Genomic DNA, 144179 nt, shown 5'->3' with positions numbered 1-144179 from the left:
TGCATAGATGATTGTAAGGCCAAGGATATCACAACGGCTCTAAAAGGAAGAGAAAAAATAAAGATGTACAAGCTCGCGTTTGCAAAGAATATCCGCATGTTATTTTATGCTAAGTGGATGCCACTCCCTCAATTTAGTTATTGGGGATGCAGCTATATCTTGCGCACAATCAACATGTTTTTTGGTCTTGTAGAAGATTTATACACACTAAATGATATAAATGAGTCAGATTAAATAAATTATTAGACGAATTTTTTACTAAGCAACAACATTTTTGTTTAATTTAGTAGTATTTTGACAACGACACCCGATTTGGGCGTCGAAACGATAATAAAATTATTTTTTTCAATTTAATTGTGGCTTATTTTCCATCTAAATAGTTATTTATACACATTTTTTACTGGTTGTTGATAATGTGCATTTATCTTTTACCTCGCTTCTTCGTCGCTTGAACTTAAAATGTGCTCGCTATGCTATGCCCTATGTTGGATAAGTTGTAAGTAATAACTATCCTACTATTTTTTAAATAAATATATTTTTACATAGTTCTTTATGGTAAAATTTTGATTTTTTCCTATTTTTTTTATATTTGCAGTAAATTTGTATAGTCTTATATGAAGGGGCGCCAAATTTTATTTTGCCAGGGGCGCTCAGAACCCTAAAACCGGCCCTGCCTTAAAGTAGCATTTTTAACGCACGTATGGAGTTCTAAAAATTGCATTTTTAACACGGTTGTAGGAAAAAGCCTTTAAATGAGGTGTCACATGATGTACTTACTTTCCTATTTAAAAAAATCAAAGTTGTGCCTGTCACCTGAAGAAGAGGGATCGCGTAAAGTTCGAAACATTGACGCTATAATATACTATGATTATTTTAAAAATCGACCTATCCGAGCGTTTTTCTTATGTGCTAAAAATAAATAAGTTAATAAGGGGGGTAAAACTTATTCCAGCGAACTGTATTTGTAACAACCAAGGTAGGGATGGCGGTTGTTGAACAAAAAACCGGTTTTCGGTTATACCGGTTTTTTACTTACGGTTTAACCTGGCGGTTATAACTGGTCAAAAAAAGCGGTTGTTCCAAAAACCATTTTTCGGTTTTTTTAATCAGAAGCAAATACTCGATAGGTTATAATGTTAATATAATGTTATGTGTTACATAATATTGTGTTTTCAATTTTATCAATCAAAGGCAAAATAAAAATTAAATTAATTTTTTTTTAATAACGCGGGCACATAAATTTGATACACCCTGTATATTGATCTGTAAATATTTATTAGAATTTAGTTTGGATGTAAGTGGATTTCTTTTTTTAATGAGCTTTCCGATGAACCATTAAAGACTTTTGTGAATAATTAAAGTGAAAATAACGATGTATTTTGATTTAAAATGGAAAAAGATTGTTTAGGGTAGAGGTAATTATCAATTTCTAGAAAAGTGGTTTTAGGAGAAAGTTTGGAATTTTAGTATCTTTGTTTCAACACGAGTAAATGTTGTATAGTTCTCAGAAGGTAATTAGGATGGTCGGAATGGTTTTGAGGGTGACTGTTTTGTTTGTCGAATGGAAAAGTCGATGTTTCAGATTCTTGGCAACGTGGAAGGGGAAAAGTAGTTTGAATGATTAAGAGAGTTTGAAGGGGAAGTCATTATGTTTTTGGCATCGCTGAGGACCGGTTCGACGTTTTAGTGGATAGATAGTTAGCAGATACCAGTGGCTGTTTGATAGTGGAGAATAGTGTTAAAAAGTGGAACGAGAGACAGATCAAATTGAGACGAAATACTTCTTCGATTCTGTATTATTGTGAGAAGGAGAGCAGAGAATTTTTGGAGTTTTGTTTGAATCGAGTACGTGTCAAAAGAGGCCCGGCTTGTTGGAGAATTGGTGCTGGTATGCTGATAGTTTTGAAGCTGGAGAACGGAGAGGGCTTTGATGAGTAGCCTTTAACATAGTCAACGAGGGAGAGCTGTTTTGGGTCACGAGAAGACATCAGAGTGAGTGAAGCAAAAGGTCAGTCAACTTATGTGAAAGATATTTTTATGTTCGGAAACTAAAATTTTGAGTAAAAGGCATATGAATTAAAATTCCAATATTTCTAAAAGTAAATAGGAAGTATAGCTAATCTTGCGAATACATAAATTTGTTTTGTTTAGTTTGTTTTACCAAAGTCATCGGGAACAAACCGATAAATTGTTTTTTTTTAACTATAATAAATTTAAGTGGTAAAGATTTCATTCAGACATCTGTGTCCACAGGTTTTAGATTTGATAGAGTTTAGAGTATTGATTTTGACAAATAAAAGACAATTCTGTATGTTTATTTTAATATTTTGCTTTATTTCTTTTCCCTATTTTATCCCGATTAGGATCAACTAAGAGATACTGAACCCACGAGAGAAGATAAGTATAACGTGAGATAATTTAGATTTTTTTTATAGTATAAAAAGGCACCCTGAGATTTTTTATTCATTTTTATGTATGATTTGCGACAATTAAATAATTAATCAGATAAATAATAATTAATATATAATTAATAAAAAGCAGATCATAACAATACATTTATATTGCAATTCAGTTTGCTCAATTTTCCTCCCGAAAAATTCCCCAACCAATTCAACCTATAAAAATTTTCCCATGTGCTTTCAAATTACCCTAAAAATGGGCGAAAGTACCCCAATCTGGCATCTCTGATTCGTCGCTCGTTGTAGACGGCGTCGGTGTATATTGCGTTGTCAATTGGGATATTCCCAAAACTCCCAAAAGTGATGATCCTACCGATCTACCGACATGTCCCTAGGATCTATCGAGTTTAAAAAAATATCCAAATGACATATTTTACTTAAGAGGAAACAGTAGCGATCAACAGGTAGCGAAAACGCGTTCCAAGATTGCGGCTGTAATTTTGAATATTTTTTCGAGATATGTGGCACACGTATTCGTAATATAATAAAGAATGGCGGTACAGAGCCCAATTTAAAAAATATATTAATATGTGGAAATTACTCTGTAATTAAATACAATATTAAAAAAACGAGCCTGTACCGCCACTAAGAAGAACAAAAAAATACATTTTCTTCAAATAAACTTTTTTATCCGATGCCTAGATTTTGTGTCATTTTGGAACTACTAAAATGTTTTATTTCATTAGTAGTTCCAAAATGACACAAAATCTAGGCATCTGATAAAAAAGTTTATTTGAAGAAATTGTATTTTTTTGTTCTTCTTAATGGCGGTACAGACTCGTTTTTTTAATATTGTATTTATTTACAGAGTAATTTCCACATATTAATATATTTTTCAAATTGGGCTCTGTACCGCCATTCTTTATTATATTACAAATACGTGTGCCAAATATCTCGAAAAAATATTCAAAATTACAGCCTCAATCTTGGAACGCGTTTTGGCTACCTGTTGATCGCTACTGTATCACCTTAAAAATAAATTCGATAAACCAATTCATCATTTATTGCCATCAAAAAATTTCAGTAGGTAGTATTTTTTAACACATTTGTATAATACCTTTCATTTCCTAAGAATTATGTATTATTTAAAAATTACATAATGGAGATTCCTAATCGTATTTCGGTATTCACATTTCATACAAGAGTCTCAAAGTACTCAAGTATAAACAATTTTTAGATGATTTTGGAAATATCGATTTCAAGCAGATCACTTACCTTTTTATGTAAATATTCATGTGTTTCATAAAAGCTGATGTGACACTTTCGTCCAGTTCTTTATTAGTAAATAAAAGTTGAATTATGGTTGTTTGGGTTGCAAAGTATGCTAAATGTGCAGTCACTCGAGCGCTTTGGGGACCTATTGGGTTGTGATTATTAGGTTCTAAAACCAAAAAAGTTAAGTAAAATTTTCCATTTTAGTGGGGACTTTCCATATTTTAATTTAATTTTCCATTTCCAACACCCGTTTTCTCCGATTATAGCGCCACCTATCCGTAATTAGAAAAAACGTTTCGAATAAAAGTTGCTTATTTTTACGCAAAGAATCCAAATCTGAAATAAAAAAAAGTTTAAGATTTTAAAGTAACCCCCCCCCCCCCACCTCCGTGGGGTAGTGTTTGGTACCATTCGATAGATTTCAGAAAAAATATTCAGAAATTGTAGTGTATTACCTATAAGAAGTTACCGTTAAGCCGGGTCCAGACTATGTAACAAAACATGTTAAATAACAAAGTTTTGTAACTTGTTACAAAATTTTAAATAAACAAGTTTTAAAACACAGTGTTGTATAACATTTTTCTGGTTATATAGCATGTTTTATGTTATCCAACAGATGTCGGTAAACATCAAAGAAAGTTATAAAACCGCACCGCGACTGATCTACACCTAAAAACATGTTATTGAAACATTTCTCTGGCATAGTACCTACGCGAGCAGCAACAGTTGGAGTCATATCGCCTTGTTCATTCTGGAGTGATTGTGCTAGATTTTTCTTTGCTCTGTTCACGTAGGGTTATTTACGCGATGAAATTGTCGAAAGAACTGACTACTCATTTAATTGAGCTATTTCGTAAGTAACGAGTATTATGGGATTGCTATGGGATGAGCTACATTTATTGATTTAAAAAACAAATAAAAAACACGATGAATAGACTGAAATAGAAGTGAAAATAGATACAGAAACTGTAGTTAAAACTAATGCAATGCAAGTACGCCTATAACTCAAGCTAACAAAAGAAAAGCAGTACGCGGAACCTTAACAGCAAATCGGTGCAAATCAACTCTAAATTTGACATAAATACTATTCTCTACAGAGCAGAGTGTTCAGACATAAAACCTGTAACATTCACTTCATTCGCTACACAGATGCAGACTGCTTCATCAGCTACTCAAACAGGCACTCAATCATACAATATATCTGAGCCTTTCTATTCCGTCCACTACACCTACATCCGCTACTTCTCCAGCTACACCAATTCAAACAGACAGTGACACTCAATCATGAACAGGTGAAGACGATAATACTGAGGAATTAAATTTTACAGAAATGTTATACTTCCTCTCTGAAACAATGAGTAAAAAGTTTAAAAAATATGAGGCGTTCTTTGCAAAAACCCCATATGTCACTTTTTACAACATCGGAGATATTTAAAAAAAAGTTATTTAATTGAACCCTATTAAGTTTACGGAAATTATCAAATTAGTGATTTATTATTTTGATGATTACACACAGTTTACAATATAAATAACATTATTTTTTCCTTTTGTTTATTTATGAAGGACATTTATTCATTTGACATATGGGGTTTTTGCAGGAATTTTTCATTAATTTATAGGAAAAACGATATTTATAGTAATAAACCAAAATAAAAAATGAACGAAAAATGGTGTTTACTTATAATATCACGCAACACAACTATTCGAAGGATATTTAACCTATAAAAACCTACTGACAGCCCACGGTTCTGACAGCCAAGCGATAAAGTTTCCCGCAAAAACACCAATAACAACTATGGTTTTGAAGGGAATTGCGCTTGACATATGGGGTTTAGGCGGAATCGCCTATATTTTTGTCGCTTATATTTTGAACTACTGTAATTTTAATGCAAGTTTCTTACGCAAGGAACGTAGGTAATTAGTCCTTCAATCCATAGAAGCCATAAGTCCATTTCCGAAAAAAAGGACAACTGGGGTTTTTGCAAAGAACGCCTCATATACTTTGCTAATAATATAACTGTTAATCTTTCTCTTACTGGAATTGCATCTCGAAATGTCTTTCCTGCCTATTTTATGGCCGATTTCATTTATAAGAAATTCAAAATCAGAACTTTCTATTCTTAAGAAGTTTTTAAAACTGCCATCACATTTAATGTCTCCTGTCGATGGGTCTATGTTATCTCTTTCCAGATCAGCTAAAAGAGCTGTACCACTACCTATATTTTGCTCGAGCTGCTAATGAAGGACACATCCAAAATATTAATTTAACACGCCGGTGTCGCCTCCACAATATTACACAAGCTGCTGTTGCTATGAAGAGATCCTCCATACTTATATGACGCAATTTTATATACTACCTAACCCACCAGCTATCCATCTAAAATGCTGCAAACTTTATGCTCATGTTGTTGTTTTGTTTTTTGTTATATAGTCTGGATACTCATGCTATTAACAAGTTACATAACAAAGTTGTACAACAAATTTGTTGTACAACTTTGTTATTAGCATGTGTTGTTACATAGTCTAGACCCGGCTTTAAAAGTTCCCCGTTTCAGGAAAAAATATTGTCTAAGAGCGATAGCCTAGTGACCTAGTGGGTAGACCTCGGATCTCGGATTCGTAAAGCAGAGGTTTCGATTTCAAATCCGGGGTGTGGATCTCCGATTTTTTTATTTATTGTTACTGCATTCATGTCTGTAGACAATGTTGCAATCTATTATGAGCACAATAAAAAAATATAGTAATAAAATAATAAATAAATACTTAAAAAAAAAACAAGAAAAAAAAATACAATCACTGGAAGCGAAACTAAACAATACGGAAGAAATATAACCACTGGATTCGGAACTGGATATGGAACTGGATAATATTAGAAAACTGATATTATAATATGTAAGCAACGAGCCTAGTAGGCCCATGGCTTGATGTACTATTCTTTTCCACTCCCTTTTGTCAGTCGCTTTTGTTTCCCAGTTCCTTAAGTTAATTCTTCTCATATCTTCTCTAACTCCATTACTCCATCGTGACCTCGGTCTTCCTCTTCGTCTTTTCCCTGCCAATGCACTAGATAGTACCATTCTGGGAATTCTAGATGGAATCACCCTCTGCACATGGCCCAACCATCTAAGTCTTTGCGCCTTAATTACTGCTAGTATGTTAGGATCTTGATAGAGCTCAGTTAGTTCCTTATTTGTTCTTCTTACTCATTGTCCATTTAAGTTTTTCCCACCGAAGATTTTGCGCAGCATTTTCCTCTCCCAAACTAATAACAACTCTTGATGTTTTTTGTTGTGACCCATGTTTCAGAAGCATACGTTACTATCGGCCTTATTACGGTCTTGTAAGTTCTTAGTTTTGCTCTTCGTGATATATGTTTACTTCTTAACAACCCATTAAAAGCAAATATAGCGCGGTTGTCCGACATAATTCTCTTTTGTATTTTTTCTTCACAGTTAGGATCTCTTGTGAAGACAGTTCTTAAGTACTCAAATCTCCCAACTTCTTCGAATTTATACTGTGTTCCCTTCGCTGTTGTCATTGTTATGTATTGCCCCCGAACGAATTGCTTATTTGTCCATTCCATATACTTTGTTTTTGCTTCATTTATATACAATCCTTTGGTTGCTGCCCTCTCCTCGAGTTTCATGAGTGTTTCTATAAGTTCTATTTTGCTCCTAGCCAAGATTACCAAATCGTCTGCGAATGCCAAGCACTGATGTTTTTTGTGGTAGATCAGACCTGTTCTATTAATGATTGATTCCTGTATAACCTTTTCTAGTAATATGCTAAACATTATAGGCGATAATGGATCACCCTGTCGCAGTCCTTGTTTGACCTCAAAGCTTTCTGTTATAGTATTGTTTATCTTGACTTTATCATACTGATATATCATACTGATATTGTTTAAAAACACTAATAATATTGATATAAAATGTTAATCAATTTTATTTATTGTTATAAGAATCAAAGGTAAATATGATTAGGCGAATGAAGCCTTAGGTTTCGCAGTCAATATCCCAACCACGCACACATGTTGCAATCTATTTCAATACGGTTTATAGTACAAAATATACATTTAATATCAAAATAGTGGGATATATTTTTTTAGTTGAGGACACTTGGTCACATTGCATTGTTTCAGGATAAGGTGAAATATCTTCAATAAATGGAAAAAAGCATGTATGTCATATATTATAATACTTTCTATACTCTTAATATGTAGTCTCGTATAAATTTGTAGTGACATGATTTTAAGTATAAGAACAAGAAGCTTGCAACAATTTTCAGAGAAAATAGAAAACTAAAACTATTTTAAAATGATTATTCGAAATAAAACATATGCAAATATTCACTGTATTTGCCATCTAGTGGAATAACTGTAAAATTAAGTCAGTAAAAAAGGTACATTAAGTTTAATTAAATTAAGTAAATCATCTTGTATACTAAAATTAAGGTTCTAAAATTTTCATTTCAAAATGAAAATCGACAGGGGCAACAGTACCTATACTAAAATACACTCTGTATAGATAATTATGTCAATGTTAATAATACTGGATAGAGAATTGAATATCCTTTCAAATGAGCTAGCACACGCCCCTCTTCCCTATTTAAAAATAAGGGGTGGGGGAAATGGAAGGGAGGGGTTGACAAATGACAGATATGTATGTACCGTAAAAACTGTGTTCCCCTTAGATCAAAAGTCGGGCTTTTATATTTATATGTTAAGTTCAATATAAATTTCACATAACTGAACTATCACTGTTTCCTCCATTTTGATTATTATTGTTCTCAACTAACGCTATTTTCAAAATTCTTGCTTTCCTATCCATCTTTAACGTAAATTATTAAAAAATATAAAACTATTTCTTTATTAACGCTAGTCTCCGATAAGGCGCCCGTGATTTAATGCTGAGGTACTAAAATGTTATAAAATTAACAAACAGTACGAGCAAGAACAAAGAGTCCACATCTTCTTATAACTACAAGTGACTGAAACATCGAAACAATAATAATTCTTACTGTGTTATACAGAAAAAGGCAGTAGAAACGATTAATCTCATATTTATCGACAACACTGTATGGTCCTCACTTGATGAGCTGTAAGGAAATATACACGTAAAGTTGTCCTCACTTTGTGCGCATAACGAAAAAGTATATACAGTCTCACTTTAATAGCTGCGTATAATGGCCTCACTTGGGTGGCAATATACTTGAACAATACGGGGCACATATACGTAATTTTTTTTGTGTATACTCGTCATTTTTTAATTGCTATTTACTTGTCAAGGTCACTATGAAGAGTTGAAACGATTATGTCTACGTTTTCTACCGGTCCTCACTAAGTGCGCGTAATGTCAGGACCTCACTTTGATATCTGTGCATAAATATATATATATATATATATATATATATATATATATATATATATATATATATATTGTTATATTTCTATTTGATATGAAAATTAAAATTTTATAATTATAGATAAAATTCAATTTAATATAAAATATTTTCAATTTTCTCAACCACGGGCATATAAATTTAGAACAACCTGTATACAACAAATTGTTATATTTAATTTTAAGAAGTGATTAAACGAAACTCGGGACAATGCGCTTAAAATAAAACTCAAGTGAAATCGATAATAGGTCATTATCGTTGTTCGCGGAAGGTTCGATCATTAGCCGATGCTAAATAAGACTTAGTGGAAGTAGATAATAGATCATTAAATTTGTAATTAATATTTGGAAATATTAGAAAGATTAAAAATTGGTTTTGAGGAATACTGCGAATGAGAGTTGGTGGTGGAAGTTTGATTTGTGAATCTGGAAGGGATATTTAGAAAGTAGGGGAATGAATGACAAATAGAGATCAGAATGTTTTGAGCTGTCGAGAAGTGAAGTCCAGTAGTAGACGGTAGTGTACGGAGACTGAGAAAGCCGGTGTAGTTCCGTGAGTGTGGAGTATCTATCGTGGAACGAGAGGTAGGCCAGGTTGAGAGTAAAAGAACCTTTTTGAGCCAAGAGTTCCCGGTAGCTGATTGCAGTTTCGAAAAAGGTAGAACACAGCATCACGACAGAAGCAGGAAACGAGAGCTATACGAGCTAGTTTCAGAGGAGAACATTACTGGAAGCCAGGACGAGGTTTTGATTGCAGCCAAGGATAGCAGGAAACGGGTCTTGTGTGAAGACATTCTCAGTTCACCAGAAAAAGGTCAGTCTCATTTGTTTGGACATGAATGTATGGGTTTTTCGTATTAAATACCACATTTAAAATTGAAGAAACATAATCAATAATATCAGAAAAGCTTCATCAAACTTAAATAGAATTGTTGCTAATAAATCATAATAGTTAAATGTTAATAAAAACTTTCAATTGGAAACCAAAAGGAAATAAGATTCCCATGTGTAAATGTTATGCTTAAGAATAATAAGATATAGCAAATATTAAGCAGTGATTGCCATTTAAATAAAATAAACAATATTTTGATTACAATTGTAACCCATATGTGCTATTATTTTACTCTTTTCGTTCCTATCCCGATTAGGAACCATTAAGAAATACTTAGAAGCCACGAGAGTAAGTAATTAATTTTATAATTCGCCCTGAGATTGAAAACATATTGATATGTGATCTGGTAAATTAATTAGATTATGATTAATGCATGGATTAAATTAAATGACATATAAGAATATTATCTCATATCAATAATCAAGATCACATCAACTGTCGTCCAACGTGGAAAGCATTGTAAAGTATTTCTAGTGGCAAATTTGAAGGATAGAAAGAGTAAAGCCGGTATTTGAAAATTTATATACCTGTGGTAAAAAGTGAGATACTTACATTTGATAACATAAAATTTTTGATCTCTTTAGGTACAAATTTTACATAACTGATTTAATATTTTATTTTTACGATATTTACATTTCATATATTTATTGACAATTTATAATATTTGGGTGAGAAAAAGTCGTCTTGGTAACATATTAGTAAAATTTCATATTTGGCGGGGACAGTACTTCTTGAAAACAAATGTCTGTGACAAGAAGCCAAAGCAAAGACAACAAAAAACAAAAAGAACATTCAGACCAAGAAGATATTTTAGACGCGACAATCATGGCATCAGAACAGCAAGAATTATCAGGAATAGATAAAATATTACAACTGATGCAACTCCAGTCACAAAAAATGGATGAAGCAAAAAGGACAATGGATAAAAATCAAGAAGAAACATCAAAGAAAATGGATAAAGTGGATCAAAAAATGGATGAAACACAACAAAAAATGGATGAAACACAACAAAAATTGGATCAAAAAATGGATGAAACAAAAAGAATAATGCAAGAAAATCAGAAGGAAACAAAACAAGCCATAGAAGAGAACAACAAGAAAATGGAGGAACGCATAGAAAAGTATGAAATGAAAATTCAAGATAAAATAAAGGAGTTAACGAATGGCCAGAAAAAGGAACTAGAAAATTTGGAAAATAAGTTGGAAAATGCTATTCAAGTAGACAGAGAAGAAGTGGAAAAAAGAATCACAGAAATAGAAAAACAAGTCACCGAAAACCGGACGCAACAAAATGTAGGAGAAAGAAGAGAAATGGTTATACATAGCACAGATGACGTGAAGATAAGGTTTGGCGGGGATGTAAGAAGATTACACCCAGTGCCGTTCATAAATAGCCTGAAAAAGAAAATACAACACATCGGAAATTTCGAAACAGCAAAAGAAACTATCAGAAACCATCTCAAATATGAAGCAAGCCTATGGTTCGATAGTAAAGAAGAAGAATTCGGCAATTGGCAACAATTTGAACAAAAATTTTTGAATTATTTCTGGGGAAAGGTCCAACAATGGGAAATTAACAAAGAATTGCAAAATGGGAAATACAATGATAGGATGGGTGTATCAGAAAGGACATATGCTTTGCAAATTTACAATAATGCAAAACATTTACAATATAATTACTCATCGGAACAATTAGTCGAACTGATTGCAAGACATTTCGAGGAAACGCTGGAAGACCATATCACATTGCAAAATTACAAAGACATAGATAGTTTATGCCAATTCCTACAAATAAGAGAATCACGTCTAAGAGAAAGAAAATCAAGAAGGTCGCGAGAAGATTACAGGCCCCGAGAAACACAAGATTACAGAGATAGAAATCAAAATAGGAGGGACTATACAAGACGAGATTTTAATCCCAGAAGGGAAAACGAAAATATAGACAACGGAAGAGGAAATTATGAACAAAGAAATAGGCAATGGAATGAGGACAGAAATCGAGAATACCAGAATAGAAACACCACACGCTCAAAACAAGAAAACAGAAATAATGGTAGACAAAATGAACAGGGATATCGAGAAAACCGAAACAGATCCGACAGACCAAGAGAAAATAGAAGAGAAGTAAATAATACCCAGACAGATGGATATGACGGAGAGAAACATTAGGACGAAAATATAAACAACGATGAGCAACCGGCGTCTTTTCACGACGGCGCTCACTAAAAACCAAAAATCAAACAGGAACCTTTTGTCACCCCAAGGAGTTTATTAAATTGGCAGGAAACAACGAAAAGAAAAATGGAGTTAATTTAAAATTTGTGGATGGATTTATCAACGAGAAACCAATTAAAATTATGATAGACACTGGATCTGAAATAACATTGGTCAACAGAAAACTAATATAAGAAGTTAACTTAACAAATTTAATTTACAAAATACCTAGGGTAAATTTAGTGGGCGCAAACAAACGGACATTGGCAACTATAAATGAAGGCATACGAGTAATGGTACGACTGGGTAAGAATATGTATGCACTACAATGTGTAATAATGCCAAACATGTCACATGACATGATAGTAGGAGTTGACGAATTGGCAGAAAAACATGTAGTGATAGATTTTAAAAATAATACGATGAAACTAACAGAAGAAAAAGAAAAGGAACAGGACAAGGAACAGGAGAAACAAAATACGGACGCATCAGGTAAAGAACAAACAGTGGAAATGAATTTGGCAACGAAGCAAGGACAAAGAAGAAAAGGGAGAAAAAGTCAGAAAAGGATAAAAGAAAATGAAACCTGTGGCTCCTCAAAAGAAGAGTTGAGCCCAGAAGAAGAAAATTTGAGAGTATCAGAAACAAAGGAAACCTGGGATTCCTCAAAAGAAGAGACGAGCTCAGGAGAAGAAGAAATAAAGCTAAAAAATGAAAGTGAAAAGAATATGATTGAAACAGTGGTATTTGAAGAGGAGGTATATGCAAACGAGGATGCAGAATGCACGGTAAACATGTGTGAAGAATCTGAGAAAAAAGACAGAAAATTGATATGTGGAGAAGGGAAAGAAAAAGAATTGCGGTTGATGTTAAGAAACTACGAAAATTTGATCAATGAGGAAAACAGAGTGGCTAAAAAGTACGAACATTCATTTGAGGTGAAAAACTTGGGAAATTTTCGATCAAAGACTTACCCGATTCCATACAAGTATCGACAAGAGGTGAAAGAAGAAATAAATAAAATGTTGGAAGATCAAATCATCGAAAGATGTGATTCACCGTATGTTAACCCGATTGTGATAGTAAAGAAAAGCAATGGAGAATTGAGATTATGTTTAGATGCCAGGAATATCAACCAGCACACTGTATCACAATATGAATCACCTCTAAACATCGAGGCCATTTTTGGAAGAATCACCGGGTCACACATATTTTCGAAAATTGACTTAAAACACAGTTTTTGGTTGATACCGTTAGCTGAAAAGTGTAGAAACTACACCGCTTTTTCTATTGATGGTATTGTCTACCGGTTTAAGGTAGTGCCATTTGGATTGCAGAGTGCTTGTGCTGCACTCGTCCGAGCTCTACATACCATTTTGAATCGCCATGAAGAATTCATAGTTCATTATATCGATGATTTATTAATTTTTTCACAAGATACTCAGAGTCATCTGGAACACATAGAAATAATTCTGAAAGAATTGGACACAGCGGGATTGAAATTAAACATTGAAAAATGTCAATTTTTTCAAAATGAAGTCATTTATTTGGGTTTTCAATTGGACACCAAAACAGTAAGATTAGCCGAAGACAGAGTCAAGCTCATAGATGAATACCCAAGACCAACGAATTTGAAAACATTGAGAGGTTTTCTTGGCACGATAAATTATTTTAAAAAGCTGATTCCCGATTTGAGCCAAAAGGAAATCCCTCTGATAAAATTGCTTAAAAAAGGAATAAAATGGAATTGGAAAGAAGAACAGGAGGAAGCTTTCGAAACATTAAAACGAGAATTCGCAAAAGGAACGAAAATATACCACCCAATTTACAATTTACCTTTTATACTCCGAACTGATGCGTCCATACAAAAATTTGCAGGAGTTCTGTCTCAAATACAAAACGACCAAGAAGTGCCGATATGTTTTATATCTCGAGTGACTAAAACACATGAGAAAAAATATAGTGTTACAGAATTGGAGTTTGCCAGTGTACTATATTGCGTAAACAAATTGAGGTTTTACTTATTGGGAGCAAAATTCACAATCGAAACAGACCATGCAGCTTTAGTACATATCATGAAGAATAGATTAGTAAATAATAGAATACATAGAGGCATTCTATTATTACAGGAGTATGATTTTGAGTTCCGATATATAAAAGGGAAAGACAACATAATAGCCGACGCTCTAACACGGGATGAGGACACCGGAAAAAAGGAAACAATTACTCTACAGGTGGGACTAAATAGATTAATACAAGAAGAAGGGATATATTCGTTAAATGAGATAAGGACAAACCAGGAAGACCTAGAGGAAAGAGAAAAAAGAAGATCGGAAGTAGAAAATAACATATATTTTAAGAGAATAGACGGAAAGGAACTATATTTAGTGACACAGACATTGGCCGAAAAGATAATAAAGAAATTACATGAGGACAATAATGGGCATATCGGTAGCAGAAAAGTTTGGCTCGTTTTTAGGGAAAATTACATCAGCCGACAGGATTACCGCATTGCAAAGGAACACCAAAAAAGATTCTACTGGACAACGCAACGTATTTCCGAAATGATCGTTTCAAGGGACAACTTCGAGAACGAGGAATAGAGACAAATTTTGTCAGCATCAGGCATCCACAGAGTAATCCTTCGGAACGATTCATACAGGAAGTGACGAAATTTCTTCGCATTGCAACAGATGGTCAACATCGCCACTGGGACAGGAAAATGGCGGAAATAGAAAGGTATCTAAATACAATTCCGAGCACAGTAACAAAAGAGACACCAGAATACATCATGAAGGGTGTACTGCCGATAAGGCCATGGGAAGACCAAGATCCAAAAGAATATCAACAGGTGATTGAAACCGTACAGAGAAGATTACGGCGAAGCAACGAAAAATATATCCAAAGACAGGAACAAAATAGAAAAAGAAGACCAGTGACTTTCCAAAAGGGTGAAAAAGTACTCGTGAGGGCATTACGAGTATCAAATCTTCCTGGGGGCATTTGCGCAAAGTTGATGCCTGTTTTCGAAGGCGCGTACATCGTGAATAATGAAAATGGGATAAATAGTTATGAGTTGAGGCACAGGAACTCGGAAAAGATCCGAGGAATTTATAATATTCACGATGTATACAAATATCACGAATAAAAGACAGATACATGAAGTAGATAGTAAGTTAGGATATAAGACGTAGATTAAAGTAAGGAAATATACAGGGAGTTGGTTTTGCCTCGAGAAAATTTATTTAAAAATGCAGATAAATTTTATCGAATACAAGGCGGGGATTTGTTATATTTCTATTTGATATGAAAATTAAAATTTTATAATTATAGATAAAATTCAATTTAATATAAAATATTTTCAATTTTCTCAACCACGGGCATATAAATTTAGAACAACCTGTATACAACAAATTGTTATATTTAATTTTAAGAAGTGATTAAACGAAACTCGGGACAATGCGCTTAAAATAAAACTCAAGTGAAATCGATAATAGGTCATTATCGTTGTTCGCGGAAGGTTCGATCATTAGCCGATGCTAAATAAGACTTAGTGGAAGTAGATAATAGATCATTAAATTTGTAATTAGTAGAAAGTAATTTTAGAATGGGAATTAACTATTTTTCTTTTGAAATCCATTAAGCATATTTATAAAGATTAAAAATTGGTTTTGAGGAATACTGCGAATGAGAGTTGGTGGTGGAAGTTTGATTTGTGAATCTGGAAGGGATATTTAGAAAGTAGGGGAATGAATGACAAATAGAGATCAGAATGTTTTGAGCTGTCGAGAAGTGAAGTCCAGTAGTAGACGGTAGTGTACGGAGACTGAGAAAGCCGGTGTAGTTCCGTGAGTGTGGAGTATCTATCGTGGAACGAGAGGTAGGCCAGGTTGAGAGTAAAAGAACCTTTTTGAGCCAAGAGTTCCCGGTAGCTGATTGCAGTTTCGAAAAAGGTAGAACACAGCATCACGACAGAAGCAGGAAACGAGAGCTATACGAGCTAGTTTCAGAGGAGAACATTACTGGAAGCCAGGACGAGGTTTTGATTGCAGCCAAGGATAGCAGGAAACGGGTCTTGGGTGAAGACATTCTCAGTTCACCAGAAAAAGGTCAGTCTCATTTGTTTGGACATGAATGTATGGGTTTTTCGTATTAAATACCACATTTAAAATTGAAGAAACATAATCAATAATATCAGAAAAGCTTCATCAAACTTAAATAGAATTGTTGCTAATAAATCATAAGAGTTAAATGTTAATAAAAACTTTCAATTGGAAACCAAAAGGAAATAAGATTCCCATGTGTAAATGTTATGCTTAAGAATAATAAGATATAGCAAATATTAAGCAGTGATTGCCATTTAAATAAAATAAACAATATTTTGATTACAATTGTAACCCATATGAGTTATTATTTTACTCTTTTCTTTCCTATCCCGATTAGGAACCATTAAGAAATACTTAGAAGCCACGAGAGTAAGTAATTAATTTTATAATTCGCCCTGAGATTGAAAACATATTGATATGTGATCTGGTAAATTAATTAGATTATGATTAATGCATGGATTAAATTAAATGACATATAAGAATATTATCTCATATCAATAATCAAGATCACATCAATATATATATATATATATATATATATATATATATATATATATATATATATATATATATATATATATATATATATGTATATATTTATGCTCTGAATTTCTCTCTTGTTATGAGATTGATCAGCAAATTCTTATTTTGATTAATTACTTAATTATTTTAACAAAATATCGAAACCCAAAAGACTCCATTTTCAAACAAATAAATGTTTAAAAATAATAAAATCTTTGGATATCTTAGTTCGGAAACAGATTCTCTCTTACACATATTCCTATCCTTCTAAAAATTGCAAGGAAAAGGGTGATGAATGTAGAGACATGGGGAGTCTACATAGTTGCACTCCACAACATATCAATTCGCCGAGGTAAAGATCAACAAATCTGCTTCCTAGTACTCGATACGTGAGTAAAACCGTGGGTAGATAAAAGGTATTATATTTAATTTCGATTCAGAGATCATTACCATCTTTCTATGGACCATTTCGAACTCTTTTGTTATCATCAGGAAAGCAACTGTAATGATGCTCTGAATCGAAAAATAAACATCTTTGCCATTCATGCCAATTACAAAATATAATTAACATTAAGACGCTATAGCGACCTCTATTAACAAAATGTCGAAACCCAAAAGAGTCCATTTTCAAACAAATAAATGTTTAAAAATAATAAAATCTTTGGATTTCTTAGTTCGGAAACAGATTCTCTCTTATATCTATTCCCATCCTTCTAAAAATTGCAAGGAAAAGGGTGATGAATGTAGAGACATGGGAAGTCTACATAGTTGCACTCCACAACATATCAATTCACCGAGGTAAAGATCAACAAATCTGTTTCCTAATACTCGATACGTGAGTAAAACCGTGGGTAGATAAAAGGCATTATATTTAATTTCGATTCAGAGATCATTATCATCTTTCTATGGACCATTTCGAACTCTTGTTCTCATAAATTTTATAATTATTTTTAATAATAATAATAATAGTCTCCCGTTTTTATACCGCAAGCGGCTTTGGGAGTATAGCAGGGTAGTCTGCTATATCTAGGGCCTACGGTATACAAGGAAGGTAACAGGGCCAGTGCTACGCTTCAACCGCCTATTATTAGCCCTGGTTAAGGTACTCATTTTATTCAGACTGAGTCGACCTGGGGCCTATAGACATTTTTAAAAATGTCTAGTTGTTCTTGCCGGCGGTAGGATTTGAACTCCGGACCACGGCATGCGAGGCAAGCACACTACCACCTGCGCTACGCCGGCCCACAAATATGTTTTATTTATCCAATATACCATAAATATAAGATTTAAAAATTATACTAAAATTTTAATTCTGTTGTAATTTTTTCTCATCTAATAAATTAAGCTTTAATTCTGATATCTCCTTTGTTTTAACAAAAAAATTTATTTAAATAATTCGTTAGACTATTCTTACAAAAATACTAAAATTTACTTTTATCCTTTTGAATTGATTACTTTTCTCTTCTTTAAATTTTGGAATGAAGAAATTATGCTATAGAAATGCTCAATATAAAAATAAACAAATATGGTATGGATATAAACAAACTCTCTCCATTTCACAAAAATTCTGACTAACCTTTTTGTTTCTTCTGTACTTCTTCTTCCTGGATTGCGCAGTCCTCGATTCTCCCACCCGTGCTCCTATGATGTAGCGAAAGGTCCTTCTCGTCCAAACTGCTTCACCAACAAACAAACAACGGGACTCGCTCGAAATCTCTATTCAGTTTTCTCTCTGCTCGACATCTTGTGCAATTGATATCCACCGGCTATTCGTTCTAGACAGAAAAACAGGAACCTCCTCGGACACAAGGAAAATTAACTTCTCAACTCGGTCAACGATTTTGTTTCACCACGATTTTGCTCGCAAAGGCCAATTTCACCACTTTACACCGACCTCTCACTTTTTAAAAACTGGACTGTACTCTCGAGATATCCGTTACACAGTGACCATATTTTTTCCTTCCTCAAAATCAGACTCAACACTCTCATCCCACCATCTATCTTTCTCCGCCAATCACAAATATACTCTCTACCCACTACATTCATATTTTCATTTCTTAAGAACCAATTTATTTTGTACACAACTTTTCCATTTTGATAAATTCTAGGAGACACCAAATTACTTTCGTTTTTTCAAAATGCTAAACAAAAAGCATTATATTCTAAACTCAATAAATTTACTTACTGCCTATCCTTCTAAGAAACATTTATAAAACCTCATTTATGTCTGTTCACAGAAATATTAACAAATCACTTAACGATTTCACTTTCCGTGAAAACACTGTCTACTAACTAAATTATAATATTTACAATTTTTGGTCATATACAGGGCGATGAAAATCTATGATCTCGTGGTCTCTGATATAAATTTATTTTCTAAAATTTTCCCATAAAAATTATACAACAATATATAACTTAATACAACTATGTTAGGAAGAACGTCAGAAGTACAATTTATGATTGAAGTCAAATAGCCTTAAGCAAACATCTAAAGGTGGAAGCTCTAGATAGTGGTAATATAATTTAAATTAAACTATAGGTTTCTACTGATATTTCCCCACCTCTAATAGTTTCGTCGCTCTTTATTTAACATCGTATTATGTTTTACATCTTTTGCGTTATTTTGCCTATTATTAGCGCACTCATCACTAAATACCTATATATAGTCCGTCCGCTATAACTTTTCCCATGCCGTACGATTGATTTTCAATCAAATTTAGTCAAAACGTAAAGTGAAACGTACGCCGATGTGTGTAGTATATAGTATACAGTATACAAAATGTATATACACATCGACGTTTGTTTCAATTTATGTTTTGACTTAAATTGATTGAAAATGAATCGTACCGCATGGGAAAAGTTATAGCGGACGGATATACATATACAGGGTGAGTCACCACTAACGGGACGGAAGATTACAGCTAAACGGTAAACGATTTGAAAAAAATTTAAATTGAATAGTTTGTAAGTTGACAAAACATACATTTTAAAATTATTTTGAAATATACAGGGTGCTCCAATAAGTGGCGGCGTATCAAAGTTATATTTTTTCTTAAGGAACACCCTGTATTTTATTGCATTTTTTAATTGTCCGCAAAAAATAAGGTATAGTTTCATAAGGCTTCCCTATACCTATGTACAGAGTGTTCTGAGTTATCTTGACTTTTCTTAAAATGTAAAGTTTTAAAAGAAGGCTTGTTCTCAAGTTACTTAAGAAATTTTAAAAACATTACTTTTACATATAAATAGTTGGATATTGGTTGAATGTATTCCATGATTAATTAATATACATTTGTCTACAGGGTGTTCAAAATTTACAGTTTCATTATTGGAGTATTCAATGTGTCATATGATGCTTATTTTAAATGGAACACCATGTATATTAATAAACAATTATACTAACCAAATTTACCTCTATCGAATGGTATATGAATGTCCTATACCTAGGTGTCATAGTTTTTGCGTAATTTACAATTATTTAAATTCTTAATCTGCAAATCGATTTTAAAACAAAAGATTAATGTCATTGTATGACATTGTCAGTTTATGACAGTACGGTCTAGTAATTATCAAAACTATAAACATCCGTGTATGATATTCAATTTTTTTTACTTAAAAATGGCTTTGGAAGAGCCAATTACATTCAAATTTAATTGTTCCTAAAAATGAATAATCACACTATTTATGAAAGAGTAGACATGCTACTTTGCATTGGGGAATATTTTTAAAATTTTCTCTTAGCTTCTAAGGTTTACGCTTAAAAGTATCCTGATAGAGGACACCCAAAAAAGGACGTTTTTGAGAAATTTCTCGATAGACTCCGTGCTGCTGGTAATTTTGCATAGGTAGGAAAAGTTAAATAAAAATAAACCATTTATTTTTGATGACGTCAACGAACTTGATGTCCTGCTTTCTATTACGGAAAACCCAAATACTAGTACCTACGTGAAAAATGTCGAGTCAATTGGAGATCAGTCTAACAAGTGTATGTATAATACATAAGAAAAATCACTATCATCCGTATAAAACTCAACTACACCAGCATTAGACAGAACAGGAACGTTTAATTTTTCGTTTATAGACTTTAGAATTTGGAGAAGATACTGACTTTTTTTAAGAATGTATTGTGTACAGACGAATCTACCTACTTTTAATAATAATCGTCTAGTTAATAGACATAGCTTTTATTTTATTATGATACAGTAAACAAACATTTTACTGTTGATCGCCAACACCGATGAAGTGTTAATGTTTGGGGCAGTATTCTGAGCCCGGAATGGGACGTTTCGATGCCGCCGGTTCATCGCCGGCCGTTTCGATGCCGCCGGTTCATCGCCAGTCCATTTCATCGCCGTCATATCTCGCATTTCCTAGAATTCCTAATTAATACTAAAAATAACTAATAATTGTAACTGTCGAAAATTCGGAAATATATCAGATAGCGATTAATTGACTGTCGATGAATCGGCCGGCATCGGCATCGAACTGGCGGCATCGAAACGGCGGCGATGAAACGTCCTAGACCCTTCTGAGCCAGTACGTTATCGACCCATATTTTTTTGACGAAAATCTGAATGGAGCAACTTTTTTAAATTTCTTAAAACAAGTTTTTTGAATCCTTCTTAAAACCTTCCACTTAGCGTGCGAACAAACATGTGGCTCCAAGTGGACGGAGCTCCTGCTTATTTTTGACGTGATGTTAAGAACAACCTCAACATAAAACTTATAAATAAATGGATAGATTGATTCGGTCCATATATTTGGCCACCTAGGTCACCAGGATTGACCAAGGTGAATTTTTTTAAATAAGGTTATATTAAAAATATTGTAAATGCTGCACTTCCTAACCCATAAACCTGTGTTTAGTACAATCTTTGATTAATATACATGGTGTTCTAATAAAATACCCATCATATTATGCTACATTGAATAATCTAATAATGAAACTGTAAATTTTGAACACCCTGTAAATAAATGTGTAATAATCAATCATGGAATGCATTAATTATAAGATAATTACCAGATCGTATTGTCATAAAATGACAATGTCATACAATGACATTAATTAACTTCATCTTTTGTTTTAAAATCGATTTACAGAGTAAGAATTTAAATAATTGTAAATTACGCAAAAACTATGAGACCTAGGTATAGGACATCCATATACCATTCGAAAGAGGTAAATTTGCTAAGTATAATTATGTATTAATATACATGGTGTTCCATTTAAAATACGCATCATATGACACAATGAATACCGCACTAATGAAACTATAAATTTGAACACCCTGTAGACAAATGTGTAATAATTAATCATGGAATACATTCAACCAATATCCAACCATTTAGATGTAAAAGTAATGTTTTTATAATTTCTTAAATTACTTGAGAATAAGCCTTCTTTTAAAACTTTACATTTTAAGAAAAGTCAACATAACTCAGAACACTCTGTACATAGGTATAGGGAAGCCTTATGAAACTATGCCTTATTTTTTGCGGAAAATTAAAAAATGCAATAAAATACAGGGTGTTTTATAAGAAAAAATATAACTTTAATACGCCGTTATTTATTGGGACACCCTGTATATTTCAAAATAATTTTAGAATATAGGTTTTATCAACTTACAAACTATTCGATTTAAATTTTTTTCAAATCTTTTACCGTTTCGCTGTAATATTCCGTCCCGTTAGTGGTGACTCACCCTGTATATACTTATAACCTAGAATAACCATTGAAATTTTACCTCTTGATATTGTGAAAGTATACAACTACCCGTCAACGAATACATAATTTTCTAAGTTCTATGTATAATAATCACGGTAGAGAGAATTCCACAAACTATGATGCACTGAAAGAAGGGTTTGGTATAAACTTTACTCCTGAATGTAGGTGTACAATTAAGCTACGTACATTTCACACACGTTTGCTTCTCGTACGACGTTAAATTGGCTTAGAGGACTAGCTGTTTTGTCTATAAGGGATTAGTGGTATTTGTTCACTTTATTGTCTTTAGTGAATTCGCGCGTTTGTTGCCTTTAAGAGGATAAAGCTGAGAGAATCCGTTTACTTCGACACAAGTCAGGAGATGGAGTCTTCTTCTTCTTCATGTACCATGTCCATTCAGAACGTTGGTTATCATCATAGCTATCTTAATTTTATTCACTGCCACCCTAAATAGCATGCTTGTATCAACACCATACCAATCTCGCAAGTTCTTCAACCATGAGGTTATTCTTCGTCCTGGACTGCGTTTGCCTGCTATTTTTCCTTGCATAATATTTTGTAGCAACCTATAGTTGGGACCTCTCATTACATGTCCGAAATACTCCAGCTTTATCTGCTTGATGCTTTTTATGATCTCAGTAGTCTTGCTGAGACGTTCCCGTATTCTTGAGTTTCGAATCTTCTCCACCCAGGAAACTTTTAAAATTCTTCTACAGCACCACATTTCGAAAGCCTCAAGGCGATTTAGATCGATTTTATTCACAGTCCAGGACTCGACACCATAAAGTAAGACCGAGAACACGTAGCAGCGAAGTAGGCAGATCCTCAATGCCAATTTTAGGTCTCTGTTAAATAACACCTTGGACATCCTTATAAAAGCGGCTTTAGCCTGCTCTATCCTAGATCTAATTTCGTCGTGACTTTCTGCGTTAAAATTTAATTGCTGTCCATGGTAAACGATTTTATCAACTTGCTTAAGTTTAATATTATTTACATTGATAGACGGTTTTATATGCTGTTGTTTACTTATTACGAGTATTTTGGTTTTCCGTATGTTCAGATCCAGAGCTGCTTCCCTACAACTCCCAACGACACTATCAAGTAGTGTCTCATCTTGACTAGAAGCTAGGAGTACTGTATCGTCCACATATCGCAAATTACTGATGACTTCACCGTTCACAAGTATTCCTTCTTGCTTTTCAGAAAATGCTCTTCTGAAAATTCCTTCGGAGTAAACGTTGAAGAGGGTGAAAGGGACATATCTGCCGTACTCCTCTTTTCTCTTTTAATATTAAGAGCCTGTGATTCCACGCCATCTACTAAAACTGATGTTGTTTGATTCCAATATAAATTTGCAATTATTCGAACATCTCTGCCGTCCAAGCCAATGTCTTTTAGAGCTTCGATAAATATAGAGTTCTTAACACGATCAAATGTCTTTTGGAAGTCAATAAAACAACAGTATATGTCTACAGATATATCTCGACATCTTTGAGCAAGTACGTTCATCCCAAATAGTGCCTCTCTCGTTCCAAACCCGTTACGGAAACCAAACTGTGTGTCATCCAGGTATTCCTCGCATTCATTGTAGATACGACCATGTATTACCTTCAGAAAAATTTTCTATAAGTGGTTTAACAAACTGATGGTTCTATAATCAGCACGCAGGTTCTTGCTGTTCTCTTCTTAGGTAGAGGTATAAACAGTGAATTAGACCAACCATTAGGTAGTTGTCCGCTGGTATAAATGGTATTAAAAAACGAAGTTATAGCCTCTAAAACATTGCTATCATTTTATAGGCTTGTATATTTCAGTTGGAATTTCATCAGAACCAGTCGCTCTGCCATCTTTTGATGATTGTATGGCTTTTATAACCGCAGAGCGTGTTATTACTGCCGTGCTTAGCGAAAACGCCGTATCTGCAAAAATCTGAAAAAATTAGATTTATACATTTTTCTAACCCAAATGTGCATATCTATCTTATTTGCTTACTAAAAATGACGTAAGTTAAGCCAAAATACATTTAACACAACGCATTTTATGCCGTATCTGCAAAAATGTTCATGGATACTTAGAATAAATGCGTCATCTGAAAAATACTTAGAAAAAACGCCGTATTTAAAGGTCACTTGCCGCGTTTATCCTAAGCAGGCACTAGATGCGGCGTTCTGCCTAAGCATTTGACAGATTTTTACAGCATGTGTAAAATTTTTAATAAGGTTAGTTTGTTGCCATTTTTCAACGTGATCGGTTGTTTGATATAATCTTTTAAATATGTCAAATAGAAAATATAACAAAGTTAATACTGCAGAAGGCTATTTTTTCTTTATCAATAGAAAATCTAAACACATATGTTTGAGTTGTTGGTGATCAAGAAATAATGTGAGGTATAGCGGAGTTTCCTATGTATATGAATATTGTTGTTGATGCGACATTGTATTATTACGTTACATCAGGCATTTTAAACAGTGCAAATTTTATAAAGTTTGTTCGAAATAGGAATTTTGGTACGAAGTATTTTGATCGCCGTACGTCGTAGAATTTCCAAATAACAAATGTGTTATAAAAGTACATAGTTAAATCAATGTATAATAATTAATAATTAAAAATAAACTTGATCGTAAATGTTAATCGTTTCTGGAATATTTTTATTTTAAAATTCAAGAAACGCCCCTTAGAAACTTATTAATTCAAAAATTATTTCCAACACTTTTTTTATCCATTTTCATGACACACTTTTATAAAAAATGTTTTTTATTCTCCTTTTTCATCGTTATATTGTATTTATTAAACAGTAGACTCCCTCTATAACGAGAACTGAAATGGCAGACTAATTACCTCGTTATACGCGGATCTCGTTATATCATACAACAATTAAATTGTGCATAGATACCTATATCGTTGTCTAAAATATTAACTTTCTATTATATAGTGATGCCATTCGGAGCAATATAAGTTGCTAAATATTATTTCTTCGACAATAAGGCTTCGCCATCATAAATTATAATTTTTTTTACAATATTCAGTATCGGCCAATAAATAAACAGTACAGGAAGAACTTTATTATAGGTAGGCGTGGATTTTTATTAAAGCACTACCCTCGATATCTTCAGTGGAGTCGGCCTCAACAGAAAACAGTGGAGGCATGTTGTCGAGTCGGCTAAAACCCACGAAGGGTTGTAACGCCACGGAGTATTAATTAAGTACTACCCTGGAGAACCGCACAGATGTTGGGAATTTATGTATACAGGTAGGTAGTTGGGCTATTTACTTATAGCCATTACAGCGCTAAAAATAGATAAGAATAATAAAGATACATATTTTACGATTTCGTTTTTCCTCGTTATAGAAATGTTCAGTTCAATACGAATTTTATGGGACATCTAGTGTACCTCGTTATAAGCGAAACCTCGTAATAACCGTGTTCGTTATAGAGAGAGCCTACTGTATTATAAAATAAGAAAATGCTTAGCGCAAACGCAGTACTGCATTCTTCTTAAGGAGGAAGAAGTTAATTTTTATCTAGTATACTTAGAAAGAACGCAGTAACATGAGTTTTTAGAGTAAATAAAATATATTTTGCCAATCTTATGTATAAATATGAATTCTATGATATTTATTATGTATATAAAGTAACAAACAAAAAAAAATTCTAAATAGTTTTCAACGGCTAGACATTTAAACAAAAACCGATTTTACTCAAATGCGATCTCTCTGCAGATACGGCGTTTTTCCTAAGGACGGCAGATTAGGGGTTCGTCGCAGTTAGTAATATCGGGAGGTGATCTACTCCTATCGTCTTCGAATAGGTTCGTGATGTAATTTTCCCATTCTTTAAGTTTGTCCTCTACTTCAAATATTACTTTACCATTTTCATCCTGTAGCAATGCAGTTTGTTTCTTATTGAAGATACCAGCCGCTTCTTTCACTGTTTTATACATGTTAAACGTGTCGTATCTGTTTTCAAGTTCTTCAATGTCATGACACTGTTTGGCTAGATGTTGACTCTTTGCTTCTCGTATTTTACGTCGAATTTCTTTTTGTATGCTGTTATAAAGTGTTTCGTTGTTTTTCGCTAGTCGCCGTTGTTCCATCAAATCCAATATGTCATCTGTCATCCAAGCCTGCTTTTTAGCTTTGACCTGCCTTGCAAATTTCTCACACAGATTTCTTTTACTGTTGTTACGATTTTATTTAAGCCCCCATCGACATTTTCACCAATATTTTCCCAAATTAAATTTTTGTTCAGTTGTCTTTGAACTGATTCCTTAACTTTCTCGTCTTGTAATTTTAACGTGTTAAACAAAACCAGATCGAGAGAGTTATCTTTAACACTTCTATTGTTTTTGGCGGTCAACAGCCAAGAGAGAAATTCTATGTACTTTTCAACACGCGGTAGCTAGTAGTTGTTACTGAAACAGTAGAGAACAACACGTGTATTCTTTTTGAGGGTTAAAAACAGAGAGAGGTATCTTTGTACTTCTGTCGTCTGTGGCGGTCGACGTTCAAGAGAGTGAGATAACTGTTTTCAGTTCAAAAATGTCTGTATTTGGGTAGGGATAAAACTAGGTACTATGAACTATTATTTGGAGTACACTTAACGTAAATATTTTTCCTTGCATGATGGCTTGTATATATCTGGATTCATTTCGCAAAATATGTCCAAAGTATTGTGACTTTCGGGATTTGATGGTGGTCAATACCTCTCGGTACTTCTTCATTTTTCTGAGGACCTCCTTATTTGTGACACTCGGTCAATCAGATATAACCACATTTCAAAAAAAATTGTGGCTTAATCACATTTAAGCATAATTAGTTCAAATCTGTCAAAAGAAGTACGTTGCAGAACCTTTTTAATTTAAAACTGAAAATTTAATAAATAGATACAAAATCTTTACGAATTTATAACATAAAAAAATGTTACAAACGATTCAACATTTATTTCTTAAAATTCATCAGAAACGAATAACTCGAATTAAGAGTATTATTTTCTCTTTAGACATCTCCAGGATTTATATTTCTAAGCGCTTTACAGATACTCTACGCGCTATTTTTGATGTATATTATAAATCTAGGCAGGAGAGATAACAATATTCCTGTAATAATGTTCTCCCCACTGGTAAATTTCGAGGTCTCTTTGAGGAGTAAAGTAAAGACTTTGCAATAAATTTTGTACACAAAAGGATCTTTTGTATTAAAGCACTTAACCCTTTTCAAATCTTCGAGAATTATATCTTCTTCTTAGTATAATGTAAGAGATATGAAAATAATTAAATTGCCACGCCTCAGGTTTACAAACAGTATACAAGGAAATCCTTTTTAAACAAATTGCTCGCTCATCTGCTGCACACGTGGGCAAATTTGATTTTTAAATTAAAATACACATTTATTTCTTTTCTTTTGTTTTCACCCTTTTTGAAAAAATGATGTCTGTCCCAAAAACCTTTGTAAACACAACTCCTCCGTCATTGGACCAGACAGAATGATAAATATGGTGTCGAATAACAGCTAATACCCCAAAGATAGTATTAAATATTAGAAATTTACTACGACTTCCAGTTTAACATTTGCAACAGGGAGCACTGATATCAAGTCGCCAAAAATTACAAGCGATATATTATTCGACGCGCCTTGGCAAGATGAAATCAAATATCTACTTACGGTTTCATGCCTGTCTGTCCGTCGGTCCGTGAATATAAGTAACTATACAGGTGTGGTAATCTGAAAACTGCATATAGCACACATAATTTGCGCGAAAAGAACAGTATGAGGTTGTGCTGCTAACAGAGAGATACTGAATATAGTATGAAATTAGTACAGACATACGAGCTTGTTTTAACACCTATTAGATTGAATTCTAGTTTTGTCAAAGTGACATTTAGTTTTGATAACGGAAAAGTCAAATAAACGTTTATTTTTTCATTAGTAAAAGGTCTGGTTTTATGTGCAAAAAAAATAATAAAGAAATTGATATTTCAAGTTAGGAAAATGGTAACCTTTAATCCTCGCTGGACCAACCTTTTAGTAGAAACAGCGGGTACCAAGTAAGGTCAATAAATGTCCACATATAAATTAATCAAAAAGGTGCTACTTTATTTAAACTAATTTAAAAATTACACTTTTATATTATTCCTAGACGTTAAAATTGAACAGTTAAAAGATACGAATTTATAATTTACCCGGAGTCTTCGGCTTCAGTGGAATTGGCATCATCTTAGGCTACGGCTCCACGGGCTGGAAATTGACGCCAGCAGTAGCCGCAAAACGAACTTAAGGTTCCGCAGAACGGAATAGGAATAGCCGAACTGAACCGACTACGCACAAGTCCTGTAGTCGGTACAGTTCGGCTATTCCTATTCCGTTCTGCGGAAAAGTTCGTTTTGCGGCTACTGCTAGCGTCAATTTCCAGCCCGTGGAGCCGTAGCCTTAGGATACAGATAGGTACATTTTTGACTTCTTGCTGTGCTTACCGCATACATGTACCTTATTCCACGAACATACGCCTGTTTTGGATTACTTCGACAACGAATATTTTACTGTGCAAAATAAGAAGAACGAAAGTAAATTGCAAATTACATTGTTGTTTATTGGAATAATTATTAGCGCCATTTACTTTCGTACTTCTTATGTTGTATAGTAAAATATTCGTTGTCGAAGTAATCCAAAACAGGCGTATGTTCGTGGAATGGCCCATACTTGCATTTTGAACAAACTATGGTTTTTTTTGCCCACTATTGGCCTTTTTTTATTTTAGATTTTGCTAATTTTACACATGAATGATATCGTTCCTTTCCCTTTTGGGATGGTGTTGAAGATATTCAAGGGGATTATTTTTATAGTCCACTGTCAAGTTTTTATAAAAGTATGAGGAAATGAATTAAATTATAGAAATGCTAATTATGCCATCTAATACGGCAGTAGTAAGCCGACAACTACTAATCATTTGAGATTTTTAGAAACAACGGTATCTAGAAAATCAGATGTAATGCAATGTTGTGGATTATTTCGTTCATGGGAGATTCTGACCAATAGAAAGCTACATAAATCTGAATTAAATCGATAATTTTTGATAATTGCCCGTCGTTAGGTATATTACGGCAGGTGCCCTTCGTTGCTACGAAAAAATACATTCAGTGACATTAATGACAATTAATGTTTTAAAAATTATAAAAGTGATGACTTTCGATCGTCAAATATTTATAAAAACTTTGTGTTTAATTGTAGTAATTTGTATTTACATAAATAAATTACAATAAAATTTTGGTTTTGAACAGTTTTATTCATGAAATAATCGCAATAAATTGCACTCTAACTCTAAAATTAATATATAATTTTTGCCCTCGTGACACTTTGACATAATTTCACTCGCCTTTGGCTCGTGAAATTAAAACTGTCAAAGTGTCACTCGCGAAAAATTCAATAATTTTAGAGCTCTTGTGCAATTACTACCGATACTTTTTAAACCTCATTGGTCCTTCTAGGGTTAAAACTGAACATACAATTCAAATTATTATAAATGGTATTATTGTGGAAGTAGTGCCGACCATATAATAGGTAGCTTTTCATTTTCATTTGAAGACCCTGTACCAACACAATCTACAATAATTCACAACATTATTTCTAAATTTGAAAAAACTGGTTGTGTCAACAATTGAAGAAAATGCACAGATAGTGATGAAAATTAATTTTAAAATAGTTAAAATTATAAAATTTTTATTTTTAGAATTAATTGTTTTAGTCTATACCGTTAAGAATTTATTATGTTATTTTTCATGAACTAATATTAAAGAAACTGTTGATTTAATCTAAGATATGAACATGCTGCTATAATCTTGTAATTGCATCATTGAAATATTTCCCCATAGCCCAGTAAATGAACGGGAAATTCGGCGATACCGTGTAATTTTCAGGGGCAACTCCGAATTGCATGAAAATTTGGATTTAGGTTCTACTTACTCTCCACTTTAAAGTTGAAATTGTGCCGTTGGTTGCTTTTACTTGGGGGGTGACAGTCACCCCTTCTCGGGGTGAAAAAACATACGTTCAAGATAAGACCGGAAATGCATAAATTGACTTAATTAAGCAACTTTTTTTTGAAAATTTTTCATTGAAAATATTGATTTTTCGACAAAAAACTACGTTTTCAGACGGTTTTTCGCAAATAACTCAAAAAGTAAATATTTTATCGAAAAAAATATCCTTAAAATGGCGTATTTGTAAAGTCTATCAATCAAATAAAAACAAAGTTGTAGCTCATGAAAAATACGTTCTTATTCGTCCAATTCCAAATCGAATATTTCAAGGTGAAATCACCGAAAAATTAAGCACTTTTTGGAAAAAACCCATTTAAACTTTTTTAAAGTGTTTATAAAAAGCTTTGTTTTAATTGTTAACAAAAGTTTTAGCATCAAAAATAAGCGAGTTCCGCTCAAAATAAACTTGGCCCTCTTCTTTTTTGTAAAAAAATCATGAAAATCTCGCCGTGTTTAGCTCCCCAAATGAAATGAATCGCTACCGTTTTACAAACAATTTACTTATCTATCTATTTTTTATATGATCTGTCGGTCTCACTGGTTTAAAGTGTTTATTTTTGAAAGGGTTATAATTGAGAAAGCTTGAATGGGTCACTAATCACGAGTGTATGCAAATTTTGAACAGCCATATCTTAACCAATATTTGTCTTACGGAGAAACAAAATGAAACTAGCATATTTATAATAGCAAAACCTACATTTTTTTACTCTTTAAGATTTTTCTTATCACTAATACTTTTTAAGTTATTTTGAAAAAATGAAATTTTTCAAAAATTTTTAGATTTTTTTTTTACTATAAAACCAAATGTTTTCAAAAAATAAGCACTTGAAACTAATCAAACTTGCAGATCATATAAACAATAGAAATACAGTTAAAATAGATGGTAAAGCCAAACGATTAATTTCATTTAGGGTGCTAAATAGAGGGAGGTTTTCACGATTTTTTTTACCAAAAAAAAGAAGCCAACTTTTTTTCAGTGTAACTTGTTTATTTTTGATGCTGTAAACTTTTGTAAAAAACAAATAATAAGCTTTTTTCGATACTTTAAAAATGTTAATAGGGTTTTCCCGAAAAACTTGGTTGAATTATTCGATTTGGAATTAGACGAATAAGAACGTATTTTTCATGAGCTCCAACTTTGCTTCTACTCAATGTGTAGACATTACTGGTACACCATTTTTTTCGTTTTTTTATATGCTACACCTTTGCTAATAATATTTTTTCGATAAAATATTTACTTTTTGAGTTATTTGGGAAAAACGGTCTGAAAACGTAGTTTTTATGTCGAAAAATCAACATTTTAAATCGCTAATAACTCGAAAAGTATTGACTTACGTAAAAAACTTTATAGAACAAAAGGTGCTTAAAATAAGTCAATTTATCAATTTCCGGCCTTATTTTAAACAAGCGTTTTTCACCCTTCGAGAAGGGGTAAATGTCACCCCCCAAGTAAAAGCAACCAACGGCACAAATTCAACTTTGAAGTGGAGGGTAAGCAGAACCTAAATCCAAATTTTCATGCAATTCGGAGTTGCCCCTGGAAATTACAGTCCAAAACGGTCATTTATTGGGCTACCAGACCATCTAAAAAATAAACTTTTTTTGTCAAAAATGTACAGACAAGACTGGCCATAATGCTAAGGGGTCTATCACAGACATGTGATTACATGTTATTCTCTCGGACATACAAGGCTATATAATATTTTTTCTCAGTTCGTTGCGTTGTCTTAATGCCCTATACGCTGTGAGCTCGTACGTAAAGGGGATATTTATAAATTCGCGAGCGTCAGTAGGGACAAGTCTGTAAACGTTTACCGGAAATTTGACATAAATGTGAAAGTGATTAATTTAAAACTAAAATTGAAAACATTAATTATAAAAAATACTAGTTGGTCAAAGCTGTGGTATATATTTTTACCTTAAATATGCTTACGCTTTAGATACTGAATTTACGTTTTTTTAATGTTCCGTAATATGTAATTATAAATTAATCTATTAATCTTAGCGCCATCTACACGATAATTGTGAAAGTATCCGAAGTAAGAAATTAATATTTTATCAATAGAACGTCAAAATGATTAGCAAAATCTTAAAAAAAATTGTTACAATTTAATTATTTTTAGCGTTGTAAATACTAAGCGATAACAATTAAATAATAAATTTAAAAATTACCGGTCAAATTTGTATTAGTAATCCGCCAGGAGCGACACCAGCGAAGCTCAGAGCGTATATTCAGATAATTGTTTTCCATACCTGTATAAGTACGACGTTATTAAAACTATTAGACTGACAAATGAGGTGTCGAATGAGAGCTTATAACCCAAAGATGGTATTAGATATTAGAAATTTAACCTCAGCCTTCCGGTTTAAGAGTTTTAACTGGAAGTAAGGATATCAAGTGGCCGAAAAGTACAAGCGATATATTCTTCGACGCGCATTAAAAAGATGAAAACAAATAATATCTACTTAAGGTTTCATGTCTGTCTCTCCGCGAATATAAGTACTACGTTATTAGAACTGATAGAATGACAAATGTGTTGTCGAATGAGAGCTGATAACCCAAAGGTGGTATTAAAGGTGAGAAATTTAGCTTCCAGTTACAACTGTTTAAAGTACTGTTTAAAGTTGAAGATCAGAATCCTGTTTAAAGATAACAATAAATATATACTTACGGTTTTAATATGACTTCCGGTTAAAACGGTGTAATAGGTGTAATGGACCACATTATACATAGTTACAAAAATAGTACATTGACGTATCAAATATTGCGTATTGAAAAGTCGAGCTCCAATATTTACTTTCGCCTTCGATGTCATTTCTCATTAAAATCTAATGACTCAAAATTTGTCAAAAATGACTCAAGATTAGGGAAATCGTTTATCAATCGACAAAGACTTACAAGAAGAATTCAAATATCGACTTCCAGTGTTATCTCCGGTCACGTTGGATGAAAATCTATTACTTATGAAGTCAAATTGCATGTAAAATTGGTTTATTAGTAAATAAAATTAAATTGAATAAGCATAGTTTTTGACAACGTATGTCAAACTATTATCATCATCATCAGTGGCGTTAAAGCCCGTTATGAACCAAAACCTTCTTCAGAACAATCACCCATTCACCCCTGTCTCTGGCAACTCTTCCCCATGCTCTAATTGTAATAGATTATGTCAAACTATATACAGGGTGTCCCGAAAAGAGTGGTCATAAATTCTACCACACATTCTGGGGTCAAACTTAGTTCGATTGAACCTAACTTACCTTAGTACAAATGTGCTCATAAAAAAAGTTACAGCCCTTTGAAGTTACAAAATGAAAATCGATTTTTTTCAATATATCGAAAACTATTAGGGATTCTTATTCTTCTTAGGGTGCCTGTCCGTTCCGAACGTTGGCGATCATTCTGGCTATGATGACTTTGTTAGTTGCTATACGGAATAATTGTGTTGAGGTCTTTCTAAACCATGCTCTTACGTTAGCAAGCCAGGATATTCTTCTTCGTCCTGGGCCCCTTTTTCCTTCAATTTTACCTTGTAAAATGCACTGGAGTAGCTCGTATCTTCATTGATTTCTCATTATATGCCCTAAGTACTGCAGCTTACGGCCCTTCACGATGTTGACTAAATCTGCGGTTGTGTTCATCCTCCGTAGTACTTCTTCATTGGTGACTTTGTCTGTTCATGGTATCTTCAGGCTCCTTCTGTACAACCATTGCTCAAAAGCTTGAAGTTTTGATAGAGTTTCCGCCTTCAAGGTCCACGTTTCTACTCCGTATAGAAGTACTGAGTACAGGTAACATTTAAGGAACCTTATTTTTGTTTTTAGAGTGATGTCATGGCTCTTGAACACAGAGATCATAGTCAAGAATACACTCTTTGCCTTTTTGATGCGACATTTAATCTCTTGGGTATTGTCCCACGACTCATTGATTATAGTGCCCAAATAGTTGTATTGTGAGACACGTTCAATTCTCATTTGGTTCACATACAGATTTACTCCAGTTATGTTTTGCTTGCTGATGACCATTAGCTTGGTTTTGCTGGTATTTATATCTAGTCCATATCTTCTACTGGTTTCAGTTATTCTATTCATTAAGTTCTGCAGCCCTTCTATGGTATTGGAAAACACTATTGTATCATCTGCATATCGCAGGTTACTGAGCTTGACTCCATTTATTGATATGCCTTCATCAATATCTTTTAGAGCCTCTTCAAAAATGTGCTCTGTGTATAGATTGAATATAGCGGTGAAATTATGCATCCCTGTCTCACTCCCCTTAAGATTTTGACCTGATCTGTATATTCTCCATCTATTCGGAGCACTGCTGATTGATTCCAATACAGGTTATCTATTATTTTCAGGTCTCTTTCGTCAATCCGTGTCCTCTTCAGCACTTCCATCATTTGTTCATGTCGGACTCTATCGAAAGCCTTTTTGTAGTCAATCAGGCATGCAAAAGCATTACAGCTGACATCTCTACATTTCTGAAACAACACTTGCACGCTAAATAAAGCCTCCCTCGTACCAACGGCGTTCACAAATCCAAACTGATTGGGCGCAATTTGTTCTTCGCATTTTCGGTAAATTTTATTATGGATGACTTATAAAAACAGCTCGGGAAGATAGCTCATTAGGCTTATGGTCCTATAGTCTTCACAAACTTTTGCTCCTGTTTTTTTGGGCAACGGTACAAACTCAGATTTGAGCCACTCTGCTGGTATTTTTCCTGCCTTGTATATGTCATTAAATATTTCAGCTATTATTTTTATTTGTGCTCCATCTAATAGCTTTAGCAGTTCTGCAGGTATTTCATCAACTCCCGGTGCCTATTAGAGATATTTTATTGAAAATGGACATGTATCATTCTAATAGCAGTACATCTTAAAACAAAATTATAGTGAAGTTTGTCCACCCTATACAAATTTTATGGGGCTTTTGTTCCCTTAAATCTGTAGCGATCACGCTACTAATTAAATTACTTTAATTAAAATTGGATTAAAATATACCCCTCTACAAAATCCTTGGGTGACGCCCGCGAAGATCCAACTACGATTTTTCGGTGCACAGGCGCGCCAATAGAAAGAAAATCGATGATTGTCGATTTCTAGTTTAGTTGGTCACGAACTCAGAAAGAGGCAACACATCGTCATTACTTAGGTGACGGAGTTTGGGCAAAATTGGGAAAATATATAACTAAAAGACCTCGAACATCAGCCAATAACCCATACTAATAATGATCAAGCAGTAGTTATATCTGGAGACTTATTTACAAGAAAGGAAAAAGGTTGTAATACCGCCGATGTGTTGCTTTGCTCAAGTGAGTATATTGATAGAGGAACTGGTCCGAATATGGGCTATGTATTTTATATGGGCCACCCCACTATCTATGAAACAAGTAGTGCTATCTGTTAGAAAATGCCCAAATATAGTAGAAGGCCCATTTCTTGTCATATATTTACAGATTCCTCGACCAGTACATATATTGTTGTTACACAGTGTAGACCCTCTGATTTTGACTTTTGAAAAAATTTTATTGAGTAACTTTATATTACATAATATTTGTGTTTATTGACATTATTTCGGAATTGATATATTATGCTTTTGTGGCAGAAAAAGGAAGGAAAATGGTTTTAATGTAGGTTAGAAACAAAAAATAATTACAAAATCATAGGCTAATATTTTTCTTGAACGTACATATTTTGAAATATGGGCCCCTTGTGTGACGTAAATATAGGCTAGGGGCCCATATTCAGACCGCTTGCATAAATCTAGCGGAAAAGGCATTATTTATGAAATGCCAGGCGGCAGATATAGCTAATAATGGTTTTAAAGTAACTGAAATAGGGCCAATAAATATAACCATTTTTTCTGATGCTGATTTCAGTACTGAGAAACTGAAATCTGAGAAAACTTTTAATTTGACTGAAATTTATTTGGAAGAATTGACAAGCGACCTTGCAAAAACGATTTCTTCAGAAAATATAACAGTTCGTTCAGAAGATCAAGGACCAAGTTATTCTAAAGACCCAGATCAACCATTAAGGAGCACAACGAACGCAACAACTGTGCCAGAACACCGTTCAAAACATTCATGAGTCCATTCGTTCTTTCAACTGTCCCATCAGTTACGAAGCGAGCGTCTTCAAGAGGAAGAAAAAATTCTTGTTCTCAAGTTATAATTTCATCTCCGTATAAATCAGACCTTGAATTATCAATTGAGAATATAAGAAAATAAAAAAAAGAACGGGGAAGAGAACTGTGTTTCCAATTGAATAAAAAGAAAATGTAAAGGCCAAGGAAGGAAAGGGGAAGAGAATAGTTTCTGCGCTAAAGCCAAAAGAAAATGTAAAGGAACCCAACAGAAAAATCAAAACCAAATTCAGTTCGGATGAAGAAGAGGAAGAGAAATTTTTGCCTGCTGACGAAGACCTTGACGTAGAACAGATAGGCCAGTCTTCTCCTGAAAGCAATGATGCCACATGTCTATTTTGTGAACAACAGTTTTCTGATGACACTAGAGGAGAAACGTGGGTTCAATGTTTAATGTGCAATCTCTGGGCACATGAACAGTGTTCCGGAGCTGAAAAAGACTCCTTACGTTTGCGATTTTTGCAGATAATTTTATTCTACTTTTTCACAGATATGTTTATTATTCTTTAATCATAAATTGTTAGCTAGGTTATTTCGTATTTTTGTCGTCAAAAGAAAATTTTGTTAGTTTTTGAGTGGGGCCCATATTTCAGACAGCCTGGCCTGGTTAGAAAAATATGCCTCACGTCATATTATTATCCGTAAAATAAATAAACTTTATTATAAAAAATACATAGTTAGTAGTTGTTTTTCTAAGGTCTTATAGCATGTATAAATGTTATGTAGCATTGTTATAAACATATAATAAGCAAGTTTCAATAGAAAAACAAATGGGGGGCCCATATTCGGACCAGTTCCTCTATATTTCTCTTTATTTCTTCATTATAAAATCAAATTCACCATCCTAGATATCTCGTTCGTTATCTGTAGATATTAATTTCAGTTAAGAAATAATTTAAATGTCACATTATAAGTTATATTACGGTAAGGATATTCATTTCCATTTGCAAAGGAACAGTCAAGGCCATATGTTTTAGTGCTAAAGTTAAATTCCAATTTCTCATTAGACTTTTTGCTCTAGGTTTTTTTGAGGTAATAATATAAAAAAAGTTTTAACGAATATCAGACATGTCATGCGCATGTCCCTGCCATGTCTGATTTGATGATTTGAGTTAGTTTCAGTTTGACATGACATATGTATACCTAACCTGAGTTTTTTTGTTTTGGTTTCCAGTGCAGTGACCCTGTGCTGTCTACACATAGTGTTATAAATAATGTAATTAAATTGATAAAATTTATTTTAGATTCCGTCCCGTAGCTACTTGTCACATAGACACTTAGCCTAGTCAATTTATATAGATTGTATCATCATTTAATGTGCCATCATATAAATATGTGCCAGTTACTGTAAGCAGCTAGGGTATGGGTTACCCCTAGAGTTACTTTTGATTGGATTGGATAGTACCTATTTCACAACATCCAGGATTGGATTTATCACCACAGCAGCCCACTAGTTTTTGCCGTGCCAGGAGGAAATTCATTCCTATCTGGACCTTTTTAAATAGGACTTGTGGTTAAGATAAGTTGTTTAATCTTATTATTTACATATTTTGGGTACTCTATAGTTGCTTGCACTGTAAACCTCTTGTATGCATACAATTGAGGTAAACTAGGTACATATTTCTTGATAGATAGGGTTTTAGGTCGTTGGTTTTTTTTTTGATTTAATATAAGTAGTTTCCAATAAATAAAATTAGGTCTTGTTCAATAATCATTATAAATAATAATTGTAGCTTAAAAATTTGATAGGAAAGGGGTCGTTAAAGATTTGTCGCGGATTTCAAATAGGGAATATGTCTTGTAGGTTTTTACATTGTATATAAAGAGTAACTGACCAACTCATTTATACAACTCATTTATATCACTCATTTATATAACTCATTTATATAACTCATTTATATAACTCATTATATATTTACTTATTAGTGTTTTTGGCTAGGTGAGATCTTTATTATTTTTGGTAACCGTAGCGTTCTTGTTGTGGATATCACTCTAGCGTAGTTCAATTTAGGAAATAATTACTAACTTTTTAGTTGTAAGGACTTAGTGCTATTCCAACGGACTTTTGATTTGGATTTTGATTTTAATACTTTTGCTTGGCCAGTGATAGTGGATAATTGCTTGTTGAGTGGCCTTTGCGGTCCTATTTTATCTTTTCCCCATCCACTATCACTGTTATTACGTTGCGTTATATGTAAAGTGTTAACATTTAATATTTATTATTAATATATTTGTATGTATTAAGGTTGGTGTTTTATTTCAGTCTGTATTACCAGTATATAACATAGCAAGACAAGATCAGTATTTAGTATTTTGTATTTCAGGTGGTTGTAACCAGTGTCATAGAGTTACCGTTGTTCGTTACTTCAAAATCTCGAACCTGTCCAACTTCTTGGTTCTGAGAGCCGAGTTGTTCGTTCGAGTTGGCGCCCTTTTTTCTTCTTCTTTCTTTGTTGTAACTCGATATTATTTTATCTCTAGCATTCTGATCTATTTTCCTTCCATTTTTGTATTAACAGTCTCATTTTCTTCCTAGTTACTATCATTTCATTACCAAATTTTCTTCTCATATCTCCAAAGCCAATATTCGGTATATTGAAGCTAGCCCGAATACTCACTTGAGATTTAGTGTCTCTCTGCCCTTTAAATTTTTTTTCCTGAGCTAAGCCCCTCTTCTTGTCGTCTTAAATCTCTTATCATTTATTTTACCCATCTTTATTCAGTTCTTCTCTTCAAAAATCTCTATACCCAGAGTATAGAGGTTTCAATTGGCGCCCAACGTGGGGCTTCTTTTACATTTTTGGCTTTAAAAATATTTTCTTTAATTTTTGGTTTTTATCTTGGTGATTTCAGTGATTGGGTTTGGTAGATTTTCACTTTGAAGTTGAGTTTTGTACTTCAACTTGTTGTTTTTTTTGGGACATTACCTTATATCTATATCTTGTATAAACTTGTTTTGCTATAGTATACTGTGTTGACTGAATAAATCGCTATGTTTTGATTGGTTAAAGAACTATTTTGGTATTAATAATAAATTAAATTAAAATTAAAAATTTAAATATCTTGAATTTAACAATCTCATCGATGTTTACAAGTCCGGAGTAGCATTAATAGTGAATCACTACCTTGAATTAAAAGTATTATTCAATTTTAGGTTTATCGGGAGTGTAGCAGTACATTTCATCGGATTTCACGACTGGACCAAACAAATAAACATTGCTGGTATAGGTATCGACTCAGAACATTAACTTGAGGACAGAGAGTAAGTTAAACTTTACCTACTTACATTTTATCTCATTCTCGTGTTTACTTCCCAGTGGTGTGTAATGGCATCTTTTAAGGCAGAACATCTGTCAACCCCTGAATTGGATTACGAGTTGAAAATTCGTCAGTTAGCTGATCCATCGCTAACTACTGATAGGGCTAAAGTGATCGTATCAGCTAAAGTGATCGTAACAGTCTCATTTTCTTCCTAGTTACTATCATTTCATTACCAAATTTTCTTCTCATATCTCCAAAGCCAATATTCGGTATATTGAAGCTAGCCCGAATACTCACTTGAGATTTAGTGTCTCTCTGCCCTTTAAATTTTTTTTCCTGAGCTAAGCCCCTCTTCTTGTCGTCTTAAATCTCTTATCATTTATTTTACCCATCTTTATTCAGTTCTTCTCTTCAAAAATCTCTATACCCAGAGTATAGAGGTTTCAAATCCCCTCAAACTGTTGTGTACGTTCCAGTTAATTCATTATTGTGGTACCATTAGTTAATCACAACGTTTTTAAAATTTTTTTGCCTCTTAGTATTTCTTCGGTAAGCCAGTTTTTATCGAGGTGCGCCTTCTTTTTTAATATGTTTACATAAAAATTTTATGGGGTTTTGTTCCCTTAAACCCCCCAAATGTTTGTGTATGCTCCAATTAAACTATTATTGCGGTACCGTTAGTTAAACACAGTGTTTTTAAAACTTTTTTCTCTTAGTCTTTTTTTGTTAAGTCACCTTTTATCGAGATGTGGCTTCTTTTTCAAAATATACCTAAAAACATAAATTATAAATAAATTTTCAGATTATTAACAAGTTTCTATAATCGTATTTAACCATATACAAATATGTGGTGGATTCGACAAATATTCAAAATATATCGATAAACACTGGCTTATCGAAAAAGTACTAGGAGGCAAAAAAGTTTTAAAAACATTGTGTTTCACTAATGGTGCCACAATAATAATTTATTTCGAACGTACACAAAAACTTTGGGGGGTTTAAGGGAAAAAATCGCCCATAAAATTTTCATGAGGTGCACAAATTTCACTTTAATTTAATTTTTTTTAACATGGTGCTGCTGTAAGAATATCACATGTCCATTTTCAATAAAAAATCTCTAAGAGTTTTCGATATATGAACATAAAACGATTTTTTTTTTGTAACTTCAAAGGGCTATAACTTCTTTTGTGTGCACTATTGTATATAGGTAAGTCAGGTTCCACAGTAAGAGTAACAACATATAAATATTTAGGAACGTGGCTAACCGAAGATGGAGATCAAACAAAAGAAATCAGATCTAGAATAGAAATATGGCAAGAAACACGTTCATAAAATTGAAGAACTTACTTTGCAACCGTAAACTTAATCAAGAGATCCGCACAAGAATGCTACGTTGTTACGTTTTTTCTACTTTACTATACGGCATGGAAGCGTGGACAGTAAAACAGTCTGAAATCAAAAAATTAAACTCCTTTGAGATGTGGTGCTACAGGAGAATGCACAGAATATCGTGGACTGAAAAAGTAACTAATATAGAGGTGTTACAAAGAATGAAGAAAGAATGTGAAGTCATAAAAACTGTTAAAATTAGAAAGATTCAATATCTGAGTCATATAATGAGGGGCGAGAAGTACGTATTACTTAGGTTAACTATGCAAGGGAAGATGCAAGGGAAGATAAACCCAGGACGACGCAAAATATCCTGGCTAAGAAATTTGAGAGAGTGGTTCGGTTGCAGCTCATTAGAATTATTCAGAAGTGCGGCCAATAAAATTAAAATAGCGATGATGATTTCCAACCTCCCATAGGGAAAGGAACCTGAAGAAGAAGAAGTCAGGTTCAATGAACCTATTTTTAACCCTAGAATCTGTGGTATAATTTATGACCAATCTTTTCGGGACACTCTGTATTTATAAAGAGTTTTAGAACACAAGAATATAATAAAAAATTTAATGCCTATAACTTAAATCTGGAAAATTATATGTAGTAATAAAGCAATTCGATTATAGGGGTAATATAGAATCAAAACCGTAGCGTCTGATCCAGAATGGACGGCTACGAACAGCGTCTGACCCAGAGTGGGCGGCTGATATAAAACTCACCAACCCGTCTAGCCAGCGTGGTGTTTTCAGGCTACTCATCCTTCCAACTACATAGAAATGGCGAATACTAAAACGAACGGATATGGTCCCCAGGTCGGTATGGTATGTTATGCAAAGTCCCACACCCAGAAAAGGGTCTGCCTCGTGGAATCTGGGGGAGGCAAGAATTCGCTTAGTACACACAAAATGCACATCGGAACATATAACATCAGAACGATGAGGACAGAAGATAACCTAGAAGAGTTGCAAGAAGAACTTAAAACCATAAAATGGGACGTAGTAGGCTTATGCGAGACAAGGCTTAAAGGCGAATAAACGACTCTGCTAAAATCAGGGAACACTTTGTACCAATACAATTCAGGAAATAACCAAGGTATATGAGACGTAGGCTTTTTGGTACATAAAAGAATTGAAAACTTGGTAACTAAATTCCAAGCGATTTCTAATAGAGTTTATCTATCTGGTAATAAAACTAAATTGTAGATACAGCATTCAAACAATCCATTGTTATGCGCCAACTTCTTCTGCAGATGATGAAGAGGTAGAACAACTTTATGAAGACATTACAAGAGCCAGAAACCTAGAGAAAACATATTACTTAATAATTACGGGAGATTTCAACGCTAAAATAGGAAAGAACGAAAATAACAACGACAACGAATATATTGGAAATTTTGGACTGGGAAGTAGAAATCACAGGGGAGATATGCTTGCAAATTTCCTCAGCAAAGAAAAGCTATTCTGCTTAAACACATTCTACAAGAAAAAGATGCAGAGAAAATGGACGTGGCACAGCCCAGACGGCAAAGTAAAAAATGAAATTGACTTTATACTCTCTAACTTCAAAAACATTGCTAAAGATGTTACTGTACTAAATTCTGTCGACACTGGTAGTGACCATCGATTAGTTAGGGTGCGAAAAGAAGTAAATACGAAATTCAATAGAAGAAAATTATTAACACAGGACAAATTACCAAACAGAAGCACTCGAAATGAATCAAGAGGAATATCAAAGTGAACTAAAAAAGAAACTAAGACCTTTACCAATATTCAACACGAAAGATATAAATGAAATAACACAAAATTAACGAATGACATAACATCAACTACAAAAAAGATCTGTGGTAAAAATAAAAATCCGAGAAAAACGAAACTTAAACATACAACACTGGATTTAATGGAAGAAAGAAGAAGAACATCTAAATAGTTACCAGAATATAAGGCTATCAACAATAAAGTTAAAAAGAGCATAAGGTCAGACTTGCGGGCTTATAAAACAAAACAAATATTGCAAACCATCGAAAACAATAGAAACATGAGAGTATTGAAACCAAATTTAACTAAAGGAAAATCGAAGATAACTAAAATCAAAAACACACAGGGGAATACGGTGACGGAAAAAACTCAAATAATCAAGGAAATACAAATGTTCTATAAGAATCTTTATATATCCACTATACAGAACCCCGGAACAGACCATAGAACAATTCTAAACGTCGGCTAGGAAACTCTTCCTAAAATAACTTCTGCGGAAATTAGACATGCCTTACAGCAAATGAAGAATAAAAAAGCTCCTGGCGAGGATCATATAACGTCTGAAATTTTAAAAATGGGTGGCAACACCGTTCTAGAGGTTGTGGAAGTCTTGCTGAATAGGTGTCTAATATAGAAAAGAATATCCAATCTGTGGGAAAACGCCGAAATAATACTTTTACACAAGAAAGGAGACACTACTAATATTGAAAACTACAGGCCTATAAGTTTGTTGTCACATTTATACAAATTGCTAACAAGAATAATAACCAACCGCATAACACAAAAACTTGATTTATATCAACCGGTTGAACAGGCGGGATTTCGAAAAGGGTTTGGTACTAACGATCACTTACAGACGATCAGCAAACTGGTAGAAAAAACCACAGAATATAATGTACCCTTACATATGGCATTTATTGACTTTCACAAGGCTTTCGATAGTATTGAAACCTGGTCCTTTTTGTCAGCCCTAAGGGATGCTCTAATAGACTCACGGTACACTACACTCATTAAAAACATTTATGAAGAGGCCACATTCCACATCAAAATCAATGAAGACCAAAAAACCAAAAAAATACGCCTTGGCAAAGGTATTAGACAAGGTGATATTATTTCACCAAAACTTTTTACTTTAGCATTGGAAAATGTATTCAAACAGCTCGACTGGGAGGAAAAAGGTCTAAACATTGATGGTGTACGTTTGAGTCATTTGAGGTTTGCGGACGACATAGTATTATTCAGTACAGATATCAAGGAACTGGAGCAAATGATGAAGGAACTAAACCAGCAGTCAAATAAAATAGGTCTCAAAATGAATCTTCAGAAAACAAAAATAATGAGTAATGTACAAACTAATCTTGTTATTGACAACGTCAGTCTTGAAAATGTAGACCACTATATATATCTTGGACATACCATTAAAATCGACAAAGAAAACCAAATAGCCGAAATAAAAAGACGCATACAATTGTCTTGGGTAGCTTTCGGCAAGTTAAGCTTTATCTTGAAGAATATAGATATACCAATGTGTCTAAAACGTAGAGTTTATGACAACTGTATCTTGCCTGTAACTACATATGGACTGGAGACCATGGCCTTTACAAAGGAAACCTTAGAGCAGCTCAGTACAACTCAAAGAGCGATGGAGAGGGCCATGCTAGGGATTAGTTTGAGAGACAAAATTCGAAATATCGACATTCGTGAAAGATCAAAGATTACTGATGTTGCAGAACGTATAGCAAGGCTCAAGTGGCGATGGGTAGGACATGTTGCCCGAGATAATCCCGAAAAATGGACACAGAGACTAACAAACTGGAGACCAAGAGAGAACAGGCGAGGAGTAGGCAGACCGCAGAAGAGGTGGGCAGATGATATCAAACAAGTCGCGGGCAAACAGTGGATGAGAATTGCCAAGAGTAGAAATCGATGGAAGCAAATGGAAGAGGCCTATGTCCAGCAGTGGACGAACACAGGCTCAAGAACAAGAAGAAGAATAAAGCAACTCTAAATACTGGAATTTAAAGAAAATTATAATGCGACCATATAAGATTTATTAACAATTTTTTACGATGATTCCTTGATAAAATTTAAATAACGATATCCAACTAATCCACACAAAATATAATAAGATTTTAAATATAAAAGTAGAATCGATATTGTAGGTTAATTTAAGAGAACTTTACGTAAACAAATAACCATTTTATTGTGACATAAAAGTATAATGGATAATAATTTTTAAATACCGACATTATTTTTATCCTTTTCTGAGATATTATGTTTTATTGTTACAGCAGCATAAATTCGTTTAAAAAGAAAATCACGGGAGACTGACATTCGATTTTTTTTACAAATTTGATAAAAACTCACTTAGGTAGTTCTGTTTGTTCTTAAAAAATTGAACATTTTTTTTCATGGTTTATGAGTGAAACTTATGTTGTTCTGAAGCTATTTCCTTGTGGAATTTTTATAATCAACTATGTTTCAATGGGAAATAAGCCACAATTTTACCAAAAAAAAAATGATTTTATTAACTTTTCGACGCCCAAGTCGGGTGTCGTTGTCAAAATACAAAATAATACTAAATTGCTTAGTAAAAAATTCTTCTAATAATTTATTTAACCTGTAACTATACGCGCTGGCGTATTTTGTACGCCAGATATAAGAATTCTACTGCAAATATATTTAAAAATTTAAATTTTGACCTTTTTTTATCTCTCTAACCTATCACTGGAATGTGCTTTACAATTTGGTTTTAGTTTCGTTACAATCAGTGTTCTGTGAAGATCGTAATTTACAGTTTATTATTTATTGTTTCCGGTGGTGGACAATATACACCACGATTTTATTAATCTAAGTAGTAATATAAGTACATATTTTAATTGTTTTTTAGTCATTATGGCACAAAATATATTTTTCTTTATAAACAATACTTTTTCTCCTGTAAAAAAATCAAATTTCAAAAAAAATTTATTAGTAATTTTATTTATCATGGAATCCAGTTATTCCATGATTCCAGTTATAAATCCCAATTGGATTACTGAGAAGAAACTCCAAGTATTCACTGATGCCGAATAAGGTTTATAACAAACAACTAAGTGTATTAAAAAAAACAAATCCGCTGTTTTTGAGTGTATTTTGTTGTGGCGTATAAAGTACTCCACGCGTGTAGTTATGTTATAACTTGACGCGCAGGTAGTTAAAGGTTAATCTGCCTCATTTATATCGGCAATTCAGACATGTATTAGACATTTTAAAGTAGAAGACTTTAAAATGATATTGCCAATATTGATGAGTTGCGTTCCTGGGACGACTTTACTTGAAATCAACCCGACTCAAGAATATCCGCCACAAAAAATCATAGCGTGTGATCTTTTAGTAAAGTCGTTCCAGGAACGCAACTCTTTAATATTGGCAATATCATTTTAAAGTCTTCTACCTTAAAATGTATAATACATGTCTGAATTGCCGATATAAATAAGTCATAATAAATAAATTATTAGAAGAATTTTTTATTAAGCAACGACATTTTTGTTTAGTTTAGTACTATTTTGTATTTTGACAACGACACCCGACTTGGGCGTCGAAACGTTAATAAAATCATTTTTTTGGTAAAATTTTGGCTTATTTCTCATTGAAAAATAGTTTATTAGTGAAACTTATGCTTCACGTCCTTTTTGCTGATTATTAGTTGATTAGTGAAACTTATGCTCCATTTATAGAGCTGAAGCACATTCTTGACAGTTATTTTTTGTAATTATTTTATTTATGTATGTAATTTAATTATGTATGATGAGGTACAGCTGGTTCCTAAAAAAACTGATATGACTCTTAGTAAGATTTGATTATTTTGAGCAGTGTATTTGATTGGTCTGACATTATGTTATATTTATTATGACAGACAACTAATAAAGTGAACAAACAAACAACAAACAACTGATTACATTTATGTTAATTCATATATTAAAATAATATAAATATCAACATCATATATATTAAAAGGATTCTCTTCTAATCTCTCAAAAAGCGTACGATCTTCATGAGCGGTAGATATTTTTGGTCTTCCAGAACCTTGCTTTCTTTCGAGAGTTTCTTGTTCTTTTCATCTTTTATTAATCTTAAAAACTGTTGTTCTGTTTACGTTAAAATGGTTCGCTACGGCAGATAGTGACCAACCATCTTCTAATTTCGTTACAATTCTTGCTTTTAGTTCTCTGCTAGCATGTGGAGCTATTTTTTGAGGTTGAACAAAATAAGTTATCTTCTTCTTCTTCTTTTAGTTTCATGGCCTCCACCTCTTAGGTACTTGGCCAGCCCTCGTATTTGACTGTAATTGGAAGGGAATCCCCTTTTCAAAGGGTCTGGATTTTTCCATATTCCCCTTCTTTAAATTCATTGTGATATAATTTTCTAAAAATTATTTTATATTTTAATTTGAAATATTGTTAAAAATTGATTGATCTTTCTTAAGGTTTGGTCATTAATATTATGTAGGAGATTTTGTATTGAAATGGGGGTTGGACTTCCTATATTAACAAGTTCCTGATACAGGTCAAATTGATTTGTTTTGTTAATTGGGCATTCAGGTAACATATGAGTTATACTTCCAATTTGTCCACATCCGCAAAAAGGAGTATCACTACAAATGATTTTAAACAAATGGTCTGGTGTATGACAATGGACCGTTCGCATTCTAATAATTGATGTCAAGTGCCTTCGATCGACAAATGTGAATTTGTGGAACCAAGGGTTTCTAGAAAAATCATTTTGACATTGTTTATACCATTTTCCTTTAGTTTTAAACTGCTTGATCCATTCAACTTTAAACTCATTTACAATTTTTTGTTTAATAAAAGGCAAAAACTCAAATTTATCTATTTTAGTGTCTGCAGGAACATTTCAAGTCTTGCCTATATTTGCCAATTTATCAGCCTCTGTATTCCCCTTTACTCCAGTATGGCCTGGGATCCAAGCTAAGATTATATTATATCCTGCTTCCATTGACTCAATAATGAGTCTTTTAGTTAGGTTTACAATATGGTTGTTTGTCCCCCAGGGGTGGTGTTATGTAATTTTTGGATAGCACTTTTAGCATCTGAAAAAATTATTGCTTCTTTAATATTTTTTTCAATACAAACAGATACTACCTTATTAATTGCAATAATTTCTGCAGTGCATATTTGAGTGTGCTCATGTAATCTGGATGCATAGTTATAATTTATTGAAAGTATGTGTACCCCAAAACCTACTGTCCTCGACCCGGGATCTAAAGAACCATCTGTAAATACCCATGTATAATTTCCATATGAAGCTGAAAATTCATTAAGAAATTCCTGATGAGTATAGGTTTCCATTTTTTTGTGGGTTGAGAAAATTGTATGAATCGTTCCCGTAAGATAATGCAGTTCGATCTGAAAGCAGGATTTAATGTTCTCTTTATTTAGATTAATGAAATATTTGTCAAAATTATTTTTGATTTCAATTAGATATGGTGGCTCTTGTGATTTTCAAAATCTTATTTTATAATTTACTTTGCTTCCCAACTCTGACAGGATGTCGTTCAGTGGATTTTTCAGATCAGCTAGGATTTTCAGATATAATTTAGCGCAAAGTATTTTTCTTCTTGCATCTAATGAAATTTCTCCACTTTCTGCTAACAAAGCATTAGTGGGGGTAGATCTCATACAGCCCGTGATGATTTTTTATCAAATATTAAGAGTGTGGACTTACTACAGGGTTTTAATATTGCACATGAATAATCCAAATGGGGTCTTACTATTCCTTTATAAATTAATGAGAGTGTATGGGGGTTTGCTCCCCACCAGGTTCCACATATTGAACTCATTATATTAAAACCTTTTTGAGCTTGTGTTTCGATACGTTTAACATTTTCAATCCAGTTAAGTCGATTATTGAATATTGTCCCTAAATATTTAATTGATTCTCTAATAGGAATTATCTCTCCCTCTATTATTAACGGAATATTATTGATGATGTTTTTCTTTTTGTTAAAGATTATTGCAGAGGATTTACCATGGGACAAGAGTAGTTTATTTTCTGTTAACCATTGAGTTATGTGAGTAAGACATATATTAGTTAAGCTGATAAGATTGTTTATATCTTCACCAACTGTTATGAGGGCTAGATCATCTGCATATTGAATTAGCCTGAAATTAGATGGAATAATGTCATATAGCGCTTTGGTATATATGTTGAATAGTAGTAGGCTCAAGAGCGATCCCTGAGCCAGCCCTTTATCAGTGATGTTAGGTCCAATTTAGTCCTGTCGCCAGGGGGGTACAACGGCCTCCTGTATTCAGATGGACTTACCCAAGTTTTTTTTATGTATTTTGACCTGTAGAACACGAATTTTTTGGGTAACAGTTGATCCGGATGTCGATAAGATTGTTATAAACCAAGAAGTTGAGGAATCACATAACAGCGATTTCTTGCAAAAGAAAACATTTTTTTGTATTTTTTGGGCCATTCTAACTAAAAAATGTTCCTACAAATTTTTTCGTAGTATGCATAGTTTTCGAGATAAACGCGGTTGAACTTTCAAAAAATCGAAAAATTGCAATTTTTGAACCCGAATAACTTTTGATTAAAAAATAAAATAGCAATTCTGCTTACCGCATTTGAAAGTTCAAGTCAAATTATACCGGTTTTAATTATTTGCATTGCTAAAAATTTATTATTTTATTGTCCAAACAAAGCTATAAACACCTAGTGCTTGAGTGATGTTTTCAATGATTTCTCATTTAAAATCGAATGAGTAGGCAGAGGAGGTAAAAGTGCAAGCGGGGCTATTTCTATGTAGCATGCATTAAAACGCATGTATTAGGCACGGGAAACACTATGTGTTTATAGCTTTTTTTAACAATCAAAAAATAAATTTTTAGCAATGCAAATATTCAAAACAGATAAAATTTGACTTAAACTTTTAAAGGCAGTAAGCAGAATTGCTAATCTATTTTTTATTCAAAGGTTATTCGGGTTCAAAACTTGCAATTTTTCGATTTTTTGAAAATTTAACCGCGTTTATCTCGAAAACTATGCATCCTACGAAAAAACTTGTTGGAACATTTTTTGGTTAGTATGACCCAAAAAATACAAAAAATTGTTTTGTTTTGCGAGCAATCGCTGTTATGTAATTCCTCAACTTCTTTGTTTATAACAATCTTATCGACATCCGGATCAACTGTTACCCAAAAAATTCGTGTTCTACGGGCCAAAATACATAAAAAAAACTTGGGTAAGTCCATCTGAATTAAGAAGGCCCTTGTACCCCCCCTGGCGACAGGACTAATTATTTCGTATTCCCTATCTCGGATATAAATATTTCTGTTATTTAAGAATTATTAAATAAGTTATTAAGAATTATTAAATAAGTTATGTGACAAATTTTAATATTTGGCAGTCACACTGACAGTATATAAATAATAAGTATTTGTCATTCAAAGTACACTGCTCAATTTTCTACAAAATACGCTTTAAGAGTCGTATCAGTTTTTTTGGAACCAGCTGTACATATATATATAATAAAATCTATGTATGTAATTCTCCTTTGAAACACTAAGAATTTGAAAGAGCCATCGCTAGAACGCACGATGACATTCCTATGGTGACTCAAGCAATCCCATGGCAACTCACATTACACCGAACGTTCCAACCGCCGTGTAATTAGAAAGGTTCTATATGATTGCCCAAGCTACTTGGAATGTTATCGTGGGTTCAGGCCTTCGCACGTTCAAAATTCTTAGTGTGTGAAAGGAGCCTTATTCGATCTAATCAAGAAACGGTACGATTGGGACCGTGTAAGTTCGGAAGAACGACACCTAGTGTCATAGCTCAGCAACATTTGTAGAATTTTTAATTATTATATAATTCCTGGTTACTGGATAATAATTGTCAAGGCCATAGCCCAAAAAAGAATAAGAAGAAAAAGAAAGATTGAGGTTATGTTATTCAAAGGTAAACATTGTATGGAAATCCACTTTTCTCTTTGTATTTATTTGTGCTTAGAAGAAACGAATAGAACTTAAAGTGACAATTTTTTGTTGTATTTTTACATACAATTTACAACACAGCATTTGCGAAATCCCATTTTCTTCAATGATAGTACGTATGAAATATGTCAATATGACAATTTCAATTGACAACATGAATTTAAGAAAGTTGCTAGATTTCTCCGCTACTCGTGCACGATCGTTTCTCGTATTCCCTCCAAGTATTTGCACACGGCGAATATCCAAGGCGAAGAGGGATTTATTGAAAAAAACGACAAAATCGGGCTCTATAATCCAAAAATGATAAAGGGCCGTTCTCCCAAATTGCAACAGTTCTGGGAAGGTTCGTACCTTCTTATGAAAAAATTCACGATTTTATTTACCGCATAAGCAAGATTCCAAAGGGGAAATCGATTAAAGTAAAACCATAACCGACTGGTGCCATTTGAAGGATACCAAGACGTAGACGAAAAAGTGGAAGTAAATCAAGTCAAAAAGTATTTGACCTCTTTAAGGAATTTATGGGGGCCTATAGAGGTACCGATAAAGCAAGACATGGTGTTACATCTGAAGCCAATTATTATTCACTGGCCCATACCATACCGGCCAATATTAAAGACGCAAACCTGTTGGCATTCGTCTTTCGAAGGAAGCTTGGTTGAGTTGCAGAACTTTATTGCTAACTGCCAGCACTCAGAAAAACTTTGAAACTCCACGATGCATCACGTTACCTTTATTATCTAGTAATAAAAGACACTATCTATGACCATCTGAAACCTCTATACTCTGGGTATAGAAATTTTTGAAGAAAAGAATGACGAAATATGGGGAAAAATAAATGAGAAGAGATTTAAGACAAAAAGAAGAGGGGCTTAGCTCAAAAGGAAGAAAAAAATAAACAAAAGGGCAGAGAGACACTAAATGTCAAGTGGGTATTCGGGCTAGCTTCAATACACCGAATATTGGCTTTAGAGATATAAAAAGGAAAGATTTGATAATGAAATAATAGTAATTAGAAAGAAAATGAGACCTGTTAATACAGAACTTAATACAACTAGGTAAGACCACTGGAGAGAGATCAAGATAAAAGGAACAATAAAGAGAGAAGAAAATGGGCGCCAACTCTGACAGCTCAACTTCTGCGGCACAATATTTGAAAGCTCGCTCTACTTAACTGTAGCAAAAAAGAAAAAAAAACTAAGTTTTGGGCCCAGAATTTGAACAGCTCGAGATTTTTTTGAAGTAACGAACAACAGGAGCTAAAGGACACTGAATACAATCACCTGAAATACAAAATATTAAATAATAACCTTGTCCTGCTATATTATTTACTGGTAATACAGACTGAAATAAAACACCAACCTTAATATATACAAATATATTAATAATAAATAGGTTACATATATTACAAGTTACATATACCTCTCTAAACACAATAGCAGTGGTAGTGGTGGTGTAACGGTAAAACAGCGCCAAAAAGCCACTAACATGCAATTAACCACTACACACTGCGCTAAGTAAAGGTATTAATAGAAAATCAAAATCAAGTCCGTTTAAATAGCACAAAGTCCTTGCAACTAAAAGTTAGTACTATCACCTAAATTGAACTAGCCTAGAGTGAAAATACACACAACAAGGACGCTACGGTTACCAAAAATCAAGTATTTCACCTCGCAAAATACTAATTATATATTGAGTTGTTCAGCACTCGTTATATCATATTTGCAAAAAAAACCTACTAGACATATTCCCTATTTAAAATCCGCGACAAAATTTTAACCCCCTGATTCCCTATCAAATTTTAAGCTACGATTATTTATAATTGTCATTAAAAAGACCTGATTTTATTTATTTAAACAAACTACTAATTATATTGAACCAAAGAAAAAAAAAACAACGACCTAAAACCCTATCTATTACGAAGAAAATATGTACCTATTGTAGTTTACTTCCTCGTATGCATACGAAAAGTTTACACTGTAGCAAATATATAGTGACCAAAAGTATATAAAAAATAAACAAACTTATCTTATCACAACAATATTTGAATGGGTTGAAAGTCCGTAGGAAATTCCCTTTTGGCACGATAAAATGGTTGGCTGCTGTGGTAAGTAAGTCCTACTATAAGGTTCTGGGTGAAGTAGAAATCAGGTAATGGTTTTCTTCAACAAAACAGTGAACTCCATGAGGAAACCATAACAGAGATGGTACTAGTTCAACGGGTACATATTTGTGTAGATTGACGTAAAGTCACGTTACGTGACAAAATGACTATGAGTCTAAATAGGTGACTAAGTGACGGAATTGAAACAAGGCAAGCACGCCGGAATATCCACTTCTGTTATGCGAAGGAGTCCAAAGAGATGTTTATTTTTTTGTAGATGGTATTAGCTGACGTTTGATTTCCATCTAAAATTTGTTTCAATCCTGTCACCTAAAAATGAGAATCACCTCATTAGCGGCGCGGCGCGGCGTCTGACCTTCGAGCCGGTTCCTGACCAACTGCCGTTCAATGTTTTCCGAAATCGATTGGTGTCGATCCGATAGACTCATGCGCGATGCTTTCCTCTTGCTTCGCTGCGAAAGTAGGCACCTGGGTGATTCCATAGGCGTCTCCAAAGAATTTCCTAGAGGGGTATATTTTAATCCAATTTTAATTAAAGTAATTTAATTAGTAGCGTGATCGCTACACATCCTACCTAGTAAGAAGTATGGAAAGCATTAATTTAATTGAAAAGGCACGTGTTGGAGTCCATCGTTCAATAGTTAACCTTGCCAAAGCTAGAGTGCCGCCAATTTGGTTGAAGGGTTATACGAAATATGTGTAGAAGAAATCTTTAAAGACGCCGAAGTGCAGGTATCAGTCTATTGGAAGCCGCATGGTTATTGGTGCGGAAAAAGAACCACCCCTTGCAATTTTTATACAATTTGGAGTTGTAAAAGGGAGTCCAGTTGTCTTATAGACTTATTAACCGACTCAGTTGATGTTTAGCGTGCGGTTATTAAAATGTAAAATAAATTGTTCAAAGTAATTAGGTAGTTAAATTATACACGGTGTTTGGTAAAGAATGGGCCATAGCTTAACGTTAGATTCGCGGGCTTAAAATAGGTCGATTTAAGCTAACTTACCTTAGTACGAAAAATTTATAATAACTGAAATACAGGGTGTTAAAATTAAACTTTTATTTTATTTATTCTTGAACATTTCCTGACAGGCATGAGCTAACAACACGAAATTTGGTAAGCGGGGTTTTTTTGAGACGACAAATCTAAATTCGCTACTAAAAATGATGTATTACCTCGAGGACGCCACATACGTCTTTCAGCGCTCATTTAACACGTTCAATTTTTTTATCCCCCACTCCACATACTGTGTAAATTTTTTCTCTTAACATTTTTACTTAAAAAAATACACTACATTCAACACGCTAAACTTAACCGTTTTTCAAATAAACGTATTATAAATCTGCGATGCAACATAATTTTTTGCATAATATCATTGTAGTTACACCCGAAAAGTAAACTTAAAACCCCAATAATTGTGCAAGTTCTCATATTTATGTTACTGCATCGCAAATTCCATTAGAAGAAATTTGCGATACATTTTTGGAAATTATTATTGCTCTAAGTTTATTTTTCGGGTGTAACTACAATGTATTATGCAAATAATTATGTTGCATCGCAGATTTAAACTGGGTTTTTTTCGAAAATGGTTAAGTTGAGGGAGATGAATGTAGTATATCTTTTTTAAGTAAAAATATTAAGATAATAAAAATTTTGATTCAAAAAGTATGTAGAGTGGGAGATAAAAAAAATTGAACGTATTAAATGAGCTGAGCTTAAAAAACCCTCGCTTACCAAATTTCGTATTATTAGCTTAAGCCTGTCAGGAAATATTCAAAAATAAATAAAATAAAAGTTTAACTTTGACACCATGTATTTCAGTTGTTATCAACTTTCGTACTAAGGTAAGTTAGCTTAAATCGACTTATTTTAAGTTCAGAAATCTAAGGTGTATATGCAGAGTAGAGATATACAGGGTGTCCCGAAAAGATTGGTCATAAATTATACCACAAATTCTGGGGTCAAAAATAGGTTGATTGAACCTCACTTACCTATATACAATAATGCACACAAAAAAAGTTACAGCCCCTTGAAGTTACAAAATGAAAATCGATTTTTTTTTCATATATCGAAAACTCTCAGAGATTTTTTATTGAAAATTGACATGTGGCATTTTTACGACAGCAATATCTTAAAAAAAAAATTAAGTAAAATTTGTGCACCCCATACAAATTTTATGGGGGTTTTGTTCCCTTAAACCCCCCCAAACTTTTGTGTACGTTCCAATTAAATTATTATTGTGGCACTATTAGTTAAACACATTATTTTTAAAACTTTTTTGCCTCTTAGTACTTTTTCGATAAGCCAGTGTTTATCGAGATATTTTGAATATTTTTCGAATCCACCACATATATTTGTATATGGTTAAGTACGGTTATAGAGACCTGTTAATAATCTGAAAATTTATTTATAATTTACATTTTTAGGTATATTTTGAAAAAGAAGCTACATCTCGATAAAAGGTGACTTATGAACAAAAGACTAAGAGACAAAAGTTTTAAAAACACTGTGTTTAACTAATGGTACCACAATAATAGTTTAATTGGAACGTACACAAACATTAGGGGGGTTTAAAGGAACAAAACCCCCATAAAATTTTTACGTAAATATATGGAAAAAGAAGCCGCATCTCAATAAAAACTGGCTTATCGAAAAAAGACTAGGACGCAAAAAAGTTTTAAAAACGTTGTGTTTAACTAATGGTACCACAATAATGAATTAATTGGAACGTACACAAAAGTTTGGGGGGGTTTAAAGGAACAAAATCCCCATAAATTTTTTATGGGGTGGACAAATTTCACTATAATTTTGTTTTAAGATGCTCCTGACATAAGAATTATACATGTCCATTTTCAATAAAAAATCTCTAATAGTTTTCGATATATTGAAAAAAATCGATTTTCATTTTGTAACTTCAAAGGGCTGTAACTTTTTTTGTGAGCACATTTGTACTAAGGTAAGTTAGGTTCAATCGAACTATTTTTGACCCCAGAATGTGTGGCATAATTTATGACCATTCTTTTCGGGACACCCTGTATAACGGGCCAAGTGACAAAAATACGCAATCGAGAAAAAAGAGTTTTTATCAGGAAACTAAACGCTATACTTAACCGGACGCTATCTATTGAATTTATTTAAAGTTGTTTCCAATGCAACTATCACTTCGCCCATAATACAGGTTAACGCCATTGTTGCATAGACAAATATAATGAAAAAAAAAAAACAGAAATATTGATTTTTTGTCACTTGGCCCTTTATATATATCCAGCCTTCATATGTATTAATATATCGCTGCCTCAGTGCAACACTGTACTATCTCAAAATCAACCATTTTGAGAAAAACGGGTTTAAAGTTTTTCATGCGCTAAGATTGACTCCTCAGTGAAAATTATTGTTTATTTTCGGTTTTCAGTTAGTTGTTAGTTTACGTAAATTATTCTTGTACAATTTTAAAAAGCATTAATGTATATATCTTTTAAAACATTTTTTATTTATTGGTTTAAATTAAAGGAATTTGAGTTGTTTCAATATTGAACTGAGCATTTCAACAACTTTTAAAACTGTTACATTTATTTGTAGATGTTACTGTTTTGTTTTGGAAATTAAATGACATTAAATTAAATTTTTTCCACAATGTTATAAAATAGTTTTGAATGTTACACTTTAGCTCTGAAATAATATAATATATAATAAAAATATTGAGTGATTGTTGTGTAAGTGTTGTTGGGAAAGTTTTGGTAAAACGCCATTTTCTAATGGAGAATAAATAATATTTATTGACACTGCCATCTTAAAAAAACTACATTTATTTTTAGGCTGTATTCAGTACACGTGACATACAACAGAAAGAACTGACTTAATTATCTTTATCATTTTCTTTGGTCTTCACCCCATGGAAAAAGTTATAAGGCGTTGGTATTAATTTTGCATCGCATAAACTTATATTAGATCCCCTTTTTTCTGAAGTGGAATCCCTGGTGGAGCTCGATATGCTTGTTTGAGTTGGTGCTTGTTGGAGATCGACCCGATGGAGTTCGGCAGCTGTTGTTTTGCTTTTCTAGGTTTCTGTTGGACACCTCTAGAAGTAACTGAAGAGCAAGAATGTCCTCTAGACATAACAACAAGAGAACCATTTTTTCTTTTTTGTTATTTTATCGTCTAGGTCTAGGTTAGAAAAACATCATTTCGTTTTGCTCATAAGAATACTTATAAAAAACAGTCGATGGAGTTGATTTCTTTACTTAAAATGATTTAACGTTCGCCCATACTACTTTCTCTCCTGATATAGAGTACTGGAAATTTTTACCAAGAAAAGAATTTTCTATCGCAGTTCAGTCGTATACATCTGAGTTGTTCATTTCTTTTACCTGAAATTGTCTTTTTTCTTTATTTGCCACTTGAACTACAGCGACTAGTTGGCTAGGGACATAAAGGGGGTTCTTGTTAATAGCCTTTTTTAATTGTCGTTTAATCGAAGAATGCATGCTATCCCCCTCGTTTTGAGTATGACCAACAAGTAAGTATTTATGAGTAATTGAAGGAATATCTAAAGTTTGTACTGCATATAGATGCATTGATAGGAGAACGTGTTTTTTATTTTGGCCATTGCAGTTTTCAGAATACAAAATAACAGATTTTTCATTAGCATTTTCTTTTAAAAAATCAAAAAGGAATGAAGCGATTTCTAAAGCTCCACGTTTTGCACACCCTTCATGCCAAATATAGTAATGGCCTTGCTTAGATGTGGCGTCAAAAACCGTAAAATTGAAGGTGTTTAATTTTCTTTGTAAAATGTTGAAATTTGCACCTTTGGAAGTTGAAATACAGCTTCAAGATCAAAGCAATCAACAACAGTGTTCGAGTTATGATCCCTACTATAGTTTATGTCTTGCTGTTTATCTGCACGAGCCGTACAGAGAACTGCCTGCACGGCAATACTACATATTATATAACATTTGATTATATTACTGTATTGCTCTGAGTTTTATACAATTGTTCTGGAGCAACACCGTAACATTTTTAGTTATTATTCTATTGCCCTGTAATGTAAGGTCTTTAAGCACAGAACCATAGTAACATATGATGGAATTATAAATAAAAAAATTTTTAAGATAGTACAGTATTGACCTTAAAAAAACCATCATTCATTCATAGGAATTTATTCTTATCTCAAAACATACAAATTTTGAGATGTTACAGTATAGCACTGATACAGCGATATGTGTTAATATAAATATACAGTGCGCTGGAATAAGTAGTGTTACCCCTCCCTATTTACTATTTTATTTTTAGCACATATGCAAAACGCTTGGACAAGTCGATTTTTAAAATAATCATAGTATATTATACCATTAATGTTTCGAACTTAGATCCCCTTCAGGTGGCAGGCATAAGTTTGATTTTTTTAAATAGGAAAGTACGTCATGTGACACCTCATTTGAAAGCTATTGAAATACTGATTACAAAAATGTGTAATACTTTTATCCTTTTTAAAAGCGTAGGGCCAAATTTTTGGTCGAATTATATTTGTCTGAGAGAACTAATAATTATTTTAAAAAAAATTAAAACAGAATGAAATATTACATTATTACCGGGGCCTGAAAGATCTTTAGAATAAACAAAAAGTTTATTTTGAATGAATATATTTAAAATTAAAAACTACACTCAATTTTCTCTTTTCTCGCCCCTCTAACTTATTAAAATAAACATTATAGAGTGGGGACTCAGGGACTTTCGACCCTCGATAATACTGTAGTCTTTCATTCTGGGTTAAATTTTTTAAAAATACTTATTAGTTTTCTCAAGACACACTTCCGTTTTGCGTCATTTTTGTTCAAACAGATTTGCTCGTCGAACAAAACTGTCAAACAATAACGCAATTTGTGGGCCGCTTTATACATTTTTGTAATCCGTCTTTCAAAAGCTTTTAAATGAGGTATCACATGCTATACTTTCCTATTTAAACAAATCGGTATTACGACTGCCACCTGAAGAGGGATCACGTAAAGTTCGAAACATTAATGCTGTGATATATTATGATTATTTTAAAAATCGACCTTTCCAAGGGTTTGTTTTACTTATGTGCTAGAAATAATTAAGTTAGTAGGGAGGGGTAACACTTATTCCAGTGTGTGTTTTAGTGTGTAACTAATTTCAAAATAAAGAATATTTAATTTAAACATGTTCACATAATTAAATGTTTTCACGTATCAGAAAATTGTGAAGTATTTGCTCCAAATTCTCATCTTTCTTTGGTATTAAAATATTAACTATAACAAGTCCTTCAGTTTTTCATTACGAACACAATATTGGCCCCTTCCTATCTAAGAATACACTTCGGTGAAGAGGGAAACATCTCCAAATTCTACTAATTGTATTTCTTATCTTTGTTTCCACTCCTTTAAGATCCTATTAGCCATAATTCTATTATGACAAACACATCGAAAAGGATGATGATTGAGCTGTTTAAATGAATTTCGTAAAATTCGTACTTTTATATTTTTATATTCACAAATTCGAATTGTATTCGCTATGTATAAGAATATTTCTTTTAATTACAAGAAAGATGGAATACTTAGAGTGAGGTATTAAAGAAAACAGCAGCTGAAGTGTGTGGAATCAAAGAATATAATAAACAATTGAAAAGGACAAGGTGGCGGAATACATAAGTAAAGGCAGAAATAAAAATGAAGACAATGACATGAAAAAATACATCGAAACGGGATTAGAAGAACAAAAAGGAGAATATTACAGGTAGAGACGATTGGTAAAAAGAGACAGTCATACAAGCAACAGAAAATGCCTGGAAAGGAGAACTACAAGAAGTATATATAGCCAATAATAGAAACTTTTGGACGACAATGCGTAATATGAAGGAAGAAAAGCGAAAGGAAATAAACGCAGTAAGAGATACATCAACGCAAATCCAAATAAACCCAGATCAAATAGCAAGGGCATGGAAAGAATATTATGAGAAACAATTTGATACCAAAGTAATAAAGGAAGACAATGTAATACATTAAGACGAAGAAAATAAAGAGATAGAGCAAATAAGTAAGGAAGAAGTAATAGAAGGATTATTAAACATAAAAATAGGCATGGCAGTTCTAGATTATGAAATTGAAACGGAAATGCTGAAACACATGAGAGAAAAAGAAATAAACTGGCCATGGAAAATATAGAAAGATGCGAAAATTGGTATTACCATTCGTAGACCTAAGAGCAGCAATCGATACGATTAAAAGACAGATTACCAGGAAATGTTTGAAGAAAATAAATGTACCAAATACACTGGTAAATATTATAGAAAATACTTGTAAAGAGTTAAAACCAAGAGTGCAATAGCAGATACACGTGCAACATAGCAGTGCAACAAGCAGATAGTCTCAACCTTTGCTGTCATAATAGTAATTAACAAACTGATAAGAAATACTACAGTAAAAACCAACCAACTACAAATAATAATAGGATATCTACCATAGATTAAAACAGGTAACAATATAGTCCTTAATGTATGCAATCGACTCAATAAAATGCAGAATATAATGGGAGATATGGATAGCGCAAATAAAAAAACTAGAAATGGAAATAATTGAGGAAAATATAATGTAATGATAATCAATGGCAGGAAAGATATAATGAAATAAAGATAAAATGACTATAGACAATATAGAGATCCTTTTCTACAACATAATTTTATTTGAGATGTGTTTGACCGTTTGAGGTTCCTTGTCCAGAATTGCATTTAGAAAGTGCCCATTTTCGTAAACATCATTTCGGTCATTATAAAAATAAACACAGGAAATAGCTTCAAGCATGCAATGGGAGCATCTCTGGTAATAATTTATTTAGGGTTTTTATGTTACACCACTTCCTCAATGTTTGGAGAATCAAATTTAGAAAAGTAATTCAGCCCTCTCTGTCTAATAAAAAAATTAACGAACGATAAAATATTCAGAGTAAGGGAAGCCAACTTAATAAAGAATATAAATAAGCTGAATTTCACAATTTAGCAGAATTTTTAAAACTGCCTTGGTTAAATATTTATTCTATGAAAGCGATTTATTTAAAAGCGGAAGAAAAATGCGTTTCTTAAAAGAATAACCAAGTATTTATCAGAGATTTTACTTTTATAATCGTGTTTAACAAAATGAGTATCTAGTCTCAACTTGAAATTAAATCGTCGTATACAAGCAAAGTTTTTTATTAAAGTAAATAAGAGTTTTAATTAAATTAAAATTAAACACAGGTTAGGTGATCCACCCCCCCCCCCATACGTCCATTTCGGTCTCTCCAGACCTCTTCAGTGGGGCTACATGAATCCCTCTGAATCGAAACGAAACCCAGCTGCCTATTTAAGCAGAATTATAAAAATAATTTGGGGAAGATTTCAAAGCAAATTTAGAAACTTAATAATAATTAATGAGTATGCTCCAACAAATCAACAAGAAGATGAAACAAAGGAAGAGTTCTACGACCAGATGTATATGTTGCTAGCAAAAATACAAAAAACATATAAACGGGATATAAAAATCGTTTTGGGGGATTGGAACGCCAAAGTAGGATGTAATAATAATGGAAAGGAACATGTAATGGAGATTCATGGCATGGGAGAAAGGAATGACAATGGCACGAGATTAATAGAACTTTGCTCGATAAACGATATGATGATTGGGGGAACATTATTCCAACATAAAGATATCCATCAAACAACATGGACGTCACCAGGAGGAAAATTTAAAAACCAAATTGACCACATTCTCATTGAAAAGAAGTGGAAAAATTCCTTACAAGATGTGAGAGCAATGAGAGGAGCCGACTGTGCATCAGACCACGAATTAGTGAGAGCAAAAATAAAAATTAGCCTCAAGGCAAATTCTAAATCAAACAGAAAACATAGAAAATTCAATACAAATAAATTAAGAGACTCTAGCATAACAAACAAATACCAACAAACGTTGGAGAGGCATGTGGGGAACTTGGAACAAATAGGAAAATCTAGCATTGAAGGTATATGGGAAATATATAAAAACGCGTACATGGAAGCAGGGAAAGAGATATTAGGGTGCAAGGAGAAAGCTGATCGACCATGGATAACGCTGGACACTAAAACAAAAATCAAGGAAAGAAGAGCAATCAAAACTGAATTGATCAGAACAACAAACCCGATAAAACAAAAAGAAATGCAGGAAAAATACACAGAAAAAAATAAAGAATTTAAAAAACAAGCCAGAACAGGTAAAAGGCTGTATATGGAACAAATGGCAGAAAAACCAGAGGAAGCAGCGATAATACATGACACAAGGACAATTTACGCAATAACCACAGAAATTAAAGGGGGCAAAAGCCAGCAAAGAACGAAACTAATGGGAAAAGAAGGAGAAACACTCACAACTCAAAAAGAAATTGCCCAAAGATGGACACAATTCTTCGCAGAACTCTATGAAGAAGGAATTGAATCACAAATAGAGATGGAAGAAACTGAGAGAAACGAAACATTAATCATAAGAAACGACGAATTTACGAAGGACGAAATAAGGTATGCTATAAACCTTTCAAAAAACGACAAAGCGGCTGGTGTTGATGGAATTCCCGAATGGAATGTTGAGAACTGATAAAATCACACTTGAACTTCTCAGTGGATAATATGTAATACTTAACTATTTAAAAAAATTTGGATCGAGGAAAAGATACCAAAAGATTGGGGTGAAGGAGTTATAATAAAGCTACCAAAGAAAGGAAATCTCACACTATGCGAAAACTGGAGACCAATCACTCTTCTCACTGTAGCTACCAAAATAATGGCCAGAATAATATTGGAGAGAATTAAAGATCCCATAAATGGAAAATTAAGAATTAAACAAATAGGATTCAGACCGAACAGTTCCTGAATTGACCATATAAATACCCTAAGAATCATCCTGGAACAATCAGCAGAAATGAATCAGGAAGTTTATATCAACTTTGTAGACTTCAAAAAAGCGTTTGATTCAATAAATCGTAATATGATGTGGAGAATATTAAAACTCTATGGAATACCAGACAAATATATAAGAGTAATAAGGGTTTTCTACGACGAATGTTTTGCCAGAATTGAACATGAAGGGGAACTATCCCAACAAATAAGCATGAAAATAGGAGTAAGACAGGGCTGTGTCTTGTCACCGACATTGTTTATAATAGTCATAGATTGGATAATGAAACAAACTGAAGATAAAAAAACAGGTATACAATGGTCACCATTTACAAAACTAGAGGATCTAGAGTTCGCTGACGACATATATCTCATAACATCAAACAGACAACACATGCAAAACAAAATCACCAGATTGAACAACATAGCAAAAACAACCGGCTTAAAAATAAATCCGAAAAAAAAGAAAATACTATCAAATGGGGAAACGTACGGAAACAATATATATTTGGAAGGGAAACAAATAGAAGAAGTAAAAGATTTCTGTTATTTGGGCAGTGTGCTAAACACAACAGGAGGCACAGAAAAGGACATAACACAAAGAATAAGCTTCGCACAAAACGCTTTCAACTCTTTGCGCAAGATATGGGCCTCGACAAACATCAGCAGAAGAACAAAGTTACGATTATTTGAAACTAATGTAAAGTCTGTTCTGTTATATGGAGCAGAAACATGGAAACACCATAAAAAATTCTTTCAGAAAATACAATCCTTCATTAACAGGTGCCTACGTATTATACTGAGAATATTTTGGCCAAACAAAATTACTAATGACGAATTGTGGAGAATAACAAATGAAGAAAGGATAGAACATACAATAAAAAAAACGGAAATGGAAGTGGATAGGACACACCTTACGAAAACCAGCAACAAATATTGCTAGACAAGCTCTACATTACAATGCTCAAGGCAAAAGAAGAATGGGTAGACCATCTTATACGTGGAAAAGAACAATAGAGAAAGAACTCAAAGAAAATAATTTAACATGGAACGATGCAAAAAAGATAGCAAAAAAAGAAGAGAATGGAGAAAACTAGTAAACAAAATTGGACGGAACTCAACAGATGATGCGTGGGACTAGAAACCTCACCATCATTCCTCATGTTACTTGAAACACCGCAAGGTGCCCTTTGCTCCACTTGGAGATGTATGATATACGATGATGATAAAAATAATTACGAAGCATCCCATTGGTTCTTTGAGAATTGCTTCATTTTACGATAGGTAGGTTGCTAACCTCGCCTATTAACCCTCCACTTTTATCCGGGCTTAGCACCGGCTGTGATAACTACCAAGCTACTCGAGCCACCCGATATTTATCCCAGGCAGTGTATAAAAATAACTAAATCAGAATAGAGCTACAAAGAAACAGTAAAGAAGACCGTGTTGAATGTGAGATAAGACTAAAGGTAGAACAGCTACGAGACTTATACCAACACGAGATCTATACCAGAGAAGACTGCAAAAAGTACTGAATGAAAACTACATAACATCGGATGAAGACATAGAAGAAGAAAATAATGAATAACCATTTTCAAAAATGAATACCCATTTTCAATTTCGTTGCAACACAAAACTACAGCCGCGCCATATCCCAGTCCAATCAGAGAGTGCCGCAAGCACCTCTACCGGTTTCGAAATTTATTAGTCTCTTATCAGGAGACACATATGCTGCTCTCTCTGACCCAACAAGGACAAACCCCGACGTGCAGTCACGAATTGCAACGAACGAAATGGCAGGGATGCCCTAACGGCAACTGCTAGCAAAAGACTAAGTTTTCAATCTAACAGCATATAAAACAACATTAAAAATCTTGCGCTACATCCTACCAGATTAAAAACAGTGGGAACCTTCTCTAGTTACACCTCCGAGGCTTCTAAAATTTGCAAGCCATAACAGATGCAGAGACTAAAGAAGATGAGGGAATTTTACAATTTATAATTCACGTCCCATCTGCTCAGCGCGGTAAAGTTCCTGGTAATCCTGGTTCCTAAAATCTGGTAGGATGTAGAGCAACATTTTTGTTGTTGTTTTATGTGCTGTTAGATTGAAAACTTAGTCTTTTACATAGAAGAAAGTTGGAGGAAGATCAGAGATAATATCAAAATGGCAGCAACGGAAGCACTTGGAGAACGTAAGATAAGTAAACATATACGAAAGAAAAGGAGAACACCATGGTTCTGTGAAGAGATAAAAATATAATGTCAAGAAAATAAGAAAATTCACCTAGAATACGAGTCCAAAAGAACGAGACAAAAATAATATGAAGAATATTAAAGAGTACGACATGAATTAAACTCAATAGTAAAGAAGGAAGAAAACAGAACATTGGGAAGCATTTTCGAAAGAGATGAAGCACGACTTTTATGGGATGCAAAAGAAAATGTGGAAAATGATAAGGGGTCAAAGAGCAGAGATGCAGGAATTGATAGAAGTAAAACAGTGATACAAATACATGGACAATTTACCTAAGAAACCTCTATCAAACAGCTAATCACGAAGAACTGGAAACACCAGGATTAGAATCGGATGAGCAAACAGAAATTAAAGAGGACGATATAAAGAACGCCTTAACCCGCGAGTAGTCGCGCGGTGAGATAGAATCTCAATTTTTATCCTTTTTCGCGATAACTTGATGAAAAATTGTGCAATTTTGAAAAAAATTCGTAAGTGCCTCGAGGAAGGGTGTAGTAATTCGTAGGAATTTTTTTCTTCTTCTTTTTTTCTTTTTCTTCTTCTTTCTCTGGAATTTATGGCTTTGGGGAGAGCCAATTAGCTTTAACCCGCGAGTAGTCGCGCCGTTAGATAGAATCTCACATTTCATCCTTTTTCGTAATACAGTAAAACCTGTCAGTAACGGCCACTAAAAATAAAAGGACTATTGGCCGATATAGAAAGGTGGCCGCTATTGCCAGTTTTTGTAGTCTACATATAATTAGTTGGGGAAATTTTTAAACTGGCCGTTGAGACAGGTGGCCGATGTTGGCAGGTAGCCGTTAACACAGGTTTTACTGTACAGTAAAATTTGTCAGTAACGGCCACTAAAAATGAAAGAAGGAAATTTTTAAACTGGCCGTTAGGACAGGTGGCCGATGTTGGCAGGTGGCCGTTAACACAGGTTTTTTTAATAAAATTTGTTGGAAATATATATTTTTAATATAAACAGTAGATAAAAATAGTACAAAATAAAAATTTGTTTTAAATTCGTATTTTGAGATAGAATCTCACACGCGACTATCGACGTTACAGAAGTGAGCGCGAGTACTCCCGGGTTAAAAAAGATGAAAAATCGAAAAGCTCCTGGGAAAGATGGAATAGCTAATGAACTTTTAAAATACGGAGGAGATAGACTTCACAAAGAACTGAATATCCTTATAAGTAAAATAATAAATACAGGAAGAATTCCAGAAAAATGGAGAACCACTCAAATGATAGCGTTATTTAAGAAACGTGATAGGACAGATCCCAGTAACTATAGAGGAATAAATTTACTGAACACTATACTGAAACTCACAACAAAGATTCTTATGCAGAAAATAATGGCGTGCATAAATATATCGGATGAACAACAAGAATTTAGAAGTGGAAGATCATGTAAAGATGCAGTTTTTGTGATAAGGCAAATAGCGGAGAAATCATTAGAATATAACAAACCAGCCTTTTTCTGTTCCATAGGTCTAGAGAAAGCGTTTGATAGAATCCAATTAAAAGATGTGATACACCTACTTTATGTCTCTAACGCGAGAATTTTACTGTCGTTGCATTTGGTTGTCTTTTTAAAGACATATCACATGCTATAATTTTTTTGTGACGGATATTCTTGAGTTAGGGTTGATTTCATGTAATCGAATGAACTATCTTTCAGTAAGTCGTCCCAGGAACGCAACTCATAAATATTGGCAATATCATTTTAAAGTCTTCTACTTTAAAATGTATAATATATGTATGAATTGCCAATATAAATGAGTCAGATTAAATAAATTATTAGAAGAATTTTTTTTTGCTTAGCAACAACACTTTTGTTTATTCTAGTAATATTTTGTATTTTGACAACGGCACCCGATTTGGGCGTCGAAACGTTAATAAAATTATTTTTTTCATTTTTTTTTCATTTTAATTGTGGCTTATTTCCCATATAAATAATTAATGATAAAAATGCCACAAGGAAATAGCTTCAGAACCTACTTTATGACAAAAATTTACCACTGGATATCATAAAAATGATAGAAAACATATATGTAAGAAATAAAATAGAAATGAAAGTCAATGGAATAATAACAGAACCCATAGAAACCAACACAGGAATCAGGCAAGGGGATTCACTATGCCCTCTACTGTTTTTTATAATGTTGGATGCAATAATAAAACAAGTGAAGAAAAACGAGGGTACAAAATGGGCGAAAGAGAGATAAAAATACTCAGTTACGCTGATGACACCGTGTTAGTATCAGAGTTCGAAGACGACCTATAAAGATTACTGCACGAGTTCAACATTAACGCAAAAGAAATGAATATGAAAGTATCATCCCAAAAAATAAAAAGCTTAGTAATTGCCAAAGTACCAATAAGATGCAAATTAGAGTTAGGCAATCAAATTATACAACAAGTAGTGCATTTCAAATACCTGGGAATTAATCTATCAGCCGACAACAATATCGAAGAAGAGGTAAAAGACCAAATAATTAAAGCCAGTAGAACGGCCGGATGCCTAAATGACACAATTTAGAAAAACAAACACCTAAGATTGGAAACAAAGGCCCGAATATATAAGTCAGTTATTAGGCCAGTTATGACTTACACGGCCGAAACAAGACCAGATACAAGCAAAACACGAAGACATCTGGAGACCAACGAAATGAAGATCTTAAGAAGGATTGCTGAAACAGGACTACAGGATAGGGTAAGAAGTGAGGAAATCAGACGCATATGTGGGGTGGACAATATAAATACATGGGTAAAGAACAGAAAAGAATAGTGGAATGAGCACATAGACAGGATGTCTGAATCAAGGATAGTTAGAATAGCCAGGGACAAGTCACCCTTAGGCAGGAGAAGTATAGGACGTCCAAGGAAAAGGTGGAATGACAACTTAGGGGCAGAATGAAAGGCACCGTTGAAGAAAAACAGGCAGTACTGCCCATATAAAAGAAGAAGAAGAAGAAGAAGAAGAAGAAGAAGAGGAAGTAGAAGAAGAAGAAAAAAAAAGAAGAAGATAAAAAGAGTCTGTTTAAGCAGAATTATGAAAATAATTCGACGTAGGGGACGCTCGGTAGCAACATCTATTAAGGAGAAACGACGAGAAGAAAGTATAAAAGGGAAGAAAAGAGGGAAAGCAAAAAAATAAAGTAGTAATTGATGCTTTTAAAACGATGATAATGTTAATCATTTTAAAAATTATAAAGACAGAATGCTAGAAATTGAAAATAATGTAGGGGAGAACCTTAAAATAGGATATTTGGTAATTTTTTAAATTATAGAAATACGTTTTGTATTTAAACTGGTTAGAAAAATATTAAATCGAAAGCTCTAACCGTTGGTGGAGAATTCACGGTGCGTGGCGAGATGCCTGACGAGATGCGAGGCACAACTATATTTTAGACAAGGCGAAAACGGCGGGTTCGTTGGGAAAATATTCCCATGAGATTTTTTTGCATAATCACATTCGTGAGGCATCCCAGAATAAGGTTCAAGAAGTCGCCCACGTGAAAAGTGTTTCAATTTTTTTTAACAATTTTTTTTAATCAAATTACAAAAATCAATATTTTTGGCCCGGACAATTTTTTTTTAGGTTTTTTGGATCATTCTGGATAAAAAAGGTCTCATATAATTTTTCTCTAAAGTTGATCATTTTCGAGTTATAAACAATTTAAAATTGAAAAAAAAAACGAAAAATGGCGATTTTCAAGGCTAAATAACTCGGTTAAAAGCTATTATTATGAAAGTCAGAAAGTGACTAAACCAAAGTTTAATGCCCCCCTACAAGATCATGAAGAATTTTTGTCATTATTTTATTATTAAGCTGTTATTTTTAAGTAATAATAATGAGCGCCATGCACGTGTTAGACGGCCGTAAATGCTGAGTGCGAGAGAGATCCCATTCCAGCAGTCCAATTGTACATCTTACTTGCACTCACATTTACAGCCGCGTCAATACGATCTAACCGCCCATTGCTATTAATTAAAAATAACAGATTAGTAATAAATTTATAACACATATTTTTTCAGGATCATGTAGCGGAGGCTTTATATTTTGATTTAGTCACTTTCTAACTTTCATAATAATAATTTTTAACAGAGTTATTAAGTATTAAAAAGGGTCATTTTCGCGTTTTTCAAATTTTAAATTGCTTATGACTCGAAAAAGATCAACTTTAGAGAAAAATTATAAGAGTCATTTTTTGTCCAGAATGGTCCAAAAAAACCTAAAAAAAATTTGTACAAGCCAAAAATATTGAGTTTTGCAATTTGATTAAAAAAAATGTTAAAAAAAATTGAACCACTTTCACGTGGGCGACTTCTTGAACCTTATTCTGGGATGTCTCACGAATGTGATTATGCAAAAAAATCTCATGGGAATATTTTCCAACGGACCCGCCCTTTTCGCCTTGTCTATTTCTACGCTGAGTTATAATCGCCTTAAACAACAGAATTATTTTCGTAAGGTAGATATATTAATTTTTAAAGGGAACTTCATTTATAAACCGTTATCTTACCCTTAAGCACTATTGATTTTTTATTACAACTCCATTACCTTCCCGTGTTTGCAGGTTCAATGAATCGACTTCTCAAATTCCCCGGAGAAGAAGGTGCCACTTTAGCGACGATACAAACTAAGCACATTTCCTTTTATTTTCCGCAGCGCTACTCAATTTTTAAAAATAAGGTGAACTAATGCTATTTTTACTACAAACAGGATATTACCGTTTAGAGAAAATATCCCCAGTAGCATCCAACAAAATTTAATATCACAAAATTTAAAAGAAAAAATACAAATTCAACTTAAAAAAAGACGGTTATTTTTTTATTTTAAATACAATCTGTTACATCATAGCAAGAAACACTAATCATTTTTAAGTCCCTGTAAATGTCTGCATTTGGAATGAACTACGGCGCATTTTTGATGGCACGAAGGACGAAGGACCTTAGATTGAAATCTCTCTAGTATTGCTAGGTTGCTATCTACTGCAGTTTAATCCCGTATGTCCAGATGAGCCGGATGATTGCTTTCTTCTTCTTCTTCTTCTTTACGTGCCATGTCAGAATTATGCGACTTTGGCGATCACCATTGCGAAGGCTTCTCGATCTTCTCCAATATGGAATCATTGTCCTGCATGTTATATCTGAGACCACTAACGAATGTTTTTGAACCAAGCAACTTATAAAAAAGTATTTTATAGCGATTTTCCCTCATTATATGTTCCAAAAAATACATTTCCCGGTGTTTAGGAGTATTTAGCAGTTCTCTATCTTTGTTGACCCTTCTTAGTACTTCTTCATTGGTTTTTATTGCTGTCCAATCTTCAGCATCCGTTTATGAGCCACAAGAGAAGAATGCGAATACTAACATTAGGAAACTGGCAAATGAAACAGACTCATCTATCGGAGCAACTATTTGCAGACGACATGGTATTGATAGCAGAAAACAGAGGAGACCTACAGAACAACCTTGAAATCCTAGAAGAACAACTACCAACATAAATATGAAATTAAATATAGAGAAAACAAAAATAATGATAAATTAAAATACGAGGAAGACATACGTAATAGAATTAGACAGAAAACAACTAGATCAAGTAAAATATTTTAAATACCTAGGAGTAATAATTATTGAATCAAAGAGAAAAACGAGATACCAGAGAAGGTAAAAAAAGCAGTCGTTATATCAGTAGTTAGACCAAAAATCATGTATAGCAGCGAGACATGTCATTGAACGAGAGACAAAAATCCACAGTCAATGCTATGGAAATGAGGTTCTTGAGGAAAATAGCAAACAGAAAGAGGACAGACAAAATACGAAATGAAACAATCAGACAAAACCTAAAACTAGAGTCAATCACTGAAACGATAGTAGAAGGACAACTTAGATGGTTCGGGCACGTGTGGACAAACAATGAGAGACTAACAAAACGAGTGTTCGAAACGAGAGTGCAGGGGAAAAACAAAAGAGGAAGACCAATAGGTTGAAGCGGTTTATATGAAGTTTAACATCTTCAGCAAGTTCTCCTCGAAAACTCGACGTTTAGGCAAGATTTTTTCCGCTCGGAACTTTCGTAAATTCCAAAATTTATGCTTAACCTCTGAGTGGCACTTTCCTTCTATAGATGTCGATTATAATTTCAGTGATTTTTTGAATAAGCTTGTCTGTATCTTCAATAAAGCATTTCCTTTAATCACAATTAAGCCAAAACATCGCAAACCCTGGACTACCAAAGGTGTCCGCATATCAGCCAAAAATATGCGTTCACTACTGTACATCAAGAAATTTACTACCAACGTCTCTGTTACTGAATATATTACCAAGTACAGGGCAATCTATTAAAAACTTATAAAATCAGCTAAAAAATTGTACTATCAAAATCGTCTCAGAGCTCTAAAAGTGTTGCAAAAGAAACTTGGTCCATACTAAACGATCTTCGAAATAAATAAATAAATAAAACAGCTCAAACATTTTTCCTTCTAGACCCAGAAAATCTAAATGAATACTTCGTTAATGTGAGAAAAAAATATTACATCTACTATTGTGTCAAAACAAGATCCCATTTCCTATCTCCCTAATTCAAGAAAGGTTTCTAATTCATTCTTTAAAAAACCGGTTGATAAATATGAACTGATCCAAACAATCCATAGTATCAAAAGCAAATCTTCCTGTAGTACCGATGGACTATCCACAAAAATTTTCTCAAATTTCCCAGACAATGTGTTGGGAGTCCTCATCTCTCTAATTAATGATTCTTTTGAGAAACGTAAATTTTCAGAGTGCCTAAAGACGGCCATCGCTATTCCTCTTCATAAGGGTGGTGAAAAATCTAATGCCTACAATTATAGACCTATTGCATTACTACCGGTACTCTCCAAAATTATTGAGATACTCATAAAATCCAGACTTATGTTCTTTCTCGTTGATAACAAGATTTTATCACAAAATCAGTTTCGCTTTTTAAACAATAAATGTACCACCGATGCCATGTTTTCTGTACTACATGAGGTTTATCAAGCATTAAACAATCTGCACACTGTCACTGTTTTTTGTGATTATGCCAAAGCTTTTGATTGTGTAAATCACGACATTTTGATAAAAAAAACTAGATTTCTATGGAATTCGAAGTATTTCTGTGAACTGGTTTCAATCTTACTTGAATAATAAAAAACAACAGGTTAGAGCAAATGATACAGACTCTAGTGTCAAAAATGTGGTATGTGGGGTACTACAAGGTTCAGTATTGGGTCCTCTACTTTTCCTTATCTTTATTAATGATATCACTAGTTTAAAAATGGATGGAAAAGTTTTTTTTTTGTGGCGATACCAGTATCACTTGGAGCAACTCAAATATCGCGACTTTTATTGCTACTATAACTTCTGATCTACTCACAATACAATCCTAGTCCGATTCTAATTTACTCTCTTTTAACGTAGATAAAACAGTAGCATTATCCTATAAAGGAACTCTTCATCCCTTACCTCTTCATAACAGCCAGATCAATATCGTTGATTCTGTAAAGTTTCTTGGTATTTTTTTTAGATAGCAACCTTAAATGATCCCTTCATATCGATGTGTTAAGCAAGAAACTATCCTCAGCTTGCTTTGCAATAAGATCTGTTTCGAAGGAAATAAATTTAGCCTCTTCCAAAACAACATATTTTTCTTTGTTCGGGTCCCATCTTCGATATGGTCTTCTTTTTTGGGGTTCTGTTACAGCTGCCCAATCCGATGTTATTTTAAATTACAAAAAAGAGCAATAAGATATCTGTTTGGCCTCAGAAGAACAACACATTGCAGAAGCTACTTCAAAGATCATAGGATTCTAACACTACCTTCTTTATATATTTTAGAAACTGTTTGTTTAATTCGTAAACATCTACATATCTTTCCAGCAAGACCTAGACATAGTAGATATGACTATTCCACCAGAAATTCTACCTTTGACATTTATTTACCGATCCCGTCCAGTGAGTTAGTAAAGAAATCTATATTATATTTAACAAAAAAACTATACAACTATCTCCCTCTACAACTTAAATCTGCAACATCTTTCCTTAAGTTCCGTAATATGACAAAAGCCTATTTATCTGAAAGACCATATTATTCAAGAGCAGAGTTTCTTAACCAATAAATAAGAAATTACAATATTCTTATGCATAAGTATAATCTGAATATATATAATTTGAGTGTAATATTACGGAACTTAAGGAAAGATGTTGCAGATTTAAGTTGTAGAGGGAGATAGTTGTATAGTTTTTTTGTTAATAATATCTGAATAATAATCTGAATATATATAATTTGAGTGTCATATGCAGCAGCTTAACTGATTAACTTATTAAATTTCTTAAGGTAGATTAGGCAATCTACAATTTTTTTTTTAATTTTGCAATAGATTGTTACTGATCTTTATTTCACTGAGTAATTGTGTTTGTTATTGTTCTTATTTATATTTCTTGTAAGCTTTGTCTATAAAATTGTTAAATTTTTCATGACAATAAAGCATATTTCTAATTCTAATTCTAAGCCAAGCCGCACACCAAAGAAACATGAAACGAAAAACATGTTTCATGAAACTAAAACACTGCTAAACAAATCTCAAAGTCCGCCTACCAATGAAACGAGTGTGATTCATCCTCATGACACATTTTTATTTTCGGAGAGTCTCATAAATGGCCGGACGTATATTTGTTTAGCAGTGGTTTATTTCCATGAAACGTAATTTACGTTTCATGTTTCTTTGATGTGCGGCCTGCCTAAGAGTTATGTGGGTAGATGAAATCAGAAAAGAAGTCTAGAGGAAAATCAGGAAAAAGGATTAACATTGGAAAGTTCAAGAAACCTAACACAGCTAGAAAAGCATGGAGGCAGCAATGCCAAACTCAACTCTACCAGCCTTACACCTAAAGGTAGAAAGGCTTAGGACTTAGTAAGTAAGTAAGCAAATACTAGGTTTATTGATCTTGTTTCGTTGATTTTTATATTTCATTTCTTATCCCATATCCCAATATTCAAAATGTTATAAATATGTATTGCAACAATGACAAACTCAACTCAACCAGCCTTACACCTAAAGATAGAAAAGCTTAGGACTAAGTAAGTATGTAAATACTACGTTAACTGATTTTGATTCGCTGATATTTATCTTCAATTTCTTAACCCATGTTTCAATTAAATTTATGATCTGTTGCAATATTTCAGCTGCCTGTATTGATCTGAGTTATTTACCAGAATTCCAGTACCATCTGCGGATCACTAAATTTTAAATAAAGAAAACCAGACTGATGAAATAAAGAGAAGAATATGATTGGTCTGGGCATCATTCGGAAAACTCTGTTATATTCTAAATAACAGAAAATACCTTCGATACCTAACAATAAGAGTCTTCAGTCAATGTATAATCCCTGTCCTCATATATTGCTCTTAGACCTGTACGTTTATAAGGGAAAATATGGAACAAATTGCAAAGAAAAAAATATTAATGGGAAGACAAATTAATACTGAACATTAAACTGACAGACAGGAAAAGAAACAAATAAGTGAGAGATGTTTCAACCCAAGCAGCAAAGACGTCCGACTAAGGCAGAAGGATGAAATATGGACTAAGTTGATTATACATTGGAGACCATGGAACCACAAACGAAAAAGAAGAAGGCCACAAATGCGATGGTCAGATGACAATGGTCAGATGACAATCGCCGGGTCAAAAGAGAAGTAAAATGCCCCAGATAGAGAGGCATAGAAAAAAGGAAGAGGAGGCCTATGTCCAAGGATGGATGTTAAGGGAGGATTAACTAGATAGATAGAAATTTTTCCGGTCTGCTATGTGTCAATATCTTGCTTTCCTACCGGCGTTAATATTTAAATCTCCCAAGGTTACTTTTATACTGTATTTCCTGTTATTTTTTATATTTTGTAGAAGTTTTCGCAGAATCTGCAGTAGATAGTTTTCGTGTATTTTTCGGCATTAGCTGCGTGTCCGTTCACATTGCTTATTTTGCTATAAACTTAGAAAGAAATATATTTCTGTCTGAGATCGGTTAAAAATCTGTCACCAATCTTAAAGGTTGATTTATAAATATCCGGGCCGTGTCCGTTCCGTGTTAAGACAGGGCCCGGTCAAAAAAAAAACAATATGTAATCTTATGAGTATATTTTTGAAGTTATACTTATTTACGACCGAGAGTGAAATTTTATAATTCCCTGGCGCATGCGCAGACGGACAGTATGTAGTTCGTTGCTAATCTTTCAAGTTATGTAAGTATCAGCGCTAATAAGTCATTAAAGAATATACTAGTGTTTTTAGTAAATGTATAATCTATATATATAAAATTCTAATTCGCAGGCTTTGTTACCGTACTCCTCCGAAACCGCTTGACCGATTTTCATGAAATTTGGCAGGTGGACTCGACCGGACAGGGAGTAGGTTGTTATCTATATTTCATAGCCGTACGTTATAAGGGGGCTTTGCCCCCCCTAAAATTTTTTTTTATTTTTCGACAAACGAATTTTTCTTAATTGTATATGATTCACAAGCAAAAGATACATATAATCCTAAATTTTCACTTTTCTATCTTTAACCGTTATTTTTTTTTAAAAATTTCGTGGTTTAACATCTATATATATAAAATTCTAATTCGCAGGCTTTGTTACCGTACTCCTCCGAAACCGCTTGACCGATTTTCATGAATAATTGCGAAAAAAACGGCGTATACATCGTCTCTCTAGCTCAATTAGTTTCCGAGATAGCAAAACGAGGCCGTAGGACAACACGAGAGCACGGGAGACGACACTAAGTACACGAAAAGAACAAGCGAAAATTGTACTAAAATCAGTGAAAATAGGAAGTTTTAACTTTACGATTACTATTTTTAATGTACCAAAAAATATTTCAAAATTTTGCCGAAGGACCATATCTCTGGTATAATCATCAAAATTTTGGCGGAGGCGCATATCTGGCATATCTGGTCAATGACCAACAACACCAACAGATAAATAGAGTATTTACGTCTGATTCATTCCTGCGTTTAGCATTCAAGTATGAGCCAAGTATTGAATATTATACTCATTCAAAAGTGACAATTGGTGCTATGGATAAAGAATGCCCTCATTGCCCTCAAATTTGAAAATGAGCCAGCCGGAATGTGTTGCGTGTCAGGAAAGGTGAAACTTCCTGAAATTGAAACACCGCCTGAACCATTAAACGGTATACTAACTGGTACAGATCCGGTTTCTAATCTGTTCCTGAAGACAATTCCAACATTTAATTCATGTTTCCAAATGTCATCAACGCCATGGAGTTGGATAGAATTCTTTTTTGTGGTTCTAGCGACATCTATTGACTTTTTTGAACTTTTTGAAGTTATACTTCTTTAGGCGCGATTTGGAGTGAATTTTTATTTTACTGGGCGAATGCGCACACCGACACTATGGTATTAGTCGTTATACAGGCTCTAATTGGGTGTTGAAATGATCTGTCAATAATTGTTCAATATGGAGGTTATCGGTAAACAAAAATGTTGTATATTATAATAGTTTTTATTGTCGTGAGGACAGAAATAAAATCAAATTTACAATTGTAGTGACTTTCTAAATAGTTTTGAAAAGCCACAGATACGTAATTCTAAATGTTTCAGTTGTATTGCAATAAAAACTTATCTTCATACCTATTTGGAAAATCTAAAAAAAAAATAATGTACTTACCTATTAGTAGGCAATGCTTTAATTTACATAATCTGATTACGAACAAACTTTCTACAAATCTTCATCTAATATATCGTTTTCTCACTCTATATTTTGTTGTATTTTAATATTTTAATTCGACAAAAATCAAACTAATAATTTGATTAAATTCATATAAATAAACACAATGTCAAAAAGTTTATGGTGTAAACGTTCAGTTGGTGTATATTTCCACATGACATATACTTTGTCGCTTTGACTTTCGAGCGGCGGGATCGACGGGAAGCGGGTTCGAGCCCCAATGCAAGTTATTATTTTTTTTATTGTTTTATACATTTTATGATTGTAAGTATATTATTATATAATTTTTTTCAGGAAATAGGTATTTAATTAAAATTTTTGGCAACAATTATTGTTCAGAAATCATTTCTTTGTGGCATTTTTCAATGTGTTTGTGTGTGTTTTATTCTTTTATTTTTTTTAATTTTTGGAAAGTAGTAAGTATTAAAATTAGTTTAATATTTAAATTAAATCTTCTTCTTCATGTACCATCTCCTCTAAGAAGGTTGGCAACCATCACGGCAATTCGCACTTTCGATACCGCTGCTCTAAAGAGATCAGCAGAAGTGCAATTAAACCAAGCTCTCAAATTGTTTAACCAGGAGATGCGTCTTATTCCGCGACTCCTTCTACCCTGTATTCTTCCTTGCATTATTAATTGTAACAAGTTATAACGCTCGCCCCTCATAACATGTCCCAGATATTGTAGTTTTCTGAATTTAACTGTATTTAAAACCTCTTTATCTTTTCCCATTCTTCTCAACACCTCGATATTCGTGACTCTATCCACCCAACTTATTCTTAATATTCTTCTGTAGGCCCATAACTCGAAAGCTTCTAATCTGTCCGAAACATCCTTCTTTAATGTCCAAGCCTCCAACCCATAGAATAATACGGAGAACACGTAGCATCTCAGAAGTCTTATCTTTAAAGAAATTGTAATGTCCCTGCTAAATTAAATTAAATATAAATAAACTATTTAAAGTATATTGATTTCGTTACAATCATATAATAAAAGTATAACTTCTTACGTGCGTAAAAAGCACACTCTTTCTTTTTTTACCTTGCTATGCATACGTACCATAAATATTAATCAGATGGCGCAAAAAATCTCATTTTTGCTTATTCTGGGACTTAGGCACTTTCATATGAGGCCGAAAATATTGTCATCGAGACAGCTCAGTTGCCACAATTATCTCAAAATAATACAATGTATGTGTTTACGTATCTAAATATATATTATATTGTATGTTCCCTATGTCCAGCTGAACGATTTACGTACTGTGTACGTGGAATATCATATAATTTGTCATATTAAATGTATCTTTATTATGTACCTACAAACTTTGCATTATTATGAATGAATATTTGGACATATAATTTTCTTTTTTGTTCGAGCAATTTGTATTTCAATCAATTTTTATGTCGAACAATTCATTTTCGACTGGTTGATTTTGAGTAATTGATCTCTAGCAATTGCGTTCAAGCAATTGATCTAGAATCAAAATATGACACATTATCTAATTATGACACACTATCTAAGGTGCAACGAAGTTCACCGGGTCATCTAGTTTATTATAATTTTTGTGTCTTTGGATTTGTCTTCCTCGGGAATAAAATATTTTGTAATAATAGTTAAATTTTAAAGTATTTTCATTCTTCACTGGGTCTATTAAATTTGTCAGTATGTATGAGAAATCTTGTAACCTGATAAAGCAAAGGGAGTATAGCTCAGTGGAAGAGCGTTCGTCCTGAGATCGAGAGATCCTCGGTTCAAATCCGTGTGTTATCTAACTTTTCTTTTAATTTTGGTAGATATTCTGGAAGTCTGAAATTAATCCCAACCGATATTTTTGGTTGGGCACTGTTGACACACGGAAATGACACGGACCGCACGGACTTGTATAAACCCGATTTTATTGTTTTGTGAACGCGATTGTTGGTAAATAGACAAGCAGGAAATGTTGTGCGGTTAGTATGTTATGGTTTTTTATATGTATTTTTTATATATTTTATATATTTCTAATTACATATTATTACGGTTGGTTGTAGTGTAACATTATTTATCCAGGAAGAATATCCCGGAGTGGACAGGGATAAAAAAAGCAGAACAACTATTCAGAATAGCTCGAGACAGAGACAGTTTCGCCATGTTAATCGCCAACGTCAAGGCGACTTGATAGGGCACGTTAAAAAGAAGTAACATTCTTTACCGATGCCATTTACGTATTAGTTTATTATATTATTATGGACGATGAAAAATTACCAATTCAATTATTGTAATAAATCCCCATTATTTTCAACTATCTTTTACACAGAAATATATAATAACTTAATAACGTTTTCCTTTAGTGTTCGACCCGGTACGCACACTGCCACAACACGGTTGTATGTATATAAATATAACATAAAAAATACCCGGACTCGGCACTGACACGGAACGGACACGGCACGGATATGTATAAATCGACAAGTCTCCAACAAAAATTCCAACTACAAAATATACAGGGTGTAGCAAAAATTCAGGTTATAAATTAAACCACATATTCTGGGACCAAAAATAGCTCGATTAAACCTAACTTACCTTGGTACAAATATGCACATAAAACAGTTACAGCCCTTTGAAGTTACAAAATGAAAATCCATTTTTTCCAAAATATCGAAAACTATTAGAGATTTTTTGTTGAAAATGGGCATGTGCTATTCTTATGGTAGGGACATCACAAAAAAATAATAATAGTGAAATTTGTACACTTGTGCTATTTCGAAATTCTGCTATGGTGCTCTTCTTATGGTAGGGATATCTCAAAAAAATAATAATAGTGAAATTTGTACACCCCATAAGAATTTTATGAGGGTTTTATTCGCTTAGACCTCCCAAACTTTTGTTTACGTTCCAATTAAAATATTACTGCATACCGTTAGTTAAACACAATGTTTTTAAAACTTTTTGCCTCTTAGTATTTTTTTGATAAAGCAATTTTTATTGAGATACGGCTTCTTTTTTAATATGCTTACATATAAATTTTAAGGGGGTTTAGTTCCCTTAAAGGCCCCAAATGTTTGTGTATGTTCCAATTAAATTATTATTGTGGTACTATTAAATACACACAAGGTTTTTAAAACTTTCTTGCCTCTTAGTACTTTTTCGATAAACGACTTTTTATCGAGATATTAATACGTTTCAAAAATACCTAAAACTTTCATACTTATTATTACCAGGTTTCTATAATCTTAATTACCATGTAAAAATTAGTGATGGATTTTACAAATGTTCAAAATATCTCGATAAAATCTGACTTATCGAAAAATTACAAAGAGACAAAAAAGTTTTAAAAACGTTTTTTTTAACTAATGGTACCACAATAATAATTTAATTGGAACGTACACAAATATTTGGGGGGTTTAATGGAACAAAACCCCATAAAATTTTAATGGCGTGCACAAATTTCACTTTTATTTATTTTTAAGATTTTCCTGCCATAAGAATGCCACATGTCTATTTTCAATAAAAAATCTCTAACAGTTATCAATACATTGGAAAAAATCAATTTTTATTTTGTAACTTAAAGGGCTATAACTTTTTTTATGTGCATATTTGTACAAAAGTAAGTTAGGTTCAATCGAAATATTTTTGGTCACAGAATATGTGATGTAATTTATGACCCCTATTTTTGTTACACCTTGTAATATGCCACCATAGGATACTCTTGGTCATAACGTCTTTAAAAAACGTCTTTATATTTTCATATTTTTCCTATATCTTTGAGACTTGAGCCAACGGTCCGTTATCCTTTCAAAATAATACATTTTAAAATAAAATATTGAATACTAAAATGTTCCACTTCTCTTATTTAGGCCCTCACAACCACATCACTGTAACAATGTCCGTGGAAAGTAAACCCCAGGACGGCATTTCAGCATTAAATTATTGAATAAATCATGAGATGTTCAATCTCTTTTCGACAAAAAAATTCTCTAGAGCTACAGAGACTTTTGAGTGAGTTTACAGATTTATGTATTTTCCAATAAATTACTTTTAAATGCATTTTTAAAGAGTAGATACAGATAACATAACAAAGTATTATTCGTAATTTTAGTATTGGAGAAGCAGTTATTTTAATATTCGTTTGTATATAAAGTTTAGCTTTTTATTCACTAAATATATAACTCTCATTGTTTTAGTCAGAAAAATAATATTTACGTGTTCATAAAAAGAGCAGTAAAATTCAAAAAAGTACTTTTAGTTTATATTTTATAAAATATTTTCTGTATTTTTCTGTATTTTGTTTAGAACCAATGTTTTACATTAATAATTTTTAAAACAGTATTCACTATACTTTTTAGCAAATATATTGCTCTACCAATTCTCTACCAATTATTAGTGAATATGTTACCGTAAAAACCCGATTTTAATTAAAACCTGAATTAACTAGGAAAAACAGGGTTTTAAATATGAGCTTTAGACAATTCTAGTTTTAACTAGTGAAAACTAGAACTATCAAATATTCTCAGTTAATTCTAGTTGAGACTAAACATTATTTCAGTCAAAACTGGTTTTTACTAAACTTTTTAGTAATTTCTAGATTCAACTGAAACTCGGTAAATAATTTGCTGCTCTGGTTGTTTGTAAATAATTTCTCTAAAACGTAAAATACTGGACAAGATCGTTAACGTAAAAAACGCAAGTCCTTTGACCACTTGTTGTTATTGTCTTGAATCCAGACTGCTAACATTTTCTCGATGTCTTGGTTAGCTCGCTCTACTGAACATCGACTCTGGTTGTGCCTTGGTTTTCATGAACTAATTTCGCCTTAGGCCAGTCTGACATTACCGCATTTATAACTGCATTACGGAACTCTCGGCCATTGTCGGAAAGTAAAATGAATGAATGTAAAAGTCAAGATTATTATATCCGTTGATTATTGATTAGCAACTTCGTCAGCCCTCTTACTTTGTAATGGTCTCAACAAAACAAATTTTGTTAAATGATCTTGATAAACCATAATAAACTTATAGCCGTAATCCTCTTGTGATTGCATATCGATCAAAACTACCTAACAGCGACTATTCATTTTTGAATGCAATATAGTTTTCGACACAAGACCCCTCTTCGCTTTACTCTTCTTCCGTTGGCAGGTCTCACAAATTGATATAAAATTATTGAACACACCAATTGTTATATTTGCGTATTTTCTGGCAGTTTCAGTCTTCAACCTATCCCAACTTCCTTGACCAATAGCAACGTGGGCTGCTTCAATTATGTCAAAAATATCTTCAGCAGGTACATAATATTTGGTGGGTTCAATTCTAGAAGCCAACTTTTTTATTTCGCCAACTTCAACAATTCTAAATCGGTTTAGTGTTTTCTGGGCAGACAGTTCCGCATCTTGTACTTCGGGCATTAATTTATTATAAATGCTTTGGTCACAACATTGTAGTGACTTTCTTTCTTCTCGGTCTGTTCCTTTTGTAAGATCTTTTAAACAAAATGTTATTTCCAAGTTCTTATATCTCTGCTCTCAACCTGATCTTCGACATTATCACTCATGGTGAAAAATACACAGTAGTGTAATAATGGCAATATAACCAATAAAAACGATACTGATAAATCGACAGTTGCACACATTAGTTTGTTATCGTTTGTAACCCTACCCCGAAAACGCCAAATGGTATTTGTCTCTTATCTCGCAACGATTTTAACTGGTATTCGCCAGTAGTTCCAGTAAAAACTAGTTTAAACTAGTATAAACTACTCTAAATGAAATTTATTTAAGATTTATAGTTTTAACTGAATTTAGCAATCAAGTCTAGTTTTCACTAGTTAAAACTAGAATTGTCTAAAGCGCTTAGTTAAAACTAGTTTTTCCTAGTAAATTCGGGTTTTAACTGAAATAGAGTTGAACGGTAACATATGTTTGATCAATACTGGCTTTTAGTAGACGCTAAACATCGCCAATTTTAAATATTACGTTCTTTCGGGTCATCATCATCATCATCAAGGCCTCTTATTCCCATGGAATGATTGCCGCTCTTACTTAGAGCTCGCTGATTCACTTATTGCGGTGAATCACCCCGTATTCTTCTTGTGGGTTGTCAAAGTTTGTTGTATGGCTTGGCTTTCCTTACAATTTTCTTCCACTAATTTTGATATGTGCATACTCGTAGTTCCCTCCAGTTTCTCACTTTCAGGATTTTGATATCTCTCATGACCTGGTCCTCCCATCTATCTCTGGGTCTTCCCCTTGATCTTTCAGTTTCTTGCTTCTATCAGGGGATCTTCTCAATCAGTAGGCCGTTTTACCTTTTTTCTACATGTCCCAGTCATCTCAGTCTGTGTGCTTAATAAATCTAACTATATCTTCTCCCTTCCTTATGTATTTCAGTTCATTTACTTCAGTTATTCTTCTCGTTTCGCTGTTTTTCATTCTTATCGAGCCCATAATCCGTCTGAGGATTTTCCTTTCGATTGTGCTTAAATTTTCTTCATTTTTTTTTCTATGAAGATCATTGTCTCAGCTGCGTATATAACTACTGGTCTAATATTGCAACTCTGTATATTTTCAATTTTGTATTTCTGGATAAGTTCTAGCAGTTCTAGTGCTGAACCCTTTCAAAAGTGTAGTTTTCTATTTTATTTTCTCTCGCCCAGAATATTATATCTTATTTTTTTTTCTAGAGCAGAGTAGATATTCTGTTTTTCCATCGTTAATTTCTAGGCCCCTGTTTCGTGCTTTTTTTGCTAGAATTGTTACTTCTTCTTTTAATCTTTCCTTGTCGCTTCTCATAAGAACAACGTTATCTGCATATGCAACTATTTGTGGTGAGGAGTGGATTATGGTTACTTTAATTCCGCTGGCCGTAATTATTGTCCCTTCTATTGCTATGTTGAACAGTTTGGTTGACAAGGAATCGTCTCATCGCACTCCATCAAACCTTGTCACCTTGTATTAAACTTCAATATACACAAAATAGTATTTTGTGTATACTCTCCACTCCAAATCAAATCCAAACTGCACCTAATAATATCAATAGTAATATCACGAACCCAAATAAACGCTACATATATCTTCCATATATTAATGAATTTTCCGAACAAATGTCGAGAATGTTTGCAAAATATGATATCAATGTTGGACATAAAGCATCTAAAACATCGTGAAAATGTTTTTCAAAATTTAAACCCATTGTTACTAAGGACCATCAGTCAGATGTTGTTTATAAAGTGAATTGTAAAGACTGCAATTCGACATACCTTGGGCAAACACATCAATATATACATAGAAAGGTTTTTGCACACAAACATAGTGTACAAACCAACAAAGTAAACACTACAGCATTAGCCAAACACTCCATAGAAAATAACCATGCTTTTGATTTTGAAAATGTACAGATTTTAGAAAAAGAACAAAACTACAACAAAAGATGTATATTGGAGATGATTCGTATAAAGAAAGATCAACGTTGTATAAACAACAAAACTGACATCAAGGATCTCTTCAATATATAATATCATAATTTATTAAATTGATTTTATTTTTGGGATGTACAATTGGCAAAAATTTTAAATACGGTCCGTAACGGACGGCAATTTGAATTCTGCCATATGTTTTCAAGAGTCAAGCTCGCATTCCACAACAAAACGCAAAGCCAACAAGTGCAATGTAAATATTAGTGCTCTATTTATGTAATGTTTATTATTAATAATTAAAGTGCTTATTGAAAATGGCAACTAGCCGAAACGTTTAAGCCATAACAAAGTGTTTTATTTATAAGACCGAAAAACCCAGGATTTAAAAAGTTTATATTAAAAAATTCACGGTCAGGAAATAACAAAACCAAATAATATATACCTTATATTCATATAAAAATACTTTTATATGAGACAGGAGATATTTTTCCTTATTGGCTTTGGATTACTTGATCAGATTCTGCCACGATAGATAATAAATTACTGCTTGATACAATATTGCACATATAAAAAGATTACGTACATGTGCGCATATACATATAGTCCGTCCGCTATAACTTTGCCCATACGGTACGATTCATTTTCAATCAAATTAAGTCAAAACATAAATTGAAACGAACGTCGATGTGTATATACATTTTGTATACTGTATACTATATACTACACACATCGGCGTACGTTTCATTTTCTGTTTTGACTTAATTTGATTGAAAATGAATCGTACCGCGTGGGAAAATTTATAGCGGACGGACTATAATTAAGCACGCACATACATACATACATAGGTAGATCCTGACATCAACAAGAAGCAAAAATATACAAAGAAGGAGGTGGAAACATTAAATTGACTGGCAGGTATAGTATTCATTCATGGCCATAATCAACTTAAATTATTTTACCAATAATGAAATTGACAAAAAAACTAAATGCTAATACTAAATACTAATAAATATGTAAGTTTTTTTTACACAGCGTTAAGGCTTCAACCCGGTTCGACACCTCGGAGGTTGGCAGGAGAAATGTCGTTATAAAATATTAAGATATGACGTCACAAGTGTCCGCGCGCTTTTTCGATCGTTTGAAATGATTAAATACAAGGAAGATTTTAAATTTGTACTTCTAAGTTATTATGATTATATTATTTGAGCCGTGAAATTTTGGAAATCTCATTTTTAAACGAAAGTAAACATTATTATATAATAAACCAAAAATGTGCAAGTTCACTCTTAAGTAAGGGGAACGGAGCAAAATGCAAAATTTTGACGCATGTCAAAATTTTTTGTGTTTTAAATGTATTTATTTTTCTCGAATCCTGAAAAAACTAATAAGTATTTTTGTAAAATTTAAAAAGCATAATGAAACACTACTTTATTACCGAGGGTCGAAAGTCCCTTAACACTAGAAAGTCTGGGTTAGCATACTTACCTTTAAAGCCTGAAGGGATCATTTTGGCCCCAAGTTCTTAAATCAATAAAAATTCAGTTTAAAAAAATTTATCAACTCTAGACAATAGAATCTAATTTGAATTTTTAGTTTCATTGTTTAATACGTTCGCTGCCTATCAAAAACATTTGGAACACTGTACAGTTTGCAGTTTTTTAAATTTGCCACACATTGCCTTGTCACAGCCGTGGCACTGATTGGAAGTATGTTTTCCTTTACAAAATATTTACAAGTGACATTTTTTTCGTTTTTGGATAGAAACAGTGCTGGTTGTTGGTAGAACTGGTGTTGCTGGGTGTAGTACCATATTTCGGGAGGCAAGATATTGAGCCCATAATTCTTCACACAGCCGAAGATTAAACTTACGAAGACTGAGTCTACGTCCATCTACTTCTTTATAAATAATCCATGCATTTATTGCTCCTAAGTCAAGAGTATAATAAAACATGCGCATAGACCATTGTCTTGTAACAACTTTCGTAGTATAAAGACGCGTCATTTGGTCCTCTATACCAACCCCATATGGTTTGTTTATAAAAATATACTGTTTCAGGAAGTTTTTTCCACAGACAGCAACATCCACTGATTGATGTAACGAGCTCAACAAAATCACATTTTTATCACTCTTTCATTGGTATTCAGAAGTGTTATTTTTTGTCGCTACGGAATATAAGGGTAATATATACAATTCTCTATTCTCACACTTTACGCTTAGAAAATCTTCCTTTCTGTTGCGATTTAAAGTACCCACAATACTTGTTATTTAATTTCTTTTGCAATGCCTTGGCCAATTTCAACCAAGTGAAGTAGTTATCTATCGCAACATTTTTGCATTTTCCCAGTTAATTTTCCATTATCCACAAAACAACGTGTTCACCAATTGTATCTTTATTGCGTAGATGATCAGTACCAGTATAAGGGTAACCATATACAGTGCTAGTCAAAAGTCCGTACCCCCCTCGTATCTTTTGAACGGTTATACTTATAATAGTGAAATTTGGAGGGAGGAAATAAACGGATGTAGGCGTCTTATCTAGTCATGACAGGTGACGTAATAGTGACAGATGACGTTGCAGCGCCACCACGACAGATAATTTTAAATGGGACCTTATAAGTGATACCTCGTTTGAAAGGTATTGAAAATGCCTATTCAGTCATACTAATTTTGTTTGAGTTTAAGCTAATTCTGATGAATAAATGAAATAATATAAAATTGTTTTTTCGCATTTAATTAATAAAAATTCAAACCTCCGCCTATGATTACTTATCAAAAAGGTTGACGTTGACGTAAAAACTATTAGAGAACTGAAAAACGTGAACTTTTTTGACAAAACAACCATAGGCGGACATTTGAATTTTTATTAATTAAACGCGAGACTACAATTTTATATTTATTTCATTTATTCACCACATACGTCAAAATAATTGTCAAAGTTAATTTAAATTTGGAAATCTCTCCGAAAAATATTAATTTTTGGCGGATTATTTGATTTATACCGTTCTAATTTAGTTTGTTTAGTTTTGTTAAAATTTTCCTTATTTAGTTTACATTTTGAAAGTGTTCATAAGTTAAACGTTACTTGAAAACTCCTCTATGGAGTCATCTAGTGGAGGCGAACCGCCTGATATTGAGAATTCGATGGATAGTAGCTGTGATTTACAAGATTTAAATGGATTTCTACCCAACCAGCCTCAAAATAAGATAAGTAGTAGTATTAATCTTAACAATATTAATGAAAAACAAAATACTTTAGTAAACTCAGATCAACCAGAAAAAACCAGGCCTGTTTATTTATACGAAAAAATTGATTTAGGACCTTTTTACATTTTCATTGAAAACTCCAGTTTAAATTTGACAGGAAAATTAAATGCTGTTAAAATAGGCGAGATCCTATTTACGTTACATCCAGAAATTGACAATTATATAAAAAAAAATTGACTCAATCGGACGCAACCGAGTTAGGGTCTCATTTAAAAATTATAGTAGCGCAAATGCTTTAGTTACTTCCAAATTCCTTATTCAAAAAAAATCTGACCGCAGACATTCCAAAATTTCAATTGTTTAAACTAGGTGTAGTAAGGGATATAGATTCAGATATATCGGAAGAATATCTTAAAAATAGAATAAAGGAATTTGATCACCATTGCAAATTCTCGGTTGAGTATGTGAAACGAATAACAAGAAAAATAGTAGCAGATGACAAAGTAATATTTAATCCAACAAAATCAGTTATTGTGTCTTTTAAATGCCAGAATATACCAAAGTATGTAGTAATTAATCATGTCTTACACACTGTTGAAAAATACCAGCAAAAGGTAATTATCTGTTACCACTGCTATAGGTATGGGCACATGAGTAAGCAGTGTAAAAGTAATCCTCGCTGTTTTAAGTGTCATGAATCTCACCTTTCCGATTCTTGTTCTTTATCATCGTTTAACAAAAAATGTCTATCCTGTGAAGGTGAACACTTCACTAATGAATGGGAGATATGCCCAGAATTTGATCGCCAAAAGAAAATAAAACATTATATGTCTGAAAACAGCTTATCTTTTAAGGAAACAATTAAACTCTTTCCTAAGATAACTTATGCATCTATAGCAGCCAATAATTCCTCAATAAATTCTCATCAAACTCCAAATATGAATGCACCATCCTCTTCATATTCCTTTACTCAATTGTCCACGTCTCAAACATCTTCCAATCAGTTCGCTCTACCTTCAGTTTCAAATAGATATACAATAATAAAACCACCAAAATACAAACGACCTATCTCTTCCTCACCAGACCAAGTAACAATGGAACATCAAAAAATAATAAAGTTAAACCCCATGTCCAACAGACCTGGTGGTATTATCACCTCTTCTTCGTATCAATCTACATTTAATCCAGAACAAGGATCTAAAATACATGAACCATCAAAAGAATTAACAGAATTAATATCAAATATAGTTACAAGTATTATCTCTAATATAAATCACAAAAATTTTGAAATTCCAGAAAAATCAGTTCTAGTAAATTCAATTCAATCAGTTTTAAGTTCTCTCTTATATAATAATGAATAGATTGGTAATTTGTCAATGGAATTGTAGATCGGCTAACTCTAATAGAGAAAACCTTATCCACCTATTAGAAGACCAGAAAGTTGATATCGCATTATTATCAGAAACCAGATTTAAACCAGAAAAGTATTATAACTTTCACGGGTACAATATTGTCAGAGACGACCGCTTTTCAGTAACTGTTGGCGGTGGCTCAGCAATTTTAATAAATTCAAACCTATATTACGAGGAAGTCACCATGAAAGTAGATTTAATAAACGTCAATAAAGTAGCAATAAAAATAAAGTTTAAGTCATATACTGTCACATTTATATCTATGTATGTTCCCCCAGGAACCAAGTTATTGTTACAACAATGGAACAATTTCATAACATCTATAGAAAGACCATTTATAATAGGAGGTGACCTTAATGCTCACCACATTGCCTGGGGCCTAGACAACCAAACAGATATGAAAGGTAAAATCTTGATGGACTGTATAGACGATAATAATTTAATATTCAAAAATGATGGCTCTCCTACTTTCTTTAGGAACTTCTCGAAATCGGCAATAGACCTGACCATTTGTACTCCTGACTTAAACCACCTGATCACTTGGCAAACACTTCAAGACCTATTTGGTTCAGACCATACACCTATAAGAGTAGAGTTAGAAGATCAACCAACTCATACATATAATCCATATTCACAAAAGTGGAATTTAAAGAATGCCGACTGGAAATTATATGAACAGTATTCGGAAGATATATTCTCTCAATTTAAAGATATAAATTCTTATGAACAAATTTTGCACAATATAAATACAACTGCATCCTACTGCATCCCCAAATTTAAAATAAAAAAACCGACTTCCAGAGGAAAATACTGGTGGGATTTAGAATGTGAAGAAGCAGTCAGAAGAAGACAGGAAAGTTTTTGTATATTCAAAGAAAATCCAAACCATGAAAACCTACTTAAGTATAAAAAAGATGATGCACATGTCAAGAAGATCACTAAACAAACTAAAAGAAATAGCTGGAGAGATTATGTCGGATCCCTAAATAGGTCAGTCCCTATTAAAGATGTATGGTCAAAAGTTAACCGAATAAAAAATAGAAAAACAAAGAACAAAGTCCCTGTTATTCTGTCGGAAGCTTCGTGGATAGAAGAGTTCCATCAAAATATCACACCGCCGTCTGCAGAATTAGTAATTCCTGATTTACAACTAAATGCTCTGTACGACTATCCAGAACCAATCCGTTTCCTAGTCAAACCATTTTCTGCCACTGAACTAAACTTTGCGTTGAAGAAAAACTCAAATTCAGCACCAGGTGCCGATAATATCCATTACTCGATGCTATCAAATCTTTCAAGAATTGGTAAGGCTGCACTACTAAATATATATAATGAAATTTGGATGCGCCGCATAAAGATTCCTGACGATTGGCACGTTTACACTATTATCCCGGTTTTAAAACCAGGAAAATCATCAAAGAATTGGGATTCTTACCGTCCAATCGGTCTGGCTTCATGTATACTAAAAACATATGAGAGACTTATTAAAAACCGTCTGGAATTTTGGCTAGAAAAGAACGACCTATTACCAAGAAGTCAGTTTGGTTTTAGAAAAGGTAAATCCACACAAGATAGCCTCTGCCACTTTTTAATAGACATTTATAGTTCCTTTACTTATAAGAAAGCAGTTAGTGCTTTGTTCTTAGATATAAAAGGGGCTTACGACAACGTTAATCTTCACATACTATACGCGAAAATGTTAGAAATAGGAATACCCGAGATAGTAACATGGAACATCATTAACTTATACATTAATCGAGCAGTTCACGTTAGATTAAATGGAGATCAATCTAACTCCCGATGCACATCTTTGGGACTACCTCAGGGTAGCATCCTAAGTCCTATATTATATATACTGTATACTGCTGACTTAGAAACTAAACTTCCTCAACACATAAAAATCCTACAGTACGCTGATGATGTTGCGATATATGCAGAAAATAAGTCAATAGATAGATGTAATAACTACCTTAAATCGACATTGAATATTATAAAAAAAATGGGCTACCGATAATAACTTAACAATATCAGAGAGTAAATCAACCATTGTTACCTTCACTAAAAAACGATATGTTCCTCAAAGCCATCTAAAATTTGATAATACTAGTATTCCTTATAAAACTTCAATAAAATTTCTTGGCGTATTTTTAGACTCCAAATTAAATTGGAAAGAACACACAAATTACATATTACGAAGAATGGAAAATGCAATGAATATCATGAAGACTGTAAGTGTCAGTAACTGGGGAGCTGATCCAAACATATCAATATTACTATACAGAAATTTGATAAGATCAATCTTAGACTATTGATCTATTTTTTATGGCTCAGCATCAAACTCTGTACTCCAAAAAATCGAGAGGATCAAAAATAAGGCACTTAGGTTATGCACTGGTTATCTTCGTAGCACACCTATATTGGTCATGGAATGTGAGCTTAATGAACCTCCACTTTCATTACGCAGGGAATACCTAAGTGAGAAATTTATAGTTAAAACAGCGGTTAACGATAAACTGCTATTAAATAAAATTGTTCATTTAACCACCTCATACCTAACTCATTATTACTGGGAAAAAAAGAAACTGCTTTTAGTTGTGGAAAGCTTCCTCAACGTTTCTAATTCCATTGGCGACATACACCAAATTGAACAAAGCTCGTCTCGAAAGCTAAATTATGAAGATTATTTATCTCCAGTTAACTGTCATTTAAGTAATATTCGTGCGACAGACTTCCTTACTAAAATAGACCACCTTCAGTGTGTACAAAAAAACTGGGGGAGTTATCAGAAATTATATACGGATGGTTCAAAAATGGAAGGAAAAGTTGGATATGCTATATATTACCCACAAAAAAGTATAAAAATAAACAACAGATTACCTGATAAAATGACAATTTTCACAGCTGAACTCATTGCAATCAAAGAAGCATACAAAATATGTATTAATCAAAAAGAACTCAATTATGTTATATTTACAGACTGCCAAAGCATTGTAAAGACATTGAAATACAATGTACATAATTTTGCAGAAAATTATATCATCAGTGACATCATAGCAATGAACAGTGAAGCTTTGAAATCGGGCAAAAATATAATATTGTGTTGGATAAAAGCACACATTGGTATAAAAAACAACGAAATAGTAGATGATCTGGCTAAAAAAGCAACAACGAAGGAATCCACTCTGCATACTTATCAACTTCCTATGGGAGACATAATTTCTATTATGAGATCTATCAAACGGACGAAATGGCAGGAACAATACAATAATTCAGACAAAGGAAATTATTACAAAAAAATCCAGCCTACACTTCCCATCAAGACATGGTTTAATCAAGTTTCCAACAAAGGCTTTATCAAAACTATTTGTCGAATAAGAAGTAATCACTGTCTGACTCCAGTCTACAAAAGAGAAATAGGACTTGTAGATAATGATGAATGTTTATGTGGAGAGCTAGCTGATCTACAACATATGCTATTAGAATGTCCTTTACATTTTATTGAAATATCAAACTTTTTTGCCAATCTAGTTCAAATTAATGTACAATTTCCTTTTAATCTTATATACCTTTTACAATCAAACAATCTAGATGTTTATAAAATTTTGTACAACCATGTTAATTGTTTAAAATTAAAGCTCTGAGAAAAAAAGAAAAAAAAAATTAAAAAAAAAAAATAATTAAATAAAATAAAAAGTTACTAAGATCTAAACCTCCGCGAGGTTGAATCGGGTTTAGGTCTTAGCGCGATAAAAAAAAAAAAAAAAAAAAAAACTAAAAAAAAATAAAAAAAAAATAAAAAAAAAAAATAAAAAATGTAATAAAAAAAATGTTAAAAATATAATAAAAAAAAATAATAAAAAAAACAGAGTAAAAAAAAACAGTAGTACTAATAGTTTTAAATTTAGATACTAAGCATATATTTTGTAAAAGAGAGAATTCAAAACACATTGACTGGCCAGTTGGTTGCTTAAACCAGTGCCAATAAAACATAAACACACACACACACATTTATTCACCAAAATCAAAATCAATTTATATCCAAAAAAATTAGTATGACTGAATAGGTATTTTGAATATCTTTCAAACGAGGTATTACTTGCCATAAGATCCCATTCAAAATTATCTGTCACAGTGGCGCTGTAAAATCATCTGTCAGTATTACGTCACCTGTCATGACTAGTTAAGAAGCCTATGTCCGTTTATTTCCTCCCTCCAAATTTCACTATTATAAGTATAACCGTTCAAAAGATACGAGGGGGGGGGGGTACGGACTTTTGACTAGCACTGTATAATAAATAAGCAACAAACATACATAAATATAAACTAAAAAGGGGTAGTTCCAGTTTGTTTTACTTCATGTTCCAGTTTGTTTACATAAATATAACTTTACCCATCCGACACTGTCCGACAGGAATTTGAAAGAAAGGCTCGTCGAATTTCCGTGAAAACGATAATAACTTACACAGAGCCAATTTGGCCCCTTCAGATTTCTATGGTAGATTCGTTAGAAAAACCATTTAACAAATTTAGTGATCAATATTTTTTGCGTTAAATAAGGCATTGTATTATAATATTAAAAGTCAAAAAATATAAAATAATTATTGCCTCGAATAAAAAAACCACAATAACTTCAAACCGCAACAGGGGCCAAATTGGCCCCTCCGACTTTCTAGTGTTAATATAAAAAAAAAGTTTCTTTTGAATGAAATATTTGAAATCAAAAATTACATTAAATTTTTTTTATTTTCATTCGTGTAACTTATTAAAATAAACATTACAGAACTTTTCAGGGATTTTCCGCCTCGAAAATTAATACATCAGTTATATGTCCCAGGTAGCTAACTTTTCTGTAATGATTTTTAGCAATTCTTTATCTGTACATATTCTCATCAGAACATTTTCGTTGGCGGTGTGGGTTGTCCAAGGTATTTTAAAGATTCTTCTATAAAGCCAGAGTTCAAATGCTTCTAACTTATTTATCAGTGTTGTGTTGAGTGTCCAGGCAAAACTATTGACCACACATAGCAATGCAGAAATCGACATCAAATCTAAGGTTTATATTAATGCTACTGTTACAAAATAAGCTTTTTATTTTGATAAACCCTTGTAGGGCTCCCTCTATTTTCACTCTTTCTTCTTGTTTATAATCAAGTTGATTGTTGAACCAGCAAATAAGATGTTTGTATTGGTTTACGTATTCAAGCTGTTGGTGTTTCACATATATTGGAAGGGGTAAATTTTTGTTTCTTAATATTTTCCCAACTTTGGTTTTGGCAGTATTGATCTTCATCTCCATTTTTTCACAACTCTCAGTAACCCTATCTAACAGTATATGCAGACTATGGTCCGAATCAGTCATTAATACCGTGTCATCTGCATAGCGGATGTTATTTACTCTTTGTATAGCGGATAACATGACATAACATAATCGGTGGTCCTCTTATACCGGAAGGTATCGAGGTGTCTTCTTTATTCGTTCTTCTTTGCGAACTTTTTTCGGTCCCTAGCTAATTTTTTGGCTTCCTGCCACGATTTTACTCTATTCTTTAATATTTCCATCACACTTGTATTCCACTTTTCCCTTGGTCGGCCTCTCCTGTTTTTCCCTATCGGCCTCGCTTCCCATGTCCTTTTAACTTGTCTGTTGTTGTTTGTCCTAAATAAGTGCCCAGTCCATTTTATTTCTTTTAATGAATTTTTTCCTTTATTGTTTACTTTTAATTCTCTTCTAATTTCTTCGCTACGTCTTTTATCGGTTCTCCTAGCTACCACGACTTTTCTTAAATACCTCATTTCCGCGGCTTGCAATCTCTTTTCTTGTTTGTCGTTCAATATCCAATTCTCTGCTCCACATTTTGTAGTGATAGGTACGTAAATGGTTTTAAATATAAATCTTTTTGGTTTTAATGGTTATTTCATTTTTATCTAAGAAGTTTTTATACAGGGAATGATATGTTCTTGTGGCTGCTTTTGTCCTATTTCCAATTTCGTCTTCTTGTGTCCCCTTCTTAGTTAAAATTATTCCACGGTATTTAAATGTATCTATCTGTTATATTTTGTTGCCTTGGATTTCAATATTTAGGTTAAATTATTTCTTGGATATTGCCATCACGTTTGTTTTTTCCATATTAATTATTAGATTGTAATTTTTTAATTCTGCCTCCCAGATTTTTACGTTTTCTTCCAGAGCTTTTTCAGTTCTTGTCACAATAAAAATATCATCTGCAAATACACAGGCTTCGATTTTTATTTGTTGTAGGTTTCTGTATCCTATGGTATATTTTTTTGTTTTTGGCCAACACTTTTTAATTATTTCGTCTATTACACAGATTAACAGTAGGGGGCTTAATACCCCTCCTTGACTGAATCCGTCGTTATTCGAAAATTTGCTGGAGATCAGTTCATGTACATACATGAAATTATTCATATAATTTCGAAGTTGTGCGTTCGGTGTTTTTTAAAGGTTGCTGGATTAAAGTAGAAGTTTAGAGAAGGATAATAAAAACAATATTATAAATTTATTAATAGGTCCAAGTAATGAAGTTTAAAATAGGACAAAACCTAGCAATTTTTACAGAATGGATCGATTTGATTGAAAATTTGAGAATAAGTAGTGGATACTCCAAGGATCAAAATCTACATCATGCCAAAAGGCGCTTTTACCATGGGGGTGGTTACCTCCCCATCTCGGTGTGGAAATTTTTATTATATTTTGACCCCTAGAGTTGGTAAACACATTCATTATAAGCAAAAACTTTCTATACATTTTGTTGATAAAATTAATAGTTTTCGATTTATTCGCTATCGAAAGTGTTAGTTTTATATCGCAAAAATCAATGTTTTTAATCAGTTTTCTGCTAATAACTCAAAACGTTTTCGTTTTATCAAAACTACATTACTTAACAAAAATGTACCCTTTGAAAAAGTAAACAAAACCGTTTTTTTATGTTCTGTAAGAACAACAGTAATCGAGCTATACTTTATACGAGCTATACGAGCTAAATATTGTGGTTTTAAAGTCAAAGGACGGGGAAACATGCATTTTTCGAGGATAACTTGTTGAAACTAATTTAAAGTATTTAAAAATATGTATCTCCAGAAATAAAATAAAATCTGTAGCTAAAAAAATTAAGTGACCTATAATGAAAAGAATGTCAGTCCCTATTTTTGTCGGCAAAAAAGTGATCGTAAACAACCCCCTAATCACCAGCCTAATTAAAATTTGTAATTGACATGATTTGGTTTTCTTGATTTATGTATTGTTAATAGGTTCTAGAAGTTTGATCGGCTTAAAATGATTAGTTTTTAAAAAAATGAAGTTAAAAGCGAATACCAAGTTTTTTAGTTTGGTAAAAAATGCGCTTTTCTTCAGAATAGAAAGATTAGTATCAGAGATATGAAAAAATACTTAAATATGAAATTGTAGCTAAATTTTCAAGAAATTGGTTTGCAAAAATTTTTTTTAGGACAAAAATTCAGTGAGCTGTTGAAAATTAAAACTTGTTTTATTACGGAAAAACCACCTTTACCAACCCTTTCAATGCCACCTCTTTTTGTGACTGAAATTTTTAAAAGGATTTAATATTAATAACCTTATAGTTCTTATAAATACCTACAAAATTCTTTTATAACGAACTTTCTAGGATAGAAATAAAAAGTTACATTTAAAAAACCAATCTACTTTTTTGAAAAAAAAATGAGAAATCCAATTGGAAGCATAATAATATAAGTTAGCGGTGTTTTAAATCATGGGCAATAGTTATTTTTCTTTATTTATGTATTGTTAATAGATTCTAGAAGTTCGACTGGCTTAATATGATTAGTTTTAAAAAAACTGAAGTTTAAAGCGAATAACGAATGTTTGAAATTTGGTAAAAAATTCCATTTTCTTCAGAATAGAAAGATTAGCATCAGAGATACAAAAAATATGATAAAATATGATAAAAAATATGATAAATGTTTAAATATTAAATTGTAGGTAATTTAATACCCAAGAAATTGGTTTAATAAAATTTGTTCTTCGGCAAAAATTGAGTGAATATTAAATGAGTATACCATCGAAAAACATTGATTTTTTAGATATAAAACTAACACTTTCGATAGCGAACAAATCAAAAACTATTAATTTTTTCAAAAAAATATATAGAATATTTTTTACTTAAAATGAATGTATTTATTAACTTTTGCGGTCAAAATATAACAAAAAATTTCCACCTCAAGATGGGGTGGCAACCACCCCCATGGTAAAAGCGCCTATCGGCATCATATAGATTTTGATCCATGGACTATCCACTACTTATTCTAAAATTTTTAAGCAAATTGATTCATTCTGTAAAAATTGCGAGGTGAAAAGCTTCCTATTTGGTTCCTGGACTATAAGTCACTGTTCATTTGCGTATAGATAAGAGTCACATATGACGGTTTCACACGCGGTTACTTCTCATACGAAGTTTACTTGGCTTTAAAAGAGAAATATCTTTAATGTGAAAACATTAATTTGGATTGTAAGTACTACCTTGAATATAAGTACAAGTAAACATATCTACTTGTTTCTAATTTTGTCAGCGTATAGTCAATATACACTCACGTTAGCAGCTGTCATCATTTTGTAATAATTACTTGTGAATGCTATTCTACTATTTTTATAATACATAAATATTTGTATTTTTTTGTTTACAATTGTACATGTGTATGTACCGGGTGTCCTAATAAGAATGGCTCTCGGCCATATCTCAGGAACCGTTTATAGTAGAGCTTTGAAATAAAAAATTTTATAACAAAAGTTGCCTCAGGAAAAGCCTGGAAATTATTTTCATAATTGTGGGACCACAGCTAGAGGGCGTAATTGAATATTAAAAATTAAAAAATCTAAATTTTACAAAATTTTCCTAATGAAGGGGCACTGGAAATCCAATCATCGTATTCTTCATAAAATTCTACGTATATTTGATTTAACAAGTTTAGGTCTACCTTTGGAAATAAGAGGTGGGGGTGAGTGGGAACCTTGTTATGAAAAACTGGCTGTGAGTCCGGTTCTGCTTAATCAAATTTTGCAAACTTGGTCTTGTTGGAGACAGATCTTTTTCGTCAATGTAAAAGTTATGATTTCCAACCAACTTACTGAGTAATATGCCAGCTAGAAGGCGTTATTTAATTTTTTTCAGAAATCTAGTGTTCCTTGGAAAATATTAAATACAAACATGCATTTTTAATACCATATTACAAAATTAGACAAAATTAGCAACAGAATAGCGAAAACCGCATGCTAATACCTTTTTTCTATCTCGAGATATCTTACAAAACGTGTAAATTTAAAAACATAACTGTTACTGTCACCGGTAAACAAAATTAATTAAAAGTAGTGTGCTATGGAAACAACAAAGAAACATTTTCCAGCTGTCAACGTATATTAGGTCTTTTCAACGCTTCTCATTTGTTTCGAGCCTCGTTCATATCTCGTATATTAATATTATACACGGATTATACGGCATATGTCAGAGGCTCGAAACAAATGAGAAGCGCTGAAAAGCCCTATTACAAAGAAATAAAAACAACTATTTAGTGATGACATAAACGTTCAAATTTTTGCCCATCATTTTCGTTGCAAACATTTACTCTTTCAAGATTAGATTGAACAGCAGTCTCAATTTCTGCTTTCGATATGCTTTGAATGGCGTTTAGTATTCTCTGGATAATGTATCCTAGAGTAGTGTATGATGGGCAACAATTTGAATATTTAGGTCGTCACTAAGTAGTTCTTTTTGTTCTGTGTTATATTTAATTTTAATAGTATTGTCTCTCTTTATATTGTTGTTTTAATTAATTATATTTTTATACGTTGACATCTGGAAAATGTTATTTTGTTTTTTCCACAGCACACTACTTTTCATTAACTTAGGTTACCGGTGATAGTAACAGTTATGTATAAAATTTACACGTTTCTCGAGATATCTTGAGATAGAAAAAAGGTATCGACATGCGGTTTTCGCTATTCTATTGCTAATTTAATCTAATTTTATAAAGTATGATTAAAAATGCATACTTCTATTTAATATTTCCCAAAGAAAACTAGATTTCTGAAAAAAATTAAATAACGCCTCCCAGCTGGCTTATTACTTATTAGGATGGTTCAAAATTATTACGCTTACATTGAAGAAAAAGATCTGTCTTCAACAAGACCCAGTTTTCAACATTTGATTTAGCAGAACCGGACTTACAGCCATTTTTTCATAACAAGCTTCCCACTCACCCCCACCTCTTATTTGCACAGGTAGAGTTAAACTTGTTAAATTAAATATGCGCAGAATTTGATGAAGAATACAATCATCGTATTTCCAGTGCCCCTTCATTAGGAAAATTTTGTAAAATTTAATTTTTTTATTTTTGATATTCAATTACGCCCTCTAGCGGTGGACCCACAATTATGAAAATAATTTCCAGGCTTTTCCTGAGGCAACTTTTGTTATAAAATTTTTTATTTCAAAGCTCTACTATAAACGGTTCCTGAGATATGGCCGAGAGCCATTCTTATTAGGACACCCGGTACATCGTGTACAGTAGAAGACAGAAACATTTTTTTCGTTGTATAGATGGGCGAAGAGCCTTTTGCCAATCTCTATAAGTTTAAATAATCGGAACTTTTCAAAGTTTTCTTTTCCAGCGGCTTTTTGGAGAGTTTACAAACTTTTATTGCCCTGCATGTTGGTCCTCGGGCAGCAGTATATAAAGTCCGGTTAGGGTTTTCTTTTAGAACCCACGGGGGGTGATACATTCATCAAGTGATAAATATTTAAATATCTTCTAAAGAATGTGGAGTTTCAGATCTGCGAGATAAAGAAAATAGCATTCAATATTTTATTCCAGTTAGCATAGAAAAAATATAATATATTATAAGGATAAAACAAACCGGACAATTATTATTTTTTTAATTACCTATGTAAACTTTCAAAATATAACCTAAAAGATAGACCAAAAAATGTCTACTCGGAATGTTACTTCTCTTCCCATGCGTCATTATAAAAGATATAAGAATTAAATACAAATCGTCGTTTTTTTATATTGTCGTAATCACACCGAAAATATAAAATTATGTAATGGATTTCGTAACATTTTTCTTTACAAATATACAGGGTGTGTCACCTCTAACGGGACGGAAGATTACAGCGAAATGGTAAAAGATTTGAAACAATTTTTAAATTAGTAGTTTGTAAGTTGATAAAATCTACATTTTAAAATTATTTTGAAATGTATAGGGTGTCCCAATAAATGGCGGCGTATCAAAGTTATATTTTTTCTTATAGAACACCCCGTGTTTTATTGCATTTTTAATTGTCCGCAAAAAATAAGGTATAGTTTCATAAGACTTCCCTATACCTATGTACAAAGTGTTCTGAGTGATGGTGACTTTTCTTAAAATGTAAAGTTTTAAAAGGAGGCTTATTGTCAAGGTATTTAAGAAATTATGAAAAAAATACTTTTACATCTAAATAGTTGGATATTGGTTGAATGTATTCCATGATTAATTATTACACAATTATTTACAGGGTGTTCAAATTTATAGTTTCATTATTGGATTATTCAATGTGTCATGTGATGCTTATTTTAAATGTTAATACATCATTATACTAAACGGAGTCACCTCTTTCGAATGGTATATGGATATCCTATACCTAGGTCTAATAGTTTTTGCGTAATTTACAATTATTTAAATTCTTAATCTGTAAATCGAGTTTAAAACAAAAGATGTATCTCATTGTATGACATCGTCATTTTATGACTGTACGGTCTGGTAATTATCAAAAATATAAACATCCGTGTATGATATTCAAATTTAATTGTTTCTAAAAATGAATAATCACGTTATCTACGAAAGAGTAGACATGGTACTTTGCCTTGGGGAGTGTTTGCAAAATTGTATCTTACCTTCTTAAGTTTACTCTCAGAAGTATCCTGATAGAAGACATCCAAAAAATGACGTTTTTGAGTGATTTCAATAGATTCCGTGCTACTGGTAATGTTACATACGGAAAGTTAAATAAAAATAAACCAGTTATTTGTGATGACGTCAAGGAGCTTGATGTCCTGCTTTCTGTTACGGAAAACCCAAATACTAGTAAAGAAAAAATTTCAGGTAAATTGTAAATCAGTCACACCACTGTTAGAATCCTTAAGAGAAACCACTATTATCCGTACAAAACTCAACTACACCAGTATTAGATGAAACAGGATTATGATAAATATTTAACTTATCGTTTATGGACTTTAGACTTTATAGAAGATCCTGATTTTTTTTGAATGTATTGTATACAGACCAATATACCTACTTTTCATAATAATGGTCTAGTAAATAGACATAATTTTCATTTCATTATGATACAGTAAACAAACATTTATTTCGTACTGTTTAAAAATCGAGAGTGACTATAAATATTATTTATCTACTCTATGTCATATTATGTATAAGTTTTTAGTTTGTGAAAACTGTCATTATATATAGCAGTGCGTGAAGGGTTTAAAGTGTGCGTGAAGTAACACTGTATTTTAAATGGGATTTACTTTTTCGCACATTTTCAATGGGTTCTTTGGCACACTTTCATTTAATCAAATATCCTTAACTTTCGCGTTGTCAAGGTGATGACAATATGAGCAATGACTTACAACAAAATTTTTGACAGTTCTGTGGTTTCAAAGTAGTCAGGATTTTTACATGTCAAAGTTCTAAAAATTGTAGAATAGAAATGAATTCCAGTGAGGAAGAGTTACAGTTTTTTTATTTGTTTATCGCAGATAAAATATTGTATGAAACTGTGCGTGAAGTACTTTTTGCGAAATTACGCGATGTATAGCACTCGCTTCGTTGTCGCTCGTGCTCTAAAATTCGCGTGCGTTCTCAAAAAGCATACTTCACGAACTGTTTCATAAATAACTATTTTAAAATCAATTTACCGTTTAAGAAAATTGTAAATTACGCAAAAACTATGACTCCTAGTTATAGAACATCCCTATACCATTCGAAAGAGGAACCTGTGTTTAGTATAATAATTTAGTAATATCCATGGTGTTCTATTTAAAATAAGTATCATATGACACATTAAATAATCCAATAATGAAACTGTAAATTTTGAACACCCTGTAAATAAATGTGTAATAATCAATCATGGAATACATTAATTATAAAGTAATTACCAGACCGTACTGTCATAACGTGACAATGTCATACATTGCAATTAATTAACTACATCTTTTGTTTTAAAATCGATTTAGAGATTAATAATTTAAATAATTGTAAATTAAGCAAAAACTATGAGACCTAGGTATAGGACATCCATATACCATTTGAAAGAGGTAAAATTGTTTAGTATAATTATTTATTAATATACATGGTGTTCTATTTAAAATAAGCATCATATGACACATTGAATAATCCAATAATGAAACTGTAAGTGTTGAACACCCTGTAAATAATTGTGTAATAATTAATCATGGAATACATTCAACCAATATCCAACTATTTAGATGTAAAATATTTTTTTCATAACTTCTTAAATAACTTGAAAATAAGCCTTCTTTTAAAACTTTACATTTTAAGAAAAGTCACCATAACTCAGAACACTCTGTACATAGGTATAGGTCTTATGAAACTATACCTTCTTTTTTGCGGACAATTAAAATATGCAATAAAATACAGGGTGTTCCATAAGAAAAAATAAAACTTTGATACGCCGTCATTTATTGGGACACCCTGTATATTTCAAAATAATTTTAAAATGTAGATTTTATCAACTTACAAACTACTGATTTAAAATTTTTTTCAAATCTTTCACCATTTCGCTGTAATCTTCCGTCCCGTTAGTGGTGACTCACCCTGTATATAATCGCATCTACGTCTGAGAATATTAGCGACATAATATGTAGACTTGGGGCCATTGAATAGTTTACACCATTACAGATCTAGTAGCCAACTCTAGTAGCCATTTTTTTTTATTTTGGCCTCGTTTAAACGTACTTTTTTTCTTCAAAGTGACCTTAACTACCAATGGCGAATTCAGAATAAGTTGATTAAAATTAAAAACTCAAAACAAGAGGTAAATAAATAAACAAAAATATTGTTATGCTTCTACTAAATGATTTTGACGAAATAAATATAGCTTAAATAGTTTAATTGAATTTTATTTAAATATTAAACTAATTTTAATTTCTACTATTTTCCAAAAAATTACCAAAACAATGTCGAAAAAAATAGTAATATTTGTTAAATTCTTATTCATCTTAAAGTAAAAAAATTTAACAACTAACTTCATACTGTCGGTGTACTTCGTAATGTCATTCTTATATAAATTGACTCTCAACATTTTTCCCAATCGCGCCTAAAGAAGTAAAACTTCAATAAATCCAAATAAATGTAAAAATAAAGGTGTAAACTATCTAATGACCCCAGCTCTACCTACCATAAAATTTTAAGCTACTGTTTTATAAAAAATATAATTGAGGTGCTCACAGCCACAGTGGCCTAAACCACAAATTGAGTATTTTTAGAAAAATATATTAATATAAGCAGCGACACTAAATCTTCGAATTAACAAGGGTCTACACAACCTACCACAACCATTTGAGATGTGGATCTGTCGACGAATCTTTAAAGCTCCCTGGACCGCAAGAATAACAAATGAAGGAATCCTGAGAAGAATTGGTACAGAACAACTGCTATGCACAATTAAACAGAGAAAAACGGTATAACTGGGGTACCTAATTAGAAATGAAAGATACCAGTTTCTGCAAACCTTAATTGAAGGAAAGATCGAAGGAAAAAGCGGAGTGGGCAGGAAGAAAATGTCATGGCTCCGTAATGTCAAACAATGAACAGGACTAAAAAACATAGGAGACCTAATACATACTGCAAGGGATAGAGAAAAATGGTCAAACGTGATCGCGAACATCCATTAGTGGATTGCATAAGAAGAAGAAGAAGACACAACCTACCTATATTTGATGTCTCACAATGGCGCTACATAATTTGTAGCGCTATTCCATAAAGGTAATCGAAATACGAATGTAAAGATTGCATTTACCTCAAAACTTCGTTTTAGGGTTAGCCATTGTTGTTCTGAGTATCTTGGTACTGGGGGTTGTTACCCCCGATGTAGGGGTTGATTAAGTTGAAACACTAATTACCAAAATATATTTATTTAAGTCACTATGTACGACAGTAACTAGTTGGTGTCAGGATGGATAATGTCTCTACTCTAACCACGTCGGTTTCTGAATAATGAGTAATCTCTTTCTTTACTTTCTACGTATCTATAAATAAATCCCGTTTGTTTTGATTGACCATACTTGAATGTGACCGTGAATTACTAATAGCAGTATAATTGATGACTTCGGTGTTTTCAAAATGCGTGGCCTAGGTTACAAAATTAATGTCACCCATTTACGAAATCCAAACAATGTATGTAAATAATATTTGCTTAAGAATTTTAAAAATTAAATCGATATGGATTCGCTCTTATTTTTTTGATGCTAATATAAATCCTTTACATGAGCGTCTCAATTTTCTTTGTTGTTAATCCGCAAAAACATAAAATCTACAGTTCTAACATAAAATCTACTTTTCTTTTTTAACTACCTCTCTACAAAACGAAGCATTCTGGAGATTTGTAACCTCATACCAAGATAATAATTTGGTACAAAATATAATAATAATATAGTTGTTCCATTTTATCTTTGCCCATGCGTCATGATGTATTTTCAAACAAGTTAAATCAAACCTAAAAGTGAAAAATGTACGTCGATCTCTAGTATCATTGACACTTACTGTCAGTAATAATTAGGAAATAATTAGGAAATAGCTATTATTCTGTGAACGTATTCTATAAAGGCATTTTATTGAAGTGATTAATCTTTTTCCACTGTTAAGAAGATTGATGGACTAAACATTTTGAACATCATACCGACTATTACTAGTAATATAGAACCGTAATAAATAAATTCAAAAAAGTCACAAAAACAAAGTTAATCTTGTTCAAAAGGTTTAATATTACCTAATGTTGAGAAACACCAAACTATCGAGTGAGTTGTATAAAAACAATTAATATTTTTAATATATTGCACTTTTTGGAAACAGTGACATAAGTTTAAGTTTTTCACAAATTGAGTTATCAACACTACGATATTATTAGTACCTACTCGTCCTTGTCTGGAGACACAAAAATCAGAATTGCAACTCTTCTTTTGTCGTGTCATTCTCTTGGCCTTATCCTTATGCGGGGTCGGCTTCCCTAATTGCATTTCTCCACACAATTCTATCTTGCGTCATATCAATGCTAATCCCCTTTACCAACATGTCCTGCCTTATCGCCTCCCCCCAGGTCTTCTTTGGTCTTCTTTTCCTACTCCTTCCAGGAATCTGAACTTCAGCTATTCCTCGTATTGGGTGACTAACGTCTCGACGTTGAACATAACCAAACCATCTTAACCTATGCTCTCTCATTTTGGCATAAATTGGTGCCACACCTAGACTTCCCCTAATATACTTATTTCTAATTTTATCATTCTTTGTCACTCCACTCATCCATATGAGCATTCTCATTTCCGCCACATGCATTCGTTGTTCCTCTTTCTTTTTCACTGCCCAACATTCAGTTCCGTACATCATAGCCGGTCTTATGGCTGTTTTATTGAATTTTCCCTTCAGCTTCATTGGAATTTTTCTGTCACACAACACACCACTCGCTTTTTTTCACGTCATCCATCCAGCCCTAACTATACTGCATGCATCTCCATCTATTTCTCCATTACCCTGTAATACCGATCCTAGGTACTTAAAACTATTGCTTTTCACAATCATTTCACCATCCAAAGATACCATTTTATTTGTAGTAGCTCCATCTTCAGATGAACATTCCAAATACTCTGTTTTTGTCCTACTAAGTTTTAAACCTTTTTCCTCCAGAGCTTGTCTCCACTGTTCCAGTTTTTGTTCTAAGTCTCTTTCACTATTTCCTACTAACACGACATCATCAGCATACATTAAGCACCATGGAATGTTACTCTGTAGTTTCGCTGTTATCTGGTCCAAAACTAATGAGAATAAATACGGACTAAGCACAGAGCCTTGGTCCAATCCTACTTTCACATGAAATTTATCAGTCTCTCCCACACCTGTCCTAACACTAGTCGTTACTCCCTCATACATATCCCTCACAATCTTTACATATTCACCAGGGACTCCTTTCTTATTGAGTGCCCACCACAGAATCTCTCGAGGAACTTTATCATATGCTTTCTCAAGATCAATGAATACCATATGAGCGTTTGTTTCTTTACTCCTGTATTTTTCCATCAACTGCCTTATAATGAAAATTGCATCTGTTGTTGATCTACCCTGCATAAAGCCAAATTGATTCTCAGACATTTCGGTCTCTTTACGTATCCGTCTATCAATTACTCTTTCCCATATTTTCATGGTGTGGTTAAGCAGTTTTATAGCCCTGTAGTTTGTACATTGTTGTATATCTCCCTTGTTTTTGTAAACAGGTACCAGTATACTGCTTCTCCATTCGTCTGGCATTTGTCCGACTTCCATAATTCTATTAAATAGACCTGCTAGCCACCTTGTTCCTGTCTCTCCCAATGCTCTCCATACTTCCCCAGGAATATTATCTGGTCCTACCGCTTTTCCTTTCTTTATTTTTTGAAGCGCTTGAGCCACTTTCTCGTTGGTTATTTTGGTGACCATTGCTGCTATTGTCTCCGTTGACTCTACAGGCTGTCTGTCAAATTCTTCATTTAATAAGCTGTCAAAGTACTTTCTCCATCTCTTTTTGACATCCCTTTCTTCTTCTTCTTCAAATGCAAATCCACTAATGGATGTTGGCGATCACATTTTCCATTAACTCTCTGTTTCTTGCAATGTGTATCAGAGATTGTATGTCGTTAATCCCTGTCCATTGCCTTATGTTTCGGAGCCAGGACATTTTCTTGCGTCCTATTCCTCTCTTGCCTTCAATTTTACCCTGGATTATAAGTTAAAGGAACTGGTATTTTTCGTTTCGCATGATGTGACCCAAATACGCCGTTTTTCTTTTCTTGATGTTTTCGAAAAGCTGACGTTCTTGGTTGATTCTTTTAAGGACATCCACATTTGTGACTTTAGCTGTACATGGTATCTTTAGGATACGGCGATAAAGCCACCTTTCGAAGGCTTCTAATCTGTTTATATCCCTCGTTTTGAGTGTCCAGCCCTCTATGCCATATAGCAGCACCGACCACACGTAGCATTTAGTAAACCTTAGTCTCAGTGTAAGGTCGAACTCTGAGCAGGTCAGTACCTTCCTGAATTTTACGAAAGCTTGTCGAGCTTGCTCAATGCGACATTTTACTTCCCTGTCCGATGCCCAGTCTTCAAAAAGCCACGTTCCTAGGTATTTGAATTTGCTCACTCTCTCAATGGACTTAGTATTCAGTGTTATGGTGGAGTTTTCAAATGCATTTAAGTTTCTGGAGATGATCATGAATTTGGTCTTTTTAGTATTAATCTCTAATCCCATTCGCTTACTGTATTCTCCGATTATAGTGACAAGTTGTTGAAGATCTGCTATGTTGTCGCAAATTAAGACAGCATCATCAGCATATCGTATGTTGTTGATCAATACTCCATTCACTTTGATTCCCATCTCTGCATCTTACAAAGACTCTTGAAATATGGCTTCCGAATAAATGTTAAATAAAAGAGGGGAAAGCACACATCCCTGCCAAACACCCCTTCTTATATGTATGGATTTGGATATAGAATTGTCTATTTTTAATTGTGCTGCCTGATACCACTACAAGTTTTCAATGCATCGTATGTCTTTTTGGTCTATATCAAGCTTCTTGAGGATCTGCATTAACTTGTGATATTGGACACGATCAAACGCTTTCTCGTAGTCTAAAAAGCACAGGACTACGTCCTTCCTCTGATCGTAACAATTTTGGACCAAGACCTGTATTGCTACTATTGCTTCTCTTGTTCCCAAACCTTGCCTAAACCCAAACTGAAAATCACTGACGTCCCATTCATATTTTTTGTATATTCTTTGATGTAGTATTTGACATCCCTTTCGTGAACTAGTATTTCATTATTTTCATCTCGGATACATCTAATCTGATTAAAATCTTTTGCTTTCTTTGCTCTCTGTTTGGCTATTTTATATATCTTCGTTTCGCCTTCCCTGGTATCAAGTTGATCGTATAGGTTTGAATACGCTTCTGCTTTGGCTTTTGCTACTGCTACTTTCGCTTCCTTTTTCGCCACCATATGGTTTTAAAGATCTGTGTCGGATCTAGTTTCTTGCCACTTTTTATATAATTTTCTCTTCTCTTTTATGTCTCCTTGTACTTAGTTTGACCACCACCAAGTCTCTTTATCCTCAAACTTTTTTCCTGACGTTTTCCCAAGTATTTCAATAGCAGTCTCTCTAATACTACTGGCCATTTTTCTCCAAATTGTATTAGGGCTTCCTTTCATGTTCCAACATATTTTTTCTACTATTCTTCTCCTGAATAGACCTTCTTTCTCATCTTTCAGCAGCCACCACTTGATTTTTTGTGGTCCTCTCCGATATTTTTGTTTAGTTTCGCTTTTTAGTTCGATATCCAGAACAAGCAGCTTATGTTGTTGGCTTACTGTCTCACTAACTATTACCTTGCATTTCTTGCATTCACATATGTCTTCTTTCCTTATCATGAAGTAGTCTATTTGGGATTGATGTTGTCCACTTTTGTAGGTAATAAGTTAAGTTTCTCTCTTTTTAAAGAATGTGTGTCACTTCTATGTAATATGACGCGCTAATGTCACTTTACTTAAAACCATAAACGTGAAAATTTATAGTACACAAGCTATTAACGACATGCCATATTGTTTATCCTTGTTTAACTTATTGTAGTTTCTATGGACAAGAGGCTTAATAGCTTGCAATACTAGTTTTTGTGAGTACAAAAGAGACCTAGTATGAAAAGTAATTCGTGAATAATTTCATGCATGAGAAAAGGTAGAGTGGAAGAACGATACAAGGGATTCTATTAAAAACAAATGAAAAAAATTTTTATGGCTAGATGTCAAAAATATTAACTTATTTAAAAGTAACGCTGCATTTGAAAAACTTGTCAGTTATATTTTAGTTGCCTTGAAAACATAATCCATAGCCCATTCACTAAGTAGTACCATTTTTCTTTAATCCTAGCAATCCTTTTACAATCCTAGCCTCACATATTATTTATGCCTCTCATCCCTTTCAAGTGTGTCTAGACAAGATTGGACAAGATATGTACAAGATTGGTTTTTGGAATTGAAAATTAAAATCAATGAAGGAAAATCTATTCATGTTACATTTACAACACGAAGAGGAACCTGCCCTCCTGTAACTTTAATAATCACCAATTACCATCAGCCAACGAGGTAAAATATCTTGGTATTTATTTAGCCTCAGGCGTGGGCAAAAGGCGGCCCGCAGGCCGGATCCGGCCCTTTTGCTTACTTTATCCGGCCCGCTGAAAAATCCCGCAAGCTTTCTTTCAGAGCATAGGAGCAATGTTTTTTAAATGCATTCATTTTTTTCGAATTCTGAAAAAATTATACTGCCGAAGGCTGAAAGACCCTGAAAATTTCTACAATGTTTATTTTAGTAAGTTGCAGGGGTGAAAAAAAAAAGAAAGAAATGAGTTTGATTTTTAATTTTAGATATCTCATTCAAAAGGAACTTTCTGTTTATTCTAAGGGACTTTTGGCCCTCGGTAATAATGTAATCTTTCATTTTGGATTTAAATTTTTCAAAAATATTTATTAATTTTCTCAGGATTAGAAAAAAAGGAATGCATATAAAAAGCATTGGTTCGAATTTTTGCGCCTACACTCTTAATCTCTTTTATGCGATTTTGTTGAAATCAACAGTATTAGTGTTTGTATTGTTCATATAAATAATGAATCTCTATCTTCTGCTTTTCTTAAAAGCGTCTGTGTTTTTAACCCGGTCCAGGCTCGAATATTTTTCGGCCAGGGTATTTGTCGTCTACCAGGACCCTTCTCCTTAGATTTTACCCTTCATAATCAGCTGCTGCAACAACTTACAACAACGTACTTATCATTTATTAGTATGTGCCCTTTATCCTTGCTGTCTTTCTCCCTTTAGTGATGGTCAAAAGTCTTTGTTTCTTTCCCATTCTGTGGAACATCTTTTCGTTCGTAATATGATCGGTCCAAGGTATTTTCAAAATTCTCCTAAAAAGCCACACCTCAAAAGCTTCCAGCTTTCTCACTACCCTCCCCGGGGCTGTAATTTTTTTCCTCGACGTTGGTGGGAGGGCCGAGTAACTGGTCTTGGTCTCTGTTTTTGTGAGGGGGGCACGACCAGTGAAACCAAATACAGTCCCAGCGTCCAGCGACTGTGCACTGGGTGGGCGCCGGACACCGCCGCTGGACGCTAGAGGGCGCAGCAACTGGGGCGAGCAGTTGCTGCGCCTTCGCCTTCAGCGTTTTTGTCTACCTTCCAACTTTCCTGCGGCTACACAAACCCCTCTTTGCTTTGATCGTCTCCCCCCACTTGGATGGGGGTCGAGGTTTTCCTCGACCTCCGCCAAACTCTCTTCATTTTCTTTAAAATGACCATCACACCCTAAATGTAGCCGACATGTCTTACCTCCACCTAACCACTTCTCCCACCACATCCCTAACCCAATCCCGCGTAGCTGGGGAAGCAGCAGTTGGCCGGAAATTCCAGGCAGACTGTGGATACAGACTGCCACTGCGCCCGGAGGCAACCGTGAGAAAAAGCCTAGAGGGGAAAACCTCAATAAAAAATCCGTAATCCAAGGTGTGGGACACCGTGCCGAAGGATGGATGACCACACGATACGTGGCCATGAACGGTTCCCTCGGGGCACCTGGCGAAACCTCGTTGCAACGTAGCCTTACCACCACACGCGGGGCTCTGTGGTGGCGAAAAACTAGTTCCCTTGCTACTCGTGGGACCTATATGAGCTCATACACAATTAAAAAAAACGCGGGCGACCAGAGCGGTGAATCTGGAAGGATAACAGACCACTTTAAGAGGAGGAGTTCTATAAACTACCCCCCTGAAGCCATTTATACTAAAAGAAAAATGTCCACCGGCGACAAGCCGGAAGAAAAAGTATACAAAAAGAAGACATGCTATGAGGCAATCGAGTTACTCGACTACCTTGCGGACATATCGAAGCAGCTTTTAAAGTTTGATTCGCTAGTTAAAGAGCACACTACCACACCGAAGCCCATTAAGGACTTGTGTAAGAACCTCGCAAAAAGACATTCTTTCCAGAAGATGGATCTGGTGAAAGACTGGCTGGTTAAGAACTCAATGGAACCAGTAGAGAAACTGTTAATAGAGAAGGAGACCCAGGTTGATATGGGAGCCAAAAAAACCGTGGAATGCGGTACCCAAACCGACGCATGGCACGGTCCCCCCAGCGCGGTCAGGATGACGAGTTTTGATGGAGTAAACTCTTACGAAGACTTTCAGAGGCACGCTCGGTTTGATTGGCCTGATTGGATCTTTAAAAAGACAAGCGTTGAAGTGCGGAACCCCCTTGACTCGGTCTGCAACGTGAAAGTTGTGGCCTTAGAGTCAAACGACCCAAATATGGCCCTGTCTATACAGAGATTATACAGGGACAGATACCCGGCTCTCTCCACCCTCGAAGGCGACTTCGAGGTGATGGAAAACTCCTATACGGTGAGAGTAGGCGGCGTAAGGAAAACGACGGAGGAGAGAATCGTTAAAGTAAAGGCCAATACACCGGAGAAAATATGGCTCGCCCTGGAGCGGGTCAGAGAAGAAACCAAGGCGGGAGACTCGGTGGCACTACATCACCTTAGTTTCATGCAGGTGCATGATTTGCGGAAGATGGCTGAAGTCATCTTCTCGAAGACGGAGGTAAGTAAGGTGCAGATCCATACTACGGCCACAAGGAAAGAAAGGCTCACCTATGGATTCATAGTCTCGAAGAAAGATTCGTCTTATTCACAATTACTCGAGGGGGTGGAGAAAGCTGTTGGGGACTCGAAGGCGAAAGATGCCATCCGTAGTCTGCGCAGCACTAAAGATGGGAACCTTCTTATTACTCTGGATAGGGACCAGGATGCAGCCAACAGCATCAAAACCGCCATCACTAACAAGGAGAGCGGGTTAACGGCCAAGATGGTGGGTGCGGAGAAGCAGGCCATCATACATATAAGAGGCATGACCGAAAATACTGAGGAATCACATCTAAAGGCAGCCATTAAAAAGGAATTGGGCACCTGGGAGCCCAGTTTCCTAATTAAGCAACTCAGACCAATGCGTAACAGTACCAAGGCGGCCACGGTGGTACTAAGCGCACAGGCGGCCACGAAAATATTGGAAGTCGGACACCTCAAGGTCGGCCTCGTACGCTGCGAGGTGGAGAAGAGGTACATTGTGAAAAAATGCCAAAGGTGCTGGAGCTACCTCCATGAAAGTAGTAAGTGTAATGGACCCGACCGCACTGGGTGCTGTCAAAACTGCGGCAAGAAGGGGCATGCTTTCGATGCTTGCAAAGAAGAGGAGTTCTGCGCGGTGTGCGAGCAGTCGCACCGCATCGGCAGCGGGAGATGTCCTGCCTTCCGAGAGGCGCTTCAGAAAGTAAAGGCGGCGGACCAAGGTAGATCCTCCGAACCTTCCCCACCACTATTCAATCAGCGGCCGGCCACCGGAAATAAAGTCACTAAAACAAAACGCGCGGGGACTCCGTCTAAGGAAGATATTCCTACCCAAGATATCGCTGCTACTTCTCGCACGCAACAGGAGGAGACCGAAATAAATGAGGCCTTAAGCCGTCGCCCTCCTACTACAGAAGACCTGGAGAGGATGGATGACGAGGTGTTCAACGGAGGAGTGTTTACCGATGAAGGACTTTTGGATAATTACGATGTGATGCTAAATGAGGCCACAGAGAATTTGCGTCGTGTTAGGGAGACGACGAGTTCCCCCTTTCCACCCCCCCACCTAGGAAAGGGAACCTTGGATGTCTCAAACCCCCCTCAAGAACAATGCAGCGGTAGTGGCAGCACAAGTACGCTACCCCCCAAGGAGTCTTCCCATCAGGATGGCTCTGGGGCCGAGGAAAATGTAAGAAATGTCGATTAGTGTTCACCCATTCTGCTTTTACACTTCGGGGCTATTGGTTGGGTAGTTTTTCGTTACTAGCGCGATGACGACGGCGGCGAGCAGACAGCTCAGGATTTTACAAGTGAATGTTGGTAGAGCCAAGGTGGCGCACGACTTGGTCTATGCGAAGGCCTTAGACATCGGGGCGGATCTGGTGATCGTACCAGAACCCAATAAAAATATCGCTAGTAAGTTTGGGTGGGTGACGGATGTGCTCCGCGACGTCGCTGTCCACCTTATCAATAAGAACGTGAGTATAAAAAAGATCCAAAGGAAGGAGAGTGTAGTCAAAATCAACTTAGTTGATGTGGCTATTATAGCCTGCTACATCTCTCCTAACGTCAACATGGCGGTCTACCGAGATAAGGTGGACAGCATCATGGAAGCTGCTCTGGTGGAAAAGGATTTCATCATAGCCGGGGATATAAACGCGAAATCCGTTCTATGGGGTTCCCCAAGGAACGACAGTAGAGGAGAGGTATGGAATGAGTGGATCTCCTCTCTCGATCTGGTCACCGCGAATAACGGTAAGCCTACTTTCGAGAGGGGGGATTCGCGCACCCATATCGACGTTACGCTGGTGTCAACCAAGTATTCCAGTAGGGTCACGAAGTGGGATGTGCTGGATGACAATCTATTCACATTCCACAAGTATATCTCCTACGAGATCGGATCCAGGGGGTCGACCAGTGGCGGTAGAAAGGTCATGACTTTCGATAGGGCAACCTTCATCGACCGTGTTAGGGATCTCCGCGGGGAGGTCCCTGACTTCGCCAGCCTTAGAGATGTCATGATACGCGCGCATAGGGCGAGCACGAGGCGCAGCCAGATTCCGTATACGGTACCGTACTGGTGGAACGAGGAGGTACAAGCAACTAGAATTAACTGTTTCAGACTAAGACGCATCGCACAGAGGGACAGAACCCTGCAATCCAGGGACACATACAAACAAGCCAAAAAGGACCTCACCAAGGTCATCAGGAGGTCCAAACGTATGTGCTGGATGAACCTGTGCGATGCGCTCGAGGACGACATATGGGGCGAGGCCTACAGGATTGCCACTAAGGCCCTGCGTGTCGAAGCCCCATATAGACTCACCGAGAGTAGAACGAGAGACATTGCGGGCATCCTCTTTCCCAGGAAGCCTGATTTGTTCTTCGTGCCCGCCACATGTGAGCGCCCTGAAGCCGTCACTTCCATGGAACTCACCAGAGCAGTGGAAGCGATCAAGACTGGGAAGTCGCCGGGACCGGACCGTGTGCCGCCGGAGGCCGTTAAAATTTTGGTAGCGGCGCAGCCTGAGTTGGTCAGATCGGTACTGACCCAGCTCCTCACGGCTCAAATTTTCCCTGACGTTTTGAAGAGGGCACGCCTCACCCTAATTCCGAAGCCCGGTAAAAATCCGGAGGAGGCCAGCTCCTACCGACCGATCTGTCTCCTTGATAGTCTAGGCAAACTCTACGAAAACGTAGTTAAGAACCGCCTACAAGCGGAATTGGATGCTATAAACGCCATCTCTGATAGGCAATTCGGATTCAGGAAAGCCAGATCGGCGGTAGATGCTGTTAAGTTCATTACAGACCGCGTTAAAGCCACGGCGAGGAGGTGGGCAGTAGTGATCATGTTCGATGTTTAAAATGCATTTAACTCGGCAGGTTGGGGACATATAGTCCGCAGGATGGAGGCCCTCAACGTGTCGAGTTATCTGACAAACGTGATCAAAAGCTACCTAACTAATAGATACGTGTCTGCAGGTAACGACGACATTAAACTTACGGCAGGTGTTCCACAAGGGTCCGTCTTAGGCCCGACGCTGTGGAACATCCTCTACGACGACGTCTTAAATATACAATACGGTCGGGACTGCATCGCGGTTGCATACGCTGATGACCTGGCCATTCTCGTAACCAGCGATATGTACTGGGAGGTGGTTAGTACGGCCGAGATGTGTTTCAGGCGGGTGAATGCCTGGATGAACGAGAACGACCTTGAACTCGCAGGCGGTAAGACAGAGGTGGTTATCCTAAAGGGACCTAGGGATAGACCGGACCTGTTGTTCCATTTTGGAAACAGCGAGGTCAAGTCGAGCCTCTGTGCCAAATATCTTGGCGTGGACCTCGACAAAGGGCTGGGATTCACCAAACACCTCGCAAGGGTGGTGAGGAAGGCCGAGGCACAAACTGCAGCTCTCCGGAAAATAACACCAAATATCGGAGGGCCAAGTAGTGCCCGGAGAAGACTGTACCTACACGTCGTACAGTCTACCCTTCTCTATGGGGTTCCGGTCTGGGTTGAGGTTCTACGTCACAAGAAATAGAGAGATATGATAAACAAGGCACAAAGAAAGCCTCTGTTGAATGTAGTAAGCTCATACAAGACTGCATCAACCGTGGCTCTACAGGTGATCGCGGGCGCCCCTCCCATACATCTGCTAGCTAAGGAACGCCAGTTCCTATATGAGCACCGCCACGGCCACTTACCCGAGGTAAGATCGGCCGCACGACAACAACTCCTGGCGGACTGGCAGCTGGAATGGGAGGCGGAATCTACCAAAGCCCAGTGGACCAAAAGGCTGATCCCGAACGTAGAGTCGTGGTACGCCTGCGAGTTCAAGAGAGTAAATTTTTACTTTACACAATTTTTGACCGGTCATGGATCATTCAGGGCATTCACCCACAGGATCGGGAAGTCGGACGACGACCTGTGCCGGACCTGTCGCGTGAGGGAAGACGCAGAACACTGCGTTTTCCAGTGCAGCGTCTTTGCTCACGAGCGGGTCAGGCTACGTAGTAGGTTTGGCGACATCGGCCCTAACAATATTGTTAATTTTGCGGTCGGAAACAAGGCGGATTTCGAGGCCATAATTGACATTATCACCGGTATAGTTAAGAGAAAATCCGAGTTGGAACGACTGGAGCAGAATGGGTAAGGCGGGTCAACACAATAGTTGTAAAATAAAAAAATAAATATAAAAAATAAAAAAAAAATAAAAAAAAGCAAAATAAGAAATAATAAAAAAAATAATCCGCGTCAGAAAAATATGACCCTAATTCTTCTAGGGCTCATTCTATCCGCCATACTACAGAACAGTCACCCAAGCCCTGCCGTCTTCAGGCAGGGGTTGGCCCACCTTCCTCCGTGTAGGAATCAGACTTTTCTCTATTTAGTCCTACCGTTTCTAGGCTGGAAAATAGACCCTTAAATGAACCAATGCTTCTGGTTACTTTCTTTCAGACAGCTCGGGATATCCCCATGCATCGCTCCCTAAGGAGCACGTCCAGGGATATTCCGGGTCGGAAGAGGGGGTGGTTTTAGTTGGTAGGCGGCTGGTCATGGGGGGCATGCGGGACGCACGGGCCATATTGTGGCTGGCGCGCCCTAGCGTGTTCTCCTTTCCTGTCCGAGTCCAACAGTACTAGGGACACCTTCCCTAGTCTGCTAAGAGCGTTCCACCTCAGTCCAAAAAAAAAAAAAAAGCTTTCTCACTAAGTTAGCATTAACAATCCAAAACGAAGAATAGAGTGGACATAACATTTTTATTATCATCCCGGTTTTTTATAGGGTTCTCCGCCTTCCGGTTTTCAGTTCCCAGCTTCGTCCGTCGTTGCATTCGCCAGGATGTAGGTTCCTTTCCGACATTGTCTTCTGAATGCCACCAAGCCAGGATTGTTTCGGCATTTCTCTCCTCAATATTTCCTTGGCGTTCATTTTAAAATTTGTTTTGGCAGCTTGTCTTCGTCCATTCTTTCTACATGACCATACCACATAAGTTACACCTTTGAATTTCGACTATGATGGTTGGGTTGACATAACATTTTACCATCCGATATCAGATTTGCAGATTGAAGCTTTGGTTGCTTAGAAATTTCCTCATCTTTAAAAAGGCTTCTCTTGAATTTCTGAATTTCATTTTTTATCTGGATCCCTGTTATGGTTTAATATAATTGACCATATCAAAAATTTCGTAATTTTACTGAGAACAAATTGTTCGCATATGCACACAAGTAAGACAATTTATTATTATTATTATTTATTAATAACAGTCAAATGTATTTGTCCAAATGCTTTAAAATTATACTTTTAGTATTTATGTCAAAAAATTTTCTGGGGCAGAGAAAAACCTCCACCAAAAACATTAGCGTGTGCGCAGCGTACATACTGGGTATAGGTCTCCGGCCCGGGAGACATTCTGAAAATTTCATTTTGGCCCGCGCTTAAAAGTATTTGCCCACCCCTAATTTAGACAGAAGGCTTACATGCAGGAAACATATCTGGACCAAGAGAAAGCAACTATGTAGTTCTCCAATTCAGGAATACTTATTGGTTAATAGGTCGTTCATCCAAGACTACTTCTCAATAATAACAAATTGCTGCTCTATATGGGAATACTTACGCCAGTCTGTACATATGGGTTGGAACTATGGGGAACAGCCAGTCACTCCAACATCAAAATCATCCAACACTTTCAATCAAAAATCCTCAGAACCATCACTAATGCACTTTGGTACGTCAACAAGAGAATTATTCATCCAGACTGGAGTATCTAAGTTGGAGTATCATGAAAACTAATTTACACTTAACCTCCTAGACAATTCCCAAGAACAGCATAGGCGAAAGAGGTTCAAACCAATGGACTTGCCATTTAGATTAAACTTGTGAACTAACTAGTTAGTAGTTATAACATGTAATTATTTCCTATAAAACTTTATAAAAATTGTACTTTGATTTTACCAGCGAGTAAAATCCTGTTTGTCCTTAGTCAATATCAGTACTTTTGTTTATTGTTGCCAGTCAACAGATTGCAAAATATTTTTGATAGATAAAAAAATTCTTTAATCAAGAATATATCAAAAATGTATTTCATTGTTCTGTATCACCATGTACAAACGAAAATTTTTTTAAATTATAGACGTGTTTGACAGGTATCGAATTCTTTACATTTTTACATAAACATCTAATTTTCCCCTTATTTAATTTTTTGTGCTCTGCAGTTATTCATGAAAAAAATGGACCTCGGAGCTAAATTTCCCGACCTCGTATACCATGAAATTAAAAGGTAAATTAACAGTAAGTTTGAACACATAAAGTTCAAACAATTTTAAAGGAATTTGGAAATATCAAAGGAGTTTGAGTAACATCGATGGTAAGATGATAACAAACGATCGACTCGTTAGCCTAAAGGCAAATTTCAGAACCGCAAATTATATCTTAAGCTGTGGTATAACCTAATCTTCCTAATTGGAAATTACTTAAAAGTTAACTTAGTTAATTTGGTTAATTAAATACATTCCACGTATAAATCATAAAAATTAATTTCCCAAATTTGGTTTTAGTGGTGAGCTCATTATAATTTTCGATAATCCTGTAAAATCAAAACATTAAAGTAGGATAATGTGCATTCCTAATACTCTGGGCTAATTAGCAAAATACAAGGAAAAGTTATTTACCAGCAATGTTATTGCTGGAATCGAATCTTATTATTGTATGTATTAATAATATAGGTATGCAAAGTCCGCAGATAGTGTGCTACTTTTTTATAAACAAAATGGCGCCCGAAAATTGTGTTTTTTTTTTCAATTTTTGCTCTATAACTCCAAAGATTTTAACTTTACACCAAAAACACCCAAATAAAAATTTACCGCAATTAAATTCTGCATAGAGTCGTGTTTTTTCCGATTCACTTCGACGAAAACTTTCCCCATAAAAAGCGGGTTTTTCCAACACAATCTTTAATTTTCAACTAAATTTTAGATAAGTAATTGTTAATCAATAATTAAATAACTTGGTAATGTAAAAGCCTTTTTGTGTAGATTATAACTCCATAAGCCAATGGAAATTGAATAAACAGTTTAGCAACAATTGAATTATTAATTAAAAATTTACGGTCGCTATAATAACGACAATAATTATGATGCATAAGAATAGCTATGATTTTTTCATAAAAAGACACTATACCTATCTCATGTACTTTACAGAATTGAAATTGGACTATTTAAGCGGCCTCAAGAATATTTTAAAATTATGAACAATTTTTTGGCTTAAAATCAAATAGAATATTTCGGGAAATGTTAAACTAAATTAAATTGTAAAAACGGCATTCGAAAAACAGCGGCAGCTAGCTTCTTTTAAAAGAAAAAATGTTTAATTATGATGAGTAGTTCCTGAGACACAACCGGTCAAAGTTGACCAGAATTTGCGCCAAAGATATAAACAATAGGATCATAATTTTTAAACCATCACCCTTTTATTTTTTTCCTCTTTCTCCACACCAATTTTCATATCCTTAAAATGCTCATAACATATATTATTATAATAAAAACTATCGATAGTACGTGTGAAAATTGTCAAAATAGCAAAATTCCAATCAAAAATTAGGTTGGAGAAACTGTAACCCTCAAAGTTCAAAATCGGTATACGTTAAAAAAATGCATTTTCTTCAATGCTTCATTCTTTTTTTTGTTCCCAAGTAACTCGAGTAGGGCCATCGAACTAACGCATTATTAAATGTCAGACTTGCTTTTGTTTTGTTATAATAGATTAATTTATTTATAAGAACAGGAAACTACATATTTTTTCCAGTTGTAGGCTTTTTTTTACATAAACTTACTACAAATGTACCTTTTAAAGTTAAAAACATAAATATTCTCATTTGAAAGCTGTATAATTATTTAAACAATTTTTATTTAAACAAATTAAAATTTTGTGTTATAATAAATAAATAAATTAATTATAACAAAACAAAAGCAAGTCTGACATTTAATAATGCGTTAGTTCGATGGCTCTACTCGAGTTACTTGGGAACAAAAAAAGAATGAAGGAAATTGCTCCATGGGAAGTCGATAAAATGCATTTTTTTAACGTATACCGATTTTGAACTTTGAGGGTTACATTTTCTCCAACCTAATTTTTGATTGGAATTTTGCTATTTTTGGCAATTTTTACACGTATTATCGATAGTTTTTATTATAATAATATATGTTATGAGTATTTTAAAGACATGAAAATTGGTGTGGAGATAGATGACAAAATAAAAAGGTGATGGTTTGAAAATTATGATTCTATTGTTTACATATTTGCCGTAAATTCCGGTCAATTTTGACCGGTTGTATCTCAGGAGCTACTCATCATAATAAAACATTTTTTCTTTTAAAAGAAGCTCACTGTCGTGTTTTTCGAATGCCGTTTTTACAATTTAATTTAGTTTAATATTTCCCGAGATATTCTATTTGTTTATAGGCCAAAAAATTGTTTATAATTTTAAAATACTCCTGAGGCCGCTTAAATAGTCCAATTTCAATTCTGTAAAGTACATTAGATAGGTATAGTGTCTTTTTATGAAAAAATCATAGCTATTCTTATGTATCTTAATTATTGTCGTTATTATAGTGACCGTAAATTTTTAATTAACAATTCAATTGTTGCTAAACATTTCATTTAATTTCCATCGGACTCTGGAATTATAATCTATACACAAACGGCTTTTATATTACCAAGTTATTTAATTATTGATTAACAATTACTTATCTAAAATTTTAGTTGAAAATTAAAGATTTTGTTGGAAAACACGCTTTTTACGGAGAAAGTTTTCGTCGAAGTTAATCGGGAAAAACACGTCTCTATGCAGAATTTAATTGCGGTGAATTTTTATTTGGGTGTTTTTGGTGTGAAGTTAAAATCTTTGGAGTTATAGAGCAAAAATTGAAAAAAACACGATTTTCGGGCGCCATTTTGTTTATAAAAAAAGTAGCACACTATCTGTGGACTTTGCATACCTATATTATTAATACATACAATAGTAAGATTCGATTCCAGCAATAAAATTGCTGGTAAATAACTTTTCCCAAAAATGGCCTATTCTCCGATAATCAGCCCAGACTATAATGTTATAAATTTTGTAACGTGTATAAGATACTTTTCTTTATTACACCATTTTATTTAAAAATCTGTACCGTTAGGAACAATTAGTTAAAGTTTTGCCAAATTTGGTTTTAGTAGTGAGTTCAATATTATTTTCGATAATCCTTTTAAATCAAAGCTTTATTAAATCACGATAATGTGTACTCTCAATGTTATAAATTTTATAACGTATATAAGATAATTTTTTTATATCATACCGGTTTAATATTGTGTATTTGTTACTTAGTTACGAACCAAATAATGGTATAATTTATGCCCGCGCGGGCAGCCCACGAATTTAGTTGATTATTACAAAACGTAAAAATAATATTTTTTTGATATTGCACATTAATGCTGATGATTTAATCAAATCCTTTGTTCTTCCATATTTGTAATAAGTTGACCTGTGTGGGGCCTGTCCCAAAAAGAACGTTCATTATTAATCATTCATTTGAATCCATCCCTTCAGACAAGATGTAGTTTTATTACAGGTTATTAGCATCATATATTAGGGTGGTGCTAAAAAAGTCAAGTTAATAATCCCGTATCGCTTTAGTGCGGAAAAGTTGCGGTTGGTAGTTACAAGAAAAACAAAACAAATATTATTAAAATCGGACTTTATCTTCCGATCACGCAACGGGTCTAAAGATTATGAAAAAAATGGAATTTTACCTTTTCTTCGGAAATTTTTATTTATCCTCCATATACGTTTTATTTATCGCTATAGTAAAATTTATTTAAAGTTTGCATGGTTAAGTAATAAAAACAACAGTTTTACGCATCTAACGAATGTCTTCCGATCCCGCAAGGTCAATCAAAATCTATAAATATTTGAAATTTTCGATGATTTTGATAAATTAAAAACATTTAGTTATCTCATTTTTCTCCTACATTGTGAAATTTTTCGCTTGTTTATATATTGTATGACAATACTTAAACAAACCAGAACTCACAACGAGGAGGTGGTTACACTTCTAGCTCCACACACACCCTTCTCTCCAACCAACCAATGTGTGATTTTTACATTATTTACACAGTAAATTTCTTTTTCATGCTTGTATCCAGCTTTTAAACGTCAACTTTGTATTGTGATTTGGTGGTAGAATCTGGCAGCAGGGATCTTGATTTAAGTGTTGCCTTTATGAATCCATCTCTTGATTGGGGCCCACATACATTACACCAGGGGTGACCAACTTAATCGGACTCGAGATCTACTGTCTGCCTTTCTAATTCTCTGGGATCTACTGACTAGGAATTTTTGTAATGGACGGGAATAGATAGGTAGGTAGATAATTTTTTCTTGCCATCGATCGACTGACCTAGGGGTAGCGATCGACGGATTGGCCTCCCCTGCATTAGACGATGCTTCCGTGACCAACTTTAGTCACCTCTCATCAGCTTGCGTATGTCAGGGATAGTTTTGTACATTATAGTCTGGTATGTCGCCCGATGTAATGCAAGAACTTATATCTTCATTCGACACTTCGAAGAAGTGGTGGAGAAGATAGTTTTGCAACAGTCTGCAATATTTTTGCAACATTACATATATTCCAGTCTATTATTTCAGTTTAGTCCCTTGCTTCAAAATTTCAAGTAGTAGGGAGAAAGGAAACACATTAGAGAGCTAGGCTTAAGGAGAGTGTTAAAAGTCGGATAAATTAAAGCCAAGGGCAAACGTATTAGAAATTTCATCCCTCCTACTTTAAATTTTGAAGCACAGGACTACACTCAAATATAAGATTGGAATGTTGCAAAACTATCTCCTCCACCAGTTCTTCACAGCGTTTCAAATGAAGATATAAGTCCCTACATTATATCAGGCAACACGCCAGACTGGAATGTACAAAAACATCCCTGTCATATGCAAGCTGTCTAGCGGTACGTAGAGTTGGTCACGGAAGTATCGTCTAATGTATGTGGGACCCAATCAAAAGATGGATTCATCAAGGCAACAGTTAAATCAAGGCCCATGCTGCCAGATTTTACCACCAAATCAAAATTCAAAGTTGACGTTTAAAAGCTGGATACAAACAAATGAAAAAGAAATGTACTATGTAAATAATGTAAAAACCACACACTCATTGGTTGTATGGAGAGAAGGGTGTGGGTGGAGTAAAAAGTGCAACCACCTTCTTGTTGTGAGTTCTGGGTCGTTTAAATATTATTATACAATATATAAACAAGCGAAGAGCTTCACAATGTAACAGAAAAATGAGATAACCAAATGTTTTTTAATTTATCAAAATCATCAACAATTTCAAATTTTTATAGACTTTTGATTGACCTTGCGGGATCGGAAGATATTCGTTAAGTACGTAAAACTATTGTTTTTATTACTCAACCATGCAAACTGTAAATAAATTTTACTATAACGATAAATAAAATTTACATGGGGAATAAATAAAAATTTCCGAAAAAAAGGTAAAATTTCATTTTTTCATAATCTTTAGGCACGTTACGGGATCGGAAGATAAAGTCCGATTTTAATAATTTTTGTTTTGTTTTTCTTGTAATTACCAATACTGCGATACCTGGATTATCAAATATAGCGATACTGGATTATCAACTTAATTTTTTTCGAACCACCCTATTATATATGGGTCTGATTATAGCTTTGCATACCACTAATTTATTTTCAATTAACCCGGCACCTGCCACGTGGCTTTGCAAGGCGTCAACTGCCACGTGGGGTGCTCAAAATTTTCTGTGATCTACTTGTTTAAAAAACAAAATAATGTGTTGAGTAACACAAGAATATAACAAAACATGTTTTATTAACTGATTAGCCACTAATATGTTATAAAAGTTAAAAAATTAAATGAAAAAGTGTTATAAGCAAATTAGCAAGTATCAAGCCATAATAAATGAAGGCAAGTAAAATATCTAAAAAAAATAAGATTTAGTGAGTATAGAGTCTATAATAATAATTTGAATCAGTTATTTCAATAAAAATTGTAAATTTGACCTGTTTATCAACAATATAAAAAAAAATTAAAACTTAAAGTGCCAGATGATGACACCCCAATTCGACTTTAGAGCTACAAGTTCAGAATGACACTAAATAAACACTTCAAACGCTAACACATCTATGCTATATAATATTATAGAAAGTTACTATGACGCACAGCACGGTTAACAAACTTTAAATACCAAATATTTGATAAAAATGTGTTATGGGGTGCTGGTAGCACCCCACGTGGCAGGTGCTGGGTTAACAGTCTTGAATGTCTACCCAGGATCCAGTACATCTGTTGAAGTTTGAGTCCAAGCTGCTTTCTTTTGGTGAAAATGTGTTTCCTCCATATTGGATGTATACCCAGGTGTGTATTTGGTTGTATCTACTTGTACTCATTTTTTGTTGTTTATGTATATTGGTGGACAGCTATCTCTTCACATGGTGAATGTAATGCGGTTCAGTTTTGCTTCATTAGATTTTAGTTTTAATTTTTTAACGATTTTTCTACTTTTTTAAGTCATCTTGTAAGTAATGCGAAGCTCTTTGGGGGTCTGTGTGAGATGCGATAATACCTTTGTCATATGCGAATGTTGCGTCTGCTTGCGATTGCGACACCGGATTCTATTTTTAATAGCTCTGAGCGAGCATCTTATTGTTTCACTAATGAAAACCGATCTATTAGATACGATTTTGTAATTAAATAGTATTGATATGAAAGGTTTTACTGTAGCTTATGAAGGAGTCCTGTATGCCACACCTTGTCGAATACTTGGCTAATGTCTAGAAAAGCTGCACTGCAATTAGTACCTCTTGTTTTTAGATCACTAATGATTTGTTTGACTATACGGTGTGTCTGTTTATATTGTTCCATGTTGGCTACGAAAACCAAATTTGTGTTTTGGAATTAATTTTGTTTCTTATATTTTTGGTTCTAATCAACGTACAAACATTCTTTCAAATAGCGTAGATAATATGGTAAGTAGACTTAGGCAAATATGCAAATAAACAAGTAAGAAATATATGCGAATAAATATGCAGTATTTTACCCAAAAATATGCATATTTATCTAGAAAATATGCATGTAATTAAAGCAATATTTATAATATTTTTTATCTACAAAAATATTTACAATATCTTCACATGTTTTATTAATTAACATGTACCTACCTATGTATTTTACAAACCAAGCTTATGTAATTAAATATTTAAGTATTTTAACAAACAAATGATATTACCTATTTCGAATTGTGGTAACAATATATTATCAAATGCTGTTCAGAATTTTAAATTTTTTTTTTTTCAAATTGAATATAATAGGTGATTCTAAAATAAGTGGTTCGGAAAATGTTCCAGCTTCTACTTGAATCACTTCAGAAAGAACCTGGTAACTACTGTTTATATCCATGGTTGTTTTAAATTTTTGGAAAATTTCCTTCCCAATATGTATTACTTTTAATGTTTTGACACAAAGATTCTAATTGTTTTATTAAAAATTTTACTGTCTAACAATGATAATTTGGAAGATTCTACATAATTGGGTAATAGTTTTCCGAACAAAACTATAGTTTGATTTTATGAATGGTACTGAACTGTATATTTTCGGCATTTTCAAAACACAGTAATTATTCACAATTATAAAGACACTGCTTATTTTACAACAAAAATAAAATCGTCAAAATAAAAAATTTTTACCTAGAGATACCTACCTAGACTGGCAGATTTTGGAACCCTTGTATCAAGGACAAAACGTAACAAAATGTATAAGCCGGTATCTTTTATTAGTTAGTACATTGTAATACCAAAAATTTGGACACCTAAAAATTATAAAACAAAATAAAATAATGAGATTTTCAAGCCACTTGTTATCTGAATATAAAGAGATATAGTCCGTCTGCTATAACTTTTCCCAAGTGGTACGATTCATTTTCAATCAAATTAAGTCAAAACAGAAAGTGAAACGTACGCCAATGTGTGTAGTATATAGTATACAGTATACAAAATGTATATACACATCGACGTTCGTTTCAATTTATGTTTTGACTTAATTTGATTGAAAATAAATCGTACCGCATGGGAAAAGTTATAGCGGACGGACTATATGTATAGTTATAACCAAAATTCCAAATTATATGCACTTTATTCACACTTATATAAAAATATCCAAGATTGGAAAGTTTGCATTTTTATTGCATAATATGCAAAAATGCAATTTGCATATTTGCCTAAATGTAATGGTAATAGACTAATGGGTCTGTATGAGTGCAGTTCTTTCGGGTCTTTTCCTAGTTTTAGTATCCTTATGATCTCTACTAGTATCTCCTTATGATCTCCTTATGCATAGTATCCTTATGCATAAGCAAGTATTAAGTTAAATATAATATTTATGTGTTATTGCCATAATTGTTTTCTTAGTTAGGTTTTGCAAGGTTTTTCCAGTTACGATGACGAGGTCATAACCAGGATCCTTTCTTTGAATTGATTTCATTCATGAATATTATTCTGATTTCTTTAGGTTTGAAATTTTTGATTAGGAGATCCATTTGGAAAAGTATATTATAAAAAAACAACTTGTTAGTCTAAAGGCAAATTTCGGAACCGCAAATTATATCTTAAGTTGTGGTATAAGCTAATATTGCTAATTAGAAATTACTTAAAAGTTAACTTAGTTAATTTGTATAATTAAATACATTCCACCTATAAATCATAAAAATTGATTTCCCAAATTTTATTTTATAATCCCATAATATCCATTTAGTGTAGGAAACAAAGGTTGAACCTTGCAAAATGGACACAAGTCCGGTTTTATTTTTTTTCTGTTATATCAAGGGGTGCTTATTATAAGACTAACTTTTTCTGAAAAAACTTCGCCCCGGAACCCCCCTTTTCACCCCTTTAGCGGGGGTAATTTGTGGTTTTTGCGGAACATAGCCCTTCCTGTATCTTTTACAAAAAAATTTTTTTATAAAAATATGAAGAGGACTATATTTTCTACGATTTATTTCCCGACAGCATATGTCTATCATCCACCGTTTAGTGGGGGTGGCGCCCCAAAGTTGACAAGTTTTTAAAAAAGGTGTTTTTAAAAAATATATAATTTTTCCCTAGCTGTAACGGAAATTAAGAAGAAATCCTACGACTATTATTCACAAATAGGTGACTGATTTTTTGGTTAGGTTTCACTTAAGGCTAATTGCCCTATTTTTAATTACAGGGTGTTACATTTTAAAAAACCCCTTTTTATACCATCTGAACCGTTTATGCTAGAGTAAAAAGACTTTCAGCGATTTTTCATGTACTAGTGCTATTTACAAATTTGTATAATGCACCGCCATTTTTTCCTCGGAACCACCCCAAAAAAAAGAAGAATTAATAAATAAAGTGATTTTCTTGGAATCCTTCACACACAATTCCCTTTATTAATATACTTCATATATCATTTTGTGAACGTTATTATTACCCATGCATGGATACCAAAAGCGATTTCCTAGTGCAACCCCTGTAGCAAAAAAAAATAAAAAAAATGGGGGGTTGAATTTTTTTTTTGTTTTTTGCTTTTTGATCCATATGGGCATATGCTTCATCAATAGTGCTTTCAAAAATATATATGGTTATTGCAACATTCCTGCGGAAACCACCCCTATCCTTGAAAATATACTGCAGAAACTACCCCTATCCCTTGGCGAGCATATTTTTACGATTTTCTCATTACCTATGCATTCTTTTTAAACAAAACTTATACAAGGTTAAAGACCACTATTTACTCTAAAAATTAGGTCCTATTCATTTTTTTCGTATAAGCAACCGTTACGGTACAGTGGCGCCGTAAACTTCATATATGCTTTGGCGGGCTCCAGTTTTTGTTTTTTTTTCGTCATCTGTTCGTTTTATTGATAAAGTACTTATGTAAAATAAAACTTACATTCTTTGCTCCCCAAAGCCACAGTGGTGGCGCAAAATCAATTTTTGCATATTTTCGCCACCTACACGCATTTTAATGCATTAATGCTACCTTCATAGCACAATATTCACCCCTAAGTGGTCGCTAAGCAGTGGCGGATCCAGGGAGGGGTGATGGAGGCGATCACCCCCCACCCCTCTCAAACCAAGTGATATTATATTTAAAGATTATAAAAATATTCATTTATTTTTATAGATATACTTATATTATATTAATATTATTTTTATAAGAATGACTTTTTATGCTTTAGCGACAGTGGCGGATCCAGCATCGTTAAGAGGAGGGTGCCAATTGGCTAAATTTCTATAAAAATAAATAAATATTTTTATAATCTTTGAATATAATATCACTTGGTTTGAGAGGGGGGGGAGGTGACCACCCCCCATCACTCCTCCCTGAATCGGCCACTGCTTAGCGACCACCTAAGGGTAAATATTGTGCTATTAAGGAAGCATTAATGCAATAAAATGCGTGTAGGTGGCGAAAATATGCGAAAATTGATTTTGGGCCACCACTGTGGCTTTGGGGAGCAAAGAATGTAAAATGTGCATAAGTCATAATTTGTAGGTTACACTGTGTTGTTTCATTCTACATAAGTACTTTATCAATAAAACGAACAGATGACGAAAAAGAAAACAAAAACTGGAGCCCGCCAAAGCATATATGAGGTTTACGGCGCCACTGTGCCGTAACGGTTGCTTATACGAAAAAAATGAATAGGACCTAATTTTTAGAGTAAATAGTGGTCTTTAACCTTGAATAAGTTTTGTGTACAAAGAATTCATAGGTAATGAGAAAATCGTTAAAACATGCTCGCCAAGGGATAGGGGTAGTTTCTGCAGTATATTTTCAAGGATAGGGGTGGTTTCCGCAGAAATGTTGCAATAACCATATATATTTTTGAAAAGCACTATTGATGAAGCATATGCCCATATGGATCAAAAAGCAAAAAACAAAAAAAAAATTTCAACCCTCCAATTTTTTATTTTTTTTTTTGCTACAGGGGTTGCACTAGGAAATTGCTTTTGGTGTCCATGCATGGGTAACAAAAACGTGCACAAAATTATATATGAAGCATATTAATAAAAGGCATTGTGTGTGATGGATTCCAAGAAAATCACTTTATTTATTAATTCTTCTTTTTTTGGGGTGGTTCCGGGAAAAAATGGGGGTGCATTATACAAATTTTTAAATAGCACCAGTACATGGGTAATCGCTGAAAGTCTTTTTACTCTAGCATAAACGGTTCAGATGGTATAAAAAAGGGTTTTTTAAAATGTAACACCCTGTAATTTAAAAAAGGGAAATTATCCTTAAGTGAAACCCATACCAAAAAATCAATCAATTATTTATGAATAATCGCCGCAAGATTTCTTCTTAATTTCCGTTACAGCTGGGGAACAATATATATTTTTTAATAACATCTTTTTAAAAACTTGTCAACTTTGGTGCGCCACCCCCGCTAAACGGTGGATGATGGACATATGCTGTCGGGAAATAAATCGTAGAATATATAGTCCTCTTCATATTTCTATAAAATAAATTTTTTGTAAAAGGTACAGGAAGGGCTACGTTCCGCAAAAACCACAAATTACCCCATTTAAAGGTGTGAAAAGGCGGGTTCCGGGGCAAAGTTCTTTCAGAAAATGTTAGTCTTATAATAAGCACCCCTTGATATACCAGAAAAAAAAATAAAACCGGACTTGTGTCCATTTTGCAAGGTTTAACCTTTATTTCCTACACTAATTATTAAAATAGAATAATGTGTACTTACTGATACTTTTATAACGTATGTATATAAAACAAACAAAACGTATATACAATTAAAAAAATAGAAAATAACAAAACAGTTATTTATTTTTATGATACATTGTGATTTTGTTTCTAAATATATTCTATATCTCTAAGTGGATAAGCTTTATTAACTATAATATATGGTTGTCCAACTCTGAATAAAATAAAAACAAAGACTGCCTTCCCCCTTGTTCATCTTTACTCAGATTTATGAGTACTCAAAACTGTCTTTTGGCTCTCTTCCTAGACGAATAGAGAGTAGATACGTGACCGTGTCCTTTCTGCTATCTTCTTATATTCGTCGTCTCTGTGTAGCGATTACGCTATTAATTAAATAAATTCAACTAGAATTCCATTCAATTCAAAGCCCCTAAATAAACCCTTGTGTGACGCTAGTGGTCAGCGTAGAAATATATACAGTCGTCTACAGCGCAGGCTTGCCCACTGTCGAAAGGAAATCGAATTTCCGATGAAGATCAATGATTTAGTCAGGTACGCTCGCTCAAAAGTAAACATGCAAACGTAAAATCTTCAGAGGGACGAATTTCTGGAATAAATGAAATAAATGAATACCATCGGATAAATTACATACAATCAACTATTTCAAAAAGGTATTTGTCAATTTTGCCAAAAGGTATTTTGCCAATTGAAACCTCTATACTCTGGGTATAGAGATTTTTGAAGAGAAGAACTGAATAAAGATGGGTAAAATAAATGATAAGAGATTTAAGAAGACAAGAAGAGGGGCTTAGCTCAGGAAAAAAAATTAAAAGGGCAGAGAGACACTAAATCTCAAGTGAGTATCGGGCTAGCTTCAATACACCGAATATTGGCTTTGGAGATATGAGAAGAAAATTTGGTAATGAAATGATAGTAACTAGGAAGAAAATGAGACTGTTAATACAAAAATGGAAGGAAAATAGATAAGAATGCTAGAGATACAATAACATCGAGTTACAACAAAGAAAGAAGAAGAAAAAAGGGCGCCAACTCGAACGAACAACTCGGCTCTCAGAACCAAAAAGTTGGACAGGTTCGAGATTTTGAAATAACGAACAACAGGAACTCTATGACACTGGTTACAACCACCTGAAATACAAAATACTAAATACCTCAAATATTTCAAATGGTATCCCCACGTTGGGCGCCAATTTGTAACCCAAAACTCTGGGTATTGAGGTTTGGAAGAGGAAGAACTGACAAAATAGGGGAAAATCTGGAAGAGCAGAGATTTAAGAGACAAATGAAGAATGGCTTAGCTCAGACGAGCAAATCAAATAGGCAAAGAGACACTATATCTCAAGTGAGTGTTCGGGCTAGCTTCAATACACTGAATATTGGCTTTGAGATATACAAATAGAGAGATGAGATAAGGAAATGATGAAGACGAGAAAAAAAAAATGAGACAGGGTAATACAAAAATTGAAGGCAACTAGATAAGAATGCTGGAGATCGATTGAGATAAGAGGGACGATAAAGAGAGAAGGAAATGGGCGCCAACTCAACCAAACGGTTGAGATTTTTTTTTAAGTAACAAACGACAGGGAAGAAATAACACTTGATACACTGACCTGAATACAAAAACAAATCAATATTTAACTTGTATTGCTATAACATATATACTGTATAGTAGAAACTGAAATAAAAATCAAAATAGTAACAATCAATATATTTATCAACAATTAATGATTGAACATTATGTATCAATATCTTATATTATACATCTACATAACATATAAATAACAGTAGTAGTGGGTGGTATAACAGTGAGAGAGGACCTAACAGCCACTATAATTAAAAGAACCACTACTACTGGCCAAGGAAAAGTTATATATTAGTAAACAGTCAAAGTCCGTGTGAATAGCTAACGTCTTAACTTAAGGTTAGTAATATATTAAAGAAACTAATTGGACTGACAAGTGTCCAGAGTACTCAAATACCAGGCTATGTGTAAGTATGACACTTAACACAGACACTGGGAGAATTCTAACACTTTCAACAAAACAACGAGTCAGGTAATATACTCTACGCAAATCAAATGATGCTCACTCAAATAGTATTTAAAACCTCTCTATAATATATTATATTTAATTATTATTATTACCCCTTCCCTTATTTAATTTTAAAACTGAATGAATTACTTATTATTTATACCATTATCTAGTTTATTTTAACACATGTATTTTATACCCTACTATTATTAATAAAAACAAAAACCAACCCCCCAATTTATTCAAAACTCTATACTTAAGTTGCTTGATTGTGTGCACACAAGAAGTTCACAAAAGTAAATGTAAACAAAAGGTAAATAGTACTATGAAATGCAAATAATATAGATAAAAATTAGCTTAGCTTTTACAATCACTGATCCAAATCAAGTCCAATAGGATGGGTGAGGTCCTCGTGGCTCCTATAAAGTCCAATGTAAAGCTGTCGCTGTGTGGAAGAGCTCCTGTATCAAGTAGAGGTAATGGTAGTAGATATTGGTATGTTTCTGTGTTTACAAAAAAAAAACTGGTTCTGGATATAGGGACGAACTCTACAAAACAAGATAACATTCAATAAAACATCAAAGTCTCAATCAAATTGCAACAGTACACATTTTAACATCGGATCCACCCTGTATCTTTTTTTTTTTCTCGTCTTCATCATTTCCTTATCTCATCTCTATATTTGTATATCTCAAAGCCAATATTCAGTGTATTGAAGCTAGCCCGAACACTCACTTGAGATATAGTGTCTCTTTGCCTATTTGATTTGCTCGTCTGAGCTAAGCCATTCTTCATTTGTCTCTTAAATCTCTGCTCTTCCAGATTTTCCCCTATTTTGTCAGTTCTTCCTCTTCCAAACCTCAATACCCAGAGTTTTGGGTTACAAATTATTGGATATTTACTTGCTTTGTCACTTTGGTTACTCCGAACATTTATTGAAACTTTGTTTTTTTGAAATAGTTGATTGTATGTAATTTATCCGATGGTATTCATTTATTTCATTTATTCCAGAAATTCGTCCCTCTGAAGATTTTACGTTTGCATGTTTACTTTTGAGCGAGCGTACCTGACTAAATCATTGATCTTCATCGGAAATTCGATTTCCTTTCGACAGTGGGCAAGCCTGCGCTGTAGACGACTGTATATATTTCTACGCTGACCACTAGCGTCACACAAGGGTTTATTTAGGGGCTTTGAATTGAATGGAATTCTAGTTGAATTTATTTAATTAATAGCGTAATCGCTACATCTGTGCTTATAAATTGTTAAAGCCGGAGATTCAGGATGCAACCAGAAAGCAGTTTTTTTGACGAAAGTCTTTGATTTAAAATATTGTTTATTATTTTATTTCAATTATTTTTAATTGTTTTATTACAGTAAACTTTGTATCTGAGTTTTTCGTCTTTCTCGTGTTTACGAAAGGTGTCGCTGTTTTGAGTCTCAAAGGTGGAATTATTGCATTACGGGGTTGAAGCATGGACACTGACAGAATCGCTTTAAAAAAACCTAGAAGCATTTGAAATGTGGATCTACCGCCGTATTCTGAAGATCAGTTGGGTAGAAAGAGTCACAAACGAAAGGGTTTTGCAACGTTTGAATAAAAGTTGCGAAGTAGTGAACACGGTTAAAAGGCGCAAATTGGAATACTTTGGTCATATAATGCGTCACCCAGAAAAATATGACATACTTCACCTTGTCATGCAAGGTAAAATAATGGGAAAAAGAAGTGTGGGCCGCCGTACAACTACTTGGCGTAAAAACCTACGCCAATGGTTTGGGAAAACTAGCACTGAACTATTTCGTGCGGCTGTAAATAAGACAATGATTGTTAATATGCTGCGTAACATGAGAGCCAACGATCGAAAAGCGGTCTCGGCACCTTAGGAAGAAGAAGAAGAAGGAAATTTCCACTAAAAGGCAGGCTTGTTGATGTTTGATTCAGAGATGTGACCGCATAGCTCCACCGACGACGCATTAGATGCAGAATTAGCTATCTGGATTTGGTGGTTCAACTCTGAATCAAATAAAAACAAAAGTTGCTTTTCCCCCTTGTTCATATTTACTCACGTTTTTGAGTACTCGAAACTGTCTTTCGGTTCTTTTCCTATAGGGGAGTGCAATTACAACGAAAATATACATTGTGTCGGAAAAATTCAAACAAGCTTGTATTTTTTTAAAACTTTTATTGTTAGTTTATATACATGTTCAATAGAAATACCCTTAAATTCATTATTTTACTCTGATCAAATATGTTTCTATTTTGTTTTTAATTATGCTGAATCCCAACATGGCATTGCAATTAGAAAATTTTTATACAGAAGCTCTTATACAGTATGTCTGCGTAGCTAAGAATCACATGGAAAACCTTTTTATTACCAATTTTACGAAAAAAGTTATTCTTCATAAAATGCTCTGGTTAGTCAAAAATCTAAAACTCAACCATCAGATATCAAATTTTATCAATTTTATACGAGTTATGTCAAAAATATGAATTCGTTAAAAAGTAAAGTACTTTTATATTACCCCAGAATATCAAAAAATGCTATTATCAAAAGTTGTTTGATATTACAAACTATGTTTAAATATAAAATTACATCATTCTCATCGAAAAAAAAAAAATTCCAATTTTTTCTCAAATTACGGATACCTACTCATAATAATTTTATTACAATTATCATAACTATTTTATTATCACTTTTACGAAAAAAGTTATTCTTCATAAAATACTCTTCTTCGTCTAAAATCTAAGATACAACCATCAGATATCAAACTTTATTAATTTTATACGAGTTATGTAAAAAATATGAATTTTTCTTAAGAGTTAAGTCCCTTTATTATTCATAATATTTTAATTAAAAGGATGTAATTGAACACTTAAACAATTTTTTTAATTCCAAGCAACTTTTCTTTCCAACAATTTTCGATATTGTGAAAATGTAAAGGTACTTTACTCTTGAGTGAAATTCATATTTTTTACATACCTCGTATAACATTAATTAAATTTGATATTTGATGATTGCCTCTTAGTTTATATACGATGCAGAGTATTTTTTAAAGATTAAATATTTTTCGTAAAACTGACAATGAAAAGTTATCAATAGGTTCCAAGTTACGCAGACATACTGTATAAAAGCTAAAAAAAATTTCTTTGCTGAACATTTAATATTGTTAAAGGTTATTATTAAATGTATTTTAGGTAAGTTTTACAGAAAAAAGTTTTGATCACTTTGTATAAACATTTATTTAGCTGGTAATTTTCGGTTTTTGTATTACATCTTTGTTATCTTTCTTAATTTTCTCAAAAAGAAATAGTTTATTTATTTCTAAAGTAAAATAGTTTAGTGTATTTTAAAGATTACATCCCAAGCTTTAAAAAAGCACTTATAAAACTGTAATAGATCTGTTCAAACTTGAGTAATACCGTCTTAAATTGGTGGTAATTCTATAAAACTAACGAGATTTCAAATTTACATTTTTTGAGACGTCATATCATTTGAATTAAATTTTTGAGATTTTTTTTGAATGAAACACCATTTAGTAAGTTTTGCAAAATTGAGAGTTTTATAAGAAAAATTGTATTAGTTACACATGTTTAAATCATTTTTAAACAAAATTTAGAGAAGTTTTAGCGTTATAAATAAAAAATTATAGAAGATACAGATTTAATTTTAGAAAATTCTTTATAGGGTAAACTATACAGTCATTGGACAGTGACAGTGATGGGACATTCGAAAGTCATTCATAAAAAATAAGGTTCCTGTACCTGCATGCTGAGCCGCTATTTTACAGTTAATTGTTATTTCTTGCTACTTTACGTTAAGTAGCAACGATTTTTGCAAGATGGCACCACTGTAGCTAATATGGTGAATTGTATTTTATTTGTGCATGCTGTTAGTAAATTGTTAATATTTTCTTAAGAATATTGACCTCAAATTTTGTTCTATAATAAGGTAAGTGTTTATTAAACTGGAAATTTTTGTGTTTTGGGTTATTGTTCTCATATTAAGCTTAATTGTCTATGTTCTATTTACATGCCTGCTTGTAATAATTTGAGGTTAAATATTTGTCCAATAAATGTCTTTAAAATTTGTGTAGTTTACAGTTATTGGACAAGGTGTCCAATAACTGTATATTGAATATTGATCCAAAACGATAATAGAACCTGTTACGCTGTAGATAATGTGGTCAAATAGGTAGGTACATGGAATATTTATTTTTTTACGGTTCATGTTACCTGTCCAGTTATTGCCCACATGTCCAATAGGGTGGGTCGAAAAAAATCGATATTTTTTTTTCGGATCGTAATACCGCGGAAAAGTTGCTAAATGGTATGACTAAAAAGGGGAAAAAATATTAAAATTATCGGATGTTATCTTCCGTTCGCGCATAAGCTCTAAAGTTTTGAAAAAAATAATTTTTTTTTGAAAATTTTTAATAATTTTTTTTTACGATATTTAATATGTAATAGTGAAAAATTTCATCTACGACACACTAATAAAGTAATATAAAAATACCGGTATTGCATTTCAACATCTTCCGTTCGCGCATGGACATCCAAATATAGCCAAAATACAAGAAAATCGGATTTTTGTCCTATTTTCTTTTCATGTATAGTTACAGATATCAATAATGTAATACCTAATATCTGATTATACATGTTCTGATAGTTAAAGAAAAAAATTCAGACGTAATTAGGCTTGGTTTTTCGATCGCGCACAGCGATACAAAACTTACTGTCAGCGCCACTAGCGGGTCAACGACCCACGCCGCGTCACGTGATACCCCCTCTCCGCTGCAGGCAGCCATTACACTGGTCCGCCGCGCAATTTTGTGTGCCAGTCTGCTGTTGTCTCTTGAGTGCGGTGGATGTGTTGCGTAGTGTGTGTTCCAAATTTCATATTTTGGTGTAGTTTTTTGAACAATTGTGCAATGAATGATGGCATTATCAAAGACAGTGATCACTAGACAAGAATTCCAGTGTCCGTTTTTCGGTACACCAAGAGACTTGCCGCCTAACAAGCTCCCTATAGGAGAGGACGTTCTTCGATGTATATCGAATGAGAGGTATAATTTAGCAGTTAAAGTAAACAACAAAAGAGTTAGTTTTGGACAAGTAGCCAATACAGTAGCTAGCAAAATAGTGTGTTTGTACAATAGAGCATCAATTCCCACCGTAAGTGATAAGAGAGTAGTACAACTGTTGACTGCACTGCATGACAAGTATTATAGTTTAAGAAAATCTCATACTCGAGACAAAAACAAGGAAGTCTTTAAGAGAAACCTTGATGATTTTAAGAAAAAATGCTGTTTGCTTTTTGACATTGCGGCATGCAAATGCCCCATTGCCCTTGAATGTACCTGTCATAAAACATCGGATCAATGCCAGTGTATCTGCTCAATAACTTGTACTTGTGAAAAGCTTAAAAAAATACCTTTACTTGAGCTGAAATTTATCTATTCACTACGCACTCACGGCATTGGCAAAATTGGAGGTGTGGACTTAAATGAAACAAAGAAACGTGCCAAATCTTTACAGAGGAAATCTCGTTCCAGCTGTCCAAAACCAAAAGTAGATGTCCAAGTTTCCGAAACTGAACAACGTGATGAATCCTTGACCTCCAGTGACGATTGCAGTGACAGTGACCAAGAATTCATACCTGAATCTCCAAAAAAGAAATCCGGTTGGCAAATGAGGATTAACCTTAAATCTACTGCATTAACTAGTGATCGTTACGGTGTTTCCGATCGTGCTACAGCAGCAATAGCCTCAAGTGTTTTGCAGGACGTTGGCGTGGTAACTAATAGCGACAATTCACAAGTAGTTGACAAGTGTAAAATAAGAAGAGAAAAACACAATGTTAGGGCTGATTTGTCCAGTTCTATAACAGAAAATAAGCTAATTGGGCTATATTTTGATGGCCGTAAAGACGACACTATTGTGGTACAAGAGGCACATTCAAAACGATTTAAAAGAGTGGTAAAGGAGGAACATTACGTGCTTATACAAGAACCTGGTAATATATTTCTGGGTCACGTGACCCCGAATTCAGGAAGTTCAGAGGATATTGCGACCTCTATTATATCCTATTTGACAAGCAATGACATTTCTTTGGACGAATTAGTCGTTATTGGCTGTGATGGCACCAATGTTAACACCGGATTGAAAAACGGTATAATACGCCGTATTGAAACACACTTAGGTAAGCCTCTGCAATGGGCAGTTTGTCTTCTTCATTTTAATGAACTACCCTTCCGCCATTTATTTCAGTATTTAGATGGTAAGTCGACCGGGCCAAATTCTTTGAAAGGACCGATTGGTGGGAAATTGATCAAATGTGAAACACTTCCAGTAGTGCAGTTTGAAAGTATTGATTGCCAAATCCCTGAGATAGACAAAAAAACTCTTAGTAAGGATCAGAAGTATTTGCTGGAAATATCAGAAGCGATTAAATCAGGTGAATGCCCAAAAGATTTATCAATCAGGGATCCAGGACCTTTGTCTCACTCAAGGTGGCTAACAACAGCGAACCGTGCTTTAAGACTCTACATTAGTCAAGAAAATCCAACTGCTGAGTTCCAGGAAATAGTAATATTCATTCTGAAGTCATATATGCCGATGTGGTTTTGTATTAAGAAGACCAAACTTTTTACTGATGGCCCTAAGCTCGTGCACCAATGTATTGAAACCTCAAGATATCTTAAAGATGAACTCAAAGCTGTAATTGACCCAGTTATAGAGAGAAATGGGTTCTTTGCGCATCCAGAACATGTTATGATTACTATGACTCAAGATCCCAGAAAACATATAAGAGAACTGGGCCTCCGCCGCATCATTAAGGCAAGAGAAAGAGACCAAAAGAGGAAAACAATTCGAACGTACGTGGCACCTAAGCTAAACTTTTCCGCAACAGACTACACGGAATTAAATTATTGGACAAACTGTGAATTTTCTTGGCCGCCTCTATTGAAAGATGTCACTGATGATGAACTGAAAACCTACATCAAAACAGAAGAAGTACCGAAGTGGGAAATCCTATCACAGAAGATGCCAGTCCATACTCAAGCAGTGGAGAGAAGCGTCAAGTTGGTGAGCGAGGCTTCTGCTAAGGTTTGCGGATCTGCAGCTCGAGACGGGTACATAAGAACGACACTTAAGTCAAGGTCCACGATGCCAGCCTTTGATAACAAAAGACAGTTCAAACTACCAGACATGTAATCTATTCGTAAGTGAAATATGTACTTTGTATTTATTGGATAATACATCAATAATATGTTGAAGCTTGTATATATTTATTTTTCCTAAGTCCACATTTTTGAGGTTTTCAACACTTTTTTGCTATTTTTACAGCCCATGCGCGAACGGAAGATGTTAAAACTCATTACCAGTATTTTTATATTAATTCATTAGTGTGTCGTAGATGACATTTTTCCCTATTACATATTAAATATCGTAATAAAAAAAATTATTAAAAATTTCCAAAAAACTTTATTTTTTTCAAAATTTAATCAAACTTTAGAGCTCATGCGCGAACGGAAGATAACATCCGATAATTTTAATATTTTTTCCCCTATTTAGTCATACCATTTAGCAACTTTTCCGCGGTATTACGATCCGAAAAAAAAATATCGATTTTTTTCGACCCACCCTAATGTCCAATAACTATATTCTTGCTGTCCAGTAATTATATTTATTAATAATATATATTTAATAAACAAAAAAAACATAAAAATCTTGCAATGAAATAAAGAAAAATATGCCATATTCCTAGGTTAAACAAATATACTGATTAAGTAGGTAACATTAAATATTAACAATAAAATCAAAAGGATCTGCACAAGTAGAGTAATAATAATAAATAATAGTTTCTCGTTTGTTATTGTTAATGTTTGTTCTTTGTATGGATATGGCCACCTGATATTTTTATAAGACTTCCTGTAGAATAAAATAGTTTTATTCTTGAATTGAAAAATTTTATTATACTAGACCGGTTTCATAAAGGTACAAACTTTTCCTCACCCGGAGTGAATATAATTTTTTTTATGTAACTCCTGATCATGCAAAGTTAGACCTTTGAAACACCGGTACAGTATAATAAAGTTCTTAAATTTGTTAAATTTCATTAAATATTTGCTTTATTAGGTAAATTAAAGTAGAAACAATTAACTGAATAAACTTGTGCCTATATTTTACTTATCGAAAAAAATTTAATTTGAAACAGAAATAACTTTTACAATACAAAGTTCAATTGAATAGCTTCACTATGTAGGTACATATTGTTTCAGAAACGCTTTAAAATGTCTAAGAAACAGTATGACGAAGCAGCTTTAGAAGCGGCAATAACTGAAATTCGGGAGCATGGGAGTTCATTGAGAGCTACCGCCAGAAAGTATGGTGTTCCAAAATCAACTGTATCTTTTAAGTTAAAAAATCCGGGACACAAGGAGACCTTCGGCCCTCGTCCAATTCTTACTGGAGATGAAGAAAAACTATTAGCGAATTGGATTGTGGACTTAGCGAGAAAAGGATTTCCACGAAAAAAAGAAGACCTTCAATCAAGTGTTCAAACTTTTTTAAATAGCCATCCACGTCCGAACCCATTTAAAAACAACAGACCTGGGGATGGATGCGTTAAGGCTTTTTTAAGACGTCACCCTTTTATAGTCCAAAGGACGAGTGAAGCAGTGACTTCTGCTAGTTCTTGCGTAGCAGAAAAGGATATAAGGAAATGGTTTGAAGAAATTTTTCAGTTCATAAAAGATAAAAATCTGGAAGGTGTAATCAATGATCCCGCCAGGATTTTTAACGGAGACGAAACCGCATTCCAAATATGTCCTAATACGGGGAAGGTACTAGCATGTAAAGGGGAAAAAAATGTCTATGCAATAGAACAAGGTACTACAAAGGAAAATATAACCGTCATGTTTACGTTTTCGGCTAATGGAACATCTTGTCCACCAATGATAATATACGGATACAAGAGGATTCCGGAAAAAGTTGCTGTTACTGTTCCGTCAGGATGGGGTATTGCAAAAAGTGACAATGGTTGGATGACGTCAGAGGTGTTTTTTGAATATATGGGGAACGTTCTTCATCCCTATCTCATGCAACAAAATATCGAATTGCCCGTCATATATTTTCTAGATGGACATAAAACGCACATGACCTATGAGCTTAGCAAGCTTTGTTCCGAGCTTCAAATTGAACTAATAGCTTTATATCCCAATGCCACCAAAATCCTCCAGCCTGCAGATGTGTCAGTTTTTCGTCCAATTAAAGTTGCATGGAAAAAATCAGTTAGAGAGTGGTGTGCTCAGCATGTAAACGAAATGGTGACTAAAGTAAACTTTGCATGTATCTTGGAGAAAGTTGTGAATACGTCGATAAATCCAGAAGCATTAATAAATGGTTTTAAGGTTTGCGGACTTTGTCCGTTTAATGTTGAGAATATAGATTTTTCGAAATGTCTGGGCAAAACACATCATTCAGCACCATCAGTTACCACAGACATCTCTAAAATCTCCAGCATAACATATGAAGCTTTTACAAATGTTGTTGGGGAGGAAAAAATAAAACAGTTTCGTAACATAAAACTTAATGAAGTAATGACACATAATAGTGAAGAGTTTAATCTTCTTTACAATGTTTGGAAATGTTTTGAAAATCCAAATCTGCCTGTTACGAAAGCATGTTCAAAAACGTTAGAGGAATCTTTACCAGAAAAAGTAATTCCTGCTCAAGAAGAAAACCAATACAGAGAACAAACTGCCATTAGTGAAAAATGTATAACTGATAATAGAATAGAAATGGTCACTTAAGTTCAAACAAATAGCAGTCATAAGCAGACAAACCAACCTTGTGAATCATTAGTTGAACTAAGGAATAGCCAGGATAACTTGGCTAGTGCAAATGTCACACCACAATCGCCAGAATGTAAGTTGTCGCAACCTAAGCCATGTGAAAATAGTAAACGAAAAACGCTAACCAATGGAGGATCTGTAGAAAAAGAGCATTACAGTGAAAATCTGATTAAACCAAAAAGCACCGAAGATTCACACAAATTGAAGTCAGATATTAGTCCAGCCTTTAAAATTATCAATCATTCCGGTTTTGGTAATTATTTAGTATGTCCCAAAACTCCTGAACGTAAGGGCAAACGTGATACTGAACGTCTTCCTTTTGCAATCACTTCAGAAAAATACAAAAAAATGCTTAAAGAGAAGAGTGAAAAGAAAATAAAGCTAGAAGAAGAGAAGGCTGAAAGAAAAAAGAAACGCGAAGAAAAAAAAGCACTTGGTAAAGGAACAAAAACAACTAATGTAAAAGAAAAACAAAAGCAAGCGTCCAAAGCAAACTTTAAAGATGCTTTAACGTCTAGAAAATGCACTCCTCCAAACGTGCAGAGTGCCACACGAGTACTATTCAGCCCCAATGGAAACAGCATAAATTCCACAAACTCTTGTACAATTTGCCAAAGATGTGTTAGTTCTCAAAACCGCTTAGTTTGTGATGACTGTTCTAAAATATATCACAAGTCATGCGTTCCCAAGAAACACCAGATTCATATTCCGGACGATGCAGATAATGATTTATTTGTGTGCCACAGTTGTTACCAGGAAGACAGTGCTTCAGAAGATGAAGATATGGACTATGATGACGATGATCCAGAAGAAACTGACCTACTCTTATCCCAATATCAACATTACTACAAAGATAATTGATTTTATGAATTGTCCAATAACTATCTACGGTCTGTCCAATAATTATGAAAAGTGTCCAATAACTGTATTTTTTCGTGACTTTCAATAAAATATTTTTTTAAACTTTGTTTGTCTTAATTATTTCAAAATAAACCTACAGGCTAATAAAGTAATGTTTCAGCTATCGATTAATGTGGTTAGATCGTCTAATATAAAAGAATTGCGTAAATAGTAACAAATTTGTAATATCCGTTCGCTTAAGTGTCCAATGACTATGTTGTTTACCCTACAAGGTTTATTTTTAAAATGAGTAACCATTTTCAATTTCGTTGCAAAACGAAAATACAGCCGAACCATATTCTAGTCCGATCAGAGAGTGCAGCAAGCACCTCTACCGGTTTCGAAACTTATTAGTCTCTCATCAGGAGGCACATATGCTGCTCTCTCTGATCCAACCAAAACAAAACCCCGGCGTGCAGTCCCGGATTTCAACGAACGAAATGGCATAGATGCCCTAGCGGCAACTGCTAACAAAAAGATTAAGTTTTCACTCTAATGGCATACAAAACAACATAATGCTATTCTACATCCCACCAGAATGAAAACAATGGGAACCTTCTCTGGTTACACCTCCGAGGCTTCTACAATTTGCAAGTCATACGGATGCTGAGAATAAGGAAGATGAGGGAATTCTACAATTTGCAATTCACGTATCATCTGCTCAGCGCGGTAAAGTTCCAACGAGATTGGTTCCCTTCGTACTCCAATCAGAGTAAATGTAAATCAAAAATGAATAACCATTTTCAATTTCGTTGCAAAACGAAAATACAGCCGAACCGTATTCTAGTCCGATCAGAGAGTACAGCAAGCACCTCTACCGGTTTCGAAACTTATTAGTCTCTCATCAGGAGGCACATATGCTGCTCTCTCTGATCCAACCAAAACAAAACCCCGGCGTGCAGTCCCGGATTGCAACGAACGAAATGGCATAGATGCCCTAGCGGCAACTGCTAACAAAAAGATTAAGTTTTCACTCTAATGGCATACAAAACAACATAATGCTATTCTACATCCCACCAGAATGAAAACAATGGGAACCTTCTCTGGTTACACCTCCGAGGCTTCTACAATTTGCAAGCCATACGGATGCCATACGGATGCTGTACGGTGCAGCATCCGTATGGCTTGCAAATTGTAGAAGCCTCGGAGATGTAACCAGAGAAGGTTCCCATTGTTTTCATTCTGGTGGGATTTAGAATAGCATTATGTTGTTTTGTATGCCATTAGAGTGAAAACTTAATCTTTTTGTTAGCAGTTGCCGCTAGGTCATCTATGCCATTTCGTTCGTTGCAATCCGGGACTGCAGGCCGGGGTTTTGTTTTGGTTGGATCAGAGAGAGCAGCATATGTGCCTCCTAATGAGAGACTAATAAGTTTCGAAACCGGTAGAGGTGCTTGCTGCACTCTCTGATCTGACTAGAATATGGCTCGGCTGTATTTTCGTTTTGC

Source organism: Diabrotica virgifera, chromosome 6 (assembly GCF_917563875.1).
Source record: "Diabrotica virgifera virgifera chromosome 6, PGI_DIABVI_V3a".
Lineage (NCBI taxonomy): Eukaryota > Metazoa > Arthropoda > Insecta > Coleoptera > Chrysomelidae > Diabrotica > Diabrotica virgifera.
The sequence above is the reverse complement of the archived record's forward strand: the minus strand, read 5'-3'. Positions refer to the sequence as shown.